This window comes from Eschrichtius robustus, chromosome 12, assembly GCF_028021215.1.
Source record: "Eschrichtius robustus isolate mEscRob2 chromosome 12, mEscRob2.pri, whole genome shotgun sequence".
Taxonomy (NCBI): Eukaryota; Metazoa; Chordata; class Mammalia; order Artiodactyla; family Eschrichtiidae; genus Eschrichtius; species Eschrichtius robustus.
In genome coordinates, this window is record NC_090835.1 from 67,433,973 (window position 1) to 67,569,273 (window position 135,301).

Sequence of the window (135,301 nt, forward strand, 5' to 3'; positions counted from 1 at the left end):
GCTTCCTGGACTTGGGTGGCTCTTTCCTTTCCCATGTTAGGGAAGTTTTTGACTATAATCTCTTCAAATATTTTCTCTGGTCCTTTCTCCCTCTCTTCTCCTTCTGGGACCCCTATAATGCAAATGTTGTTGCGTAATGCTGTCCCAGAGGTCTCTTAGGCTGTCTTCGTTTCTTTTCATTCTTTTTTCTTTATTCTGTTCCGCAGCAGTGAATTCCACCATTCTGTCTTCCAGGTCACTTATCCGTTCTTCTGCCTCAGTTATTCTGCTATTGATTCCTTCTAGTGTAGTTTTCATTTCAGTTATTGTATTGGTCATCTCTGTTTGTTTGTTCTTTAATTCTTCTAGGTCTTTGTTAATCATTTCTTGCATCTTCTTAATCTTTGCCTCCATTCTTATTCCGAGGTCCTGGATCATCTTCACTATCATTATTCTGAATTCTTTTTCTGGAAGGTTGCCTATCTCCACTTCATTTAGTTGTTTTTCTGGGGTTTTTTCTTGTTCCTTCATCTGGTATATAGCCCTCTGCCTTTTCATCTTGTCTATCTTTCTGTAAATGTGGTTTTTGTTCCACAGGCTGCAGGATTGTAGTTTTTCTTGCTTCTGCTGTCTGCCCTCTGGTGGTTGAGGCTATCTAAGAGGTTTGATGGGAGGCTCTGGTGGTGGGTAGAGCTGACTGTTGCTGTGGCGGTCAGAGCTCTGTAAAACTTTAATCCACTTGACTGTTGATGGGTGGGGCTGGGTTCCCTCCCTGTTGGTTGTTTGGCCTGAGGCAACCCAACACTGGAGCCTACCTGGGCTCTTTGGTGGGGCTAATGGCAGACTCTGGGGGGGCTCACGCCAAGGAATACTTCCCGGAACCTCTGCTGCCAGTGTCCTTGTCCCCACGGTGAAACAGAGCCAGCCCCCGCCTCTGCAGGAGACCCTCCAACACTAGCAGGTAGGTCTGGTTCAGTCTCCCCCAAGGTCACTGCTCCTTCCCCCGGGTCCCGGTGCGCACACTATTCCGTGTGCGCCCTCCAAGAGTGGGGTCTCTGTTTCCCCCAGTCCTGTCGAAGTCCTGCAATCAATTCCCACTAGCCTTCAAAGTCTGATTCTCTATGAATTCCTCCTCCCGTTGCCGGACCCCCAGGTTGGGAAGCCTGACGTGGGGCTCAGAACCTTCACTCCAGTGGGTGGACTTCTGTGGTATAAGTGTTTGCCAGTCTGTGAGTCACCCACCCAGCAGTTATGGGAGTTGATTTTACTCTGATTGCGCCCCTCCTAGCGTCTCGCTGTGGCTTCTCCTCTGTCCTTGGACGTGGAGTATCCTCCTTGGTGAAGTCCAGTGTCTTCCTGTCGATGATTGTCCAGCAGCCAGTTGTGATTCTGGTGCTCTCGCAAGAGGGAGTGAAAGCACATCCTTCTACTCCGCCATCTTGGTTAATCTCTCATCCATCTTAATATTTTTACTGTTGAACTTATTCTTGATGTTCCTGAGATGACTATAGGCAGTGTGATAGTAACTTTTGACTACAGAACATTTTCTCAAAGGATAAGATATTGAGGAAGCAACTGTAGGGCTTCCAGGATAAAATGAGGCTGTGCTTTGAACCTGGGGATGAAAAAGTTGCTGGAAGAAATGGCCAAATTTTATGTGTGTACTTAATAACCATGTAATGTAACAACAACAAAAAAGGCATTACATCATGCTTACTTTATTTTAATTTAAAAAAAGAACAAAAGATTAAAATTATTTATATTTAAAGTACAAAATATCTATTACAGAGGAGTAATTATTCAATCAGTAGCAGGTATCAACTCATGGGTTCAGGAATCCAATGATCTCTCATTTAATTTCCTGCTATTTTCAAAAACAGCACACAAACACACACACACACACGCTTTATTATGAAATATTATGAAAATTTCAAATGTAAAGAAAAGCTGGAAAAAGCACAAAGAATACTTGACTACCCGTAACATAGATTCAACAACTATCAAGATTTTGCCATATTTGTTGCAACTGCACGTGTGTGTGTGTGTATCTGCATCCATTTCAAAATAAAGACATCATGGCATTTTATCTCTAAACACTTAAAGTTGTCTTGCTACATAACCACAGTACAGTAACCATATTGAAAAAAATTGAAAATAATTTCCAAATATCACTGGTTACCCAGTCTATTTTCCCATTTGTCTCAAAAGTGTCTTTATATCTGTTTTCCCCCAAAGATGTTGCCAAGAATCACCCACTAAATTTGATTGTAATGTCTCTCAAGTCTCTTTTAATCGCCCCCTCCTCCTTTTTTTAATGTTGTTTTTAAAGAGACCAGGTCAATTTTCTTCTAGAATATCTCACATTCTGAATTTGTATGATTATTTCTTCCTGGCTTCATTTGACTTATTCCTCTATCCAATGTATTTTCTATAAACTAGAACTTTGAACAGAAGGCTTGATCAGATTCAGATTAAAGATCTTTTTGACTATAATTCTTCATAGGTGATACTGTGTACTTTTCATCTCATCAAGAAGCATGTGATGACTGTGTTGTTGTCTCATTATTGGTGAAGCCAAGTTGGATTGCCGAGCTGAGGCAGTGACAGCCAGATCTCTCTCCTCTGTGAAGATATTTTCTCCCTTTCATCAATAGCAAACAATCTGTCGGCATGATACTTTGGTGTAATGGGACTCTCCCATTTCCAGTCATCTGTTCTCCTAACATCTAGACGCCTTCCCTGAAACAATTCTCATATTAGGGTTGCAAAATACTGATTTTATCATTCTATTTTTTCCCAGCTGGCCATCATCTGAAAGGAAGACATTTTCTCAACCAGGGAACTATAGCGTTCCTTCTGAAAAGTCAGGATATCTGCTTGTTTTGTTTAAATACCAACTTTCTTTGTTGGAAATAGAATATTACACCCAGTGGTGATAGAAAAGTCTTGTTGTTGTTGCTTGTTTGCTTTATCTTTATTTGATTATTATTAGGGACTCATGCATTTTTATCCATTCAATGTGTTTAAGTTGATTATAGTAATTTTTTTTAATCCTCAAATTGTCCCAAATTTGGCCAGTGGGAGCCCCTTCAAGGTGGCTGCTCTTTTCTTTTGACAGGACTCTGGTAGTCTTTGAGCACTTTCTTGTTTTCTGAAACAAGCTTGCTTTGTGATTTCCCTATCCTAGACTTGAAATAAGTCACTTCTCTAAGCAATTCCAGTTCCTTTTATTGGGTAATGGTATTAAGAAACAACAACCTGTGCTCTAAGGATGTCCATCGCTCCTGAAGGACCATTGCTTCCAGGTTCTTTCATTTGCTAGAGCTAGAAAATATATATATTTATAAATCATTAGTTTAAATTGATGTTTCTAATTCAAGTTTAATATTAGGGTTTTAATTCAGCTACTTTTTTCTTTCCTTATATACACTAAAATCATGGTTCCCAAATACATTACATCATTCCTGAATTACTTTATCCTATAATATATATAAACATAGTTTCAAAATAACAATACAATACTATTACTAATGATAAAACTACTGAATGACTATCAACGTTTTTAGTACTTCTTTTTGTCCTTAGAATATAGTCCACTAAGAATATACAGTACTGTCTTCTAATAGGAGTTAAAATAAGTCTTCTCTCTTGGTTCAGTTGTTTATGTTTGTTTTTAATTTTAGGGCTTTTTGTTTCATGTTTATAAAAATTGTAAAGCATTTGTATATTTCAAAAGTCAATATTCACTTTTATCCCTGTTGCCTCAAACGCATTCCCTCAGCTCTGCTCTTCCCCCCCACCATTTTTTTAACAATTTCTGGTTTATCTTTTCAGTATGGCTTTCTGCAAATATATATCTTCCCTCTTTCTTACCCCAAGGTAGCACACAGTATGTATATTCTTTTGTATCTTGCATTTTTCCACTGCACCCTAGGGATCCCTCCATATCAGCTTAAAGAGATCTTCCTCATTCTTTCTAACAGCTTAATGTTTCTCCTCCTCATGGATGTACCGTAGCTCTTTCAACTTTTCCATTCTTGTTGGACATGTTTCCAATCTTTTGCTATTACCAAACATGGCATGTCATTTTTGAAAGGCAGATTGCTATATACTAAAACCTGCATACCTATGTTTGGCATTTCCTTACCCACATTAAAATATGTTTTAGAAAAAAAAAGTTACTTACATTGATTGGTTCTTAATTTAGTTATTAACATCCTTCAGAACACTTGAGTTCCATGGAACAATTTAGGAAACACCATGGTAGGTGTGCAAACTCATAGCTTTGACAGATGTAAGTGTTTAGTGCTTGGCACATTGGAGGTGCTCAATACATGAAAGCTAATAGTAATCATAAAAGCAATCATGTCAATAACAGCAGAAAGTTTTTAAATGTTTTCTTTATTTGGGTGTGTCATCAAGGAATTTGAGAGCTGAGCAGACCTACATCTTACTCTTGGTCAGTTACTGAGTAACTGCCATGTTCCAGGCATTATGGTAAGAACTTGTACCTGGAGCAGAGCATATACTGCAGGCCTGAGGGAAGGAATGAAGGAAAAGTGGGAATCCAACCGAGTCTCTGGAGTGGCACTGGGGCTCTAGGGACGGGGCAAAAGAAAGTCTCTGGGGGGCAGAAATGCCATGGAGTCTTCTCCTGGGAAGACGAGGTTTACTCAAATTTGGAGCCTCCACAGGAGGTGGAATCAAACCACAAGACAGAGCCAAACCACATTAGTGGAAATGACTGGAGATGAGGGGAGAGATGGAGAGAAGGGAGGAAGTGACATCTCTACATGATGGGCCACTCCCCCGAAGGAGGAAAGAAAGCCCGAGAGGAGGGCCTCCATTCCAGGAGAGATGTCTGTCCAGAAAGATAAATGGAGTCTTGCGATCGAGAAGGACTGGAGATGGGTGGTTTATTTAGCAAAGCTGATCAGGGAAGCCTCTGAATTTTTACCACATGTGTTGTGAATGAATGATGAGTTGGAAGCATTGATGTTAAGATCACAGGCAGGAGGATTCTAAGGAAAGAGAGCGTGGCTGTAACTTAATGAAAGAAGGAAGGCTGGAGTGGGGTGAGGTTGGAGAGCCTTAGCCAGTAAGAAATTGAGAGTCTCTCCTAAGTGAGAAAGTCTGAACAAGGGGAGTTGCATGAATGGTTGGGAGAAGTAACATCTCATCAGTAATTCCAAAACCTGGCCATTCTTCTAGTTGGATATAAGAAACAGAAGGTCCAACACAGAGGACAGGTAAATGTTGACAAGGATGGTAAAGGGTGGTCCCAGGAAGACAGCTGTCTCACTGAGGGCAACTAGTTAAGATCGAAGCCGACACAAGGCCTGGGAGTTTTATCTGACAATAAAATGGACAGAATACCCAGGGTAGCTGATTGTATTGTGAGGAAATTTGTGATTCATTTATGATAGGTACCAAGAAAACCAAGCAAAGAGAAAACAGGCCAATTATTCATCCCAGGGAAAACACAAAGTTGTCTAGGAAAGGAAGAGCAAGCATGGTTTACTCTGTAGTTTGGCTATGAATACCCTTCACAAGATCATAATAATATAAACACTGAACACCAACCTAGCCAAAATTACAACATAACTATATTAAAGGAAGAGGTGCATGTGTGTGGTGTGAGGATGAAAACATTTAAATCCTCTTCTTCCATAGCAGGAAGTAAAGCGAAAAGGCCTGAAGCTGAAAAATCAAGATATAACAAAGCAAGCATACTATTTAGAGACAGAAGGTCAGTATCAACAGAATTAGTTAAAAACAGTTGAAAACTTATCAACTCTGGGGACAAGAATATGATAGGAGAAGGGGCTAGAGACTGGAATTTTTTTTTTAAGCAAATCTGGTAGAACTATTGGATTCTCTAAACTATGTGGATAAAATTACGTTGTTAAAAATTAAAATTTTAAGAAAGAAAGTAGATTAGAAGAGGGGACGTGGATGCAGCCCATGCAGAATCCTCTTTCAGAGAAAGTGACTGGGAAGAGCTTGCGGGGAGTGGGTTATAGGACAGAGAGGAGATTTAATGTTCTCAGTATATGAGAGTGATGATATGTTTATTATCTGTGGAGAGGGAACACTGCAAAGGGGGAGAGTTTGAAACTACAGAAGAGAAGGAGACTGTCTATTCTAAAAGAGACTGAAAGAAGTCAGATCAAGAATGCAGAACAGGGCTTCCCTGGTGGCTCAGTGGTTAAGAATCCGCCTGCCACTGTAGGGGACACAGGTTCGATCCCTGGTCTGGGAAGATTCCACATGCTGCGGAGCAGCTAAGCCTGTGCACCACAAATACTGAGCCTGCGCTCTAGAGCCCGCGAGCCACAGCTACTGAAGCCCATATAACACAACTACTGAAGCCTGCGCACCTAGAGGCTGTGCTCCGCAGCAAGAGAAGCCACCACGATAAGCCTGCGCGCCACGACGAACAGTAGCCCCGGCTCGCTGCAACTAGAGAAAGCCTGCACACAGCAACGAAGACCCAGTGCAGCCAAAAATAAAAAATAAATTAAAAACAAATAAATTTATTTAAGAAAAAAGAATGCAGGACTTTTTTTTTTTTTAATGAGAGATAATTTACTTTGAGACTAGAAGAAAAAAAATGTGAGTGTGAAGGCAGATACATAAACCTAAAAGATTTGGAATTGCTCCATATTCCTTCCAAATTGTTTCTAGTGATTTCTGGGTAATATATACATAGTGAAAAAAAGCACACTTCTGGCCAAAAGAGGACACTTTTTTTCCCTGAAGTATAGTTAATTAACAATGTTGTGTTAATTACTGCTGTACAGCAAAGTGATTCAGTTATACATATGTATACATTCTTTTTTTTTAATATTCTTTTCCATTATGGTTTATCATGGGATTTTTTGTTTTTTTAAAATTTTATTTATTTATTTATGGCTGTGTTGGGTCTTCGTCTCTGTGCTAGGGCTTCCTCTAGTTGCGGCAAGTGGGGGCCACTCTTCATCGCGGTGCGCGGGCCTCTCACTATCGCGGCCTCTCTTGTTGCGCAGCACAGGCTCCAGACGCGCAGGCTCAGTAGTTGTGGCTCACGGGCCTAGTTGCTCCGCGGCATGTGGGATCTTCCCAGACCGGGGCTCGAACCTGTGTCCCCTGCCTTGGCAGGCAGATTCTCAACCACTGCGCCACCAGGGAAGCCCTATCATGGGATATTAAGTATAGTTCTCTGTGCTATGCAGTAGGACCTTGTTGTTTATCTAGTCTATATATGAGTTTACATCTGCTAACCCCAAACTCCCACTCCATCCCTTCCCCAACACCCCCCCTTAGCAACCACCAGTCTGTTCAAAACAGGACACTGTTAATGACTTTATTAAACATTAGGACAGAGATCAGAGAAACACTTTTCCACGGATGCATCAAGTTAAGTTTTAAGTAAAAAATCAGCGGAGATCAGGGCACGATGGGGACAGACATCTCTTGTGGTGTCTTCTGAGATCTTCTTCTTTCTCTGAGAACGACCTGACTCCTCACCTCAGAGGTGGGTGCCAGCCACCACCACGTTTGTACTATGGGATCTTGGTTCCCTGGTCACAGTACATTGGGCTGGGGTGGACACTTTTGCCAAGTTTGGGCAGTCGTTTGTTTTTTCAATAATTTAAAATTGTGACTGGGAGACACAGTCTCTGTGGGCGGCTAGAGCTGAAGTGACACAAACACAGGACCTATACGGTTGACATGTCAGCTGGAAAGGACAGTCAGTCCATAAGGAGAGAATATGGCTGACGTACCGAGGGATCTAGAAAACAGGGACCATATGGCCCAGAGAGAGAGCAAGAGGGACTGCTCTGGATTCTGCTGGCTCTTCCGTTCTGAGTTCTGTTCCTTGCAGGGCCTGGCTCAAACCCACCCTTGGGTTCTGGATACCACTCTTGTGTCTATTGTAAATACCCTCTCCTTTTGTCTATAACCATTTTAATAGGGTTTCTGTGACTGGCAAGCAAAAACCTTGATTAGAACAATCTTCTCCCGCTTCCATCTGACTTCTCTTCTGGCCATCGATTTCCCCCCATTTATTCTCTCTTGGGAAATCCACAGAGTCCCCATAATCTCTTGGTTTCTCTCTTTTCCGGGACCAAATGCTCCCAAACCCAACCCCCATCTTGCCCCTACTCACCTGTATCTTACTCAACTTTTTTTCTTTTCTTTTGGCTGTGTGGAACAGCATGTTCCCTGACCAGGGATCAAACCTGTGCCCCCGCATTAGAAGCACAGAGTTTTAACCACTGGGAAGTCCCTTCCTCAACTTTCATGCCCTAAAAAACCCAGGTTTTCCAGAAAGTCCTCCTGGACTACTCAGACCTCAGGGATCCCCTCTTCCCATGACCTCCAATAGCACCAGACTATGTCCATGGGTCCCCGTTCCCAGACCACAGCCTGGGTCCAGGATGGCTTCATTGGCACAATCTAGAGCATGTTAAAATATTACAGACTCCCTGTCACCACTCTCCCCAGCCCCGAGATTCTAACTCAGTAGATCTGGGAGAAGCCTGTACTTTTTAAAAGGCTCCCAAGTGACTCTTCCCTGTATTCCAGTTTGAAAACCACCAATCTGTACCACTCATTTGGTACTTGACATAAACTACTTTGTATAGTTAGTTACCGCTTTGTGTGCATTTTAAATTTTGTTCACAGTAAACTAAAACCTTCCAGGCCACAGATTTAGAGAGCATTCAGGTGGATCTCTCCTAGACCTCCCTCTTACCAGATACCTTGCTGATCTACTCTGCTACCCTCCTACCTGATATGATTGACCCCAGGCAGAAGATATGGCCATCCTACCCAAGCCTTGGGCCTCTTTGTCACGCTTGGGACTCTAGGGAATGTAGAAAAAGGATATGACATTGTAGATCATGGCTGGATACCAATGGCCTCTTCATGACAGAGTAAATCTGGACAAGACTGAAATTTCCATGAACGTTTCCTCTCCTGGTGCCCTGTAGAACTGTCATTTGTTGCGGGGAGTTGCAATGAACAGGATACTCTGCACCCCTTTTGGGGCAAATCTGAATTCAGGATGTTAATTTCATGATGTCCATGTGAAACGGTCCATTCACAAGTGACACACAAGGGGCCCCAAACTGATGAGTCAAATGGAGCAAGACGTAGCTAGACTGGCCCGGGAATGACTGTCAATCCCCAGTAGCAGGTGGCCATGCTCAGTAGTCATCCCCAGAAGTCCCCACTTCCAGATCCCAGCATCCCTTACACACTGAAAGAATTGGCCAAGACCTGGTAAAATGAATACAATGTAAACACTGTTTAAAATTTTACTGCTGCTAGCCAGGGCTTTGGGTAGAGCAAGAAAGTGTGTGTGTGTGTGTGTGTGTGTGTGTGTGTGTGTGTGTGTGTGTGTGCGTGTGTGTGTTTTGGGGGTGGGAAAGGGAACTCCTTGGTGCCCCACAAGTCCCTGCCATGAGTACGGGAGCCAAAAAGGAGGAGACCTATAGGACAGAGGTTGATCCCATTCAAAGTCAGCACGGTGGGGATGAATGTGGTAGACTCTGGCACTGAGCATTCAAGGGCTGTCGACACTTGCCAGGAAGCCGTAGGGTGTCTCCCATACCTGTTTCTCTCAAAGGGCCATTACCTAAAGTAGCAAAAACCATATGACCAAGGTTGTCCCAGCTCACACTTCTGGGATCCCATCTCTGCCCACCTCCCCCAAACCTGATACCCTCGCCTCACCTCTGCTCTTCTATTCCCTGCCTACCACTCGTCCCTGACCCCACCCCTCCCCACAGAATCTCTCATCCTCCACCCTCGTCCCGTGCAGAGTCATCTGCTTTCCTCCCCACCAGACTCCCGGGTCCTGCGCACCTGGGGGTGCTGGACAGGCATGTGCCTGTGATGATGAGGGTGATGCCCACGAGGAAGCCGGCCAGGCCGAGGGCCAGGCCGAGGGTGCAGACCAGGGTCTCTGTGGTGGCAGGCAGCAGGGTAGGCACCTGGGGCTCTGGGAGAGAAAGGGAGGGTCAGGGGTCGGGCAAGGGGATTCCAGAGTGAAGGACACACGGGTGTGAGAAGGGGGGCCTGGGGAGGCGGCTTCGTACCCCAGTGCTTAAAGAGAGGCTCGTCCAGTCCCCAGTGCTCCACCTTGCAGTCGTAGAAGTCGTCCACCGAGGGCACAAAGGGCAAGTAGTGGAACTTCCGGAACAGATGGTCGGGCTGGGCATAGAAGCTGGTCTGGGCCACCCCCTCGGTGATGGTCTGACCGTTGCGCAGCCAGGTGATATTGATGACAGGGGGGAAGATGTTCTCCACGACGCAGATGAGGACGTTGGGCTGGCCCAGCTCCACGTGAGACTTGGGCAGCACAGTCACACTTGGGGGCACTAGGAGGAACCAGGCCCTGAATCCCACAGGCTCAGCCCTCCAGCTGGGCCTTATCAGTGCTGGGATTGAGGGGTGTTTCCTCCTATTAGCCTTCCGAGAGCAGGGAATGGTCTAGGATGGTGACACCAGGACAGAAGCAGGGGGACAGAGGGATGAGAGATTGTGGAGGGCAGAGGGGGCCCCAGGGAGTCCTGTATCTGCTAGGTCCCTGATGGGGAGTCCAGCGGGAGGGGTCATTTCTCAAGAGGAAGAGGTTGCTGAAGGAATCTGAGAAGATCTAGCACCTCCTGGGAAGGAAAGGGCCTGAGCACAACAGTCTCAGATTCCGAGAGTGGAGCCCAGGAGTCAATAGAGGCCTGTGAGGGGGGGGAGGAGGCTTCTCTGGGCCTCCCCTGCCTGCCGGGGGCTTGGTGGAGGGGGGCACAGAGGAAAGGCCAGGTACCGTTGGCGGCTCTGGTACGGTTCGAGCGCTCCACCAAGACGTCCAGATGCGCTTTGATCATCGTGATACTGGCCAGCCCACTCTGCGGGTCAAAGTACGCGAAGTTGCCAAATTCAGGCAGACGCCACACAGCCTCCCTCTTCTTCAGGTCCACAGAGAACAGCTGCTCTCCATCGAAATCATGGGTGAACTGACCCGAGCCATCATAGGACTGGTAGAAGGCCGGTCCGTAGGAGCCCATGTGGTCAGCTGTATTGAGTGAGTTCAGGGTCGGGGGAGAAAAGAAAAGGTATCAATCTCATCCATCAGATGTGATGTATTGAGTCTCTGAGCTGTGCCCCATCCTTGGTTCTGTGTGGGGGCAGAGTCCCGTTCTGACGCTGAGCTGGTCCTTGGAGAGTAGAAGGGTTGCCATGGGACGGAAGGGAGAGGATGGAGGGAATGGGCACATCCCCTGCACACTGGCCAGCACAGAGGCATGGGTGCAGCCTGGCATACCGGGTTGGGAAGAGGAGAGGTTGCCTAAACTCAGGCTTGGGATCCCCAGAGTTAAATCTTGGCTCTGATGGTCTGCCCCAACTGTGCTACCAGGTCCTGTGTGTGAGATAAGAGGTGAGTAGGGGGGTGATGAGGAGAAAATAAGTAAGGTTAAGAGCATCCGTGGAGCTTTGGTCACAGAGATGCAGTGTAAGTGGATGTGAGGGAAAACAGGTGATAGCTGGCAGGAGTGAGAATTAAGATTTGTGACTAGAGACTGAAGGGATAGAAAAAGGCAGCCCAAGGTATTGCAAAGAGCAATGGAAAAGGAGTCAGAAGTTCAGGGTTCATGTCCCAACTCTTCGGTCTCAGAGCATTATGATCAAATGTGCCTCTTCCCATGACTGAGGCTCTATTTTCTAGAAATTGGGAGTTAGGTGTTCGTTGATAAGATGCCTTTATAATTCTAGGAAATTATTTGTGCAATGATCGTGAGAAACCACCATGTGCCCAGCACGATACCAGGCCCCAGGGAAATACAGGCAAACCAGCTGTAGACCCCGCACACAAGGAACTCAAGTCTAGAGCAGGATAAAGACAGATAAACAGCTACCTATTGACCTGGTGATAAATACAGCAATAGAAAATGGGCTCGCCCCAAGCCAGGAAGTGGTACAGAAATCAGGATGCTGGGCAGCAGTAGGACGGAGGTTTGGGTCTCAGAGAGGAGGGAGGAATGAGGAGGCACCTGAATGTGATGCTGGGCTGAGCTGCACCTGTATTTTAGGTCCAGGACAGACCTGATAGAGGTGAGAGGGATGCGGGTAAAAGAAGTTGCCCATAAACCAGAGGAAAGGAACTGTTCACTCTCTGTACCATCTGGCGTGTAACCCCACGCCCTTAATCTCCTCTCCTCACCCAGCACCCTCTGCACTCACCCTTGATGGCCCCAGCTTCCTGGGGGCTCAGGAGGGTCATCAAGGTGTGGAGTCCCAGGGCCAGCCCCCCACTGAGGACCATTGTCCCCTGGTGCTTTAACCAAATGAGTCCAAGTCGGTGTGGGGGGTAAAAGAAAAGAGGGAAGGTAAAGAGGAAGAAACAGATTCTAGGATGGGGGAGCCCCCTGCTGTATTCAGCCAATCAGAGAAATTCTCTGAGTTAGCGTAGCTGTTGCTGGGGAAAGAAGTAGAGGAAAGAGCCTGGGTGAGAAGATGGAAGAATTCATTGGGCCCACGAGCACCAGGGAGGCTTGGTCCACAGGAAGTCAAAGGGATGGGAGGGGCTTAGATTAACTGTTTCTCCATCCTCCAAGAAGGGATCCTGCGAAGGGAGAGAAAAGGCCATCAGAGCACCGCACAGCTGAGCTCAAACAAATCCTCTATATTAATCCATAGTGTAGGGACTCCTACTCGTCCTATAAGTTTCTGTGGACCAATTTGGAGTTAAAAAATAAAATAAATTTGGGGATTCCTTGGCGGTCCAGTGGTTAGGACTCTACGCTTCCACTTCAGGGGACATGGGTTCAATCCCTGGTCGGGGAACTAAGATCCTGCAAACCACATGGCGCAGCCAAAAAAAAAAGGAAAAAAAATTTTTACTAAGAAACTTTAAAAGGGAAACGCTGGCTACACAGTAGAAAAAATCTTTTAAATCTTTAAATCATGTTTTAAAATATTACTTTATTTCATTACGTGAGGAAAACTGTATAATCGTTAGAGATATTTAGAGTGAAAAAGAGCCATAAGGAGTTCCAGTGGACCTTTCTGAGGAGGGCAGAGGGTGCTGGGTAACCTCCATGAGTCCCTCCATGTCCCCTATGCCCGTGTCTCAGCCTGGAGGTTGCCCTGTGTGGATTGCATCACCCTTACTTTTGGCTTCTAATTGGGAGGCATTGGCAGAATTTAGTCTAATGTAAAATATATATATAAAGTTAACTGTCTATCCTGGTAAAGAGAAGTCTAACCAAATATCGGAAGGCAATGTGTCAAAAGTGATGAAATAAATGATTTTCGACTTGGAAGGGATCTAAGAAATCATCTGAGTCTGTGTTTCCAAACCTGGCCACACAGGAGGATCAGCCACGAAGTGTGTTAAAAATACAGATTCCTAGGTTCCATCCTGACCTGATTTAGAGTAGCTTTTCCAAAGTAGGGCCAGGGGACCTGTGTGTTTAGCGTGCTCCCTAGATGATTCTTGGGCAGCCAGTCTATGGACTGCTTTTTGGCACAAACAAACAAACAAACAAAAAACCACCTGCTCTGATGCTCTTTCCTACACTGAGTGGCGTTGATTTACAATATTGTGTTAGTTTCTGTTCTACAGCAAAGTGAATCAGTTATACATATACATATCAACTCTATTTAGATTCTTTTCCCATATAGGTCATTACAGAGTATTGAGTTCCCTGTGCTATACAATAGGTTCTTATTAGTTATCTATTTTATACATATTAGTGTGTATATGTCAATCCCAATCTCCCAATTTATCTCCCTCCTTTCCCTCTTGGTAACCATAAGTTTGTTTTCTACATCTGTGACTCTATTTCTGTTTTGTAAATAAGTTCATTTATACCATTTTTTAGATTCCACACATAAGTGATATCGTGATATATGTCTTTCTCTGTATGAGTTACTTCAATTAGTATAACAATCTCTAGGTCCATCCATGTCGTTGCAAATGGCATTATTTCATTCTTTTTTATGGCTGAGTAGTATTCCTTTGTATATATGTACCACAGCTTCTGCATCCATTCATCTGTCAATGGACATTTAGGCTGCTTCCATGTCCTGGCTGTTGTAAATAGTACTGCAGTGAACATTGGGGTGCATGTGTTCCATCATTGTTTTTTTAAAAAGTGTTGTCTGTACCTCCCCCATCTTCCCTCTAACCAGATAAGCACCTTAGCATGCTTTCAAATACGTTCAAATACTTCTCCTTCACCAAGGTATTTGATCAGTCTTACTTCCCATACCTTTTTGGCACCTCCTGAAATTTTCTCTTATTGGAATACTTCCTCCAAAAGTGTTTTAAATGTATTTGTGTGGCAAACCTTCTGAAGCTTTGTATGCTTGAGAACATTTTTATTATATCATCACTTTGAATAACGTTTAGCTGTTGTATTAAGTTCTAAGTTTGACTTTTTTCTCTTTAATATTTTAAATAATATTATCCCAATGACTTTTTTGCATCCAGTGTTGACATTAGGAAATCTGCTGTCAGTGTGTCTCTCCAGAATCTTTTAGAATTCTCTCATTGTCTGCTATTTTAAAATTTGTTATATTGTATCTAAAATGGGTTTGTCCATATCTTACTGTAGGCCATTATGGAGCCTCTTTATGTTTTAATTCTAAGAATTTGTCTCTTTTATTTCTGCAACTATTTCTCCTCTCTATTTTTATTTTTATGAAATTCATATTACCCACATTGGGCACGTCTCTCTTTCATCTCTTTTGGCTTTTCTTCTCTGTTTTCAATTTCTTTATCCTTCCATCTTTTATTCTAAGAGAGTTCTTTAGTCTAGTCCTCCAGCTTACTAACTGTTTTTCAGTTGTATCTCTCCCAATATTTATTCTCATTAATGTGGTTTTTCTTCTGACTATTTTATATATATATACATATATATATATATAGCTTGTTTGTTTTGTTTTGTTTTTGTTTGGCCGTGCCTCTTGGCATGCGGGATCCTAGTTCCCAGACCAGGAATCAAACCTGTGCCCCACCCCCATCCTCACCCCCCCACCCCCACCCCCCCGCAGTGGAAGCGCCGAGTCCTAACCACTGGACCACCAGGGAATACCCGACTATTAAATATTTTTACACCTAGAACTTCTATATAGTTTTCCCTATATCCCCTAGGTTTTTTTTTTTTTAATACAATAGCTTCTCTTATTTTTGTAAATGCATCGTTTATGCTCATTTTAAGTGGCTAGTCTATATTTACTAATACTTCTTTTAAGGACACCTATGGGCCTGTTTGTTGTTTTTCTTTGGAGGTGGTGGTGCTCCCTGAAGTAAGGGAGTTACTATTTTGGCCTGTGAACCAGGACCGGACCAGAGGGGAAGTGAGAAACAGGAAATGGCCTCCTCCTCCGGCTGCCCCTTATATGTAATGTATAATAATATTATGACTTCAAGGTTCCTGTATCAAATCCTCATAGCACCTCGTAATTTCTAGTTCCAATTCACCACCAAGACCATGTGTAAGAGAACAGTGAAGTAGTTTATGTTAAAATTCCCCAAATTCAGACAGATACTCATCTGTATCTCCATACTTTGCTCTCGACCCTATGGGAGAGATCAGACCTTGATCCACAACTGCGATTCAGACATGAGTAAACTAGCTAACATATTGGGGTCTCCAAAGGTGCTCACAGATGCCCCTGAAAGAAGTTAAAGGGAATAAAGTAAAGCCTGGCCGGGGTCGGGGGGGCAGGGCTGTCAGAAGAGTAGTGGCTACGGTGCAATATGACGTGGTATCAAAGATGACATTGAATCACTAAGGGCTTAACAACGTTTCTATGGGAAATGCCTTCAAAACATTATGTCTGGGCTTCACTGGTGGCACAGTGGTTGAGAATCTGCCTGCCAATGCAGGGGACACGGGTTCAAGCCCTGGTCTGGGAAGATCCCACATGCCACGGAGCAACTAGGCCCGTGAGCCACAACTACTGAGCCTGCACGTCTGGAGCTTGTGCTCCGTAACAAGAGAGGCCGCGATGGTGAGAGGCCCGCGCACCGCGATGAAGAGTGGCCCCCGCTCGCTGCAACTAGAGAAAGCCCTCGCACAGAAACGAAGACCCAACACAGCCAAAAATAAATAAATTAATTAATTAAACAAAAACAAACAAACAAACAAAAAGTCTACTGCAGAGAAAGACAAATATCATACGATATTGCTTATATGTGGAATCTAAAGAAATGATGCCAATGAACTTATTTACAAAATGTAAATAGACTCATAGACATAGATATAGACATAGACATAGACATAGACATAGAAAACTAACTTATGGTTACCAAAGGGGAGTGGGGGAGGGATAAATTATGAGTTTGAGATTAAAATATACACACTACTATATATAAAATAGATAAACAACAAGGACCTACCGTATAGCACAGGGAACTATACTCAATATCTTGTATATATGTTAAGGAATGTAAAAAAAAGAATATATATATATAAAAAACTGAATCGCTTTGCTGTACCCCTGAAACTAACACAAAACTGTAAATCAACTATATTTCAATAAAAATTTTTTAAAAGTAGGTCTCCTAGAAGATGGGGCACCTAGAGTAGGAGGGGCACCCAGGGGGTCTAGAGGTGATCAGAATTCTGGGTGAAATAAAAGGGGTGTCAAAGGAGGTCAGCAGCAGCATAGAGACAATGTGAGGAATAGTTCAGAGTAAATCAGCCCCGTAGTGAACAGCAGCCATCCTTGTTCCCTCCACCTCCTGCTCTCGGCTAGGGAAGGACGCAGGGCAGAGCGAACATTCTCAAGACCTACCTCCTGGCAGGTCACAGACTGCAGTATCTGTACCCACATTACGTGTCCAGGATACGTGCTGCTAGGGACTTGAAAGTATAGCGAGACCAGGGACAGGCCCTGGAGTCGCAAAGAAGGCACCAGAGATGTCCTGCTCTGACACGCAGGTATTTATTGGTCTCTGGTATTTCTCAGGAAGGATGCTGTGTGGGAAGAAGTCCCAGAGGAGACCGGGGCTTATAGATCAGTGTGGGGATCACCTTGTCACCATACTTCAAATGTCGACATGTATTAAGTGCTTTCTATGTGTCAGGCCCTTTGCAAGGTGCTAAGTGTGAGTGGAATCACAGATGGGCAGGATTTGGAGGAGTCTTTGGAGACTCCCATCATTGGTGCTGAGGAGCACAGAGATTCAAAGGGACTGGAGGTTTAAAGTAGATCTGACAAAAATAAATAAATAAATTAGAATTCCCTGGCGATTCAGAAGTTAGGACTCTGCGCTTTCACTGCTGTGGCCCTGGGTTCAATCCCTGGTCGGAGAACTAAGATCCCGCAAGCCGCGCATGCAGACAGTAAATAAATACATAAAGTAGATCTGATGCTGGGGACTCCCCTCTGTCCTCTTCTGTCGCAGAAAGGTTGTCACCTGCAGTAGGACAAACAGTGTGGTTAGGACTCCCCGGTTAGCAGTGCATCCTTCATTCCTTTACACCTGCTCCCTGCTCCCTTCTATTTCTCCCCTCACAGGCCCCTAAGAAGATGATCTTTCCAGCAGATGAGGACCAGTGAGAAGTCAAGAGGTACCCTAAGGAGATGCCATGTCACTCTCTCCAGCTCTCTCCACCTGTCCACCTGCTTGTTTTCCTCTTAGACCTGAAGGTTCTCTAGGGTAGGACTCTTTATGATTAATGCTGGAAAGGACCTCAGAGATGATTTAGTTAAATCCTCCATTTATGGGGTAGGAAAACTTTGGACCAGGGGGGTTCTGTGATTTCTCCAAGGTCACATGACTGAGTCCAAGAACATTGTATATTCTATCATTTCACACTGGGAGGTGACGGGTTTAGGGGTAGTCATCAAAATACCTTTACATCGACAGGAATAACACTGAATTGATGTGTCAATGCCTTGAGAGAGAACTACAAAGAGGCTGGAGGTGAGGTGAGGGGATAGAGAGAAAACACTGAACACAAAGTTGTAATTGTGACTCTGCTCTGGACAGAAGGCAGAGGGAGGCCTCTGAGTTCTCCAGTCGGACACTCTGCCGAAGGAGGATGGAGACTCAGGAGAAAAGAGGCAAAAGACCACTATGTGGTCCTGGATGCAGCCACTCGACGTCACAGGGAAAGTGGGCAGAGTCTCTTGGGGGCATGGGAGCCTCTCCCAGCCCAGCTCTGCCCTGGTCTCTACCTTCCGCAGAGCTGTACGTGTACAGAGGAGGAGTGACTGCTACTGGGAGTGATGGACCGCTACTGGAAGTGATACCTTTATAACAGAGTGGTGTACATCCAGTTTGACAGTGCCATGGGGGCATTTGTGGCTGTGACCAAGATGGGGCACATCACTGCATGTTCACAGCAGAGCTTTTTACAATAGCCAAGACTTGGAAGCAACCTAAATGTCCATTGACAGATGAATAGATAAAGAAGATGTGATATATATAAAATGGAATATTACTCAGCCATTAAAAAGAATGAAATAATGCCATTTGCAGCAACATGGGTGGACCTAGAGATTATCATACTAAGTGAAGTAAGTCAGACAGAGAAAGACAAATACCATTTGATATAGCTTATATGTGGAATCTAAAAATAATGATACAAATGAACTTATTTATAAAATAGAAACAGACTTAGAGAACTAACTTATGGTTACTGGTAGGGAAGGGGGCGGGGAGGGGTAGATCGGGAGTTTGGGATTGACATGTACACACTGGAATATTTAAAATAGATAACCAACAAGGGCCTACTGTATAGAACAAAGATCTCTGCTCAATACTCTGTAATAACCTAAATGGGAAAAGAATTTGAAAAAGAATAGATACATGTATATGTATAACTGAAAAAAAAATGGAAAAGAATATGAAAAAGGATATATATGTATAACTAAGTCACTTTGCTATACAGCAGAAATTAACACAACATTGTAAATCAACTGTACTTCAATAAAATGTTTTTAAATGTAAAAAAAGAAAACCCTGCCAAGAATTGGAACATCCAGAGGGAGTTCCTGGGACTGAGACAAATCGTGGGTGGACGTGATGTGCAAACAAACTGCACATGGACAAAGGTTTCACCCTGAAGCACAGAGGTGAAAGGGTGGGAGGGAGAGAGAAGACCCTGGAAGGGGTGGGCTCGGGCAGCAGAGGAGGGGAGCACTCTCCATCCCATCTCCAAGCCCCAGTGGGTCCCAGGCTGGGTGGCCTGAGCCCAGAAGGCTTCACAGTGCATGGGGGCCAGACCAGCATGGGAAAAGGCCAGACTCCCTGCTAATTAAACACACAAAAAAAGATTGGGTTTGTGGCTCTTGCTACAATTTTCTTTTTTTTTTTTTTGGAGTTGGGGGGAGGTGGGTAGAGGAGACCAGGAAACATACATTAAATGAAGAATGAATCAAGCTACTTCTTTTCTTCTCGTTTTCTAATGAGGATATCAGACCAAGAGATCAAAAGAATGCTACTGGCTGAATATATTCTGATTCTAAGATCATGTTTGGCAGGATGATACACCCCTTTGAACAAGGTAGGAAAATGTCAATTTAGGTAGCTTCACAACTGGTTCAACATTTCTGTTCAAAAAATATTAGTTACCAGCCTATACGTTTCTGGTGAAAGTGTTATAGAAAGTGTTATAGTGCTGACTTTGACCCTCTCCTGTTCCTCTCTGCTCTCTCTTTATTGTGTCTGACAAGGCCCTCCTTGGAAAAATTGAATGTTTTACTCTGCTTTTCCTACTCTGTCCCCCATCTTCTGCCTTCAAATAGCTTAATGGATGATATATTCATCTTTAACATCTAAAAGTCAATTTGGCTTAAAAATGGTGAATCACTGTATTGTACAACTGTAACTTATATAATCTTGTACGTTAACTATACTTCAATTTAAATTTTTTTTTTAAATGTCAATTTGGCAAGAAAATCACTCAACGCACTGCATTAGCTGTCTCCGTTGTCATAACAAGATTCTTTCCCGCACTCCTAGTCCAACCTAAAGTGAACGTCTCCCCCTCCAAGAAAGAGCCCCTGCAAGCCCACAACCTGCTCATCTGCCATGTGACTGATTTCCATCCAGGCCACATGCAAGTCCGCTGGTTCCTGAATGGACAGAAGAAAACAGCTGGGGTTGCGTCCATCCACCTGATCTATGATGGAGACTGGACCTCCCAGCTCCTGGTGATGCTGGAAATGACCCGTCAGCAGGGAGACGTCTACCCCTGCCACGTGGAGCACCCCAGTCTGGACAGGCCTGTCACCGTGAAGTGAGTTACTCCTTTATGACCCTCTGGACTCCAAGCTCTGAGGTCCACTCACTACGCCTCGGGGCCACACCACCCCGTGTTTTTCCTCCTCAACCCCCTGTGGTCTGGGCTGGGAGCAAAGGAGAGCTGGTAACTCTAGTGTGCGTTTATCCCTGCCCTGGGAAATCCTAAAGACTCTCTCCTTGTTAGAAAAACCTCAGAAAGTAACCACCTTCGTGACTGGCCCTCAGACATGAGAACCAGCCTCTCCCCTCGGTCTCCCTTCAGCCCCTGAAGCTGGGACCTGACGGGCTGACATTGGCTCCTGTGGAAGTCTCCACTCCAAGATCCAGAACTTTGGGGTGATTGCCACATTTTTAAAATTAATTTTTATTGGAGTATAGTTGATTTACAATGTTGTGTTCGTTTCTGCTGTACAACAAACTGAATCGATTATACATATACATATATCCACTCTTATTTAGGTTCTTTTCCCATATAGGTCATTACAGAGGATTGAGTAGAGTTCCCTGTGCTGTACAGTAGTCCCTTATTAGTTATCTATTTTATATATAGTAGCGTGTATATGTCAATCCCAATCTCCCAATTTATCCCTCCCTCCCTTCCCCCCTTGGTAACCATAAGTTTGTTTTCTACACCTGTGTCTCTATTTCTGTTTTGTAGCCACATTTTTAAACCTAGTTCAAAAATCATTTTGACTGTTACCTTAGAATACTGAACATTCCATCCTCTGCTTATAAGCAGAACCAATAGATTAATATAGGGTTTGACGAAAAGAAGATGGTCTCCCTGACTTTCTGTTTGGCCAAGAATTCCTCCTAATGTGGTGTCATCAGACTGCAGTCATAAAGCTGTAAGTTAACTCAGGATTCTAACCATCAAATCAGGTTTTGAACCTTGCCATCTTAGGGATAGAGGGTTGTCCCAAGGAAACATGGAAGATAAATGATTTAGTACTTCTTTCCTTTCCCTGTTTTATTGGACAACTATAGGAAATTAAAACTGTGGATGGGAGAGGGAAGGACTGGGAGTCTGGGATGAGCAGATGTAAACTATTATCTATAGGATGGATAAACAACAAGGTTCTACTGTATAGCACAGGGAACTATATTCAATATCTGGGATAAACCATAATGGAAAATAATATGAAAAAGAATATATATATGTATAGCTGAATCACTTTGCTGTACAGCAGAAATTAACACAACATTGTAAATCAACTATACTTCAATAAAAAATAATAAAATTAGGGTCTTCCCTGGCTGTCCAGTGGTTAAGACTCTGTGCTTCCAATGCAGGGGGCACAGGTTTGATCCCTGGTCAGAGAACTAAGATCCCACGTGCCACGCGATGCGGCCAAAATAATAATAATAGTAAATAAATAAATAAATAAAAGTGAAAAATAATAATAAAATTTTAAAAATAAATAAATAAACATAAAACTTTAAAAGAAATAAATAAAACTGTGGGGTAATTTTTAATTTTTATGAGAAATGGTCTAAGATTTTTGAGGGAAAAGTCAGATTATCCATTGAAAAGCATCTGAATTTTACATGTTCTGTAAAGCTAGGGAATGTTCAATAGGCTCCCATCTCCACCTAGTGGCCGACAGTGGGATTTAGCCTTGGAGCAAGAAATCAAGGGATTTGTGAACAATTTGTTGGAATACTCCAACATTTTTTAAAATATATATACATTTTTTAAATTTTTATCTATTTGGCTGCGTTGTGTCTTCGTTGCTGCGCGCAGGCTTTCTCTAGTTGCGGTGAGCAGGGGCTACTCTTCGTTGTGGTGACTTCTCTTGTTGCAGAGCACCGGCTCTAGGCGCGCGGCTTTAGTAGTTGTGGCTTGCAGGCTCTAGAGCGCAGGCTCCGTAGTTGTGGCGCACGGGCTTAGTTGCTCCGCGGCATGTGGGATCTTCCCAGACCAGGGCTCGAACCCGTGTCCGCTGCATTGGCAGGCGGATTCTTAACCACTGCGCCATCAGGGAAGTCCCTACCCTGACTTTTATATGTGTAACCTTTTCTCTAACTTTTTCGTAAAGAATGTTGGAGTGGGACTTCCCTGGTGGCGCAGTGGTTAAGAATCCGCCTGCCAATGCAGCGGACACGGGTTCGAGCCCTGGTCTGGGAAGATCCCACATGCCGCGGAGCAACTAAGCCCGTGCGCCACAACTACTGAAGCCCACCTGCCCTAGAGCCCGTGCTCTGCAACAAGAGAAGCCACCGCAGTGAGAAGCCTGCACACCGCAACAAAGAGCAGACCCTGCTCGTGGCAACGAAGACCCAACGCAGCCAAAAGTTAAAAAAAAAAAAGTCGGGATAAATATGGCCAAATGTAGCGGCTTTGGCAGCACCAGCACTTCTGCAGTTTGGCTGTGCCTCGGACAGCAGCCATGAAAATATACTAATCATTGCTCTGTTGCAATATTTATATTTTTGTTAAATAATTGAATATAAAGAAATATACCAACAGAAGGCAACCCTTCAAAATTAACTTTAGAAAGAAGAAGGTCTACAAAAGTAGAGAGTCATAGTATCTATAAAGTGAGTGTGATCATCAGAGAACATCTAGAGCAGCCCTGCCCAATAGAACTTTCTGCTTTGATGGAAATGTTTATATCTGAGCTGCCCAATAGAGCAGCCACTAGCCACATGTACTCTTGAGCACTGAAAATGCCATTGGCTGGTGCAACTAATGGGCTGAAATTTTCATTTAATTCTAAACTAGTTAAATTTAAATTATAGCCATATGTGACTAGTGGCTACCATATTGGACAGGCAGAGTAGAGTTTACAATCTTTCTCTTAAAAAAAAATGTAGGCCCTCTCTTAGTGGCCTTTACTGGAGGCTGTAGGATAAGCTGCTAGAAAACTGAAAAATGAAAAAGAATTTGAGGGACTTCCCTGGTGGTCCAGTGGCTAAGACTCTGCGCTCCCAATGCAGGGGGCCCAGGTCGATCCCTGGTCCAGGAACTAGACCCCACATGCATGCTGCAACTAAGAGTTTGTATGCTGCAACTAAAGATTCTGCATGCCACAGCTAAAGATCCCACATGTGGCAACGAAGATCCCGCGTGCCGCAACTAGGACCTGGCGCAGCCAAAATAAATAATAAATAAATATTAAATTTAAAAAAAAAGAATTTGAGAAGCCAGGGAAGGTAGAGATAAAGAGTCTTTTCTGGTCATGGATCATTAGATTTGGGGATAGCAAAATCTCAAAAACATAAGAGGCCCACTAGCAACTTAATACATTTACAAAAGAGATTAAAGAAGCATCAAGAACCGTCCAATTCTAGCAGATACAGAAGCTACAGCCATAGAAAGAATCTTGGCAAACCCTCAACTAATGCAGTTGAGAAGTGCTGGGAACGAAGCCAAAGGGAATCCCCAAGACAAAGAGCTTACAAAATTTTAAGAACATGTTTTCTCAGTACATACAGGAAAGGAAGCACTTCAACACACCTCCTCTGATTCACCCTCTGAGTTTAAAGAGCTTTGCCCTGAAAATCAAGCCAGATCCTCTCCCAGGACAGCACAAATAACTTCAATTTCCTTCCCTCCAGATCTGTTACAGTAGTAGATCTGTCTGGAAACACTACACTCTATTAAAACTTTGGACAAAGGACAATATTGCAGAATTCTAGGAACTTTGGGATACAGGATCAACAGGAACTTTTAATTAGGAAACTTAATCTAATAAGAGGGCTATTTTGACTGTTGGGGCATGTGGAGGAGAAAGTATCTAAAGGAATAAGTTGTGATAACATTAAATGAGGTTACAGAGAAACAAAAAAGTTCCTATGGTGATTTCACCTGCCCTTGGGTATGTTGAATTTACTACTGCAATTCCGGGAAATAGAAAAGCTCCCACTCTGAACCTCTGGAATTTCACTTCCCCACCAAAAAATGTAAATATGAAACAGTGCCAAGTCTCTAACAGAGTATGTAAAAAAACAATTATGATAAAATAGTTGGAGAAACTTGAGATAATCCATCCCACCAACAGAACTCTTTAACATCTCATTTTGGCCAGTCCAAAGGTAGGTGAATCTCAGAAGTTAATTGTGAATTATAGCAATATTAAGAATAATAGTTAGGGACTTCCCTGGTGGCGCAGTGGTTAAGAATCCACCTGCCAATGCAGGGGACATGGGTTCGAGCCCTGGTCCAGGAAGATCCCACATGCTGTGGAGCAACTAAGCTGGTGCGCCACAACTATGGAGCCTGCGCTCTAGAGCCTGTGAACCGCAACTACTGAAGCCACGCGCCTAGAGCCCGTGACCCACAACAAGAGAAGCCACCGCAATGAGAAGCCTGCGCACCTCAACGAAGAGTAGCCCCCCGCTCGCCACAACTAGAGAAAGCCCGCACACAGCAACAAAGACAATGCAGCCAAATAAATAAATATAATAAAAATGAAAAATACCATATAAAAATAATAGCTAATTCTTTTTTTAAATTTTTATTGAAGTATAGCTGATTTACAATGTTGTGTTAGTTTCAGGTGTACAGCAAAGTGAATCAGTTATACATATACATATATCCACTCTTTTTTTTTAGATTCTTTTCCCATATAGGCCATTACAGAGTACTGAGTAGAGTTCCCTGTGCTGTTCAGCAGGTTCTTACTAGTTATCTATTTTATTTAGAGTAGTGTGTATATGTCAATCCCAATCTCCCAATTTATCCCTCCCCCCAAATAGCTAATTCTAAATATTACTCAGTGATTAAAAAAAAGAATGAAATATTGGACAATAAGGTCCTACTTTATAGCACAGGGAAATATATTCAATGTCCTGGGACAAACCATAATGGAAAATAATATTAAGAAAATAATGTGTAGGGCTTCCTTGGTGGCACAGTTGTTAAGAATCCGTTTGCCAATGCAGGGGACACGGGTTCAAGCCCTGGTCTGGGAAGATCCCACATGCCGCAGAGCAACTAAGCCTGTGCGCCACAACTACTGAGCCCGCATGCCACAACTACTGAAGCCCGCATGCCTAGAGCCCGTGCTCTGAAACAAGAGAAGCCACCGCAATGAGAAGCCCGCGCACCGCAACGAAGAGTAGCCCCCGCTCGCCGCAACTAGAGAAAGCCTGCACACAGCAACAAGGACCCACAGAGCCAAAAATAAAAAATAAAATAAAAAATAAAAATAAAAAGTATAGTGACTGTTAAAAATAATAATAATAATGTGTATATATATATGTATAACTGAGTCACTTTGCTGTACAGCAGAAATTAACACAACACTAAATCAACTATACTTCAATTTTTAAAAAGTAAAACAAAAATTTTTTTAATTAAAAAATAAAGAATGCCATTTGCAGCAACCTGGATGGCCCTAGAGAATATTATACCTAGTGAAGTCAGAGAAAGACAAATATTATATGATATCACTTATATACGGAATCTAAAAACTAATACAAATGAATCTGTATGCAAAACACACTCACAGACATAGAAAACAAATTTATGATTACCAAAGGGAAGAGGGAGGGAGAGACAAATTAGGAGTAGGGAATTAACAGATACAAATTACTATACCTAAAATAGATCAGCAACAAGGATTTACTGTATAGCACATGGAATTATGCTCAATATCTTATAATAACCTATAGTGGAATTTAATCTGAAAAAAATATATAACTGAATCACTTTACTGTACACCTGAAACAAACACAATGTTGTAAATCAACTATCAATAAATTTTTTTTAAAGAATAATAGCTAATTCTTTTTTTTTAATAGCTAATTCTTAAATCGTGCTTACTAGATGCCAGGGATTGTTCTAAATACTTTTTATATATTTCACTCATCTAATTTTTTAAAAATAGGGCTTCCCTGGTGGTGCAGTGGTTAAGAATCCGCCTGCCAATGCAGGCGACACGGGTTCGAGCCCTGGTCCGGGAAGATCCCACATGCCACGGAGCAACTAAGCCCGTGCGCCACAACTACTGAGCCTGCGCTCTAGAGCCTGCGAGCCACAACTACTGAAGCCCGCGCGCCTAGAGCCCGTGCTCTGCAGCAAGAGAAGCCCCCGCAGTAAGAAGCCCGCGCACTGCAACGAAGAGTAGCCCCAGCTCACCACAACTAGAGAAAGCCCGCGCACAGCAACGAAGACCCAATGCAGCCAAAAATAAAATAAAATAAATTTTTTTAAAGGTTTAAAAGAATAAATAAATAAAAATAAACAAAATGAGGTTAGCATTGTACCTGATATTATTTCCTTAGTAAAAGATCTTTCTAGGTCAATCCTTGATTAGCGTGTATGCATTCATCTGGCTGATATATTCTTCTCAATATCAATAAACTATGTCCATCACCAGTTTGCTTTCCCATGGCTGCCCCAACAAGTCTCATTTATTATATGACCTCAGTAGATTTTTTTCCCCTGAGGCACAATCCAATAAAGCAGAAGTTAAAGAGATGACCTAAACCTAATGCAAGTATTAAAATTGTTCGTTACACTTATGACACATTAACCAGGAGTGAATTGAAAACAATTATGCCTGTGAGGAACGTTATGGGGGTGGTAGAAATAGCCTTTATCTTGATAGTGGTGGTGATTACACAATGAATATGCTTGTTAAAACTCATAGGACAGTACAGCTAAGATGAATTTCATTGTATGTAAAATATATCTCAGTAAACCTGATTTTTTAAAAAGCAACTGCAACCCAAAACTATGTCTTCCCTTATTGATTTTATGATTAAAAGGAATGAACCATAAAACCATAAAATTTTCAGTAAATAGGGGGAGAAAAAAATCTGCCTAAGATCAGGGAAAAGCCCTCGCCCTTGAAACACCCTACCCCAAAAAAGAAAACCAGAAATTAATTGGCATGTGTGAATTCTGAAATCTGCATCTCCTACATCTGTATTAAACTTGGATCTCTTCATCATATTACTAAAAATGGATCCAAATCATATGGATCTTTAAACAGGATACCTTAGGGCTGTGCTGTCTGATATGGTAGCCACTAGCTACATGTGGCTATTTAGATTAATTAAAATTTAATAAAATTAAAAATACAATTCTTGTGGGACTTCCCTGGCGGTCCAGTGGTTAAGACTCTGTTCTCCCAATGCAGGGGACACGGGTTTGGTCCCTGGTTGGGGAACTAAGATCCCACATGCTGTGTGGCCAAAAAACAAACAAAAAAATAAAATAAAATTCTTTAGGTGCACTAACCACTTTTCAAGTGCTTGATAGCTACATGCGGCTAGTGGCTGCCATACTGGATCACACAGATGCAGAATATTTCCTTCATCACAGAAAGTTCTAGTGGACAGCACTGCTCTAGAGGGCAAATAGACATATAGACCACTGGAGTTTAAGGATTGGAGTATTGAATACATATCTGTATGGCATGGGTCTCTGAAAATTCAAGTGGCTGACATTTCTAATTAAAATCATCTTGAGATGATACACAGTCTAACTATTCTACTTATACTCCAACAAGGCCAATTATCTTCTCACTCAGAGGCAAGCACACCAATAGAGATAACTCATGGTGAAGTCAGGGAGGAAAGTGTGACACAGGAACAAGCTCTAGATGCCTGTAACAGCCTGCAGAAACTTCAAGAAATCCCTAGAGGGAAGTTTGCCAGCAAAACAGAATACATAGCCTATTTGTTTTTAAATTTCTGCTTAATACTTTGCCTAGTGCTCGGGGGTAGATAATATTGGAAACTCCTCCCCTCAGGGCAAATACGTTCTTAAACGATTGATTTTTATGGAAATTGTGGGACTGCTTTATTGGTAAAAGCAGCCACTGGAGAATCCCCCCTTTCTGGATCTAAAGAAATTATTTAGAGACATGGCAGGCAGAGAATTGTTCCCCAATATCCATAATTCCACAGTTCCTAATAGAACTTTCTGTTTTATTTGGGCACATGGACTTCCAGAATAAGTCCTAGTTTCCCATCCTTCTTTCCAGTTATGTGTGGCCACACGTAAGTTCTGTCCAATGCTCTGTAAGGAGAACTGCTGTGTGCAACTTCTAGAAGGTGGCCTTATAAAGAGGGTGATGGGTCCTTCTTTCCCCTTCCTCTTTCCTGCTGATTTGAATGCAAACCTGAAAGCTGGAACTCAAGCAGTCATATTGGACCTGAGAAGGAAGAGCCATGTTGAGGCTGGTGGAACAAGAAGATGGAAAAAAGTCTGAATCTCTGACACTGTTAAACACCATACCAGCCCTGGAGCTCAACGTGAGAGAGAAATAAAAGTCTATCTTGGTTAAACCACGATTGTTCTCAGGGTATCTGTGTCTCACAGCTCAACCTAATCTGAACCAATATATACAGCATCTCTTGTTCGCAGCCAGGCTATAACAAGAGTAGATTCATGGAAATGTAAAATGGAGCTCTCAAAGTACATATCACCCTCAAGCATCAGATACAGTAAAATGATGGAATGGTTTCCTTCAGCCCCAGTGCAGGACTGTCACTAAAAACTCTCTCACAGCTGCTTATCTTCTTGGTAATCACACCTTACATGGTGCCTTGTCCAACATGGCACCCTCCACGGTGCTTGCCAGTAAAGAGCCCAAAAACTGTGACTGACAGGATGGAGAAGGAATCCCAGATGCTGTTGTGTGGGCCCATGAGCATCTGTTGAGTTTGGTGCCATATCAAAGGATTTCAGAAAGGAGCTGGTATAGATTTACTTATTGTAATAAATCAATAAGACAATACAGTGGCTGATATACTTTCCAATATCCATGTTGCATCCCGAGCTGCCAGGTAGGAGACTTAGTATCTTCAAAGCTTTTGCAATAGCCATAAAATCACTCTTTAGGGCTTCCCTGGTGGCTCAGTGGTTAAGAATCCGCCTGCCAATGCAGGGGACATGGGTTCGATCCCTGGCCCGGGAAGATCCCACATGCCCCGGAGCAACTAAGCCCATGCGCCACAACTACTGAGCCTGCGCTCTAGAGCCTGTGCTCTGCAGCAAGAGAGGCCACGACAATGAGAAGCCCGTGCACCGCAGGAAGAGTAGCCCCTGCTTGCCTCAACTAGAGAAAGCCCATGCGGGGCAATGAAAACCCAACACAGCCAAAAAAAAAAAAAAAAAATCACTCTTTAAAGACACAGCAAAGTGGAATTGGGCTTTTCTACCGCTAAGTGGTGTCAGGTATGTCTAATGAATGAATGTTGGTGAATGTCATGTTTGATAGTGACATAAACAGAACCACAACAGCTATAACCAAAGCATGTTCACGTACTTTAGGCAAAGAAAATGTGTAAGAATTCACGCAGTGGTGCCGTATTTCACTGACTTGATGACCAAGGGAAGACAGAGATATGTAGGCCATGGCCCTCTGGGATATGTCGTGCTCCCAAGTACAGTTACCTAAGTTGTCCAAATTTTACAAGTTGTTTTTTGACCATAAGTCACAGACGCCACAAATATCAGCTCAAGGCTGAGAAGCAGCTCCAAGATGTGACAGGCTAGAGGACATGCTCCCAGCCTTCGCGCTATAATCTCATAGTCCTCCCCACTCCTAGTCCTCCCCTCCTAAGCCTCCCAACCTGTTGTTGGCTGTGTATGTGTCTAGGACCTTCACACCCTCCTCCAACCTGGGGGGCCCAAAGTCACTCCCCCAATTCTCTATTTCTCTCTCCTTTATCTCCTCCCCATCCCATCTAGAAGCCTCCACTCTCCACAAGCCACTGGAGCCCCTGCCAGTACCCACATGTCCAGATTTCAGGACGCTTGCACTACCCACGCCCAGTCACACCCCAAAACTTCCACCTCTGGGTGCTTCCCCTCATCTTTCCTTAGAGCCAGGCCCCAGCTTGCTGGAGGAGGGGGCAGGAGATGCCCCACTGCAAGGAGAGGGCTGTGGTCCTGGCGTCCTTGGCTGCAGCTTGGCACAGAATTGCTCATAAAACCGTTATACGGGGTTGCTTGGCATACTAGTTAAATAGACTTTTGTGCATGGGCCTGGGGACCTAACCGCCGTGTATAAATGTTAGTTGAGTAAATGCATGGCTTTGTTTCCACGGAGAAAAGCTCTCTGAGCTCAGAGCATCTGACCAAAAGTGACCTTTGGGAACACTCCCCTCTGTGCTCCAAGGGCGACCTCTGTGGGTTTGGCTCCAACTGCAAAGAGAGCTCCGGAGAAACCTCAGCTCTGGCCCGGCTTGTCTGGGAGTGGGTGCGGGCGAGCGGTGTGAGGAGCATCTATTTAGGTCTGATCTTCTGTTCAGATGAGGCCTGGGATTGGGGGGAGAAGGGTGCCTGAAGCCATTGAGATGGAGGGGAGGGCGTGGCTGATCCCAGAAACCACGTCCATCGCCTGATTCCATATAGACGAGGGCCAGGGGCTTCTGCTCCATTCGGCTCCCTCCTGGGTTGGGGGAGTGGGAATGAGGGTTCAGTTGGTGATGCAGGAGGGGCGGTGGTTTAGGGACGTCTTAGGGCACGGAATCACTGCGCTTGCGCTTTAGCCGGGCGAGGTCTCCGCGCCGCCACCAGGGGGCCGCAGAGGCAGAGAGATGCGCGGAGCCCGAAGAGCAGGCGCGCGGAAGGGGGTTTTCACCTGCGCTCGGTTTTCCTGCCCAACCGCCGCCGATGCGAGGCCGGACTTCTAGATGCCCATAGGAGAGCTCCCTGGGATCGATACTGAGTTAGCTCCAACACTTCAGGGTTTCAAAGATCGGGGCTTTGTCCTTGCCGTCGGGGATCCGCCAGGAGGAAGAAGTACGGGGGCGCTGCCTACTGGGACTCCGGGTCTGGGGTGCAAAGCAGCCCCTCCCCGACCCGCACCGGGGGTTTGCGGAAGAGAAACAGGGACACACATACGTGCACACGCTCGTACACCGTCCCCCTCCCGCACCAGCAGCCCGAGGAAAGGGGCGTCGTAATCAGGAGGCCCTGAAAGAAGTCTTCATCTCCTGCCGGGACGGGCGGGAGGCAGGATGTGCTGTGTGAGGATGGGAAGCCCAGGAGCTGCCAAGAATGCCCGTCTGTGCAGCCAGCCCTGAACAGAGGAGACACCTGACCCAGAGGGCTCGGAGCTGCTGAATAAACCCCGAGAGGGGCCGCCGGCGGGCGGCACGGAGTCGGAGGAGACACTGGGCGAGGATTATGCATCTTGACACGGCACAAAGCCTGGAGTAATGTAGACCCTAATACACACAAGCATGAGGGGCCCCAGCCGCAACCCTGGCTTTTTATGGCAGGACATGCAAGCCTGTACCAAAGGGACTGGGGCGGTAAACGCTGTCGTGAAAGTGAGCCTCAGTCTCATCTGAAAACAGTTCAGGCTAGACATCTAAGGCTCCTTCCAGCCTTGAGGTCCCTAAAGCTGGGGGGTGATGGGGTGTTTGAGGTGAAACCAGGGAGGGCACGCACACCCTCACACTGAACCAATCCAGTGCCAGCATCAGGCAGAACCCTGGACCCCCACCTGCTGTCACTGGGGGATCCGTTTGAGATTCTGAACTCGTATGCCAGGCTTTATGAACTCTCTCTGCACCCTAACACCCCAGCTGGACAGGCCCTCCAGGAAATAGGGATTAAGCCATTCATTTCTGGTAACAGCTCAGCCGGGAAGAAGGGGCGCCGCTGGATGAGAGTGGGGGTGGGGATTGAAATAACAACACAAGCACCACACACATACACCCCAGCAGGAAACAATCACATTTTTTAACCGTCAGTCAGAATGGACGCAGGTCATAGTGCTAGACAAGGCCCTGGGAGTCCCATCCAGATGCTGCACATTAACCCTTTAATTGCAGGATCAGAGAAGGTGAGGGGGCACCCAGGGGAGGGATGGGGGTGGCCAGGATGGCAGTGGTGTACTGGCGGGGCTCAGGGCCACGGCGATTTCCCAGCTAACGTGGAAGAATTTCAATAGTTCAACAGTCTGCTGACCGCAGGCCCTTTACACACCCCTCACTGTTCCATTTCTCCCCTGAGGGACTGGCCTGGTCCCCAAGTAGCAGGAATTCCTGCGAGCCCCAGACCAAGTGAAAGACAGCAGGCATGCGGGTCGCGGAGCCAAACACCTGGTAGGTAGAGATGAGCGAGCCCCACCCTGGGCAGAGAGAGGCAGAGCCCTGAGACAAAGGAGACCATGTATTACAACGTTCACAGTGGGTGCTGCAGGTGGGGTGTGAGGGAGGCGGGGTTCGGCCCCCAACCCCCCACAGTCTCTGAGGAGAGCCCTGAGGCAAAGATGAGGGTGCCAGGCTCACCCCTGGAGAGCCCTGTCTCCAAAGTCCGCTGATTTTTGTTGGCATTTCTCTCTTTATCTTTTTTGTCATTTTGTTTTCCACTCTTTAAATAATTAATATAATTACTTTTAAATACAAAATACACAGTGTCCTTTCTCTTCCACGTGTTTGGGGTGATTGGGAGGTAAATTTTAAATAAGGGTCTCAGCTGTCGAACAGGGCACAGGCTCCAAGTGGGAGGGCCGCGAGCCCTAGGTGCACCCCTCCCCTGCACTGCCCCTGACTGGGGGCTCTCGGTGCCCTGGCCCAAGGCCCCCTAGATGGCGAGGAGCCCTTCTGCGAGGTGGCACAGAGCCGATGCTGTGGGATTCCAGGTGGGCCTGGTGTCGATGCACAGGGTCAGACAGAGGAGAAAGTCTTAGCCCATGAAGCAGACAGGCCCCAGCAGCACCCCTCCCCGCCTCGGGGGGGCCCCCAGGTCTGAGAAGGAGGCGTCCAGCACTGGCAGCTGCTCCAGTACAGGTGTTCGAACCTCCAGCACCGTCCGGCCTTGCTGGGTCTTGAGGGGGAGACACCAGAGTGAGAGTGAGCATGGGGGAGGCACACAGGGCCCGCGGACACCCCAACCTCAGGCCCAGGCTCTCCGCTCCTTCAAGTGCCCTGAGATGCTGTTCCTCTCATCTGTGTCCCATGTTCAGACTTTGCTAAATTTTCTTCCTAAAGTTTCTTCCAGAGAGTCAGGCTTGGGAAAGCTGGGAAGGTTGTGCATGTGTGTGTGCATGCACACGCATGCAGTCTTGAGCCAGTCTGAGCAGCTTTGGGTTTGCCTTTGAGATTCTTTGTCTGTAGTGGTTGTGTGAGCCTGTGTGACTCCACGGGGACATGTGTACATGTGCTTGTGGGTGTAAGTGTGTGATGACAGCTGACACAATTCCATGTGTGTGTACCTGTGTGACCCTTTCCAGGAGACTCTGGGGATGTATATCCGGATTGGGGGTGTCCATGTGCCCTTCCATGGGGAGGGGGCATTGTTTATACCCCGTGTGTGCAGAGGGCAACCTGTGTAACTGTGCTTACAAGCCTGCATGACCCACTCTGGAGACACTGCCATGTGCACATAGGTGACACCCACCTTCCATCCTTCCATCCTTCCATCCTTCCTGCCCTTCCTGACACCAGGAAGCTGGCCTCCTCCTGCTCTCCCCGAGCGCCCCTGCCCAAAGGGTCTTCCTACCGCCTCCTCCAGCCTGAGTCTGGGACCCGCCCCCACCCAGCTCTCCCTGGTTCCCACCTGACAGCCGTCTCTGAATTCCTTGACGTAGGGGCTGGTCTCCGGGCTCAGATCATCCTCATTGGCCCCTCGGAGCTTCAGGGGGCCATCCCAGACCTCCCCAGAGCAGGGGTACGAGATGTTCTGGTGGGCTGAGACGCTGAGCAGCCGCAGGAAGGTGAGCTGGACCACACCGACTGGGGAGCCTTCGGAGTCCACGTAAGAGAACTGGCAGGAGAGAGGGCTGTAGTCAAGGATGGACACGGGCCTGCAGAGCAGCTACAGAAGCAGGGCGGCTGAGCCAGGGTCATGGGTGGGGAATGGGTGGGAGGAAAGGGCTAGGGGAGAAATAAGGGGCCGGGGTGGAACCAGGGGATAAATAAAAGGCAGACAGACTTTTGTCTTAGGTTGTCAGGGGAAGGAGATGAAGTGAGCATCAGAAGACTGGTGAGAAGGAATGGAATAAGAGAAGAGTCAGCAGGCTCTGCAGGGTCAAAGGTCAGGGAACTTGTCACACAAACCCAGAAACCACTAGGCCCAGAGGGGGGCTCCACTGTGGTGCAAGGGACAGGGCAGTCAGAGGCCAGATCTCACCTGCGTGACATCATCCCTGGGCGTCACACAGGTTTCCCCTCCTGCCGTAAAGTTGCAGAAAACCCGGAAGGCATCCCGAGCACAGCCCTGGTTGGGGTCAACCCAGTACTCTCCTGTCGAGTGGGGGGGAGGGTCAGGGCCCCCAAGGTCTTGGACCCAAGATGCTCTTTGCCCCACTTCCCTCCCACTGCTCCAACCAGCCGCCCCCACGTGCCCTCCGACACCCAGTCCTCCGTTCCCCTACCAGACCCCCAGAACACAGCTCTGGTTTCCCGCATCACCTTATGCCCCTGTCCGTCTCTGCCTCCCCTCCCCCCAGCAGCACCCCCAGGCTCGCAAATGGAGGGGGTAGGAGCACTGACACCCTCACGCTGGTCCAACGTGTGGCTGTAGGCTTGCACACGTGTCTGTGTGCGTAAATGCCAGCATGTGTGTCCACGAGTCTATGCTTATCAATTCCTGTAGACCCCGAGCAGGTAACGAGCTGATGAGCCTGGTAGGACCATGTCAGTTGCTAAATACGGAAATACCTCTGACCCAGTTGGTAAAGAGCTGCTGCTCCAAGCCCCTCCACCCTCACCCCCACCCCACAGCTTCCCCAAGCCTCCCCCGACATCCATCCTGCTTGTTTACGTCCACGCGGTTGTTCACATGTCGTGTCCCTGGCACTGACCGTCAGGCAGCTCTGGGTGGCAGAGCTTCAGGTCCTGGCAAGTGCGAGCGGGGCTGTCCTGAGTCCCCGTCGGCCGCCTCATCTGCTCAATCTCCTCCCGCAGGGAGTCCAGGGAGCCAAAGATCTCCTCCAGCCCCCCAGGACTGCCCGGGGCCCCCCCAGTTGGCACGGCCTCATCTTCCTGCATCAGCTGGCTTCCATCCACTGAGCGCCGAGTCTTCTTGGGCATCTGGATGGGCAGGGGCTGGATCACCTCGCCGGGGGGACCCTGGTGGAGGGAAGGGTGGAGAGGGCAAGAGACAGGTCAGGGTGAGGGCCATGCGGAGAAACACCCAGACAGAGGGGGACCGTCAGAAGAGCAGGACCTGACACTGACTCACCGGGTGTCCTGGAGGGCCCTGGATGCCCTTCTCTCCCTTAGGTCCGGCTGGGCCCTGCCAAGGGAGTCAATGAAGTCATGGAGGGGTCAAGAGGTCAAGAATGCAATCAAGGTCACAGAAGGGTCAAATAAGTCTCTGGACTGGGAATGAGGGGCTCCGCTGGCAGGGAGTATGTTTGTCTTGAAGAGACAGTGTCAAGTCCACCTATGGAGGGCTGGGGGGAGGGAAGGTCAGAGCTGGCTTGGGGTCACTCACTGTGGCTCCTTTGGCTCCTTTGGGGCCAGCAGGTCCCTGTGAAACGAGGAACAAGAAAGAGATGGTCACCACAGGGGAAGATCAGAACAAGGAGAATTGGAGAGGCAAGGTCATGAGTTCACAGGACCCTGGAGCCATCACAAGAGGGGCAGGCATGGGGGACATGGGGACATTCGGGAGGCCCTGGAAGGGCAGGAGTGGAAACACTGAAGGTGTAGGAACATATGGGGGACACGGGGGCCTATGAGTGTTATGCTGGCATTGTCATGGAAGCCAGTGGGAGATTATGGAGGGGGGCAGTGGGGTTTAGAGGACTGAGTTGAGGAACAGATGGGGTACTCACAGGGAGGCCAGGGGACCCTCCAGGACCAATAGGGCCAGATGCTCCTGGGATGCCCTAGGAAAGGGAGGGGCCTGGTTCAACTGGGTCCTCCTCCCCTCCCCCTCCCTCACCCCACAGCTGAGTATCCACCCCCCACCCTCCCACACCCCCATGAATCCCCACCCTCACCCCGCCCTCAGACCTCCCAAGGCCACGCCCTCTACTCACCGTCTCCCCCTTTGGCCCTGTGGATCCCTGAGGACCAGGAAGCCCTCGATCACCCTTCTCTCCCTGCTCCCCCGGGGGGCCAATCAGTCCAATGAGACCTGGGTGACCCTGGAAAAGGGGCCAGGTGGTCAGGGGGATGCAGAGAGGAGACACATGGATGGGGAGAAGGAGAACCACAGGGGTCAGAGCCCAGAAGACAAGAGAGGGACTTGGGCCGGGTCTGAGGAAAGAGCGGGGGCTGCCACGGCCCTGACTGAGGAAGGGCTCCCCAAGAGCACGAGGCCCCCCCGGAGGTTTCAGGGGTGAGGCTGAGACACCTGGCTATGTGCGGTCACTCACCTTCTCTCCCTTGGCCCCAGCATCGCCCCGGAGGCCAGGAAGCCCTGGGGGTCCCTGTGGGGAGACAGGAAGTCACTCTCTCCTGGGGGAGGTGGGACCACACTCACCCCCCACCACTTCCCACTTCCTCCAAGGCTGGATGCCCACTGCCCCAGGGACCCCCCCCCCCCGACACCCCCCCACCTATCCACAGTCACTCACCACAGGGCCTGGAGGCCCAGCTTGGCCTGTGGCCCCGGGACGGCCTTGCTGACCCTGCAGATTTGAGGGGACCACGGGGATCAGGAAGAGTGTCCCCATACCGTGCGCCTCCCCCTCCCCAGCCAAGCCTCTCTGCTCCATGACTCACCACTGAGCCCGGGAGCCCCCGCAGACCATCAGGACCAGGTTTTCCTGCTGGGCCTGCAGGACCCACAGGGCCTGTCTTTCCCGGGGCGCCCACAGCACCAGGATCCCCCTGAAACACACCCAAAAAAGTGTCCTGAAGGGCAGAGGAGGGGGTGTGGCTGGGGGCAGGGGGTCCAAGGTGGACGGGGGTGAGGCAGGGAGGAGGGGTCAAACCCCAGGGACCCCTGGGGCAGGGACAAGTATAGGGAACCCTGTCCCCAGAGGGGGCTCGGCGTGGAGATGGTGGATGTGGGGGAGGCATTTGGAGGCTGAAGTGTGAGGACCAAAAGGGTGGAAAGATGGAAGGCATGTTCCAGCATCTAGGGCTGCGTCTCCCTCACCTTGGCTCCCTTCTCTCCTTGTCGCCCCTCAGGACCAGGTGCACCAGCAGGTCCCTGCAGGTGGAGGCGGCAGTGAATAGCCAGGCTCACCTCTCTCCCCCTCGCTGTCCTCCTGGTGCACACACACACACGTGTACACACACACACACACGTGTACACACACACACACACGTGTACACACACACACACACATACCTGCGCATGCACAGGCACAATCGCAGAGGCCGACTCACGGATGGGAGAGCCGGTACAGCTGTATCAGCTGTTAAAATACTGAGTAGTTCTGTGCATTTGGTGAAGAGCCTCTTGCCCACACACCACCAGCAAAAACAGGGTTAATCCCTGACCCAGCAGGGACCTCCCCAGGAAAGCCAGCCCCTTCCCTCCGTGTCCATTCTGATTGGTTGGTACACAACACCACCCCTGGCAAGAACAGACAGAATATACAGGAACAAATATACACAGCACACTTACGAACACACATGGTCACACACATACACACCTCACCCAAGGACAACCAGCACACCAGGCGTCTCCCTCCACATCCCACCTGCCACTGCCCCAACTGCCATCCAGCCTGCCCCGCAAGGTCCCAGGAGACCACCTCACTTACCCTCTTTCCAAGTGGTCCAGGAGGCCCATTCTCCCCAGTGGGACCAGGGGATCCCTATGGAGGGAGGAAGAGTGGTGGGTGAGGGACCCCTCAGGCATAGGGCATAGTGGAGGAGAAACAGGGCTGAGGGCCTGGGCTCAGTGGTGGGGTAGGGGTCACCGGGCACTCACAGGCTGTCCTGGCTCTCCATCTTCTCCGTGGTCACCCTTAGCACCATCCTGGCCCTGCAGGGATGAAGCAAGGTCAGAGGGGGCCCCTGACCTGGTTGGCATCACCCCCCAAACTGCCAATCCTCCCATCCCTCCACCTGCCCTACCATAACCCCGGTTCCCACGCCCATGCCCATCGGCCACACAGAGCCCCTCCCCTCCCCAGGTAAGACTCACCCGAGGGCCACCTTCTCCAGGAGGGCCAGGGTCACCAGGAAAGCCAACAGGACCCTGATCCAGAGGGAAACCAAGGGTCAGGGTCACAGCCCCCTAAGCCCACCCAGGGCCAACACAGACCCCCATGGCCACATGCCACACTCTCCCTCTCTACAGGCAGTGCCCACCTGCACCACTTAGGAAGAGGGTCTCCGGCACCCCCTTTTCCCCACCTCCTGCACTGCCTGCCCTCTAAGCCTTTCAGGTTATTAACTAGGGTTTCTCTCACTTTCTCTCTGGATCCCAGACCCCGTACATCCCTCCCAGGAGACCCCCTTCGCAAAGCCTTCCTCCCAGGCATCTCCCACACTCTTGGGCTCCCCAAACTCCAAGATCCTCACACTCACACCCATATCCCCAGATCTCCATTCACAGGGGCCTCCTCGCAGCCCCTCCCCCCAAACTCACAGGGTTCCCTTTGGGGCCATCATCACCGGTGGGGCCCTTAGGCCCTGGTGGTCCCGCCTCTCCTGGCTGCCCCGACTCTCCTTTCTCCCCACGTTCCCCGCGTGGACCCTAGAGGATGAGCAGAGGTTACAGATGGTCCCAAAGGGGGTCCCAAAGATCAAAGATCCAGCCCGTGCTTCTAAGAAACCTTCAGCCTCCCCCTCGTGCCTCGCTGACATCGGGGTGCACACAGAAAGTCAAGCCCATGGTGGGAGTCCCTGGCCCCTCTTCCCTTCAAGGAAAGGGGGACAGAGCCCACCGGGATCCAGGGACCAGGCCTCACGGAGAATGACCGGGAGCACAGACTCATGGGCTGCGCAGGAGTTCCAGCTCCAGGAGGTCACAGGAAAGGTGGGGGTGGGATTGAGGGGGTGAAAGGGATTGCAGAGCAGGGCCTCAGAACTACCACTCACCTTGACCCCTGGCTCGCCCTGGACTCCCGGAGATCCTGGCTCTCCTGGCTCCCCCTGCAAGGAGATTGCGGTCAAAAACCTCCCCCCCCCAAAAAAAAATCCTGATATTCCCCCTCACTCTCTTTTGACCCCCCCAAAATTGGCAAAAGTCCAACCCTCATCCCCCCAGACCATCTATGTACCCCTTCCCAGTACCTTCTCTCCAGGGGGACCCAGGTTCCCAACACCTCCAGGGGGACCTTGTGGACCCTGGAAGAGGAATAGAAATAGGGATCATTGCTTATGGGAGGGGGTGCCATGAGGGGGCAGAGCCTGGAGGAGGGCCTGAGGTCAGAGCAGTGAGACAGTGGGAGACCTTCCCAGGGTCCACTGGCTTCTCTTGGCATCTGAGATGAGACTAGAGTTTACAGTCTGGGGAAAGGGAGGCAGAGGACTGGCCACACTGATCTGGAGGGACAAGGGGCCAAGAGGACTCACATCGGCTCCATTGGGTCCAGCTGGGCCTCGAGGTCCTGGGGGCCCGGGTGGTCCCTGGAGAAAAGATACACGTGATGGGAAGGGAAGTGAGAGAAAGCGAGCCGTGGATGCACGTGAGTGGTGGAGGGTTAGGGAGGCAGAGGTCCCGGCGGGGAGGGAGGCAGCCAGGCCAGGGAATGGCATGCAGGGAGCTGGGAGTCAGCGGTAGTGGGCTGCTGGGGTGGGGGCTGGATGAGCAGGGGTGTGCCTAGCGGGTGGGGCTGGAATCAGTTGGGATCACACCCTATTAATGGGGTCCCACTCACCATAGGGCCCACGTCTCCTGTTTCTCCCTTCTCCCCCGAGGGGCCTGGCAAACCCTGCGCAGGTGTACACAGCACAGACCCAGGTGACCAAACCACCTGGAGCACAGCCCTCGGCAGAGGGGTTCCCCCCCACCCAGATCCCACATACCCCCCACCACCCAGTCCTCTGCCCCCACCTCCCCAGACCTCCTTTGTCAGCAGGGGGCTAGGGGGTCTGGGGAGGACATCAGCTCCAGTGTGACCCCGCCTCTCAGCCCCTGTCTCCACCCCCCAACTCACCTGTAGACCAATGGGTCCTGGGGGCCCATTGAATCCTCTGGTTCCCTCATCACCTTTGGCTCCAAAGTGTCCCTGGGGACCCCGAGCTCCAGGCTCCCCATCTGCCCCCTGAGGTGGGAGGAGGGCAGGACAAGGACACAAAGATGGTCGTGGGTCAGGTGTGTTCTAGCCACAAGCCCCACACAGAGCCAGGCACCAGGCCTGGAGCCCCCCCACTCCCACCCCCAACCCCAAGGGCAGAGGGAAACTGAGGGTGGAATCAAGGCTGCAGACAGGACATCGGTCACTCACCGCGGCTCCAGGCTGCCCCACGGGACCAATGGGTCCAGGGGGTCCAGGAGGGCCCTGGGGGAGAAAGAAGAGTCAGAGATGCCAAGACAAGCGGAGAGACCAGGTGGAAATGAGGTTAAAGGCCAGAGGTGAAAAGTCAAAGGAATGGACACTTACATGTTCCCCCTTGTTCCCTTTAGTGCCCTTCTGTCCGGGGTCTCCCACCTCACCCTGGGGGTAGAAAGCAGGTGGGACGTTAGAGAAAGGAGTGGGTAGGGTGGGGAGAATAAGCAGACAGGGATTGCGGGCCATGCCCAGACCAGCGATCTCATGGGGAAAGAAGACTGAGTCCAGGGTCTGTGGGCTCCCTCACCTTGTCTCCATCCTCTCCTGCCATGCCCGGGGGACCAGCAGGGCCAGGAAGCCCCACGGGACCCTGTACCCCATCGCGGCCAGTCGGACCGATGGGGCCCTTCTCACCCTGTGAGAAATGAAGGAAGGAGTCATGACCCAGAGATGGGTGTCCCCCTCAAACACCCCTACAGGAAATCCCCCGTAACCCATCAGCTCACAGACCCCTCCCCAGCATCTCCCCAGGGACCCCACACTCACCGGAACGCCTTTCTCTCCTGCTGCTCCAGGGGGACCTTGCGGCCCTGGGCGCCCTGGGGGGCCAATGGGTCCCCCAGATCCTGCTGCACCTCGCTCCCCAGGAGAGCCCTGAGACAGGAGATAGAGTCAGACCCCTCCCAAGGAAGAAACCACAGCCCACCTACACCAGAGGACCACTGACCATGGTTCCCAGGAGAAGAGCCCAACATCAGATGCCTTATGGCTGACCCTGCCCGGTCCCGCAGCCCCGCCAAAATCCAGATGCCGCACCGCATCCTTCCTCCCCTCTGCCCCCCAGGGACCCCAGACTTACTGCAGGGCCAGGGGGACCAGCCGGACCTTCATTTCCCTTCAAACCAAGTCCGCCCTATGAACCAGAGATCAGAGGCAACAGACATGAGACAGGAAGGGGGGACATGGGGTCCAGGAGATATGCGGGGAAGGATGGGGGGCGGGGAGACGGGAGTAGGGTGACGCTGAGGGGTGCCGGGAAGCCTGGTGACTTATTACAGGCAGCCAGGTTGGAGTCACACTCACAGCAGTGCCAGGGAGGCCTCTCTCTCCCGGGAAGCCCCTCAGACCAGCGGGACCATCCTTCCCTGGGGCCCCAGGGGGCCCAGGGTCACCCTAAAAGGAAACAGAGGTGATGAGCCACTGCCACACTCCCAAATTGGGCAGAGAGATCTCTATTCCCTCAAATCCCCATTTGCCTGTTCTCTTAGGCACCCCAACCCTAGACCCCCAAGTTCCCCCCTGCCGGGCCCCTTACTGACCTTTGTCCCTTCTTTTCCAGCTGTTCCAGTGAGTCCCTGCTCTCCAGGGGGTCCCGGGGGGCCTGGGTGACCTCGCTCCCCCATGGGCCCGGTTTCTCCTGCGGCTCCCTGGGAAAGAGACAGAGAGACTCCAATCTCAGAGCTTTCGCTTCACTCTGTCCACCTTAAAGTTTCCCTTAGAACCCCTTCATGTCTGCCCCAAAGCTCCTGGGAAATTCCCAGAGCTCTCCTAGGCCTCCGCTCTGGTCTTCATTCCCCGGTGTGGAGTAACCATACCACCTGGTGTCCCTGAGGGGACCTTCCTCTTCTCCAAGATGCTAGAAGATGAGAACTGGTTCAGGAAACAGACTGAAATTTGGGATCCCTGATCCAAATCCCAGCCCCAGGGGCCCAGCTCAGGCAAAGGAGGGGCAGGGGCCCGTGACCGGGAAAAGGGAGAAGAGAGGCAGATAGACCAACTCCAGGGTCTGGGGTCCTTTCTCTCCAGGGAGCAGGCATACCTGGGGTCCCACCACTCCTGGGGGGCCAGGGGGGCCGGTCTTCCCTTGGAAACCCTGAGAGAGGAAGAGAGGAGAGGGCAGTCAGAACACACAGTCAGGCGTGGACATTGTGGCACGGACCCCAGGCTCCCGGAGGGAGGGCAGGGTCACCAGCAAGTCCTTGGCTGTGGTCTGAGCAGCGCTGAGATGCGCTCCACTCAGCCAGGAGAACCTTCCCAGCGGGACTTCCGGACAGGACAGCTCGGGAGTGAGGGTCTGAGGAGGCCGGGGCACCACTTACCACTTCTCCTCTCTGGCCTGGGTGTCCCGGCAGCCCATCCTTCCCAGGGGGGCCCTGGAAGAGGTTCAGATGTCAGGTGAGCTCTAGGCTGGGAAGGGGGATGGGGAAGGATTCACAGAACCAAGGTGGGTCAGAGGTCAGAGGTCAGCTTACTGGAGGTCCTTTGGGGCCAGGAAATCCGTTGGGGCCCTGAGGTCCAGGGAGACCCTAGAGACAAAGCTGGGTTGAGTCAGGAGAATGGGGAGGGGTGCTGGGCAAGGGGCCTCTCCCTGCGGTGAGAGGGAGCCGGCCCCACTCCGGCTCCCTGGGGAGCGCTGGGGAACAGGGGGCTCAAGCCACACTCACCCTCTCTCCGGGGGGCCCGTGGGGGCCATCACCACCCGATGTTCCCTGTGGGGGAAACAGTCAGAGAGTGAGAGGAGCTGCTTTCTAGCCAACCCTGCGGCCAGAGGAGTTGAGGGCAGCTGGGCTACAGGGCAGAGGGGGGGATGAGCCCTGCCAAGACCACCAACCTTAGCTCCAGACTTCCCAGTGGCACCTCGGGGTCCCCGCTGACCCCGTGGACCCTAGAGAGAGGACAGGGGAGTTGTCAGAAAAGCCCCAAAGCACCTCTTTGGATCTTGAGCCGCAGTCTCTCCCCTGCACTCACCGTGGGGCCACGTTCTCCCCGAGGCCCTGATTTCCCTGACAGGCCCTGGTGGGAACAAAGCGGAGACAACACATCACCCAGGGCGTGAGGCCCCCGCTCCCAGAGCTGCCCCTCCCTCTGCACACCCACCCTTCCCCAGCTTACACGGGCTCCCTTCTCTCCACTGGCTCCAGGAAAACCAGGAAATCCCAGAGACCCCTGGTGAGGATGGAGGAGGGGAAAAATTGACACGTCACAAAAGGGGAGGGCCAAGGAAGGGCCAAGGTGGGTCAGGAGAGGTGGTGGAGGCAGCAGGGTGGGAGATTCGGGCTCTGCCAATAACTAGTTCTTCTGGCCTCTGTTCCCTCATCTGTAGAATGGGGGTGGGCTAAATTCTCTCTAGGGTCCCCCGCTGCTATGTCAGTCTGTGCTTCCTGTAATTAGGGGTCAGGGAAGGGAAAAGGAGGAGGGGCACATGCGGGGCAACGAATCACCTTGGGACCCTGGCGTCCGGGGTAGCCAGGCAGACCAGGAACACCCAGCTTGCCCTGTGGATGGACAGGGCGCGATCAGGAGCGAGAGGAGCCACGGATGCCACTCCAGCCCTGGAGATCCCAACCCTCAGAGATGGGAGCCAGCCCCCACCCAGCAAACCCCCAGCCCCTGGCCCCTCATTTCCCACCTCCCAGGATGCCTGGCTTTTGTAACCTCTCCTTGCTGAGAGTGGATTTTCCCCAAACTCTAGGGCTGGAATCTCACCTCCCCTGTGTCTTAAAATCTGCAGCTCAAGTCCTGCAGGCGCTGTGATCCAGCCCCTGCCTACCTGTCAACCTCAGCCCCATCTTCCCAGCACACAGTCCTGCCTCACCAAGACCGGCCCCCTTGCAGGCCCCCCAACCCCGCCTCACTCCTTGGCTCCACTCTGCACCACCCCGGGGCCCCCCCACCATCCACCCCTGCCCCCTGAGGCTTCAGGACCTGTCTTGCCAAGGCAGCTGTGGAGCGGAAGTGGGGAGCAGGGACTCTGCAGCCTGACTTTTGGGGCTCAAACCCTGGCTCTGGCCCTCACTGGCTGTGTGATGAACTAGTATCTAAACCTCCTGATGCTTCAGGACTGTAGTAGCGCCCACCCCACAGGACTGACAGGACAAGTTGTCACGGTGCTGGCACACGGTGAGGGCTTGGTGAGAGTTAGCTCTGAAGATGTCAGAGCTCACCTCCTCTCTGACTCTCTTCCTTCTCAGAATGCCTACTGCTCGGAGTCTGGACACATTTTCACTCTGCCCGGCACCTTCAGGTATCCTATGACGGCCTCTCTGCCCTGTCCCCATCAATCTGTTGTAAAGTCTTCACGACAGAGACTTTTCCTTGACTTCTTATGTATCCCCCCCCTTCAACGCATCAGTGTCTAGGAGGCGCCATATACACAGAGAGGAGCATAATGCATGGTCATCTTTGATTGACTTGCAGACTTCAGCTGTTGGCACCCCACCACAACCCTGATCCCAGCACCCCGGGCCCCATCCCCCTAGAGCATGTAGACCAGACCCCTCACACCCTCCCCATCACCTTCTCGCCCATGAGCCCAGGGGGGCCAGGGTCTCCAGTGGGTCCAGTGCGTCCCTTCGGCCCCTCGGGACCATCCTCTCCCCTGGAACCAGGGACTCCAATCTCGCCCTGGGTGAGGGAGTTGGAGAGGTGAGTGATAGGGACTAGGGGAGGGGCTGAGCCCCGAGAGGAGAGGCAGGCCCCAGTGAGGCTGAGTGGGGTCGGTGGGGGTCCCCGAAGCTACTGCAGGACAGGGAGCCCCACAGGGGAAGGGAGAGTGTTGTGATTGGCGAGCTGGTGGGTCACAGAGCATGGGGTTGGGTTCCTGCTCAGATCAGGCTCTAGAGGGCGATCAGATCCTCTAAAGGGAGCCTGGAGATGAGGAGTCTGGGGTATTGGGGGGGTGAGGGGAAGGCTGGTAACTGGGGGCTCCAAAGGGGAGGATCATCAGCACTTAGAGTTGGGGGGCCAGTGTGGGGTTTCTACTCACCCTGTCACCTTTCACACCCATGTCACCTTTGAACCCAGGAAAGCCGTCCTCGCCCTGAGAAAGATTGGGGTGAAAGGACACCACAGATGATGGAGGGAGGGGGTGAGGCAGAGGTGGACAGAAAGGCTGGTGTGGGGCAGGTGGAGGGGCTGGGAAGTTAAGGGTGCATTGCTCACCTTTTCACCCTTGTGACCCTTCAGACCCCGAATTCCATCCACACCCTGGAATTAGAGTGGGGGATAGAGACCGAGAGATCAGGGGAGGAGGCTGGGCTGGCAGGACCAAGCTCCTGGGGCCCCAGCTGGCTCCCCTGACCCCAGCCTTTATCTCCCAGCCCAGTGGTTCGTTACCTTGACGCCTCGAGGTCCTGGGTATCCCAGAGGACCCTGAGGTCCAGATGGACCCTGAAAAAAGACAGAGCGGCATCAATAAAGGGGTCTCAGGGTGTCACCGTGGGGGCCCCCTAGGGGTGGGGGAAATGGAAGTTACAACATTGGAGTCTGGAGAGGGTTGAGGGGCATGGGACAAATGACTGTCAGAGCCGCGTGACGAGATGAGGAAATCCCAAGGACTTGGAGGCCCAGGGCCTGGGTGGAGACCCCTCCAGGGGATGAGAGGAGGCGTGGAAGATCTCACCTGGTTTCCTTTGGTTCCAGGGGGACCTTCTTTGCCCGGGTGACCCTGGAGGTAGGGGAAGGAGAGCGTGACCACTGGCCCCTGTCACCTCCTGCACCCCTCCCTACACTTCTTCCACCCAAATGCCCCCCTGGGACCTAATGAAGCTGACCGACCATTGGCAGCACCACCAGTGACCTCCCAGTGCAAGGGACACACAGTATGGACACTCACTGAAGGTGCTTGAAAGTCATTCCCTGGGGTGGAAGGTCAAGGGGGAGTAGTATTAAGAGGCGGGGGCCACTCACCGGGGGTCCATCTGAGCCAGGCATGCCAGGAAGCCCTGGTTTCCCTCGAGGACCCTGCAGGGAGATGAGGAGGCTCAGTCCCAGCCAGACATTTGGGGCCCACCCTACACCCCGCCTTGGCCCATCCACCATTCCCCCGATCACTTAGTCACTTACCTTCTCTCCATGAGGGCCGATGGCACCCTGGGGCCCAGGGAGACCCTAGACACAAGAGAGAGAAGTCACAGGGGCCCCCCCAGGGGTGGGCCGCTCTCTCCGCCAGCAGCCCCCATTCAGAGCATGAGCAGCAAAGGCTTGAGACCCTTCATTTCCTGTCCGCACCCGGGATCTGGCCCACTGTGGAAACCCAGGGGAAATCGCTAAAGCTGGGGAGGGGATGGACAGGACCACTCACCTGGGTCCCAGGAGTGCCCTGTTGTCCAGGAGGTCCTGGCTCTCCCTGGGGTCCCTAGAAACACGCAACCAGGCAGGGGTCAGAAGGAGATGGTGACAGAACAAACAGGGCAGAGAGCCGAGTCCCAGCAGGGACAGCCGAGACGGCAGGCAGGGGGTTGAAATGGTGGCAAAGGGAACAGGACTTTGGCAGAGACCCCAGGGGCTAAGGGTCGGGTGGGGTCTCCATGCCCATCACTCACCAAGCTTCCTTTGGGACCATGGGGACCATCCATGCCTCGGACTCCCTGAAACACGAGAGGGGCATGAGCAGGCTGGAAGGCGGCCCTGGGCCCTGGAGGGACCTGTGGTTTCTGAGGCCAGGCCATCCCAGAGGGTGGGACGGGTCAGGCGCACAGCAGTTCATCCCAAACCTAAGCAAACACAGCCGGTCCAGATCCACAGGGCGTGGGGTTCTGGGGCCCTGGGGCTGTGGGTTTGTGGGGGTTTGTTTTGTTTTTCTTGAGGATATTTTTTTTTTTTTTTTTTTGGCTATGATGAGAGCCTTTGGTGCACTACAAGACATGGTCCTGCAAGGGCACCAGGGGCTGAAGGCTGAAGCAGGGCTAGGTGGGGGCCAGGGAGGAGGAGCTGGAGGGGAGGGAGGAGGGAGGCAGTCAGGGAAGGTGGAGAGAGGGAGAGGGCAGGGTCAGAAGTCAGGGACAGTCACTTACCAGGGGCCCAGGAATCCCAGGTGGACCTTTGGGGCCAAGGAGACCTCGGGGTCCCTGCATTCAGGTGAGGGGAAGATAGGACCCGCATGGGTGAGAGAAAACGTGTCCCTTTCATGCCCGCGTCCCTCCTCTGGCATCCCCAGGGCCACCCCCATCCCCAAACCCCTTGACACTCACCGACTCTCCAGGCAGCCCCCGAGGCCCAATCTCCCCATCGTCTCCCTGGAGGAGGAGGACATGGTGAAGCAGGCTCAGCGTCCAGACCTCTCCCATACCCAGCCCCCGCCCCTGCCCCTGCCGTCCACAACACTTACCCGATCTCCATCCTCGCCGGGGGGCCCAGGAAGGCCCTGGGCACCAATATCACCCTGGAAAATGGGTGAACAGGTAAGAGGGGGTGCAGAGCCCCCAACACAGGCAGACACTGACTGTCTTCAATTAACCAACCAATTTCCTTCACTGAGCTCCTGCTGGGACCCTCAGCCTCCTACCTCCCCTCCCCTCCACAGAAGATCTACCCCCTCATCACAACACACCACGCCCCTATACTCACCCTGTGTCCTTTCTCCCCAGGTAGCCCTGGGAGGCCATCAAATCCTCGGTCACCCTGGGGAGAAGAGGGGCAGCCCAGGTGAGGTCCCAGTCCCTTTCCCACCCCACCCCTCTCTACTGTGTCCTGAGTAGGGAGGGGCTGCTTCATGGGGGTACTCAGTTATCCCTAAAAACAAACGAGCTCAGGTGGGGCTGGGAGTTATGGGTGTCAGAGAGGGGCCCAAACCTGTTACCTTCACTCCAGGTTCCCCAGGCATCCCTCGGGCTCCATCAGCACCCGCTCGGCCCTGGGGGTGCAGGGGAGGTGTCAGAGCCAGCGGGGGCACAGTCCTCCACACCCCATGCCCTGTCTCCCATCCCCCACCCACACCCATCCTACCCCCAGGTCACTCACCCTTCGCCCAGCCTTGCCAGGGGGGCCCATGAGGCCCTGAGGTCCTCTGGGGCCCTGGGAGGGAGAGGCAGGGGCAGGGTTAGTGGGTATAGACAGAGGGGGGGGCACTGGTTTGGGGATCAGGTGGGTGGGGGCTGTCACCTGAGGTCCTAGGTCTCCAGATTCTCCTTTCAGTCCAGGGCTCCCAGGTTGTCCCTGTGAGAGAGAAGAGAGGGTGGCTGTGCTGAAGGACACACCCATCGGTGGCCTCAGAGCCCTCCCCCAAAGAAGCAAAAAACTTGCAACTTGGTCCTTTTCCAGAACTATCCATACCCCCACACACAAATAAATAATCCCCTATCCCAACACCCCACTCACTCACCAAGGGTCCAGGGCGGCCCGTGTATCCCATGGGACCCGGGGGTCCTCGGAGCGCCAGCTGGGGGAGCAGGGGAGATGGAAGAGCTAAGCAAGAGGCAGCTGGAGAACTCCGGACCCCAGGTCACTTCCCAAAGTCACCCTTGTACCCCTGATCTTCATTCCACTGCCCTGTATCTTCCCCAACCTCCCTCTCAACCCCAAACCAACCCAGACCTCCGCCTGCCCTACATTCACTCCAACCTACCCTTCCAACACTTCCTAGAGTCTTCCCCTTCCCACCACACCCTTCCCCCCACCAAGATCCCCCAGCCTTCCTCACCCGTGCCTGCTGCAGAATTGCCTGGGCCTGGGCCTCCTGGGCCGCCACCACGGGGCCCTTGTCACCCCCACCACTGCCAAACCGGAACTGCGGGCCAAGGAGAGCAGGTCTAGGGTCTTCCAGGAAATCCACATGACCCTCCCAGCCAGAGGCATCATCCAGCATGTCTGCCCCATTTCCCAGGTTCCAGGACACCACTTCCCCCCATGCCCCCCTCCAGTGTCTCCCATGGGTTCCAGGTAATCACTTAGAGGTTTTCAGAAACTCAACTCCTGTCCTCCTCCTCCACTCTTGAGCCTCTTCTTCCCCAAAGACTCTCCTTTGGTTCTAGACCCCCTGAAATTTAGGATTTTCTGCCCAATTCTAGATGCTCCATGTTTGGCTCCAGGTCATCTAATGAGGCCCTAAACCCTCCACCCCTAAGATCAATCTCTTTGGGTGGATGGTCTTTAGAGACTCCTCCTTGGCGTTCCTGCTCCTCTGGTTCTTGGTGACACAACACAATTCTCCCGCCCTCCCCCCTCAGCTCGTTCCAAAGCCCAGAAGACAACTCACTGGGAGCATGAGGGATGTGCCGGGAGGGCCAGGGGCCCCATCTGATCCAGGGAGCCCTGCTCGGCCAGGGGGGCCCTAGAGTGGGGAAAGAATGAGAAGGATATGGCCACAGGGAATTGTTAGGGTCCTGGCATCATTTTGAAACCCTCCTCAACAGAATAAATATAGACTTCCCTACATCTTTCCCAAGCTCTCCCCACACCCCATGGAGAAAAATGATGGTGAGACACCAGACTACTCCCCTCCCCGACCAGAGTCTAATTCTTTTCTAATGAGAAATTACTGAGCATGGTACCCCTACTTGGTACCAGTGGCTCCTCTGCAGCCCTCCTCCCACCCCCATAGGATGTCCTCATACCCTCTCGCCTGGGTCTCCAACTGGGCCTGGATTGCCTTGGATGCCAGGGGGACCAGGAAATCCCTGAAGGACACAAGAAGAGGGGGTCAGGTGTGGGCGTTCGGATAGAAGAGGGGTATGTGGCTGAGGGGTGGTCTCTACAGAAGAGATCTGGGGATCTGGGAAGCTTTGATTGGAAGGGTGTTCTGAGTTCTAAGAAGGAGGCCTGGGCCTATGTGGGGAAGGCACAGGTGAGCATGTAGGAAGCATCTCTGTGAAAAGAATGGAGACTAGTGGGTCACAGCTAGAACTCACCGCAGGGCCTTCTGGACCAGGGGGCCCCTCCACTAGCATACCCTGTGGAGTCAAAGGTTAAAAGTCAGAGGCTACAGGGCTAGCACCCCCACCTCCTTCCCTTCATCCCACTGCCCTCAGCTCGGTGACCACAGTGACTTACAGGTTCCAGCACCGCAGGCTCCCCCTTCTCTCCTTTCAGCCCCCGGGGACCATGGGCAGCCTGAGAGAGACACATATGTAACCCCCAGGGGGGCCCATAAGCAGCCAAGACACCAGGACTTCCCCCATCCCTGTGGCAGTCTCAGGTCCTCTGGAGACCTCCTGACCCTACCCCCAAGTCCACCCCTCCTCCTCTAAGACTCCCTCTTCACAGACCTCCCAGGTCTGCCAAGGGAGACCTCAGGGCTCCCCTCCCCGCAATTCCCAGCTCCACCTCAGCAAACACAGTCTCCTCATCTCCCTGAGAACCTCTCTCAGGAAGGTCCCCAGACACTTCCTGGGATTCCAAACCCCCAACCTTCCCAAACTCTCTTCTGGAGGACTGCACCTTATTCCCCAAACTCCCTGAGAACCTTAAGAAACCATCAACTTCCTCATCTTTACCCCATCTCACCAAATAAGAATCTCTCTAAGATTGTGGATAGATTTTTACTTGGGTTTAGGGGAAGGTCATGCATCCATATGAGGATCTGATGTAATCTATGGAGTCTTTCTCCAGAAAAGAAAAAGTGTATGCCCTTATGCACAGAATTTTACTTAGAGTTTCAAGGGGTTCACAAGTTTAAAACTCCCCGGAGATTAGACATTCATACTGTAAGTAGATCTGGAGAGCAGTCCCCACTGATATCTCAAACTTAGACCTCATAACTGGATTTTGGGAAAATACAGCTCCTGGGCTCAGTTGCTCAAGCTCCGAGCCAAGCCCCTCAAGTCCTCCCAGTTACTCTCCCAGCAAGGATGCTACACCCTTCCTCTGACCCTTATTTATACTTCAAGCCCACCCGTCGCCTCTCTTCCACACTTCCACTCCGATGCCCACTCCCAACTCTGGGGCCAGAACCAAGATAAGGACAAGGAGAATGGAGGATAGTCACCACCACCCCCCAACTCTCCCAACAAAGATCTTCAAAATGCCCCCCTCTACCTCCATCCTGATCAAGCAACAGTGATCAATTTCCAAACTCTCCCATATCCCAGGTCAACCCTAATTTTCCAGAAAGCAGCATAAGGGAAAGGCAGCAGAGGGTCAAGGGTGGAATTATTAGAGCAGGGAGGGTAGGATGAGGCAGTGGGATAGAGGCAAAAGATGAAGTGAGTAGACAGGAAATACCCCACTGACAGGGAGTGGTTGAAACATGGGACACAATTAGGGGAGACAGAACAAAGGGACAAACACTTGGAAGCAAGAATGATACCAGGGCCAAGAAAAATTAAACATGGCCAAGACGGCTAGAAAATGAACCAGATAAACAGGAAGTGGTGGGACAGACAGGAAGCAGCCAAGGAAAGAGGATCCAGGAAGTGGACCTTCAATAACAACATGGCTACCACAACCAAGAGAGAAAAGAAATTCACAAAACAGACAGAAAGTAACTCCAGGAAATGGATTATGACAATGAAAGACAATTCTTCCAGCAAACACAAACATCAAGGCTAGTACACACAGGAAGTGGCCGTGATAAATATCTAGGCCCACAATGGAAACTTTATGATTTGGATGACCTGAGACACATAGGAAGCGGCTGATTATCAAAGGATAAGAGAGCATGAAAAACTAGAGCCAAAACACAAAGAATAAGTCCCTTCCAGTTCAATCTGACACAGTCACCAGAACGGGTGCCATGACTGGAGAAGACAGGAGGGGAGTCATTGTAGAGAAGGGGAGAAGACAGGAGGGGACAGACAGGAAGGGGCCTGTAGGTTAGAAAATGTGATAGAGGAAGTTAGATCATTTGGCAGCAACACGGACAAGAAATTGTTTCGACCAAGAAGAAATGATCGAGACAGACTGAAAATGGACACAAGGTAGGGGCTTATTGACCAAAAGCTTTATAAAATCCAGCTTGATGGAGACAGGAAGTGACCAAGAAAGACAGAAAGTGGCCATAGGATTGAAAAAAAAAAAAAAAGAAAACAAAAACAACCAATTGCCCTGGACAGAAGGATCCATAGAATAAGACTTTTGGCAAGGGAAGGCAGGAAGTGAACAGAAAATGTAAAACCACTAATGGGAAGTAGCTCACAGACAAGAGACAACAATCAAAAACAACAGGAAGCGATTCTTGTAGCTCCCACTGGAAGTCAAGGATGGAAGAGGAGCTCCTTTCACTTACGGCTCCCAAGTGGGCTGTCTCCGCAGAGAGTGCAGGGCCAAGCTCCGTCTCCTCACGATAATCGTCCCCATAGCCATAGGTGTAATCGTAGGGCCCTGCTGTGGGGTCTGTGCCACCCTCCCCATATTCATCTGTCAGGAACCTGTCGGCTGTGGAGGGGACCTGGAGATCTGTCTGCTCCTTCCCGGGGATGGGGAGGGAGAGGGGTAGATGGGGGCATTAGGGCCAAGAGGAGGTTTTCCCTGGACCCCAGGGTGTGACAACTTCCAGCCCAAAGGATTCTGAAGGGTAACAGGGACTGGCGTTTTCCTCCCAAGAAGAGCAAGGGGAGCCGTTGTGGAGAAGGGTGATGGCCATCAAAGCCCCCCAATGTGGAGGGAGGTCCAGAAAATGGGCCCGGTTGGAAGAAATGATGGGTAACAAGAAGGGTGGCCAGAGGGCTGGACACAGAGTTGACAGTCCATGGACATAATAATCGATGAAAGAATCCAAGGAATGACCAAAGAAATGGATGGAAAGAGGGGGAGAAGAGGAAAAGTGACAGCATTGGACAGAAAATGGCTCCTGGGAACAGAAATATGACAGAAAGTAAAACCATTTGACACCAACAGGGAGAGGAAGTTACTCCAGAATCAAAGAATAATGGCAGGAGACATGGACAGTGGAGAAAAATGACTGTTCTGAGAGAGGAAAGCAGACCGATAGGTCCGGAGTGACCAGGAGACAGAAGGACACGAATGGAGATTACAAAGAGCCCTCTGGCCAGAGGAGGCGCTGGTTCATCAAGACGACGTGGGGCAAGGGGAGTGGGTCACAGACGCCCACCGACCCAGCTGGGGCGAGGGTGGGGGATGGAGTTACCTCCTCAGGGGGTGGCAAGGGGTGTGACTCCAGGTTTCCTTCCTCTTCACCTGGGGTGGGGTCCTAACCCCAGGGGGAAGGTGTGGGGAGAGGAGCACGGGGTGGGAGGAAAGGAAAGAGGTTAGCGGAAAGGGAGGCCAAGCAGCAGTTCATCCCCTGGGGGCAGTGTCTGTCTGTGCTGGGGGGGTGGGGGCAATCTCAGATCTTGCAGCCCCTTAGGAGGGGGGACGCTTTGGGGAGGGTGAATCTCCGAAGTCACAGAGGTTTGGGGGCAGAGATCTGGATGCCCTGGCTCTACCTGCCGGTAACTGCTGCCTCTGGTCCTAGGGGGGCCACGGGTAGTGAGGGGAGCTGCCATCCGAGCTGGGCGCCGGGAGAGGGGAGGCTGGCCCCGAGCTGGGCCAGAACCTCCACTTCGAGAGGGGGACGCCTGCCCGGCCGCTGATCTCTTGGCAGGTGGGGTAGGCTTTCGGGGAGGGGTCCGACGCCCCCTGGGGGGAGGGGGAGCCCTGTGGTTGGGGCTTGGAGGCCACTGCAGCAGAGAGACACGGGAGGGGGCAGTGAGGGAATGCCCACAGTCTAAATACAAGGTGGCTCTCCCTGCATGTGGGGAGGGGAGGAAGGTGTCATAGATGTTTGCAAGGGGTGGTGGGGGGAATGGGAGAAGTCCCTCAAGTTTACCTGATAATCAGGGGTGGTCCCCGTAGTCATCACGTCGTAATAGGGGGGCTCGTAGTCATAGTAGAGAGACTCAGTGGACTGGGGTTAGGGAAGGGGCGGTGGGAATAGGTGGGAAGGGGGGGCAGGCAGGTGAGGAGGTGGTGTGGGAGTTGGGGATGAAAGGAGGGGTGGGAGTCAGGAGAGAGAAGGGGTGGTGGGAAAGGGGGATGGGTCCCACACGTGGGACAGAAGCAGACGTGATTAAGAGATTGACCCTCCAGTCTTCAGACCGCTGACCCCTGTCACTGTCAAGACTCCACCCAATTCGTACCCTCCCTTCCCTTCCCCCCGCCAGTCCCTTATCCTGCACCTCCCCGTGCAGGGGGCCAGAGAGAGGGCCCCGTATCCACACTTGCACAGACCTACTCTACCTCCTACTCCTTCCCCTCTTCCCCTCCTGGTCTTACCATTTCAACTTTCTCCCTGTTTCTGCCTCTCCCCTCCTCTGCTCTCCCATCCTCTGTCCCCAGTTCTCTCCCCAACTCTCCATGGTCTAGCAATCTCTTAATTCGAGGAAGGGATGGAAAGCCCAAGGGCACAGTCCCAGGAAGACTAGCAGAGGAGGAGACACAAGGAGGGGACACGGCTCCCAGCCACGAATTCTTCATGACGACTTTTTATTTTTAAATGAAAATAAAAAGGTTGATGAATGAGGACTGGGGGTGGGGGTGGGGGGTGATGGGAATAGAGGGTACGGCTGGGGAGGGGCACAAGGGAGGGGAGAACAGGAGCCCAAAATAGGATGGGGAGCTCTGGGACATCGGGGGAATTCCCCTGGGGAGATGTGAGGGTGTCTTCCCTCCCTGGGGTGTGCTGCAGTTTGGGGTTCACCCAGCTCCCTCACCTGTCGCTGGGGTTCCTGGTTTTGTGACCTATGAAGTCTTGGTGGTTGCTGCTTCGGAGATCTCTGGGCTCTGTGAGACTGTTGTCTCTGAGGTCTCTCCCTCCAACCCCCCTCACACTCCAGCTCTTTCTGTTCACAGGATTCATAGGCAGCTTGCACCCCCGGGACGATGGCAAGCTCCTGAACATCACCCTACAAAGACAAGAGGAAGGGACACCAATGGAGGGAGGCAGAGTGGGCTTCCAAGAGACACAGGGTAGAGTCTGGGACATGGGGTCGGAGGCCAATCCGAGATAAGACTATATAATGGAGAAGGTCATTACCAGCCCTCCCATGTGCACAGTTCTTTTCAGTTTTCAAAGGACCTTCTCATTCATAATCCCATTGAACCTTCACAACAACTGGACAGTTGGACAAGGATTGAAGTCAGTAGAACAAGGATCTTTATGCCTATTTTCCAAGCACATTCCATTCATAAAAGTTCAAAGAGACAATGACTGGTCCGAGGTCACTCGAAGTGGTAGAATCAGGACTAGAATTCAAACCTTCCAACTGTAAGTTCAACTCTTGGCCTACACCCTGCCCATGTGGCCATGAATGAGCCTGTTCACAAGGGCTTCTGGAGACAGTGGCCCAACCTTAGTTGCTTTGACCTTCCAATGACAGTGATGATGAGAATTCTCAGGATCTCTGGAAATGGGGGGAAGACAGTTCTGATTTCCAATGGCATTTATTTGTGCCCACATGTGGTGATAAGCGCACCCTGCATTGTATTCTAGTTTGGGGATACTGTCTCATCTCCACAGTGGAACTGGTAGTTCCTTGGGATGATTGAGATCTGATATTATTCTTCTGTGTTCCCCCTTAGTGTTGGGCCAGCAAGTATTCAGAAAATGTTGACTGGCTGGGTGGGTGAATGGACAGATGGATGGGTGGATGGATAGATGGGTGGGTGGGTGGGTGGGTGAATAGGGGCTCGAACACTTGACTGAATGGGAGCGTTGATGGATGGTGAATGTATGTGTGGGTGGATTTGTGGGTAAATAAATGGGAGGTGCAGAGTAGATACAAACAGTATGTAGGTAGATGGATGGAAGTGAAGAAATGGTGGGGTGGAGAGTGCAGTGGGTAAATGAGTTGCTAGATGCATGCATGTATCCTTCTATGCATGGGTAGACGGGGCGGGTGAGTGGATGGATGAGTGAATAGGTGGATGGATGGGTTAAAGAGGATGGATGGACGGAAGGATAGCTGAATAGATGGGTGGTTTAAAGCAGGGAGTGGCTGAGCAGGGGAAGAATGGGCAGGTGGGAGGATACAAGACTGAATGCTTGAGTAGGTGGGTGAGTGTGTGAATGGATGCGTGGGTGAATAGATGGGCAGATGGATCAGTTGAAGAGATGGATGGATGGGTGGACTAATGAAAACCGAGTGACAGAATAAGTGACTGTGGACAGTCCTGCCACATAAGTGGGCACCTAATTCTCCTACAGAAAAAAAATTAGCCCTGAAGATAGGAAATGGAAATATAAATTTATGAAAGGAAAAGTGAAGGGTAGGACATAGGAAGACAGAGTACTGAGGTCAGAAGGGGAGTGGATACAAGGCATAGAACCAGAAGTCACCCCTCTCTCTGGCTGCTCTGGTTACCTCAAAGACTTCTTCATCCAGGATCTGAGCACCAAAGATGATAACGCCTCGGGTGTCCAAAACTGGATGAGCACTTCGGGGGAGGGGCCGGGTGACTCGCTTCTTGCAATCAATTATGAGGGTGACCGACTGGCCCTTCACAGCCACAGCCACACGGTGCCATCTGGTCATAGGGACAGGGTGGCGGGAGGTTCAAGCAACTGACTGAAGGGGGTAAGTCAAGAGGGCTGAGCAGCCCTTGATGGAAGAGTTGACAAGCCAATGATAACAATAGTAGTAATCACAGTTAACTACCATGTACCGAAGGCTTACAATACACCAGGCACCATCCCATCACTTTCTCGTTTGATTCTCACAATTCTATTATCCCTATTTTTCAGACATAGAAACCGAGACTAAAAAAAGTCAAGGAACTTGCCCAAGGTACAAGCTAGTCCTACTTGCAAGGATTTAAACTCTAAAGCCCAAACTCTGGGCTAGAAGTGATTAGGCAGAAGTTTGGGCAGTGGGTTAGTGAGTGGTGGCCCACAGGGTCGGCAGGGTTTCCTAGATTAGGGGGTGGGGGCTCTGCGGGCAGGGGCCAGAGGGGAGCTCCTGAAAGGGTAGGCCAGACAGGCCAGAGGAGCAAACTGACTTACTTGCCATCTGCTAGGCTGAGGCCTCGGAAGACGGGCTGAGCAGGGGGTTGAGGCCGTCCAGTCTGGTCCTCGTACAGGAAGCGGACAGGTTGGCCAAGCTCCAGGCCCAGTTGTCGGACGCCCTGGGCACTATAGACAGTCAGGAGGGGAGCCTGGAGGCCAGGGCGGGTCCGGACAGCAGTCAGTAGAGAGAAGTCTTTGGGAAAGCCTCCTGGTACCCGAGAGACACACACAGGTGGAGTGAGAGGCAAAGCAAGACATTAACCCCTTCCCTTCTTGTGTCTGATCCCAGACCCTACCCTGTGACCTCGGCCAACTCTCCCTCCTCCAGCGTGTCACCCATACCTGGGAAGAGCTGGCGGGTGGGTGCACTGAGCTGGGCGGGTCGGGACACTCGGTAAGCCACATCAGCTGGACAGATGCCTCTCGCCCTCCGGACACCATCAGGGAGGGAGGGGAACCTCAGGGCCCGCAGCACATCCACAGGGGCTGCACCTGGGAGAGTCCACGAGGGTCAGGGGAAGGGACACACTCTCAGGAGGGCCCACACGGGGGACATTTGGGGTCTACAGCTCAGCTTCCTGGGGCTCAAACTCCCTGGAAGATAAAAGTCACCTCTCCCTTACTTGCTCCTGAACGGGGCCTGAATGGATGGAAAACGAAAGTCACCTGGAAAAGGGCAGCGCTGAGCCGGTATTCAGCTCCATGCCCACCACTGTCCCCGCCTCCCAGCCTCTGTCTCTGTCACTCTCTCCCTATCTCCGTCTTTCAGCCTATGAATCTCTCTCTATTCTCTCTTAATCTCTCTCTCCCAACTCTGCCTTCCCTTTACTCTAGCTCTGTCATGCTTACTCTCTCTGTCTCTGTATCTGTTGGTCTTTCTCTCTCCCTGGCTCTTCTGTCTTCCTCCGTTTCCCTCACACTCTACCCAGCTTTTCCTTTCTCCCTCTCTTCCTCCCTTTCCGTATCTCTTGGTCTCTGGGTCTCTGGCCTCAGTCCCATGTCTCCAGCATAAACAACATCTGGGCAAACGATCATCCTGGGCACGGGAGGTGTAGGGGGGCCACGAGGGAGGGAACAGAGAAGCAGCTCTGTGGGGAGGGGACTGCAAGCTGCTGGGATTCCCGTGTTTGGGGAGGTGGGGACACCTCTGACCATGCAGAGGAAGGAGATACAAGAAAGAGCCACCCCAGGAGCCGGTGCCCCTGGCTCGGGAAATGGGCTGGGGTGCAGGGGCGGGTGGGGAGCCTGAAGCTGCCACGCGGAGCCGGAGCAGGTCCAGGGCCTGGAGCCACACATCTGTGGATCCCATCAGAGTCCTTTGCCCAAAACCCGGGCAAGCTCCCCACACCTGGAACTTCGACCCTGCCCCCACCGCCCCCCCCCCCCCGCCACAGTCCAAAGATTCAAGACCCGGGCCACCAGCCCTGTCCACCTAGAACTCAGCTTCTGAGGGCTCAAACTCCTGAGAAGACAGAGGTCGCCTCTTCCTCACTTGCTCCCCAATACACATACTTCTCACTCCATCAGCTCGATTGGAAAAATCCCAGAGAAAGTTCCAGCAAAACCCTCATAGAAGTGTGGGGCAGGGCAGGGGCCAGAGTGATCAGGAGAGCAGAGCTGGGTGGGGTAGGTGAGGTGGGGCGGGCAGGCAGAGAAAAGGCCCTTTGAGTCCAGAAGCCGGGAAACCACGGCCTTGCCCCCTCCCACTCCCCTGCCCTAGCCTGGCCCCCACGTGTGGCAGCTCCGCAAACACCAACACACAAGGGCCGCTTTGAGAGACGAAGCGTAAGTGAGACAGAGACACAGAGACTCACAGAGACCCCAGGCCAAGGAGACCTCAGAGGGCCCCACCCTCCACCAAACCCCAGAAGAGTACAGTTCCATCCTATAGACAACCTACCCACAGGTCTGCCCACCCATCTTCCCACTTCAAGCCACATACGTGCCCCACTGTCTCTGGCCTCAATCTGCCCCAGTCTCCCCACTGGTGGCCCATCACCCTCACCACTCTACCTCTGGCCCCCAAAACGCCCTTTTCTTTACTCTGATGAATTCCACACTAACCTATTTCCCGCTAGGGTCCCACCTCTACCCACTCAGCCCCCAAATAAGAGACAGTCATCTCAGCCATCCCCCTGCCTCCATGTTAAAGGTTCCCTTTTCTCTCTAAAAAAGACTCCTAGAGTCTACAGACATCCCACACTTCAATTTTCTGTCCCTGAGCCGCATGCTCCTCCTATCTTGAAAGTTCTTCCTTCTGTAATCTAATCTAATCCTTTATGCTGATTTTCTGACCATCTTCTCTCCAAAGCAGAGAAGAAATGAATAGTCAAGTTATATGCAAATCAGCCTCCAGTGTTTCCACGGGGGGAGGGGGCTTGCTCCAGCCTGCCTAGTACCCAGGTACTCCCAGCCTCCTCCTCTCCAACATCAAACCCCCTTTCCTAGGAGCCAGGACTTCTGGATCCTGGGAAAAAGAAGGAAAAGCTTGGGATTGTGGATGCCAGGGTCCCAGGGGAGCCCGGCTGGCCAGAGGGGGAGGGGCGGGGCAGGAATGCAAAGAGTTGGCTCCTGCCTCAGACACCTGATCCTGGCCTGTCCAGCGGCCGTCCTGTTGGCAGCCAGCCCCAGTGCTCCCCAGAGCCAGCCGCGTGGCAGCATCGAGGGCACTGGGAGGGGGAAGGGGATCCTGTCGGGGAAGCTGATGGGACAAATAGTCCAGGTATCCCTTCTTTCTCTACTTTCGAGGCTCTGCTCTGACCCAAGGATGCTCCCCCCCCTCACCCCAGAGATACAGACAGAAAGACAGAAAACAGACATGCGCCTCTCACCCATCAACACTGGCATCTACTCCTGACTCCAGCAGTAGCTGGACCACAGTGGCCCTGCTGGAGGACCCCACCATCCAGCGCCACTCACCGCCCTCAGGTGATGCTCTGCCATTCAGCCTTACCTGCCCTCCACCAGTCACTTCAAGGAGGAAAAGAGATCCTCACCCTGGCTCCAAGGAACCCAGGTGTCTTGCCCTCCAGTCTGGACCGCTGACCCCCTCCAAAACCCATTCTTGGACCCAGAAGCTGCCCCCTGCTCCTCAGGCATCAGCTGTCCCCTGTCCCGAGGTGTGCGGAGCTCCAGCCTGATTCCGATGACCCAGGCGCTGGGACTCCCCTTACCTGCCCAGGCGGGGGCCGCGCTCAGGCCCAGCAACAGCGGTACCAGCAGGAGGAGGCGACGGCAGCGGCTGCACCGCTCCATAGCTGGCGCCCGGAACGCCAGGTCCCAGGGACCGCCGGAGGCGCCGGACACCCCGAGGCTGGCAGGAGAGAGCGAGCAGGCTCGCACGCCGGGGTCTCGGGGAAGTCGGAGGCTGCCGGGTGGCGACAGCTCTCAGTGACCCAGCTCCATGCAGCGAGGCGCCGTCGGGGCTCCGGCGCTGCTCCCTCCTCGGTGGCCGCCGCTCCTGTGTGTCCCCGGCCACCCCGGCAGCCCAGAACCCCCACCCCGCTCCCGCCCCCGGCCCAGCCCCTGCCTCCAGCCGCCCGCCCACAGCCACCGAGGGAAACCCCACCCCCGATCTCCACCTTGTGTGGGGGGGCGAGTGGGAACCCTCCCTCGCTGACCCTCGGACTGCTCTCCTCTGCTTCTCGCAGGGACTCAGTGGCCTGTACCTTAGGATTCTCTTTTCGGGAACCCCAATATCTCTTCCCCAGTCTCTTTCTTTGGGGGGGGCAGACGTCCAGTCACAACACCCCTCCCCATTACTCCCCCTAGGGGGCCCAGAGCCCCCTTTCAGCAGAGTCCGGGGCGGGATTTACGGCACAGTGGGAGGGGAGAGGCGGGCCTGGGGGTCGCTACCTCCCCTCACCCCGTTGGGTCTCCATAATTATTTCCCCTCGGCCCAGCCCGCCCGCTGTAATTACAGAGCCTGGCCCGGGGCACGGTATTTATAGACACGGCTATAGATAGCGACTGGGGACCTGCAACCGACGGCCGCGGGGAGCGGGGGTGGGGGGCGAGGCGGGAGGGCGGTTAGAGGGGAGGCCAGAGACTGGACAGACCCACACACAGGCTAATCAGGTCCCAAAAGATGGAAGTAGGGGGACGACGTAAGAGCGCCCGGGAGCCCAGGTGGAAAGGCACCCAGTGGAGAGGCGGGGGCGCGGGAAGCCGCCGACGCTGGTTGGCAGAGTACGGGAAACGGGGTCACTCGGGGACGAGGCCGCCTCCAGGCGGGCAACACCGGAGTAAGCCGCGGCGCTCGGCGCCCAGTGCGCCCCCACGAACGGGCACGGCGCCGGGTCTGCCCGGAGCCCGCGGCGCGGCCGGAGGGAAGCCCGGAGCGAACCGAGGCGCCGCCGCCCGCTGGCGCTGGGGGGGCGCCCGCGAACAAGGCGCCTTTGAGAGTCAGCCGCCCCCCTCCCTCCGGCCGGCCCCGCCCCCAGACTGGCACACCCTCTCCCCCCCACCTCCGCGACAAAGCGCGCCTTGTGTCCCCCACCCTGCGCCCGCCTCCCAGGCCCCAGGGAACTTAGGCGGCGGCGGCGGCGTCCAGGGAGCCGGTCCGGAGCTCCCAACCGGATACCCTCCCACACGCGGCCCGGTGCGGCGCTGCCCCCACCCCCCATAGTCACCTCAGTCCAGAAAACATCGATTTTAATTTGAAAGCGATTTTATGTGAGTGAAAGAGAGGGGAAGGGAACCCCGGAGAGAAGAGCCGCAGGGCAAAAATCATGCAGCCCCAGCACCCCATCTCTGCAGGCGGGCCATCTCCCCTCAATTCTGAGGCCAGGAGCTTGTGTCCCCAGCCTACAAGGTGTGTGCCCCGGGCTGGGGGGAGAGCTGGGAGGGGAAGGGTCTGAGGACTACTCACCAAGCCGCTCCCCCCGACACCGCCCTCACAGCCCAGGCCCCTTCCCCAAGCCAGACGGGAGAGTGGGGGAGGGGGCTGGGAAGGCCAGTGCTGAAGAGCCAGCCCCGCAGACCATCTCAGGGCCCTGCCTTTCCCAAACACCACCTCCACCACTGGCATTTCTTAGTCAACCTGGGAAAGTACAGTACTTCTTTGAGTCTAACTGCAAGTCTCTATCCTCAGAGAAAATTAAAAATAGCAGATGGGCTCCTACATCTCCACCCGCCCCTTAACCACCACCACCTTTTTCTTTTTCAGTCTGACTGCAGAAGGAGGTGAAGCGTGAGAGGGGGATCCGGACAGGGGACAGCGACAGAGCCCCTCCTTATTCCAGAGAAGCCCCCATCTGCCAGTCTTGGTTAGAGGAAGGCCTGTCAGAGCCTGACTCCCATGTCCATCCGTTTGGGGGGCCTGCCCCCCAATATCCATCTCTGCGGGAGTTCCCATTTCCATTCTTCAGATGGGGGGCTAAGTGAGGCAAGACGAGAAGGAAGCCAGGTCCTGGGAGCAAGGCCAGTGCTCTGTGCTGGGGGAAGGAGAGGCCGTTCCAGGCCGGGGGTAAGAAAGCACCCCCAGATCATGGCAGAGCCAGACAAATTCAGAGACTCAAGGCCACTGAAGGGAGAGGTCCAGCCCTCAAAGTAGTCTGGGGTCCCCTCTGACTTGGGATGTCAAGCAAACCCTTGCAGGGTTTAGGGACCCCCCCTTGGAGGTCTCAGTTCTGCCCTATGCTCCTCACCCCACCAAGATTCTAGGAACATGGTCCCTCCCCACCCTGCCCCAAGGCTCAGAGTCCCTTGCCCATGTGCCCTCCTCAAGCGTGAGGAACACCACATCTGGGTGTGGGGTCAGGCCAGCTGGTGGGGAGCCTCAAGCATCTCCATGAGGAAGGTGTCGATGGGGGTGTCACCAATGAGCTTGAAGAAAAACAGATGCTCTAGGCACTTAAGGCCTATGGACCTGAGAGCAGGAAGACGCAAGAGCAGCTTGGCAAACCTGAGGAGGGAATGGGAGACATGGAGTGAGAGCTAGAGCCACATGGCACTACCCCCACCCCAGCAGGAGCCTCGGTTCCCACAACCCCTCAGCCCCACAGCGCCTTCTCACCGGCCCTGCTGCTCAGGGTACTTCTGTTTGCAATAGGTCTCCAGGGACGCGTACACTTTCTCCCGCAGGACCTCTACCTCGCTGGGGTTGGAGAGGCCCTTGGCATCTGGGATGGCAGGGAAGAGAGGAGGAAGAGGAAGGAGGACAAATCAAATCAGGACAAATGTGGAGGTGTGGCCCACACGATGTCCCTCTTGGGCCCCACCTACATGCCCTTCACCAGATGCCTGGCAAGGGAAGCAGGGCACAATGGGTTTGAGGGATGGGGTTGCAAAGGGAATGTTATCAGCAGATGTGGGTTCTTCTTGGTCAGCTGTGAGATTTCTAGGTTGAGGGGGATAGCTGGGTAACTTAGGAGTCTCCGAAGAAGAGGAGGCTCCAAGGCTGCCTTGGTCTTGAGAGACGGGGGTAATCCTCCTCTTACCTGGATTGAACAGAATGATTGCCCTCAGGCAGCCAAGTTCTGTCTTGTCCATCCTCATGTCACGCATTTTGGACACTAGCTCTGTCAGCACCCTGGAGAGGGACCTGCAGGTCACTCAAAGGTCACAGCTCAGCCAGCCTTGGACACGGACCAGCCTATAGCCCCACCCCCTCGACCGACAGGCCAGCCCAGCCAAGGGCCACTGACCGATCAAAGATGGCTCCCACGCCTGCGGAATGGGCTGAGTTGCGGTGCACGTGAAGACCTGTGGCGAGGAGGATGCCGTCTCGGACATCGATGGATCGGTGAGAGAAGGAGGCAATGAGGAGCTCGTTCCAGCCTGGGGGTTGGGGGTGGCAAGGGTGAGGAGCCAGGGATCGGGCCATGGGATTGAAAGCACATCAGGGGAAGAGAAGAAGAGGTGGCGAGGTCAATGAGACTGGCTCTCTGAGTACGCAAGGTAAGGCCGCTGGGGTCCCTGAAGGTCAGGAGGTCCAAGAGGGGTCAAATGACAAGAGATTCAAGGAGTCCAAGGTCACTGACCTGCCCGTAGCAGTATGACCTGGTCATCCAGAGGCAAGGAGGAAAAGTGTGGGATCCTCTTTGCCCACTCAACAAGTGTGAAGAGCTGTTTGTCAGCTGCCTGGCAGATGTTAGTCACAGGGTCATTTGGCTGCAGGGGAGGAGAGGTGAGTTATGGAAGGTTTGGAAGTACACTGGGAGCCCCCCTCCACCCCATAAGAGGCTTTTGACACCCCCTCCTTATTTGTAGTCTCTCTTCAAGCCCCACCTGAACCAATTCCTCCTCTTCTAGCATTCAGGAAAACAATTATTAATTTGGGACTTGCCTGTGGTTCTGTGAGTGGGTTGTTCTGGGAGTGGGGACGGAGGATGTTATCACGCCTACCTCAGATGTCTAAGAGACCTTGTTTGGCGGCACTTCCGGTCCCCGGCAGTGTTAGATGGGTTGTGAGGGGGAGGGAGGGGAGGGGGAGATAGAACAGACCTAGACTCCCGCCTCCCCACTCCCATCAGGAAGAAGAGTAGATTGACCCCAGCACTCACGCTACTGCCGCTACCCGCGGTTCCCCCAGGACCCTCAATGCCCTGGTCACTCTTCTGCTCCACAGCAAGCTCTGCCTCCAGGATCCTGTCCACGGGCATCTCCTCGGGGGCTCCCCCAGCCCCCTCCCCATCCCCATCCTTGTCCTTTCCCCGCTGACGCTCCTCCTGTACCGCTGCAGGAGAAGGAGGAAGGAGAAAAAAGTAGAAAGTCAGCAGCCAGCCATGAGGAGATTCCAAAATGTCCTTAGGGCCTTATCAGGGTCTCATGGCCCTTAGAAGATATTTATAGAAATTGGGGAAGTCACTTGAAACCATAGCAGATTTGTAGCAGTCTAGAAGCAGGACTTATAAAAGAACAGATAAATAAACCCAGAAGAAGTAAAAGGGTGGGTAAAGGAATTACGGAGAAAGCTAGCATTTAAACTGAGAGCCTACTATATACTAGGAAATGTGCCAAGCACACTTTCACATTCAATCAAGTATTATAACGACCCTGTGAGCTCTTGACCCCATTTTTAAAAATAACGATTTTGGGGGAGTTCATTAAACAGCTTGCCCAAGTTCACACAATACATGGCAAGTCATATGTCCAAATCTAAGTGTGCCTGATGGCAAATCTGGTGTTCTTCTGACTCAACAAAAAAGGAGGAAAAGGAGCACTGGCCTGGGCCTTCAGAGGTGTGGGTTCTGATCCCAGACCTGCCACTCTTTTGTTGCATGACCTTGGGAAAGCCAGGCTTCAGGCTCATCTTCTCTAAAATGAGGGATGTGACCAACATATACTCCCTAAAGTATCTCTCTCAGAATTCCAGAATCAGGCTTAAGAAGAAAAGATAGAGATTAAAAAAAAAAAAAAAAGAGGAAAAGAAGCCCTGAGGTCTTCAGTAAAGGCTGCAGCTTAAGAGGGTAGAGTCCCAGAGTTTGGAGGAGAGAACACAGATAATAGGGAGATGGAGACCAGAGTGGAAGCACTTGGTCAAAATGAGGAAGAATTACTCAGGTTAGAGAAGGGGAGCTAGAGAAACCCATCATGGGGAAGGAAAACATCCTACCCTAGCACCAGACCAGGGAGGGGTCAGAGGGGCAGGCCACAGAAGCAGAACCATTGAGAAGGAAACTCAAGGCACCAGGTCAGGGTACCAGAGAGGAGGGCTGATGAGCAGGGGAGAGGGAATCAAATATCGCCCTCTGGAGGAGAGAGAGGAGTCCAGCTTTCCTAAGACGTATAGTCCCTGCAGTCTCCCCTCCCCCTCCTTCCTCTCCTCCCACAGGGTAGACCGCGAGACCTGGCTGGGGCAGGCCCTTACCCTCCCTCTTCATGCCGGTGGCCAGGCACTTCTGATAGCGGCAGTACTGACAGCGGTTCCGCTGGCGCTTGTCCACCGTGCAGTCCTTGTTGTCCCGGCACGAGTAGGTCAGGTCCTTACGGATGGTGCGCTTGAAGAAGCCTTTGCAGCCCTCACAGCTGTAAACCCCGTAGTGTTTGCCTGCAAGAGGACAGGAAGAGCAGTAAGACTGCACCCTGTGCCACTAGGACTCTTGCCCACCTCCCCCCAGCAAATTTAGTTGAAGTCTGCTCTGGTTTGCCAAAGAGAGAGACGGGGAACCAGGACATGAGGGATAATCTAGTCCCACTCTTCTCACGGTTCGAAAACCCTATGCCAGCCCCCTCCTCCCTCTGACCACCCCCCACACACACCAAATCTGAGCCGCAGGGTCCTTAACTGTCATCAGGCCTCCCCCAGCTCACTTGCTCTAACCAAACCTCAAGAGCCCCTGGGAATCCCACAGGTGATGGTAAATGGTACACGCTCTCTTCCTCTCTGCTGGTCCTCTGAGCCCCATACCTGAGCTTCGGTCCCCGCAGATTGCACATAGACGTTTGCCAGCCCCAGGGCCACCTGGAGGGGGTGGACAGTGCAGGCCCCGGACCCCTAAGACTGGTGGCTTCACATCTTCAGGGGGGCCAGACCCACCCCCAGGGAGCGACACTGTTGAGTTAATCTGGGTTGGGGGAAATAGGGAAGTCACAGGGAGACTCATTGGGAAGGATAATCTCTCAGAGGGGAGGGACATCATTCCCTACCACCTAGGCAGGGCCCTGCATTACACGCTACAAAGGACATTATTTACACTGCAGTGCCCAGGAAGGGCCACCCCTGGAGTACAACCCCGAAGAGATGAGACATAAAGTTCCCCCTGAAATTGTGCAACACAGCGGCCCTGAAGGGCTTGTATCTCAGAAGGGGAGATGGGACCAAAAGGGCAAAAAAATCACTGATATATGAAAAGGACATCAAGAATAGCTGGCTTCTTTTACAGGGTTGGGGAGGAGGCGTGCACTGAAAGCTCAGTCACCTCAAGAAAGGCCAGGGGTCACACAAGGACCACAAGCCTGGAGAAGTTCACACATGGATCTAGGTCACAAGGAAAACAAGGAAATGAAAGTGGAGAGGCAGTAAGGGGGTCACGACCTCTCACCTGGGGACTGCTGACAGGCCCGGAGAATCCTGGGGGAGCTGGAGGGGGCAGACCAGGGGACCCCATGGAAGAGCTGATGACCGGGAAGGGGGAGCCCAGTGGCGGGGGTGGCATCGGGGGTGGGGGTGGAGCCCCAGAGCCTCCAAGGGATGCAGCTGCTGAAGGGGGTAAGGGTGGCCCCGGAGGAGAAGGGGGAGCGGCCCCCTGGGGAAGGGGATTTGGAGAGGAACTGTCTGGGCTTCGGGAGTCTGGGGAGGGGTACACACAGGCACAGACACACACAGACAGAAGAGACAAAAAGAGAAAATGAGTCTTCGATCATCCAACCGGAGCCTTTAATTCTCTCTCTGATCCCCCCACCGCGCCCCCACCTCACCCCACCCCTTCCCAAGTCCAGAGGCACCCTGCTGTCAAACAACGGCTTAACTCCTAATCGTGGTGAGAGAAGGAGGTTGACAGAGGAGGATCGTTCAGGTGAGGCAAATTCCAAACAATGCATTTGATCACCCCAAGCCAGACGCATCTCGTGTGGGTGGGGCAGCACGTGGGGTGGACCAGTCAGCCCCTCCATTCCCAGCTCGTAGCCAGAACGTGCAGGGAAGATAGGCAGAAGAGACCCCTCCTAGGACATAGAATTTGCCTTCAAACGTCCAGAGTCCTCAATCTCGAGGACTAGAGTCCCACGCCTGGGACCTCCGTAGTGCAGGGCCTCAAGAGGCCACCGCTAGGAGGGCGGAAGCTCCCCCTCCCCGCCCCGCCCCGGGGGGAGGGCACTAAGGCCCTCGGGAGGGAGGGGACGCGTGTTTACAAACAAGGGGGCGGGAGCGCCTGGGAAAGAACACCAGGGGAGGGGGGGAAGGGGTTGCTGATAACGCGGTCACTGGCTTGCCGGTCCGTCCGCTAGGTCACTCACCCCGCCCGCTGTCGCCCATCCCGTCCCGTCCAGCCTCCCCCGGCTCCGGCTCCGGGGTTTGTTGTTCTCCGGCTGCCACCGCCGCCGCCGCTGCTGCTGCGGGATCCAGCCAGGGCCGTCGCCGCCGCCACCGGGACGCGACCCCACAATGCATTTCTTTTCGCACCCCCACCGGCCCACACTGCCCTGCGGCATGCCGCTGGGGGAGGAAGGGCGGGCGAGCAGCCCAAGACATGATTCCTGGCTGAGTGTAGGGATACCGAAGAGGTACCAGGGATTCCCAAGGATTGATCGTTGGACTAGCTGAGCACGAGGAAGCCCCAGAGAAAAAGTCTCTGGCCTTAACCGGGTCGAATTAAGCGCTTCGCTCTGCGCTGTAGCAAAATGACAGCGCCGATATGGCAGCCATCTTGGTATAGACGGGAAGTCTATGCGCTGGTTCCCGCCTCCTCGTCTGGTTGGAAACGGAGGAGGCGGTCTCCTCCCGCCTGTTAGCCCGCCTAGCCCAGTGTCCCCTCAAATAACCTCCACACCCGCGCATGCGCGCCAGGGCTAGAGGGCTTCACTACTGCCGGAGTGCCGCCATATTGGTGAAGGTACTGGGACCGAGGTTGAACGGAACTCCCTGTTCTCGCGGGAGCTAGAGGCGGGACTGCCACGTCCGAGCAAACCGGGAAAGGAGAGGATTCCGGAGCCGGTGAGAATTCCCTGTTTTTCCCTACCGTCCTTTTCAGGCCTTTTTCTTCATTTAGTGGGTCATAGAGACGAGGGCGCAGAGAGTCCGTATAGTGGAGGATCAAAGCCTAGAGCGGTGTCCCGGGGGCCCTGCATCAGGGATGGGGTTCCGGATAAAGAAAACGAGTCTTGGGAACAATGTGGGTGGGGACAGGATGGAATGGGGAAGCAGCCCATAGAAGTGGACGGAGGGCGCGAACGGAGTAGAGCGGACCCCTCATAGGTATAGAGTTGAGGGTCAAGTGGAGTCACTATCTCTGTCCCTCTGGTCAGCGTGATGGCCAGAGGCCTGGGGGCCCCCCACTGGGTGGCCGTGGGACTGCTGATCTGGGCGGCCTTGGGGCTGCTAGTGGCCGGACACGGGGGTCATGGCGACCTGTACGAAGACCTGCACGAGGACTTCCAGGGCCACAGCCACAGGCACTCACATGAGGATTTCCACCATGGACACAGCCATGCCCCTGGCCACACTCACGAGAGCATCTGGCATGGGCATACCCACGGTCACGACCATGGACATTCACATGAGGATTTGCACCATGGCCATAGTCATAGCCACTCTCATGAGAGCCTCTACCACCAAGGACATGGACATGATCATGAGCACAGCCATGGAATCTATGAGGAGTCTGGGGCTCCAGGCATCAAGCAGGACCTGGACACTGTCACTCTCTGGGCCTATGTGAGTCCCCCAGGGATGGGGCAGAGGGGAGCTGGTTCGGGATTGTTGGGAAACCCCACACCACTTGACCCCTGACTCTCCCTCACCAGGCACTGGGGGCCACAGTGCTGATCTCTGCAGCTCCATTTTTCGTCCTCTTCCTTATCCCCGTGGAGTCAAACTCCCCTCGGCACCGCTCTCTGCTCCAGATCTTGCTGAGTTTTGCTTCAGGTGGGCTCTTGGGAGATGCCTTCCTGCACCTCATCCCTCATGCTCTGGGTAAGTAATCTCTAGCTTTTACCTCAAATCTTAATGTATTTCATGCTTTGGACAAGTGGGTTCTTTCCCCTTTGTGATCCCTGACCTTCCAATATTCTCCCAAATACACACCCCTTGGGTGGGGTATTTCCTCATCTGGCTTTGTCTCCCCCTTCCTCCAGAACCTCATTCTCACCACCCTCTGGAGCAGCCTGGACATGGACATTCCCACAGTGGTGAGGAAGGGGCAGGTGAAGACGTGGGGTTGGGGTGCTGGGGAAGGTCTATCCCTCCCTATTCTTCTCTTGTGCTTGGGGAGGAAGAGTCTGAAATCCAAATCTCCTTTAATGTCTCAATGTATCCATTCCTAGGCCAGGGCCCCATTCTGTCTGTGGGACTGTGGGTCCTCAGTGGAATTGTCGCCTTTCTCGTGGTGGAGAAATTTGTGAGACATGTGAAAGGAGGACATGGACACGGACATGGACACGCTCACAGTCATACACATGGAAGACAGGGTGAGCCCAGGAACAACTTTCCTGAAAGCCACCTTGCCATCTCTGAATCTCCTCATTTTATGGTTCTTAGGTGGGAGAAGACTACCCTTATGAGGACATACTGGCAAATTTCTGTTCTCCACTCTTACCAACTCCTTTCTTCCCTCAGAGCGTCCTTCAAAGGAGAAACAGAGCTCAGAGGAAGAAGAAAAGGAAGCAGGGGGGTCGAGGAAGAGCAGAGGAGGGAGCACAAGGCCCAAAGACAGGCCAGTGAAACCTCAGAACTCTGAAGAGGAAAAAGCAGGTTCAGGTGAGGACCAGGGTTGCATATGCTTGGGCAAGGGGCATCATCATGAATCACATGGAACAGCACTGTGGGTGATGGCAGGCGTCTGGAAAATACTGGGGCTGGATGTGAAGTGGTCTCTGGGGGGCTGATCAGGGCTGAGACTAGGGGTGATGAATACCTCTAATTGTTTCATCTTCCTTTTCTCCTGTAAAAGACCTACGTGTATCAGGGTACCTGAATCTGGCTGCTGACCTGGCACACAACTTCACAGATGGTCTGGCCATTGGTGCTTCATTTCGAGGGGGTCGGGGACTGGGGATCCTGACCACAATGACTGTTCTGCTACATGAAGTGCCCCATGAAGTTGGGGACTTTGCCATCTTGGTCCAGTCTGGCTGCAGCAAAAAGCAGGTTGGTGATGGTGTGCACCAAACATGGTTGCCTCAAGCCCTTTATCCCCCGCTAACCCACCCCAAACCCAGACTGCCACCCATTAGTTCCAAACAAGTTGTACTACAGGCATACCTCGTTTTATTGTGCTCCTTTATTACACTTAGCAGATATTGCGTTTTTTACAAATTTGTAGCAACCCTGCTTGAGCAAGTCTATGGATACCATTTTCCCAACAGCATTTGTTTACTTCATGTCTCTGTGTCACAGTTTGGTAATTCTTGAAACATTTCAAACTTCGTTATTATCATATTTGTTATGTTGATCTGCGATCAGTGATCTTTGATGTTACTATAGGAAAAAGATTCCAACTTGTTGAAGGCTTACGTGATGGTTAGCGTTTTTTATCAGAGTATTTTTTAACTAAGCTACGTACATTGTAGGCATAATGCTACTGCACACTTACAGGATAGTGTAAATATGCTCATTGGGAAACCAAAAAACTCATGTGACTTGCTTTATTGTGATGGCCTGGGACTGAACTCACAATATCTCCGAGGTATGCCTGTATTGTTGACAACGGATCCTCTAGAAACGAGGGGGAAGAAGTTCTGTTTCTTTGTCTTGTAGCTCAGTAGTTCTTGAACTGTGGTCCATAAGCCATCTGAATGTTTTATGGGTGTCTTTCACACCATGCCCCTGACCCTGACCTATTGGGTCAGAAGGTCTGTGGAAAGGACCTCTTTGATCTAAGATTTTTCAGTGTCTATTCTAGATCCCCCTCTTTTTGCTTTACTATTTAGTTTCTAAAGACATGCATCCTATCCATGTACACTTATACCCCTCCAGCCACGTCTAAACCACTGATAACCTTTAGATGTTGGTGAGTGCCTCTCTCTTCTCTTTTCTGCCCACCAGGCGATGCGTCTACAACTACTGACAGCAATAGGGGCACTGGCAGGCACAGCCTGTGCCCTCCTAACTGAAGGAGGGGCAGTGGGCAGTGAAGTTGCAGGTGGCACAGGTCCTGGCTGGGTTCTGCCATTCACTGCAGGTGGCTTTATCTACGTAGCAACGGTGTCAGTGTTGCCTGAGCTGTTGAGGGAGGCATCACCATTGCAATCACTTCTGGAGGTGCTGGGGCTGCTGGGGGGAGTTGTCATGATGGTGCTGATTGCCCACCTTGAGTGAGAGGTGGGGTAAACCAGCCCCACCCCAGCCCCAAACCTCTAGCCTCTAAGCCCTCCAGGTCAGGGGTCTGTGGAAGTTGGGGGCCCTGGCCTGGGACATCTGCCAAAGGAGGGAGTTGTATCCTAGGGAGGTGGCGACTTTGGCTTGAAAGCTATCAACATTTGGCAGTCTTACAGGGGCTGCAGAGGTGAGAATGACAGCCCAGAGGGACCATAGTGTTGGGCATGAGCTGACCATGTTGTTGGGTTTGGGGGCTAAGTGGGGCCATGAAGAAGGCTGGAAGAGAGAGGAGTCATGGCAGCCTACCCCATATCCCCCACCCCACCTATTCACAGAGGACCAAGCTGCCACACACTGGCTTCTCCAGGGTCCACCTCCCTCTCTCCCACCTGTTGGTGGAAACTCCAGGGAAGACCAGAGCCCTGAAGTGGGTAGCAGAAGTCGGGGATAAACGTCAATCGTGTGTCCTGATTTGGGAGTGATTGGGGGGGAGGGGGGCTAGTTGCTACTCTCATGGCCTGATTTTTTTTGTTTGTATTCTTTTATATCACTGTTTGAATGGAGGAGGAGGGGTGATGACCGGAAATAAAGTCCTTGGATCTTCCGCTCCACGCGCAGTCTTTGTCTTTTTGGGGGGAATGGGGGCCCCTCTTCTCCCGGCTCCACTGGCCCCCCAAGCTTTGGTGTCTGGCCACGCCCCCGCGGTTGGAGGTCCGCCTGCCGGGGTGGCCGCCAGTGGCCTAACGCTGGCGGGTCTTCGATTGGTCCGGCTTCGCTCTCGCCGCGCCTCCTCTGCGCTCGGATTGGCTCAGTGCTGGGGGGCCCGCCCACTCGCCACCCGCCATGGCGTCTGAGCTCCGGCTCCGCTTCGCGCTGGCCCTGGTCACAGGTTGCGGGCGGGGGGGGTCCTTTCCCAGGGCGGGTTGGTGTGCTAGAGTGACGTCGGGGCGCGCCCTCGGACTCTACAGCCGCTGTGGCCTGTGGTCCGAATTTTACTAACTTTGCGCCCTGTTGACCTCTGACCCCTGCCCACTTCTCCCTCCCCCCCTCCCGCGTGTTCTCTCCCATCTCAGGTGCTGGTAGCGGCATCGGCCGAGCAGTCGGTGTGCGCCTGGCCGCTGAGGGGGCCACTGTGGCCGCTTGCGACCTGGACGGGGCAGCGGCACGGGAGACGGTGCGGCTGCTGGGAGGGCCGGGGAGCGACGAGGGGGCACCGCGCGGGGCCCACGCAGCCTTCCAGGCTGACGTGTCCGAGGCCGGGGCCGTCAGGCGCCTGCTGGATCAAGTGCAGGTGAAAAAGCGAGACGACCTCGCCCCCTTTAAAGCCCTAACGTTGCTCTACAAGGTTTTTCGGTGTGTAACCTACCCCTTACATAGGCCTGCTTTTCTCGTCCGCCATCTGTCGTTGTGTCCTGTGCGGGCATCACCAGGGATGAGTTTCTGCTCCACATGTCTGAGGACGACTGGGACAGAGTCATAGCTGTCAACCTCAAGGTGGTGATCTCTGAACCCATGACTTCTGGGCCCTCTAGCCTGGGGAGGGAGTTGGAGGAGTGTCACCCCTGCTGATCCTTTCTGCCTTGTTACTTTCTCCCCCCACCCGCAGGGCATCTTTCTAGTCACTCAGGCTGCAGCCCAAGCCCTGGTGTCCAGTGGCTGTCCTGGCTCCATCATCAACATCAGTAGCATCGTAGGGAAGGTCAGGCTGAGTTGGGATGAGGTCAGCCAGCCAAGTGGGCACAGAGAGGAGAGCCCCTCCTTGGGACTCCCAACTTAACCGCAATCTCTGGCTCACCCAAAGGTGGGGAACGTGGGACAGACAAACTACGCAGCATCCAAGGCTGGAGTGGTTGGGCTGACCCAGACTGCAGCCCGGGAGCTTGGACGGTTGGTCAGACACCTGGGGCCATGTGGAAGGTCTGAGGGAGGGTCAGTGTTCAGTCCTCTCTGGAGTCAGCAGCCACTCTCCTTTCCACAGACATGGGATCCGCTGTAACTCTGTCCTCCCAGGGTTCATTAAAACACCCATGACACAGAAAGTGCCACAGAAAGTACTGGACAAGGTAGGAGACTGTGGGTGGAGGGCAGAATCATTCAGAGAGCCAACCTCTCTGGGCTTCAGAGAGAGGATGCTGGGCCCAGTGAGGGGCAAACTGTAGATATTCAGCAAGTGTAAAAGGAATGAAGACCAAAGTCACAGACTCGGTCTACAAAAAAAAAAAACCCATGAAAAAACTTTCACTCACACATGAGTGTTTCCTTACAGGTGACTGGAATGATCCCGATGGGACATATGGGGGACCCTGAGGGTGAGCACTGACTGCAGAGGGGGCCTGAATGAAGAGATCCCAAAGTTTGTGGTATCTGAGAGGGTCTCACCAGGATTGGTGGTTGGGGGAGGGGTGATTCGGATAGGAGGCTACTTTGGGTCTGTGAGTGAGTAGGATTCTGCCCTCTCCCCACCATTCCCATAGATGTGGCAGATGTAGTCGCATTCTTGGCATCTGAAGACAGTGGATACATCACAGGGGCGTCAGTGGAAGTCACTGGTATGAGGCCATCGGGGAGGAAGAGGGCAGAGAAGTGGAACCCAGAAAGCAAATGAGGGGAGTCTGGAGCCACTGAGGGAAGGGCAGAAGTTCCCATAGGCCAAGGACAGAAGTGGGTGCCTCCCCTCCAGCCCATTTGTCTCCACCTATACATCTGTCCAAATGTTTCTGCCCCTCCCAGGAGGTCTTTTCATGTAACTGCCTCAAGGACCCTGGACTCTGCTCACTATCCCACCACTCTGCCGGGCCTCCTGCTGATGAGGACTCTGAGTTCCCAGGCTACAAAAGGGGTGGCAGTGTATGGCTCAGGAATGCTGAATATGGGAGGCAGGGGTGCTTGTGACCCTAATAAATTCCAAATCCTCTTCCCTGCCACCTCCGGTTCTTCTTGTGTCCAAGTCCTCAGACCCTTCACCACCTCCCCCTCCTTTCCCTTTCGCGAAGGATTGTTCCCTTTCACTGCCTGGTCTCCCAGGGCAACCCCCGCCGCCGGGTATGAGAGGAGAGAGTGTGTGTCACTGTGTGTGCGTGACACTCTGGGTCTTTTGGAGGGAGGGGGTCTCTGCCCCACCCCCTTCCACTGATCCTGCAGCCCTAGTCCCCTCCCCCAATTCCCTGGGTCCTTATGGTCCCCAAGGGTGATTTGTTCATGGCCCCATCCTAGTATCCAGTCTAGCCTTGGGAGGGGGTCTTGGAACAGGTGGCCCTCCCCCACCCCTCTCCTTTCTCTGAGTCCCCCCCCTCCCCTTTCTCTCCACCTTACAATAGCTGCAGCCGGCCGGGGGTCGGATGGGGGGGATTAGGGGAGGGGGCCAGGATTAGGGGAATGGGCCAGCCGATGAAAGGGGCTGGAGGAGAGCAGAACGGAGGGAGGGGGCTGGGAGGAGGAGGAGGAAGGGGAGGGGGTCCGCGCTAATCGACTCTGGAGCCCACATAAGGACTGGCCACGGACTGAAGGAGAGGACAGGGAAGTAGGGGGGAACTGGGGGAGGGGGCGAGGGGACCCACTGCTGCCTTGTCCCAGAAAGAGGCCACCCCCTGGCAGTTGCAGCCCAAGTCCGGGAGCCCCAGTTCAAGCTGGAGGAGACAGGACGCCCATCACGGTCTCTTTTCCCCCGTATCCCTCTCATCCCCTGCCCTCAATGGGGATCGCTCTGCCCCTTCCTCTTCTCTTCCCTCCCGGTCCCCTTCCTTTACTGGGAAGTCCTGGAGGAGACTTCTGCCCGCTTCCCACTCCAGACATTCGGCCCCTTGTGCCCCCCACCTACACGCGCACAACCCCTCCCCGATAGGGGCCCCATCCTGTGTGTGTGTGTGTGTCCCTGCTTCCGCGTGGTGTCTCCATTCCCCCATACCTCCCGTGTGCCTCCCTCCCCCGCCCCGGGCCGCGGCTCCTGATTGTCCAAACGCAATTCTCGAGTCTCTAGCTCTGGCCGAGAGTTGAGTCTGGACGTCCCGAGCCGTCGCCCCCAAACCTCGAAGGGAGAGCGGGTCGGAGGGTATAGGGAGAGCCAAAGTGGAGGGTGGAGCAGGTCACCAGGGTGGTAAGGGAATCCCGGGCACGTCGGGACTTAGTTGCGTTCACAGGACTGAAGGACTGTAGCGGCAGAGGCTCCTCTGCAGCTTTTTTTTCCCTGGAATCCCGGGCTGGGGTTATGGAGAAGTTGTGTGCGGGGAGGAGGGGCGCCCTTCCCCAGAGCCGCCAGGGGACGCGGAATGGGGGAGGTGGCCCCTTTTCCAATTCCCTCTGTCCCCTCCCGGGGTCCGAGCGATCCCAGGCCCCGCCCTCCGGAGCGGAGGCCCCGAGTGGGGGCCTTGGAAGGGGATAGTGGCTGAGGTCGGCCGCGCGACGGTGCTGGCCAGGGGACGGAAACCGCGGTCCCCACGTGGCGTGGAACTCTGGGGACGCCGGCTCCTCGCGGGGGCCGGGGGGAACCCGGGCGTCCACGTCGCGTCCCACCCGCGCCGCGACTAGTGGGTGACGTCTCCGCCGGCGGGGGGTGGAGTGGAGTGGAGGGGCAGGCGGAAGTGACGTAGGGCCCCAGCGCCCGGGCCATGGCGGCGGCGGCGGCGGCAGCGGGAGCTGCTGTCTGAGCAGCGGCTGCGGACCGAGCGAACTCGGCCGGGGAGCCCGGGCCCCGGGAGAGGCGCTGCGGCGGCGGGAGCGCGGACGGCTGGAAGCTGGTAAGGGGCCGCGCCGGCGCGGAGTGGGGGGCGGAGGAGGGGAGCCTAGGGAGGGCGGGGTCTGCGCGAGGGGCGGCCCCCCTAACACCCTTCCTCCCCTTCCCCCTTCCCGCACTCCCCAGCCTACCTCTTCTCCTCCCCGGCGGTGGAGCCCTCGTGGGGGTCTGTGCCCGGTCACCATGACGACGCCGGCGAACGCCCAGAATGCCAGCAAAACGTGGGAACTGAGTCTGTATGAGCTCCACCGGACCCCTCAGGTGACAGGGATTCTCCCTTTACAACTTACTCCCTTTCCCCAGACCACTCCCTCCCCAGACCCCCATCTCACAGCCTCTTTTCCATTTTTTGCCCCATTCTGCCCGATTTCACACTCCCTGGCCCTACCTTTGAATCACCTTAATCTTTCAAAGCACTTTCACATTTATCTCATTTAATCCTCAAAACAGACGTGCCAGAGAGGTAGAGCAAGTATTACTATCTTCATTTGAAAGATAGTAAACAGGCTGAAATTACCTTCCCCGTTCCTCAGTTCCGCATCATAGGTCAGTGCATTTAAGACTCACCTTGGGAGTTTATTAAAAATGGAATTCCCGCTGGCCCCTACCTGTAACATTGTGATACAGTAAAGGGATGGGACCCCAGAATCTGCATTTTTAACCTGCATCCTAGGGGATTCTGATATAGGTAGTACCAGGACTGCAGTGTAAGAAATTCTGTTGACCAAGTAAGTCTTCCACAGATGGCAAATCTGTGCCACGCCCATCCCCAGGCCTATCACCAAATCTCAGATCCTCCTATTCCAAAGCTCCTGCTCTTAGAATTCCCAATTTCCTCAAGTGGCCAACGTGAGGTACCCAGATTCTGATATCTCACTGTATTTCTCAAGACTCCAATTTCATGGACCACTTGTTTCTAAAACCCCTTTCCCCCCAACCCACCCACCACCTTTCCACTCATCGACGCCTCCAGGAAGCCATCATGGATGGCACAGAGATTGCAGTTTCCCCTCGGTCACTGCATTCAGAGCTCATGTGCCCCATCTGCCTGGACATGCTGAAGAATACGATGACAACCAAGGAGTGCCTCCACCGATTCTGCTCTGATTGCATTGTCACGGCCCTGCGCAGCGGGTAACAGGAGGGACAGGTTTGAGATGGGGGGAGGGGGCAAGAGTTGGACCCTCCATGCCCTGGTGATTGACTCCTCAGGGCCTCCTTTCTCCCATACCAGGAACAAGGAGTGCCCTACCTGCCGAAAGAAGCTGGTATCCAAGCGGTCTCTGCGGCCAGACCCCAACTTCGATGCTCTGATCTCTAAGATCTACCCCAGCCGGGAGGAATATGAGGCCCACCAAGACAGGGTGCTCATCCGCCTCAGCCGCCTGCACAACCAGCAGGCGCTGAGCTCCAGCATTGAGGAGGGGCTGCGCATGCAGGCCATGCACAGGTTCGGGGGCCACGAAGAAGGTGGCAGCGGTGCTGATGGGACAGATCCGTGGGTCAGACTCCTGGGGCTGTCTTTGCTTCTAAGCCTCAGCATCCTGAGTGCTGATCACAGTCTTAACTGTCACGCCTGGAGGTCATGGATGTAAACTGTAGCTTCTTAGCAACTGGTACTACTGTTCTTAAGGAAATAGCTCATCTTCTAACTTTCTAGAAGTTAGAACAGTAGAGTGCTTTTTGAGCATAAGCTCTGAGTTCACACTGCTGGGAATTAAATCACCTCCTAGGCCAGCATCACTCAGTCTTTAATGTGTATCCAAATTACCTGAGAGTCTTGTTAAAAATGCAGATTCTGATTCAGTAGGTCACAAGTTGGGCCTGAGATTCTGCATCTCTACAAGACTGTGCTACTGGTTCTTGGACCACGCTTTGAGAGGCAAAGAGACTATGGTCTCAAACTAGTTATTTAACCTCTCTAAGCCTCAGTTTCCTCAGCCATAAAATAGAGATGATATAATTACCTGTGTCCATAGGATTTGTATAATTTGAGGCAATCAGTGCAAAATACTTAGCAATGTGCTTAACACGTAGTCAGTATGTAATAAATATTAGGTATCATCATTAAGATTTCCCTGATCTCTTAATTCTCTGAAGTTTAAAATGTAAACCCCTTATCCTTGGTGCTTTCTAACCTCGACCACTTGTTTCCACAGGGCCCAGCGTGTGAGGCGGCCGATGCCTGGGTCAGATCAGACCACAACGATGAGTGGGGGGGAAGGAGAGCCTGGGGAGGGAGAGGGGGATGGAGAGGATGTGAGCTCAGACTCCGCCCCTGACTCTGCCCCAGGCCCTGCTCCCAAGCGACCCCGTGGAGGGGGCGCAGGGGGAAGCAGTGTAGGGACAGGGGGAGGTGGCACTGGTGGGGTAGGTGGGGGTGCCGGTTCTGAAGACTCTGGTGACCGGGGAGGGACCCTGGGAGGGGGAACCCTGGGCCCCCCAAGCCCTCCCGGGGCTCCCAGTCCCCCAGAGCCAGGTGGAGAAATTGAGCTCGTGTTCCGGCCCCACCCCCTGCTCGTGGAGAAGGGAGAATACTGCCAGACTAGGTGAGAGCCTCGTCCTTCCCCAGACCACTGAGAAACCAAAGGTCTCATGATCTTCCATCAGAAGTGGGCTTCGCCCAAACCCAGAAAGAATCCCTAACCCAGAGGCCCTTTGGGAAATCCCCAACTTCCCTTCTCCATTTGAGGCTTCCTGTGCCCTCAACCTGCCCTCTCTCCCACTCCAGGTATGTGAAGACAACTGGGAATGCCACAGTGGACCATCTCTCCAAGTACTTGGCCCTGCGCATTGCCCTCGAACGGAGGCAGCAGCAAGAGGCGGGGGAGCCAGGAGGGCCTGGAGGGGGCACCTCTGACGCCGGAGGACCTGATGGGGGAGGCGGGGAGGGTGGGGGTGCCGGAGGAGGTGACAGCCCTGAGGAGCCTGCCTTGCCCAGTCTGGAGGGTGTCAGCGAAAAGCAGTATACCATCTACATCGCCCCCGGGGGCGGAGCTTTCACGGTGAGAGCCTCTGAGGGCAGCCGTGTGAGAGAGGAGAGGAGGGAGAGTGGCCTGGGGAAGCAGAACCGAGATCCTGACCTCCTAACTGACCGGCCCTCTTCTCCCTCTGCATCTCCCATCTCCCTTCTCTGTCTGTCCTTCTTCCCCATCATCCGTGTCCCTGCTTTGCCCCATTTATTATTCCTTATTCCTTTTTCTTTTCTCCTCTCATTCATTTCCTTTACCATCTTTCCCAACTTACTTTTCTCTTCCCTCTCCTCCCCCTTCCACCCCCTCTGTAGACATTGAATGGCTCGCTAACCCTGGAGCTGGTGAATGAGAAGTTCTGGAAAGTGTCCCGACCACTGGAGCTCTGCTATGCCCCCACCAAGGATCCAAAGTGACCCCTCAAGGGGACAGCCAGGGGATGGGGACCATGGGGTGTCCCTGAGTCCTGGCCCACCACCCAGCTTCTTTGTCCCCCAGAGCCCCCCAGCCCAGCCAGCCAGCAAGAGGACACAAATGAGGACAAGTGGCTTTTATACAAAGTATCTATATCAGATTCTTCTATATTGTACAGAGTGGGGCCTGTGCCCCCATCTACTGCCTTTTCTATTGCCCCCAACCTCCCATCCATGCAAGATGTTGGGAAGGGTGAAGAGCCCTTCCCTTCATGCCCTCCTACCAACAACAACAAATTTGCTTTTTTTTCCTCTTTGAAACCTGTGGTTCTGTGTCTCTTTATCAGGGGGGTTACTAGAAGGAGAGGAAAACAAAGATCGGGGAGGGAGCCCTAGAAATCATGTAGAATCAGCCTTGGAAATGGGGAGGAAATGTCAAAGGGTATTCACGGTGTGTAGATCCCATTTTCCTGAACCTTCAAATCAGCAAATGTGAACGAAAATAGGAAGGACCTGTGAAGCTGTAAGAGACAGGGTGGAGAGCGGAGAGGTGTGAAGTCAGATCCCAAGCTTTCCCCCTATGACCTGAATGCCCAGGCTGAGATCCCGGGTTTCAATACCACAGGGAAAGCAGGAAAGTGGCTCAAGAGGGTGACACGACAGGCCCGAGATGTCTGGAAGGGGAATAATTCCTCGTCCCTGCGAGAAGCTGGTTTCTAAAGCTGGAGAGAAAAGGCGCAGATGGGGGAAGGGCTGCGAGAACCTCCCTGCACATATCCCGCCCCCGGGTAGCCTCCCGAAGAAGACGGGCAGGGCCGGGGACTACAGTTCCCGGGAGCGAGCGAGCTGGTCGGTGCCCGCCGAGTCGCGGGGCCGAGCCGAGGGAAGGCTGCCCGGGAGTTGTAGTTCTGTGCCGGTCCCGGCGGCAGCGGAGAGCAGAGGTGGGGGCGTCCAGTAAAGCGCTCGCTGCTCCGCACCCCCCACGCCTCGAGTTCCGCGGGCGGGGCCCGGGGTCAGGGGCCCACGTAGCGCGCCGCGCCCCGGCGAGGTGGGGAGGATCTCCTCTTCAGGAGGGACTGACGCCGCCTCCCGCCACCCACTTTGGCCTCTCTGCCCCTCGCTTCCTGTTTCCGTTGCCCTTCGCTTCCCCACCCCGCTCCGCCCCAAATTCCCGAAGCTCGGTCAGTCTCGGCCCTACCGGCTGAGGAGTCAGCCTCGGGGTCTGACCCGCCGGCTCGAGGGCGCGTCACTCCACGCTTGGCATTTCTCGTTTGCTGCCCCTCGTCCCTTTCACCCTCAGTACGACGGACGCAGGGGGTACCCTCCAGCCCCGGTGACCGGGCGCCCACCCCCGAGACCTCTCGCCCTGTAGAAATAGACAACACCCACTTCACCCTTGTAGAAGCCCCTTTTTACACCCGCCTCCCTGGAGCCCCGAGCCTGGCTCCCCTTTTCTCCCACCTCAGGCATCCAAGGGGGACGACGCTCCCGGGATGTGAGGGCGGGAGGAAGGTGGGCGTCGCTCCCGGAGTTTCAAGGGAGAGAAACCGATGGGGAGGAGTCGCGGGAGTCTGGAATGAACCCGGCTTCTCTTCTGGTTCCACGGGCCGCCCGGAGCGACACTTCCCCACTCTCCTCGTTCTCGCCAGCCCTACCCGACCCAGCAGCCCTTCTGCCTGTTCCCCCGCCCTCTGGCTTCACGCTGGAGCCGCCTGCGGGCCTTGGTCCCCGGTCTCTCCTCTCCTAGTGCCCCAGGCCACACCACGGCCCACCCTCTCCGCCGTTCCGCTCCTCGTGCTCCTCCTCGGACCCCTCTCTGCTGCCAGTGCTCTGTCGCCCTCCTCTGCCCCCGAGACGCTGAACTTCGCAGGCTGCCTGTTTCTTTAGATGGCACCATGTGAGTGACATACAGAACTGTTGCTCCAGGTCCATCTCCCCTGCCCACAACAAAGAAAAAATGACTACCTGACCTGACCAGGCGTTCCTCTTCCCCAGTGCTGGCAGAAGCGGGGAGGGGAGGGGGTTGCTCCAGTTCTGTTCCACCCCCACTCCCTGGGATAGCTCCCCAAGTCTTTCAGCCTCTGTCAGTGAAGCCTGCACCTTTGGGTGAGGCAAAGTGAGAGACACAAAGTATACAAAAGGGAACCTGATTATTTTGTTGAGAGACAAGATACAGAGGATAAAAGGAGAATAACAACCCAGAGGAGCAAGGTGGAGAAAGAAAGACTTTAGATTCAGACTGATCGGGATCCAAATGTCCACCTCGCCACTTACAAACCACGCGACCTCGCATAGGAAAGGGACTTGCGAGGTGGGGCCCGCAGTTGTGTATTAACAAGCCCTCCGTGTGAATCTGATGTGCTGGGGCCCAGAACCCCTGCAGCAGATGCTCTGGTCCTTACAGAGTGAATGACAAGTGTCCCCTGCAGGAGGGATGCCAGGCCTCAGGGCAGGGGGATCACTGGGAGCCGCAGGGTGGTTAGGAAGAGCTTCTCAGAGGAGGTGCCACCAGACTGGATGGACGGGAGGGGAAGAAGGAAGTAGGTGGGGGGCCTGGGGGGGAGGGGAGCCTCTCTCTCTGTTAGTCTCCCCCTCATTTTATCTCTTTCAGGTTTCTTGGTCTCCAAACCATAGCAGATTATGTGTCTAAGTGCAGAAGCTGAGCCCCAGAGCCCAGGGCCTCAGGAGACCCCTGCCCCGGTGAGGCCTAACTCTGAGGGTTTGGTTGTCGCCCGGCTGCCCTCAAAACCCTGGCAAACTGCTCACGGGAAAGTTGTGCCCTGGGTTCCTCAGGGCGGGGCTCAGCCTGCCTGCGCCACCTTGGTCTCTCTGCCTCCCCCTCCTCCTGGCTGCTCTCACCTTCATCCCCCTCCCCTACAGGCTGGGAGCCCAGGCAGAGGAGGAGAAGGCAGGACAGACCTCCAGCTCCCCATCTACCCCTTGACCCCTCTGCTGTCACAGCTGACCCTGTCCCGCGTCCCTCTCAGCAGCCCCTGCCCCCACCCCAAAGCCCTTTTCTGGCCTGGACTGTGGAGCCTCCTTTTCTCATGCTCCCACCCCTCCCAGCACCGCCTGGTCCATTTAAGTGAGAGGCCCTTTCCCTGCCCCCAGTGTGGGAAGTGCTGCAGCCACGGGGCCACCTGCCCCTGCCCCTGCACTCCCACACAGGTGACAGTCCCTATGGCTCTGGCCTCCATGGCTGTGGCTTCACTCAGAGCCCCCTTCTGCTTTGACAACCGTCCACACCCAGTGGGAAGGACAGGGATGAACAGAGAGGAGAGGGAGGGGGGGTTGAAGCAAAGTCAAGGCCCCTGTGGCAGTGCCACCCGCCAACCCCGCAGCACTCCAGGAGGGCAGCCCTGGGGACAGACTCCCTCCACAGTCGGAGTGACTGCCTCTTCTGTGGGAGGCATAATGGGGCACGGCTCCCTGCCCACCCCATCCCAGCCAGAGCCACCACATTAGGTGATCAGAGTGTCTCACCGGGACGTACTCAGAGCTGGAATGGCCAGGTCCACCTCACTTCCAGTCCACAATCTAATCCCCCAGGAAAAGAGCTTTTCCTGTTTCTTAGAAAGTAATCTGTACTTCCAATCTCCTGTCCTCCATCTGAGAAGTTTAACCAGGCTGCCTGAGACCTACTGCCATCACGGACGGATCAGATTCCCCGGGATTTTCTTGACAGGATTTTTTAAAGAGATAACTGAATCCCCAGAGATCTCCATGACAAACCCCACCATCAAATTCTAGTCGCCCACAAATCCCACCCAACCCCATCACTTCCCCCAGAGGCCGCTGGGTGCTTCTTGCCTCCGGTGCTAAAGCTACACCCAGCACCCCATTGGATGAGGCCATCTCTCTCCCTGTGCCCACTCCTGGACCCACGGGCCCTGTTTCAGGGCTTTCTGTGACCTTCACTGCATTTCACACTAAGAATAAAGCCCAGACGGAGGCTGCTCTTTCCAGCAGCACCGTGGGCCTCTTATTGAAAGGTGAAAATAGGCAGAGGCATGTATCCAAGGAGAAGGCAGGGAAATGGAGGAGATGGAGACCAGCGGAAGAAGACAAAGGAGGTTGGAGGAGAAAGTGGGAGGTTCTGGGTGTGGAAAAAGTAGAACAGGGCTGTGTGGGAGAAGACAGACAAGAAACACCTGGCCAGTACAAGCACTTCCTGGCATTTGCACTTCTTCCACAGATTCCTCACTTGCTGTCTTCTTCATGTGCTGGGAAACTGGTTTTGAACAAGAGTCAGCAGGGAGTCCCACAGAGCATCCCCTCCAGATTGGCACCCTGGGGCCCAGCGTGGCCCCGAGGATGGCACCATCATCATTCACTCTTGTTTGTTTGTTTGTTTTTTGGGGGGTTTTGTTTTTTTATTTTATTTATTTATTACTTTTGGCTGCGTTGGGTCTTCGTTGCTGAGCGCAGGCTTTCTCTAGTTGCAGTGAGCGAGGGCTACTCTTCGTTGCGGTGTGCGGGCTTCTCATTGCAGTGGCTTCTCTTGTTGCAGAGCATGGGTTCTAGGCACACGGGCTTCAGTAGTTGTGGCACGTGGGCTCAGTAGTTGTGGCGCACGGGCCGCGGCATGTGGGATCTTCCCAGACCAGGGCTTGAACCTGTGTTCCCTGCATTAGCAGACAGATTCTTAACCACTGTGCCACCAGGGAAGTCCCCATCATTCACTCTTATAGGAGGTTCTGCTGGGGGAGTTTCCCCCTTCGGCGGCACCTGCAGTAAATTTATTGTTACTGTTCATGTTCAAGGATAAGGTAGACCTTAGTTCTTGTATTAACTTCCCCCAAAGAAAACTCTTTAGAACTTGGCAGATTTCTCCCGATGATGTATCAGAGAGGCTGCTTATTGCCACATGCAGGAAGGGATGAAAGAACCTCAAAGGTAAAAGGATCACTTGGGAGACCACTGGTCAGTCTCACCCTTTCAGAAACTATGTATTGAGTCCACCATGTGTCAGGACTGTTCTAGGACCTGGGTACCACAAACAGGTGTGTGATGTGGCCCCTGCCTTTGAAGAATGTGATCTCAGGTGTTCGTGGTGAGCATCTCAATACTGAATCCAGCATCTAGTCCTAACAAGTGTATCCACTATTATATCTCTCAAGTCTGTCCACTCTTCTCCATCCCTCCACCTCCCTGGGCCAGCCACCACTTGGACTGTCTGGCTCTTCTCTGAATCACTGAGATCGCTGGAGAGGCTGGAAAGGCCTTCTCTGAAACAAGCGGCACGCCTGAGTAAGAGACACCTTTCTGAAATGCAAATCTGATGGTTTCAGGCACCCTGCTGAAACACAGTCAATGGTTTCCCACCGACCTTAAGTTAAAGACCCAAGTCCTTAACCTGGCCTCTAAGGCCCCTTGGGGTGTGGCCCCGCCGGCCTCTCCAGCCTCGCCTCCCACTACTCACCCCTGTCACTCCCTAGCGCTCTACTCCACCGCGTCGTGCTTCCTCCCGCAGGCTGAGCCCTCCACCCGAAAGGCTTCTTCTTCCATTTCTCTTTTAAGTTAGCTCCTGTGCATTCTTCAGATCTCAGCTCCTTTACCACATCCTCAGGGAAGGTACTCAGACCTTCCTTTCGGGTCAAATTCCCCTCCTCTGAGCTCCCACACCAAGGCGCACTCTTTCTCCGAGGTACTGTGTGTGGTCGCAGATCTACATTTTTGGGGGATTACTCGATTGGTGTCTGGCTCCCCATGGAACGTAAGCTCCCTGAGGGCAGGAACCAGGACTGCAGATGCTCACTCTTGCCATTCCCTGGGCCTGGAACTGGACACTCTATGAATATGGAGTTGAAATATTGGTTGAAAGGATGCATGCATGCCTGGATCTGGGGCAGGGGATGCATATTTCAGGATCTCAGGATGGATTGAGGCTGTGATTCTCCCTCCAGCAGCTGCAGCCCAGGAGTCCCATATGTCATTTCCTTAACACCATTCCTTCCTCCATGCTTCCTGGCATTGTCCATCCACGGTTGAGGCTCCGTCCCAGACTCCTCCACCTTGCCCGTGAGACCTCTTCTCCCTTTTACTTCCTAATGCCCCTTCCTGGTTTTGCCTCCTTGGCTTCAGAAGGCAACATGGAATAATATGGCAACAGCGGAGGATTCAGAATCAGAAATCTGGGTTCAATAACTAGGTAAAAGTATTAGCGGTGTGACCTTCAGCTGGCTTTTAAACCACTCTGAACCCTGGCCTTCTTATCTGTAAAATGGGAACAACTTCAGAATCAAGCAAGATGGAGGATGTGGAAAATCTAAAAGCACCATCACCTAGAAATACTGATAAAAAGGGAAAAAATTAAACATATACCTGAGTTCTCAAAAGGAAAGTAAAATCCCAGGTGCTAGAAACAAAGAGGAAACTGAAAGCCAGAGGGTGAGCTGACCGTGGCTACGGTTACTAGGAGGGGGCTGAGAAGGAACAGGTTCTGTCAACCTGTTCTGTTTCACCAGCCATCCAGAGACAGATGAGGTCTCAGTCCTGAACAGGTGTGGAAATTAGATGAAAGACAGCCAAAGCTGACTCAAGAAGAAATAGAAAGCCTGACAGCTCTATAAATTCTAATAAATTGAATGAGAAATTTTAAGTACACACACACACACACACACACACAGAGACACACACTACCCAAATGGCTTTATAGGTATATTATTCTGCTAACTCTTCAAAGAACTGTTTATTTATTTATATAGACTGTCCCAGACAATGGAAAAAGAGGACCAATTGAACTTATAAGATTGAAAATCCTAAATGAAATATTAGCAAACTGAATCCAATGGAGTTTGTGCAAGTGCATGTATATATGCACGTGTGTATGTGTGACCAAGCAGAGTTTATTCCAGGAATACAAGGATGGTCTACTTTAAAAATCTATTAATGATATTTACAACATTGACATATTAAAAGGAAAGAATATGATTGTCCCAATAGGTAGAGATGCACCTGGATAAAGTTTAACACTAATGATTTAAAAAAGAAATCTAGCTAACTAGGGATAGAAAATAACTTCCAACGTTAATACAAAGATACTAGTTTTTACTGCTTCTATTCAACTTGTGCTGGGGGTGGTGGTGGTCTGAGCTAGCACAATAAGAAAAAGTAGAAGTAAAGTCATAATTATACATAGATGATTGATTATTTACAAAGAAAATTTATGAGAACCTACAAACAATTAAAAGTAACACCCTTTTGGGGGGCAAGATGAATATTCAAACATCAATATGGCTATACAACAGCAATAAACAAATTTTGTTTTAAGAAAATACCATTTGTAATTGCAACAAAAACTATAAGATACTTAGGAATCAATATAGCAAAATATGTGCATTAGCTTTATGGAGAAAATTATAAAACTCTATTGGAGAACATGAGGAGAAGACAAAAAAGAATGGAGAGATACGTCATGCTCATGAAGAGGAAAATTCAATATACAGCTGATTAGTTTTTCTCAAATCTATACGTTTAGTACAATTCTAATCAAAATCTATACATTTAGTACAATTCTAATCAAAAGTACTAGAATTTAGTACAATTCTAATCTAAATTCTATTTAACAAGCTGTTCTTAAAATTCTTGTGGAAGAGTAAATGGCCAAAAAAAGTCAAAACAAGTTTGAAGTGGAAGAATACCAGAGTGTTTGCCTCACCGTATATCACAGCTTTAAAGCTGGAGTGATTAAAGCAGTGTAGTCCTGACACATGGACAAATAGATAGACCACAGGTCCAGAATCAGACCCGCAGAGATATGAGAACTTTGTATATGACAAAAGGAACATAAGTCAGTGGAAAAGGATGGACTATTTCTTAACTTGTCTGGGGTTAACTGGCTATCCAAATGAAAAACAAAATGGATCTGTGCATTACAACAGATCCAAAAATAAATTTCAGATACCTTAAATATGTGAAAAAGAAAACTTTAAATTCTTCAAAGAAAATACAAGAGAATACATTGATGATATCAGCATAGGGAAGGATTTCTTAAACAAGATACAAAAACACAGGCAATAAAAGATTGACACATACAACTACATTAAAATTTTTTTTTAACTTCTATGAGACAAGAAACAACAAAACAAAAAGACAAGCCACAGACTTTGAGACTATTTACAACCTATATGACCAATGAGGGATGGGTATTCAGGATTTATAAAGAACTCTTGCAGATCAATAAAAAAAAAAGGACAAGGCAGGGGGAAATGAGCAAAAGCTATGAACAGGTGAGTCATCAAAGAGGAAGCCATATAGCTAATAAACATAGGAAAAGATGCTCAACTCCCCTAATAATGCAGAAATGCAAACCCAAACCATGAGATACTACTTTACTAAATCAGCAAAATTAAAATAACTCTGATAACACCAAGTGTTGGCAAAAATGTGGGATATTAGGAACTCATCCGTTTTGGCTTGACGTGTGAACAGCTGTAACAAATTTGAAGGGAAATTTGACAACACTTAATGCTGAAAATACACATACCCTAAAACCCAGTGCTCCGGCTTCTAGATGTATTCCTTAGAAAAACATTTCTAGGGGCTCCCCTGGTGGTGCAGTGTTTGGGAATCCGCCTGCCAATGCAGGGGACACGGGTTCGAGCCCTGGTCCGGGAAGATCCCACATGCCACGGAGCAACTAGGCCTGTGCGCCACAACTACTGAGCCTGCGCTCTAGAGCCCACGAGCCACAACTACTGAGCCCGTGAGCCACAACTACTGAAGCCCGCACGCCTAGACCCCTTGCTCCGCAACAAGAGAAACCACCACAGTGAGAAGCCTGCGCACCGCAACGAAGAGTAGCCCCTGCTCGCCACAACTAGAGAAAGCCCGTATGCAGCAACAAAGACCCAACATAGCCAAAAATAAATAAATTAAATAAATAAATAAATAAACAAACACTGATCATGCATAACTCTTAAAAAACAATTTCTACATATGTACAAGGAGGCAAGGATAAGAATGGGCATTGCAGTATCATGTGATTGTCAAGAAAGCGTGGAAACATCCTAATCTGTCCTTAAGGTAAAAGAATGGATAAATAAAGTATGGTTTATTCTTACAGTGGACTGCTACACAGCAGTTAAAATAAATGACTTATTTACCAACATATAAGTAAAAGAAAGTTGCAAAAGTGGATGTTGTATGATATTTATGTGTTTTAAAATACACAAACAATGATACATGTTAAAAAAAACAAACAAAAAAACTATTTGTTGGGACTTCCCTGGTGGTTCAGTGGTTAAGAATTCGCCTGAAAAAAAAAAAAAAAAAAGAATTCGCCTGCCAATGCAGGGGACAAGGGTTTGATCCCTGGTCTGGGAAGCTCCCACATGCCGCGGAGCAACTAAGCCCGTGTGTCACAACTACTGAGCCTGCGCTCTAGAGCCGGCGAGCCACAACTACTGAGCCTGCATGCTGCAACTATTGAAGCCCGCGCGCCTAGAGCCCTTGCTCCGCAACAAAAGAAGCCACCACAATGAGAAGCCCGCGCACCGCAATAAAGAGTAGCCCCCGCTCGCTGCAACTAGAGAAAGCCCGCGCACAGCCATGAAGACCCAACACAGCCAAAAATAAATAAATACATTTATATTAATAAAAGCCTATTTGTTAAAGTAGAAAATATGCATGGGAATAATTCCCAATGACTTCAGAATGATAATTACCACCTAGAAAGGAGAGGAATGGGATGAGCTTTAGCTATAACTGTAATGCTTTTTTAAATTACTATTTTTAAAGACAAAGATACAAAGCAACAGAGGCGATGCAGCCATGAAGATTTGCTCCATTGGGTTGTTGTGATGTGCTTCTATTGCTTAACTTCTCCCCACCCCCCAAAAGTGTGTGTTTTGGAATCTGGCAGAGACACAACCTCAAACTTTCTCAGGATTCAGTTGTAGTCATCTTTTGTTTCTAAGATAGAGGGTAAGAGATTGCAGAAGCATTTCCCTGGGGCCAGAAGGATGTTAATTATGAGAGCAGAAGTTCAGGGTTTCAGGTTGTGCTGTGCCGGAACTGAGGGCCGGATCCCAAGTGACAAAGGTGCCCAGGTGTGGTTTCATAAATGTTGCACATGATAGGTGAGTTCCCCTAAAGTCTGTGGACCAGAGCAGGGTCCCTGTGGTCCAGATCTGAGCATGACACTGTTTGTGATCATATTCATATTCACTTCAAATTCACTTTTACATATTCCCTTTTGAATATGCTAAGTTTGTGGTACCTTTGAGACATCCAAGTAGGGGTGCCAGGTAGGCAGTCAGATCCACAAGTCTGGAGATCAGAGGAAAGATATAAATTTGAGAGTGATCAGCTGATAGCAACTGAAGCCATAGGTCAGGAGTGATGGATCTCCTGGAGGCAGAGTGTAGCATGAGAAAGGAGGGGTCTAGGGCTCAGGACCCTTGAGGATCTCCAATACAACCAAATAGAGCAGGAAGAGCCAATAAAGGAGCAGGGAGCAGCCAGAGGGAGAGGGGAAAACCCAGGAGAGTGCTCAGTCCTGGAAGCCAAATAAAGACTGTGTTTCAATAAAGAATTGGTCAAGGGCTTCCCTGGTGGTGCAGTGGTTAAGAATCCGCCTGCCAATGCAGGGACATGCGTTCGAGCCCTGCTCCGGGAAGATCCCACATGCCGCAGAGCAACTAAGCCTGTGCGCCACAGCTACTGAAGCCCACGCACCTAGATTCTGTGCTCCGCAACAAGAGAAGCCACCGCAATGAGAAGCCCGTGCACCGCAACGAAGAGTAGCCCCGGCTTGCTGCAACTAGAGAAAGCCCACGCACAGCAACGAAGACCCAACGCAGCCAAAAATAAATAAATAAATAAAAGAATTGGTGAAAAGCATTGAATACTGGAGGGAGGTCAAGCAGAAGAAAACTAAATAATGGATTTAATGAAATGAGGGTCATAAAAAAAAGCACCTGTGTGGCCTGGGAGAGGTGGACACCAGCCCAAGAGGGTTGAGGAGTGAGTGGAAGTGAGGGACTAGAGAGAGAATTTCCCCCCAACTTTTTATTATGAAAAGTTTCAAACATACAGAAAAGTTGAAACTATAGTATAATGATCACTTGTACATCCACCACTTAATTTAAAATCGTTATCATTTATACGTACATACGAATATTTGCATATTTAGATATAGTCCTTGAACCATGTGAAAATTGAGGAAATCGTGATGCTTCACACATGAACACTTCAGCACACATTGCCTCAAAATAAGGACTTCCTCCAGCTAAGGAAATAACAATCAGTCCCTAATACCACCTGATATACAGAATATACTCAGATGAACCCCCAAATGTCTTTTATACATGTCTTTTCAAATTAGGATCTCATCAATGTACATGCGCTGTGTGTGGGAGAGTGAGGCTGGATGAGGGGATGGAGAGGTATAGGGAGTGGTCAGAGGAGGAGGTGAGGTGGAGGTGGGGGTTGGTTTTTCGTGTTTTATTTTGAGAGGGAGAGGCTGAAGATTCAGGAGGGGAAAAGGGGGAGGGTAATCAAGGAAATGGGATGCAGTCACAGGTAGGGAAACTGGCTTTGGGCAGGAGGAGGGCAGTGCCTCTGCTCCAGTGGTTCTCAAAGTGGGGTCCCCAGCCAGCAGCATCAAGCATCACCTGGAAACTAGTTACAACTGAAAATTCTAGCCCCCCACCCACCCACCCGCTGAATAAGAAACGTGTTTTAACATGCCCTCCAGGCAATTCTGATGCGCCAAGTTGGAAAACCATCGCTCTTTTCTGAAGGAACAGGGAGAGATGGGCACAGGTGCTATGTGGATTTGGTAACAGGTGGTTGAAGGAGTCCACCTCTAATGGCTTCAGTTTTCTCTGTGATGTAAGAGCAAGATCATCAACTGAATGTGAGGTGGAGACAGAGAGGCATCTCGTAGGCTCCAGGATCAGGGAGTTTAATGTAGCCAATGACCAGCCTGATGTGACTGGTTAACAAAGCAATGCCTCTTAGGGACCACGAATGAGGAGTGGTGACCATTTCCTGGCTCGAGACTTCCTCCAACACTTCTTAGCTTGAAGAATAAACTCCTGAGGAAAAGAGGTCATTAGGCTCACCAGGGTTGAGGTTTTGCCTGAGAGATACAAAGGATGGAAATATAGCAGGGCAAGGCAGTTCAGGCTACTGTCGAGACAGTTGATGAAATGAAGGACCACACAGGTGTAGCCACATAAGGTGGGGCTGATGGGCTAGAGGAAGGGAGGCATCATTGACCCGGAGGTCCCGGGAGACTGAGAAATGGTTGTGAGAGGAGCCGAGACTGAAGGGGGGAAGCTTAGGAGATGGGGGTTGAGTGATTTTGGAGGAGCTGCTGAAGGTGACAAGGTCCAGGGTGTGACAGTGAGGAGGGGTGGCCAAGTCGGAGTGGAGAAGGTCCAGGGCATGAAGTCACCAAGGTGTTGAGATGTCAGGTGGGCAACAGGTCCTCTCCTTGGACAATGAGATGGGAAGAGACAGACAGTTTGCCGAGTGCCAGAGTCCCCCTGAGTGAGGTGGAGAGGTCTGGGAGGGGACAGACAGTAGCAAAAAGGAAGACAGCAATTTAGCCCAATGGCTGAGCCCCGGAGGCAAAGGGTTATTTTAAAGCAGAAACTGGGGGTGTGGGGGTGGAGGAGGAGGGTCTGGAGGCAGCAATCTGGAGCAAGGAAAGCACCCTCACCTATAAGAAAATAAACAGCTGTCATTTCAGAAGCCTGCAGAGGAGGTAGAACCCTCCAGGGAGAGTTCAATTTCGGTTAAAGCCAGGAAGTGGAGGGAGCACTCCAAGGAGAAGCGAAGGGTAGGAGGAGACTCCCAGCTTATTAGAGGGCACGAGGGTGGGTTCAGGAGGGGGCACGTGGGTCAGAGCCAGAAAGCACAGAGTGTGGTGGAGACAACAACGCGGTAGAGTAGGTGGGCCAGGGAGTTTACATTTTCACTCTTAAATATAAAAACACGGATGGGAGGCAGGCTGGATATCATCTCATTAGTCTCTGGGAAGCTATAAGAAGTGATGGTTCAGGATGTGGCCTCTAGAGAAGACCTGCTGGATTCAAATCCCAGCGTTGTCATGCACGACCTTGGGCAAGGTCTCTGGGCCCCCATTTCCTCTTCTGTAAAATGGGGATAACAATAGTTCTGACCTCACAGGGTTGTTGTGCTGAACCAGTGACTTAGTGTGTTAAATGTTGAGAACAGTGTCTGGACAGTCATTTCAGATAACTCGGTGGTGGCTCCCAAGCCCAGGAGAGCAGCCTCTTGGCTCACCTGGCCCCTGCCCTGTGCTAGGTAGGAAAGCCAAGTAGCCACCCATTGGATGGGAACGAGGAGTTTGATGAGCAGCTGCAAATGCAAGAATGACTCCAAGATCAGAGACACCCAAGAAGATCCTGGTAGAAAAATGGACGCTTTGGGGGCAGCAGCTTGAAGACACTGCCTACATCTGGGAGGGAGGCTTGGTTCCCCAAGATCACAGAAGGTTTCATTGCTACATATCAGGCCAATTATGGCTTCTCTAATGATAGCATGTCTAGCTCTACTGCAAAAATACAAGACGTCAATGCTAGGGATGCAGAGGAACCTCCACAAGAAAAACCTCAAACCCACTGATCCCAAAAAGAAGGGAGAGAAAAGGAAGAATCAAGATGGTCTCATGTCCACAAAGATAGAAATACAAATGTATTATATATCTGACTTGCCTCTAGACATTACAGTAGGTGAATTTACACAGCTGACATCCAAATTTTGCATTATTATGAGCAATCGTCAGAAGAATTTAAGGTCAAGTTTTACAAAGATAATCAAAGAAATCTTAAAGGAGATGGGCTTCGCTGTTATTTGAAGAGGAAATCTTTGGATCTTGCATCACAGCTCTTCGATGAAGATGAAATTGGAAGCTATAGGGAGGAATGGACAGGGAGTTTGGGGTTAGTAGATGCAAACTCTTACACATAGAGCGGATAACAACAAGGTCCTACTGTATAGCACAAGGAGCTATAGTCAATATCCTGAGATAAACCATGATGGAAAAGAATATTTAAAAAACTATATATGTATAACTGAATCACTTTGCTGTACAGCAGAAATTAACACAACATTAAGAAGCTACGAATTACAGCTCAAAGTGGCAAAGTTTCAGCTGAAGGAGTGATATGATGCTTCAAAAAAGAAGAATAAGTACAAAATCTACAAGAAGAAGCTGTCTCTGCAACAGAAGCAATTGGACTGGAGACCTGAGAGGCAAGATGGGCCAACCAGAATGTACCAAGAGTGAGTTATCATCAAAAATATATTTCATCCAGTGGATTCAGAGGATAATCCATTGGTGCCGAAGGAGATCAGAGAACACCTCTGAGTAGAGTGTTCCAAGCCTGGACAAATTAAGAAGCTCCTTTTCTTTGGTAGGCACGCAGCTGATGTGGGGGAATGCAGAAGAAGCTGGTTATTGTATTCAAACCCTTGATGGAAGGTGGTTTGATGGCCATCAAATCATTGCCCACGCAGGGGATGGGATTACAGACTATCGGGTTGAGGAGACCTCAGGAGAGAGGGAGAGTTGAGGGTAAAGGGGACTCTCCAAAGGCTAAGTGTGTGTATGTGAACTGAAAATAGTTAATTCTCCTGTGTGCGGTGATATACCAAGAGAGGTGGAGTGGGAGGGCGCTGCACCACAGGGAGCAGTGTTTTGTCACTATCATTGTAGAATTGCTGGTGCATGGTAACAATAAAAAGTCGATTTTAGTATTATTTAAAAATTCTCTACAGACAACTGCCTTGGAAGAAATACTGAATTTCACTTTGAGGCTAGTGAAAATAAAATGTACTTTTCCCCATCCTCATTCACAGATCCTTTGGGATGCTGTTAAGAGCCTTGCCTTAGAGCCAGCGATGTCTCAGAGTGGAAAGGAAGCCAGGTCAGGAGAACACGTTGCTCCCCGCCCACCAGTCTTCTGACCCTTGGTCCCTAAATCCTGGAATTGTCCTGGCTTCTGTCCTTTCTAAATCCTGCCTGTCCAGCTTTTCCCTCAGTTCTGTAAAGATCCTTCTAATAATTTACTCTTACTTCTTAGAGTTAATTTGCTATTTCTCTGCAGACAGCTCCTTCCTCAGCTCCATGACTCCCAGCCTGGAGTCATGGAAGAAGAGGTGAATTGGGGCACGGAAGGTTTGAACCACTGAACGGCTGTGTGGTGTTGGGCTCATTACTTACTCCAGCGCATGAACCAGGAAGAACACCTCCAAGGACAGGTGTGTGAATTCGGTGAGATGACATATCTGCTCTGTGATTTCAGGGACCTTGATTTATTCTCTGCTGAATCTACAGTGCTTGTCACAGAACACAGAGAAGGGGATCAATACATATGCCTTGGTTTAATGAACACTGTATCTGAAAACACTCTATAAACTCAAATGCAACGTGAATTGCATCCATTTTCCTCAGGATGGAGAGAACTGATTCTATTCTTCCCTTCAAAGTTGTCTTGGTCTTGCTTTCTCCTTCTTTCCTTGAATCTTTACCCTAAATCTATGTTGGAACCCAGCCAATTTGCCTGCTTCCCCTCATGCCTGATTTCCTAAAATCTGAAAAGCCACCCTTCTTAAATGGAGGGTGGGTGGGTCCATATTGATAGGATGGGAAGAAAGGAGGAATCCCTTATTTCTTTTGTCCTCAGGGTACATGTCCACATTAAATAGCTCTGAAATTGATGCTGAGATGGGCACCCCCATTTTATGCAGAAACAGAGCTGTTGAACACAGAGTAGATATTTCCCAGAGAGTCCAGCTAAGAAATAACTCAGGGGGCTTCCCTGGTGGCGCAGTGGTTGAGAATCTGCCTGCTAATGCAGGGGACACGGGTTCGAGCCCTGGTCTGGGAAGATCCCACATGCCGCAGAGCAACTGAGCCCGTGAGCCACAACTACTGAGCTTGCGCGTCTGGAGCCTGTGCTCCGCAACAAGAGAGGCCACGATAGTGAGAGGCCCGCGCACCGTGATGAAGAGTGGCCCCCACTTGCCGCAACTAGAGAAAGCCCTAGCACAGAAACGAAGACCCAACATAGCAATCAATCAATCAATTAATCAATAAAATAAATCTTTAAAAAAAAAAAAAGAAAAGAAATAACTCAGGACAAGCTGAAGGCACAGAGGTGTAAAAATAGAGGGAAATGATATTTCTTTAAAGGACAGAGATCCCTTAGCATTGGGGCACTATTACAATCCATAAGGACACCTCCAAGTCCTTCCTATATGACACTAGGTAAAGACAGGAACCGATGTACCAGATACAGACACGAGTCTTACAGGTTAGCAAAGGGAAGGAGGATATTGACACAGTCCCGTCTTAAGGAGTGATCCCTGATGCTTCTGGGTCTGTGAGGCCAGTGTGTCTGTCATCAGCAAAAGGAAAAAAGTGAAGGAGAAGTTTGAGGGGCGGTGATGTTAGCCAGAAGTTATGAGTTTCAGCCTGGGGATCACAAGGACCCATCTAAGCCACAGGACTGAATGTTGTTAGACTGAAGGAAAAGTCCCTCAGTTGCTTCAGCTTGAAGGGGGCATGAAGGGGGCGCTTCAGCAGTCGCCAACAGTTTGAGAGCATGAAGAACTCCATCCCCTGGTCGATGCTGCCCCCTGGAGGTCGATATAGGTATCGCGGCTCCCTTTCACGCGATTCTGTCGCCTTTTCATGCCCTCCTGAGACCGTTGGGTCAGAGGGCTCCTGTGGATTCCCGGAGCAGTTTAATGTTCCCGAAAACTGTGTGCTCCAATGTAACTTTAATGCCTCCAGGTTCCAGAATATGAGCCTCCTCATATTCCAGCAATGCTCTTCAGTGAGGCCTGCAAGAAACCGTGCTTATCAGCCCAGCGTATATACTTGGGTTCAGAGATGGACAGGAGAAGAGAAGGGCAGAACTTCGAAAACCACGGTGCCAGCATGCACAGCCCTTCTCCCATCGTAGTATTAGTTGACTTTCGATGAAGACACCTGTCTCGGGAATCTCCCTCGTGGGATATCCAGAGACCCCCTTCTCTGAGAAACTGCTCTGTCAAAGCAGCCTATGTCTCCCTATTCCCAAGTCCCAAATCCTGGGCCCTTCTGTGCTCCTCGAGCTGGGGCAGGAATCAGGTCAAATGTGAGAATATCTGGATCCCCCTGGTGGTGGTGGGGTTGGGGGGTAGAAACGGGACAGGAAGGTGGAGGCGCCCAGCGGTGAGCTCGCGGTCCCCCAGAGCCCAGCACACCACCTCCCAGCACTGGTCAGGCCTCAGGGAATGTCTGGGGCGAAGAGTCAGGCAGGGTAAACCTGGAAGGACGCCGAGTGGAGGGGGAAAGTGGTGGTGACACCGGGTGAGGTCAGTTAAGGACACTATCCTGGTTCCGCCCCTGAGGCGTCTGAGCCAGTCAGGAGCCGCCCTCAGTCCCCAACATCTCTGCACCCTCCCCGGCTCTTCAGACTTGGTCCTTGAGGCTGAAGCTCAGAGATATGGGTCCCAAAGCCAATCAGAGCGCTGCTCTCAGAGATGGGGCGGAACCCGAAAAAAGCGGGAGCCGGAGAAGGCGGCCCCAGCGACCCTGCCACGCCCCCTCCGGCCGCAGCCAATCAGCAGGGCCCGCCGGGAGAAACCGGTCCAGCTCTGCCTCGCTATGCGCGGTCCTCGCTTTCAGCCACCCGCACTCGGGCCACACGCGGGACGCCTTTGTACTCTTATTCTCTCTGCCTCCGCTGACGGGCTGGGCCTGCATCCAGAGTGCCGAAGCCGGGGCTGGGAGGGAATGATTAGGCCATAGGGGCGGAGGAAGCGTCTCCAAATTACCATTTTCCCCTGACTGCCCAGGCCTTCCCCCTTAGGACTTAAGGCGCCCCCATGTCTCCCCAGTCTAGAGTCTGAGTTCAAATGAGGTGTACAGGCAGTGGCACCAGGCAGGCGCCGAGTCACAGAAATGGATGAGATGATCACATTGCAAACCTGGCCTACTAATGCCCCAGTGGTGTGGGTACTGCAGCCCTCTAGCAAGTGGCTGTGACAACCACACCAGAGGAGCTAGGGAGCTGACACTGAAGGAGAGGAGGCAATCCCAGGGTCAGCCTGAGGAGGCAGGAGGCAAAGAGAACTGGTGTCGGTGTCAGGGAGCCAAGGCAGACCTTGGACAGTGCCCAAGGTGGCACAGCCCTTGATGCATCTGCCATCTTAACCAGGGCCATTTCCTCCATCAGGCTGGTTACTCATGAAACAGTCTCTGCCCTAAAAGCACTGCAGCCACTCTTTTGGCCTGAGGTAGCTAAAGGTGAGAGGTAACCGTGTGCCCCTACTTTCTGGACACCCACTAGAAGGGATGTAGGCCCAGGAGGTAGTCAGAGAGCCAACGTGACCCTGGAGCAGAGATGGGGCTACTTGAAGGCCCCAGGAGGAAGGAGAAAAGAAATGGGAAAAGAGTGTTATGTCATGTTAAATATTTATTGTTTTCTGCAGACTGACCTTGGTGTAACTCTCAAGCCAGGAGGGGACTGGTTAGTGTTCAAGTTGCTGAGATCTTAGGTCAAAAAGCTACAGAAAAGAACTCACTTTGAGGAAAAAAAGAAAAAAAAAACATCAACCATTATGAGGCAGTCTCCCCTTGCCACACCAATTCGAAGAGTCGAGGCTTCACACCTCATAACATGGTGACAAGAGCTGAGTGAACCAGAAGGTTTTACTGGGAGAAGAAAAAAGCCCTGGGGGTGGGGCAGTGGAGGGAAAGAGAGGAATGACAAAACTGGAAAAATAATAAAGGTCAGTTTGGAAGCCCAGGAGGAAGTGGTCCTGGGAAACCTGAAGACATGGGAGATTCTGAAAGCCAAAGGGATTCAGCTTAACCTGATGAGGCAGGGTCCTGGGAATGAAGGGAGGGTGAGGCATGTCAAGGACCTGGGAGGCAAGGGAAGAACTGGAAGGGAGCCCCCAGGTGAAGAAGGGGATGGGATGGGGCACAGAAGTCCATGGAGAGGGCTGGCGGCTCCCAGGGTCTGGCGCATCAGAAGTTGGGCTTGTGCTTCTTGAGCTCCACCATGAGGTGGTGGATGTTGATGAGCTCGGCCCGGGCAGGCAGGGCTCGGAGCTGCGGCTGAGACAGCACCCGGTGGAAGCGATGATAGAGCTGGATCAGCTGGGTCAGCGCTCCCTGCTCAGAGAAAGTCACGGAGGGATGAGAGGTGGGGTGGTGCTAAGGATGATGATTAGGAGTCAGGTTAGGGCTCATCCAGAACTTTGGGCACAGCTGGTAGTTGAAGATCAAGGGTCATTTGTATGATTCTGAGCCCCGAGAAAAGAGGGGGGAAAATCAGTGATGGGGTGGGGTGGGAGTGGGGACTGGGAACTGCAGGTCACCTGGATGATACTGGTTCCATTTTTGAAGTTGGTGAAACTCCGCATTACATCCTGACTCAGAGACTCCACCGATGATTTCCAGGAACTACCAAAGCCACGGATTAGCTGAGTAACCCGGACTGAGAATAGGAGGAAAGAGATCATGGCTAAGTGATATTTGATCCCTCTAAGTCCTCCCCAAGGCATAGCCATCCTCACCATGCAAGCCCTCTTTCTTAGTGTCCTCCCAACCCACTCTTTCCTGCTCGACACCCTCCCCATGTAACCTGCATCCTTGAATTTTTCTTTTCCTTTCACCTTTCCACTGACCCCACCACAACCACCCCATCCTCAGACCTTCTTCCCCTCGAAGTCGCTCAGCTTGTCCACGCTCAATCAAAGCCTCAGCTTCCTTCACAAATGCCACCAGACCCCCAAAGGGGGGAGACAGCAATTCTTCAATGAATTCCTGTAGAAACATACACACATACAGAGTTGAGTTTACTGGTGTCGGCAGATTTTCCCCAATTCTGGCATCATGCCCAACTTGGTCCTTAGAAAACTCCCATAACAGAACAGCTCAACTCTGCAAAGGTCATATACTTTAAGACACTGCCAGTCTCACAAGAAGTAGGGGAAATCTCCAAGGATTACCCTCCTCAAAAAAAAATTTTTTTTTAATTACATTTGAAAAAAATTGAGCTGGGAGCAGAGGGCTGGAACCAGAGAAGTGGACAACTGGGAGAGGCAGGGCTACCAGAAGGCAAGTGGCCATGGCAACTCTGCTATCAGGAAGCTGAGCCTGATGCTAGCCTTGAGTGGGGATGCTGAGCCTGGTCTCTCACAAGAGCCTCAAAGAGGTGCCAATGTAGACCCAGGTGGACGGCATCTTTCAGCTATTGCAAAACGAGAGGCAAATCTTCTCTGAAATCCCCTCGATCCCAATTTAGGCCCCTATGACTGCTTAAGACCAAGAAAAGAACTCAAAGATCACCAGTCACAGAAGAAAGCAAGCTACCACGAGAGTCAGCACAGACAATAAGCAATGGACTTAGACCTCCAAAGACTGCCAATGTTAGAACTGTCAGATACAGAGCAGCTAACATTCTGTAAAAACTGTTCAAAGAAGTTAAAGGTACAGACACAAACATGACCAATTAACAAGATTAGGAATGGAAAGGCTTGAAACAAAATGGAATATTAAAGAAATGATTTAAAAATTTTTTAAAAAGTCAACTGGCTAAATCTCAGATTAGAAATATCTGGAAGCATGATAGAGCAAATTGGAATTTATAATTAAAGAAATGACTCAGAATGCAGCACAGACAGATAAGGAGATGGAAATTTTTGAGACACTGATAAGTACAGAAATCTAATGGTCTACGCAGTGATCATTGATGCTACTGGCAAAAAGAGAGCCAAGAAGACATTATGTGCCCCTGATAGAAGTACACACCACTACCTCTCAAATAGCCTTGTAAAAAAAATCTAATTGGAACCTGATCAAGCCTTTCCATCGAATTACACATTTATGGGAAAAGAGGAACAGTTTAGGCATGCCACGTAATGCAGTCAGCAAAATCCAGACTGTACATCATTCTACATGACAAATGACTCAATTTCTTCCACAAATAAATTGCAGAGCGGGGCAGGGGGGTAAGATGGAAGGGAAATCTATAGATTAAAAAGAGACATGTGAAAAAAAAAAAAAGAGACGTGTATGGATGCATATGGATCCTGACTTGAACCACTGTTTATGAGATAACTGGGGATACCTGAATACTGGCTATTTTGAGAGTGGTTTTTTTCTTTTTTTGGCCGCACCACAAGGCTGATCTCAGTTCCTCGACCAGGGATTGAACCTGGGCCACCATAGTGAAAGCGCCAAATCCTAACCACTAGACCACCAGGGAACTCCCTGAAAGTGATAATTTTTTTTAAGTGTGATAAAGTATTGTGGTTTTTAAAACACATCCTGATACAGATGAAGTGATAGGGATGTATAGAATTTAATTCAGGGACTTCCCTGGTAGTGCAGTGGTTAAGAATCTGCCTGCCAATGCAGGGGACATGGGTTCGATCCCTGGTCTGGGAAGATTCCACATGCCGTGAAGCAACTAAGCCCGTGCGCCACAACTACTGAGCCTGAGCGCCACAACTACTGAAGCCCGTGCGCCTAGAGCCCATGCTCAGCAACAAGAGAAGCCATCACAATGAGAAGCCCACGCACCACAATGAAGAGTAGCCCCCGCTCACCACAATTAGAGAAAGCCCACACACAACAACGAAGACCCAATGCAGACAAAAAAAAAACTTTTTAAATTCAAAATCACTGGGGGTGGGAAGGACGGGTAGGAGGAGGATGAACAGTGAGTGCTGATACAGATGAAACAAAACTGTCTGTGAGTTGTTACTGGTTGAAGATCTGTGATGGCCCCTGGGAGTTCATCATGTTATCCTCTATATAGCATGTACATTTGAAATTTCCCAAAACACAGAGTTAAAATGAAAAAGCAAACAAACAAGTAAAAAACAATGGAAGGGAGGAATTAAAATAGGAAAAGAAAAAAGAAAAAACACAAAAACAAAAAACCCAACCCAAATAGTAAGATCTGGTAAGGTGAAAATGAAACTTTTATTCCATTTAAAAATAAACTACTTCCACTTAAAAATAAAATCTTTTGTGGAATCTAATATGGCACAAATGAACCTGTCTACGAAACAGAAATAGAGCAGAAGCAAGAAGAACTACAATCCTGCAGCAGGTGGAACAAAAACCACATTCACAGAAAGACAGACAAGATGAAAAGGCACAGGGCTATGTACCAGATGAAGGAACAAGATAAAACCCCAGAAAAACAACTAAATAAAGTGGAGATAGGCAACCTTCCAGAACAAGAATTCAGAATAATGATAGTGAAGATGATCCAGGACCTCGGAAAAAGAATGGAGGCAAAGATCGAGAAGATGCAAGATATGTTTAACAAACACCTAGAAGAATTACAGAACAAACAAACAGAGATGAACAATACAATAACTGAAATGAAAAATACACTAGAAGGAATCAATAGCAGAATAACCGAGGCAGAAGAAGGATTAATGACCTGGAAGACAGAATGGTGGAATTCACTGCTGTGGAACAGAATAAAGAAAAAAGAATGAAAAGAAATGAAGACAGCCTAAGAGACCTCTGGGACAACATTAAACGCAACAGCATTCATATTATAGGGTTCCCAGAAGGAGAAGAGAGACAGAAAGGACCAGAGAAAATATTTGAAGAGATTATAGTCGAAAACTTCCTTAACATGGGAAAGGAAATAGACACTCAAGTCCAGGAAGTGCCGAGTCCCGTACAGGATAAACCCAAGGAGAAACACGCCAACACACATAGTAATCAAATTGGCAAAAATTAAAGACAAAGAAAAATTATTGAAAGCAGCAAGGGAAAAACGACAAACAACATATAATGGAACTCCCATAAGGTTAACAGCTGATTTCTCAGCAGAAATTCTACAAGCCAGAAGGAAGTGGCATGACATACTTAAAGTGATGAAAGGGAAGAACCTACAACCAAGATTACTCTACCCAGCAAGGATCTCATTCAGATTCGATGGAGAAATCAAAAGCTTTACAGACAAGCAAAAGCTAAGAGAATTCAGCACCACCAAACCAGCTCTGCAACAAATGCTAAAGGAACTTCTCTAAGTGGGAAACACAAGAAAAGAAAAGGACCTACAAAAACAAACTGAAAACAATTCAGAAAATGGAAATAGGAACATACATATCGATAATTACCTTAAACATGAACGGATTAAATGCTCCAACCAAAAGATACAGGCTCGCTGAATGGATACAAAAACAAGACCCATATATATGCTGTCTACAAGAGACCCACTTCAGACCTAGGGACACATACAGACTAAAAGTGAGGAGATGGAAAAAGATATTCCATGCAAATGGAAATCAAAAGAAAGCTGGAGTAGCAATACTCATATCAGACAAAATAGACTTTAAATTAAAGATTGTTACAAGAGACAAGGAAGGACACTACATAATGATCAAGGGATCAATCCAAGAAGAAGGTATAACAATTATAAATATATATGCACCCAACATAGGAGCACCTCAATACATAAGGCAACTGCTAACAGCTATAAAAAAGGAAATCGACAGTAACACAATAATAGTGGGGGACTTTAACACCTCACTTACACCAATGGACAGATCATCCAAACAGAAAATTAATAAGGAAACACAAGCTTTAAATGACACAACAGACCAGATAGATTTAATTGATATTTATAGGACATTCCATCCAAAAACAGCAGATTACACTTTCTTTTCAAGTGTGCACGGAACATTCTCCAGGATAGATCACATCTGGGGTCACAAATCAAGCCTCAGTAAGTTTAAGAAAATTGAAATCATATCAAGCATCTTTTCTGACCACAATGCTATGAGATTAGAAATCAATTACAGGGAAAAAAACGTAAAAAACAAAAACACATGGAGGCTAAACAATACGTTAGTAAATAACCAAGAGATCACTGAAGAAATCAAAGAAGAAATCAAAAAATACCTAGAGACAAATGACAATGAAAACACGACGATCCAAAACCTATGGGATGCAGCAAAAGCAGTTCTAAGAGGGAAGTTTATAGCAATACAATCCTACCTCAAGAAACAACAAACATCTCAAATAAACAATCTAACCTTACACCTAAAGGAACTAGAGAAAGAAGAACAAACAAAACCCAAAGTTAGTAGAAGGAAAGAAATCATAAAGATCAGAGCAGAAATAAATGAAATAGAAACAAAGAAAATAATAGCAAAGATCAATAAAACTAAAAGCTGGTTCTTTGAGAAGATAAACAAAATTGATAAACCATTAGCCAGACTCATCAAGAAAATAAGGGAGAGGACTCAAATCAATAAAATTAGAAATGAAAAAGGAGAAGTTAAAACAGACACCACAGAAATACAGAGCATCCTAAGAGACTACTACAAGCAACTCTATGCCAGTAATATGGACAACCTGGAAGAAATGGACAAATCCTTAGAAAGGTATAACCTTCCACAACTGAACCAGGAAGAAATAGAAAATATGAACAGACCAATCACAAGTAATGAGATTGAAACTGTGATTAAAAATCTTCCAACAAAGAAAAGTCCAGGACCAGATGGCTTCACAGGTGAATTCTATCAAACATTTAGAGAAGAGCTAACACCCATCCTTCTCAAAGTCTTCCAAAAAATTGCAGAGGAAGGAAAACTCCCAAACTCATTCTATGAGGCCACCATCACCCTGATAACAAAACCAGAAAAAGATACTACAAAAAAAGAAAATTACAGACCAATATCACTGATGAATATAGATGCAAAAACCCTCAACAAAATACTAGCAAACAGAATCCAACAACACATTAAAAGGATCATACACCATGATCAAGTGGGATTTATCCCAGGGATGCAAGGATTCTTCAATATATACAAATCAATCAATGTGATACAACATATTAACAAATTGAAGAAGAAAAACCATATGATCATCTCAATAGATGCAGAAAAAGCTTTTGACAAAATTCAACCCCCATTTATGATAAAAACTCTCCAGAAAGTGGGCATAGAGGGAACCTACCTCAACATAATAAAGGCCATATACGACAAACCCACAGCAAACATCATTCTCAATGGTGAAAAACTGAAAGCATTTCCTCTAAGATCAGGAACGAGACAAGGATGTCCACTCTCACCACTATTATTCAACACAGTTTTGGAAGTCCTAGCCACGGTAATCAAAAAAGAAAAAGAAATAAAAGGAATACAAATTGGAAAAGAAGAAGTAAAACTGTCACTGTTTGCAGATGACATGATACTATACATTGAGAATCCTAAAGATGCCACCAGAAAACTACTAGAGCTAATCAATGAATTGGGTAAAGTTGCAGGATACAAAATTAATGCACAGAAATTTCTTGCATTCCTATACACTAATGATGAAAAGTATGAAAGAGAAATGAAGGAAACACTCCCATTTACTGTTGTAACAAAAAGAATAAAATACCTAGGAATAAACCTACCTAGGGAGACAAAAGACCTGTATGCAGAAAACTATAAAACACTGATGAAAGAAATTAAAGACGATACAAACAGATGGAGAGATATACCATGTTCTTGGATTGGAATAATCAATATTATGAAAATGTCTAAACTACCCAAAGTAATCTACAGATTCAATGCAATCCCTATCAAATTACCAATGGCATTTTTTACAGAACTAGAACAGAAAATCTTAAAATTTGTTTGGAGACACAAAAGACCCCGAATAGCCAAAGCAGTCTTGAAGGAAAAAAACAGAGCTGGAGGAATCAGACTCCTGACTTCAGACTATACTACAAAGCTACAGTAATCAAGACAATATGGTACTGGCACAAAAACAGAAATATAGATCAATGGAACAGGATAGAAAGCCCAGAGATAAACCCATGCACCTATGGTCAACTAATCTATGACAAAGGAGGCAAGGATATACAATGGAGAAAAGACAGCCTCTTCAATAAGTGTTGCTGGGAAAACTGGACAGCTACATGTAAAAGAATGAAATTAGAACACTCCCTAACACCATACACAAAAATAAACTCAAAATGGATTAAAGACCTAAATGTAAGGCCAGACACCAAAAAACTCTTAGAGGAAAACATAGGCATAACACTCTAGGACATAAATCACAGCAAGATCCTTTTTGACCCACCTCCTAGAGAAATGGAAATAATAACAAAAATAAACAAATGGGACCTAATGAAACTTAAAAGCTTTTGCACAGCAAAGGAAACCATAAACAAGACAAAAAGACAACCCTCAGAATGGGAGAAAATATTTGCAAATGAAGCAACTGACAAAGGATTAATCTCCAAAATTTACAAGCAGCTCATGCAGCTCAATATCAAAAAAACAAACAACTCAATCCAAAAATGGGCAGAAGACCTAAACAGACATTTCTCCAAAGAAGACATACAGATTGCCAACAAACATATGAAAGAATGCTCAACATCATTAATCATTAGAGAAATGAAAATCAAAACTACAATGAGATATCATCTCACACCAGTAAGAATGGCCACCATCAAAAAATCTACAAACAATAAATGCTGGAGAGGGTGTGGAGAAAAGGGAACCCTCTTGCACTGTTGGTGGGAATGTAAATTGATACAGCCACTATGGAGAACAGTATGGAGGTTCCTTAAAAAACTACAAATAGAACTACCATACGACCCAGCAATCCCACTACTGGGCATATACCCTGAGAAAACCATAATTCAAAAAGAATCGTACCACAATGTTCACTGCAGCTCTATTTACAATAGCCAGGACATGGAAGCAACCTAAGTGTCCATCGACAGATGGATGGATAAAGAAGCTGTGGCACATATATACAATGGGATATTACTCAGCCATAAAAAGAAACGAAATTGAGTTATTTGTAGTGAGGTGGATGGACCTAGAGTCTGTCATACAGACTGAAGTAAGTCAGAAAGAGAAAAACAAATACCATATGCTAACACATATATATGGAATCTAAAAAAAAAAAAATGGTCACGAAGAACCTAGGGGCAGGACAGGAATAAAGACACAGACCTACTAAAGAATGGACTTGAGGACACAGGGAGGGGGAAGGGTAAGCTGGGACAAAGTGAGACAGTGGCATGGACATATATACACTACCAAATGTAAAGCCGATAGCTAGTGGGAAGCAGCCGCATAGCACAGGGAGATCAGCTCGGTGCTTTGTGACCACCTAGAGTGGTGGGTTAGGGAGGATGGGAAGGAGGGAGATGCAAGAGGGAAGAGATATGGGGATATATGTATATGTATAGCTGATTCACTTTGTTATAAAGCAGAAACTAACACACCATTGTAAAGCAATTATACTCCAATAAAGATGTTAAAAAAAAAAAAACTGCAGTGAAAAACTGATAAACTTATGAATTTCAAAACATCTGTCTCAACTACCGATAAGTAGACAAAAAAAAAATGAGTAAAGATATAGGTGATGTGAACAGCAGAATTAAAGAGCTTAATTTCCACACCTGACAATCAAAGAATACACAATCTTCTCAAACATACATGGCGGACTTCCCTGGTGGTCCAGTGGCTAAGACTCTGCACTCCCAATGCACGGGGCCCAGGTTCGATCCCTGGTCAGGGAACTAGATCCCACATGCCGCAACTAAGAACCGCTGCAGCCAAATAAATAAATTTTAAAAAATTTTTAAATTTTAAAATTAAAAAATACCATGGAACATTTACAAAAGTTGATCGTGTCCTAGGCCAAAGCAAATATAAACAAATTTCAAAAAATTTTCAAATTTCAAATTTTCAGTACCAAAAGGCCACATTCTCCATCCACAATGCAATTTAGGCATTAATAACAAAAAGATAAATTAAAAAACTACTTTTGGAAATTTTAAAACACTCCTCTAAAAAATCTCACGGATTGAAAAAGAAATGATTGAAATATAAAAATTCTTAGAACTGAATAATAAAAATGCTACATATTCAAACCTACAGAACTCAATAAAAGCAGTACTTAGAGGGAATTTCATATTTTTTTTTTCAATGGCAGTGCCACACTTTTTCAAACAAATTTATTTATTTATTTATTTATTTATGGCCGCGTTGGGTCTTCATTGCTGCGCGCAGGCTTTCTCTAGCTGCAGCGAGCAGGGGCTGCTCTTCGTTGTGGTGCGCGGGCTTCTGATTGCAGTGGCTTCTCTTGCTGCGGGGCACAGGCTCTAGGGCACACGCGGGCTTCAGGAGTTGTGGCGCGGGGGCTTAGTTGCTCCACGGCATGTGGGATCTTCCCGGACCAGGGCTCGAACCCACGTCCCCTGCGTTGGCAGGCCGACTCTTACCCACTGCACCACCAGGGAAGCCCAGGAATTTCATAGTTTTAAATCTTCCTGGATGTTTGTGCTGGCAATTTCTAAGATACTTACAAGGAAGTGATCATTTCAATCTCAAACTCTTTCAGAATAAAAAGAATGAAGAAATACTTCCTTCCCACCTTCTTCTACAAATCCAGTATGACTTTGGTACCAAAACCACACAAGTGCAGTACAAGAAAAGAACATCACAGGCCAATCTCGCTTCTGCACAGAGAAGCAAAAATTCCAAATGAATTAGACCAAATCCAGAATGGTTTAACATTCTAAAATCTACAAATGTAATATACCACACAGTAGTTTTTTTTTTTTAATTGAAGTATAGTTGATTTACAACATTGTGATACTTTCAGGTGTATAGCAAAGTGATTCAGATATAGATATATATACATATAGTTATATACATTCTTTTTCAGATTCTTGTCCATTATAGGTTATTACAAGATATTGAATATAGTTCTCTGTGCTATACAGTAGGTCCTTGTTGTTTATTTTATATATAGTTGTGTGTATCTGTTAATCCCAAAGTCCTAATTTATCCCACCCATGACATAATAGATTTTTTAAAAATTAAATATATGACTACTTCAATGTATGCAGAAAAAGCACACATTCTTGATTAAAAATAATACCTATTCATGATTTTTTAAAAATTAATAACTCTTGGCATACTAGGGATCGAAAGGAATTTTCTTCACCTGATAAAGGATATCTATAAAAAACCTACAACAGTACTCTTAATGCGGAAATGATGAAAGCACTCCTTTTAAAATTAGGAAGAGATAAGCATTCTCACTATCACCACTTCTATTCAACCATTCAGCTTTGTACTGGAGGTACTAGCCAATGCAGTAAGAGAACAAAGACAGAGAGAAATTAAATACATAGGGGTCAGAAAAGAAGAAATAAAACTGTCACAATTCAGAGATGATGAACGCCTACAAAGAAACACACACACACCTCCAAAAATATTATTAGAAATAATTTAGGGGACTTCCCTGCTGGCGAAGTGGTTAAGAATCCGCCTGCCAATGTAGGGGATACGGGTTCGATCCCTCGTCCAGTAAGATCCCACATGCCGCGGAGCAACTAAGCTCATGAGCCACAACTATTGAGCCCGAGTGCCACAACTACTGAAGCCCACGCGACTAGAGCCCGTGCTCCACAACAAGAGAAGCCACCGCAGTGAGAAGCCCGCACACCACAACGAAGAGTAGCCCCTGCTCGCCGCAACCAGAGAAAGCCTGCGGAAGCCTCCACGCGGCGATGAAGACCCAGCACAGCCAAATATAAATAAATAAATTTTAAAAAATAAAAATAAAGTTAAAATGATACTTTTAAAAAAAAGAAAGAATTTAGGAAGGTAGCTGGCTATATAATCCATGTACAAAAATCAACAGCATTTCTATACACCACTTCAAACAAGTAAATTTCTTTTTTAAAAGACAATATTTAAGGAGCAACAGTTTATTTAAAGGACAAATCCTAAAAGAATAAAGTCCAAACAATTAGAGAGAAAAAAAAATGTAGTTATTATTTCTAGTAATTCCTAGTATTATTCTTAGTAATTATCCCTAAATAAATGTAGATTTATTTCTAGTAGGAAAAACTACAATAAAAACTCCTAGCACACAAGTGATTAAAAGGAATTTTCTTAACCTGATAAAGGGCTTCTACAAAAAAACCTACATCTACATTACTCTTAATGAGAAAATGATAAAAGCATTTCTTTTAAACTCAGGAACAGGATATTATTCAACTATTACACTCTGTCATAGAGGTCCTGGCCAGAAGAGTAAAAGATCAAAGACATAAGAAATAAAAGGTAAAGAATTAGGAAGGATTTATGTATTCCTAGTAGGACTAAAGCTACATATTACACCTACCTAGGAACAACTCTAACAAAAGATTTGCAATATCTTTGTGCTGAATATTATAAAAGTTTATCAAAAGACATTAAAGAACATATTTAAAAATGTAGAGAGGGGCCATGTTGATGGGAAGTTTCAATATCAAAAAGTATCAATTCTTCTAAACTGATCAATGCAACTACATTCAAAATCATTAATGAGCTTTTTTTATGTGAAAACTTATAAGCCGATCATAAAATTTACATGAAAAATCAAAAGGCCAATAATACTCAAGATAATGATGAAAAAGAAGGTAGGAGAGGGAATTCCCTGGCAGTCCAGTGGTTAGGACTCCGCACTTCCATTGCAGGTGGCATGGGTTCGATCCCTGGTTGCGGAACTAAGATCCCACAAGCTGCATGGTGCGGCCAAAAACAAAACAAAACAAAAAAAAGAAGGTAGGAGAATTTGTCCTAAAAGCATAATAATTAAAACTGTTTTGCAGGGTAGACAAATTGATCAATGGAATAGACTAGAGGCAAGAGGCACATGTTTGTGGAGTTTTGCTGTGTGACAGAGACGGGACTACAGATCAGATGGGGAAAGAAAGGGACTTCCTATAAATGGTTCTAGGCCAATCATTTTTCCAAATAGAAAATAATTAGTTTCCTACCTCACATCATACACAAAAATCAATTGTAGGTAAATTTAGGGCTTAAAAGTAAAAAGCAAAATTCTACAATATTAAGAAGAAAATACAGTATAATATTTTTATGACTTTGGGATAATTAGGGATTTCTTAAACAAAACACAAAAATAAAGATTATTAAATTCATCAAGTTACGATTAGAAATTTCTGTTCATCATAAGACAACATAAAAAAAAGTAAAAAGGGGGGACTTCCCTGGTGGTCCAGTGGTTAAGAATCCACCTTCCAATGCAGGGGATGGGGGTTCGATCCCTGGTCGGGGAATTAAGATCCCACATGCGGTGGGGCAACTAAGCCCGCGTGCGCCGGAACTAAGACCCAATGCAGCCAAATAAATAAATAAATGAATATTAAAAAAAATAAGAAGCAGAAAAAAAAGTAAAAAGGGGAATTCCCTGGCAGTCCAGAGGTTAGGACTCCGCACTTTCACTGCCGAGGGCCTGGGTTTGATCCCTGGTCAGGGAACTAAGATCCCACAAGCCTCACAGAGAGGGCAAAAAAATTTCTTTAAATAAAATTAAATTAAAAAAAAAAGTTAAAAGATAAAACACCTCCTGAAAGGTATCTGCAACCTATACAATCAACAAAAGATTAGTAGAACTTTTGTATTAAGTATTTTTGTATTAAGAACTCTTGTGGGCTTCCCTGGTGGCGCAGTGGTTGGGAATCTGCCTGCCAATGCAGGGGACACGGGTTCGAGCCCTGGTCTGGGAGGATCCCACATGCCGCGGAGCAACTAGGCCCATGAGCCACAACTACTGAGCCTGCGCGTCTGGAGCCTGTGCTCCGCAACAGGAGAGGCCGCGACAGTGAGAGGCCCGCGCACTGCGATGAGGAGTGGCCCCCGCTTGCCACAACTAGAGAAAGCCCTCGCACAGAAACGAAGACCCAACACAGCCATAAATAAATAAATAAATAAACAAATAAATAAAAATAAATGCTACCTATGCAATGCCTAAAAACTTAAAAAAAAAAAAAGAACTCTTGTATTATTATATTGTATTATTTTTTGTATTAAGAACTTTTGTATTAAGTCTTTTGTATTAAGAACTCTTATAAATCAATAAGAAAAACACAAACAGCCCAAGTTTTAAAAGGTCAAATGCTATGACAGACATTTTACAGAAAAGAAAAATTTGTATGGTTACTTAACATTTGAAATGATGCTCAATCTCATTAGTAACCAGGAAAATGCAAATCAAGATCCCAGTGAGACACCCACCAGAAAGGCAAAGATAGTATGATCTATCATATGTTGGAGAAAATATTACTCAATGAAAATTCTTATACATTTCAGGTAAGGAATAAACTGGTCCCATCACTTAGGAAAACAATTTGGCATTGTCTCATAAAGTTGAATACTAGCATTCTCTAGATGCAGCAAGCCTACTCCTACTTCCAAGAGAGATTTTTGATAAAACTTTTGATATATCTATGTGTGCTAAAAGACATAATTGTTCATAAAACAATGCTCACAGGAGCAAGAAACTGGAAATAATCCAAATGTCCTCTGTTACATTCACACAATGTAACATTATATTGCAGTGAAAAAGAATGAGCTACAGCCGTATGTCATAACAGGACAATACTAGAAATATTATGCATGAAATAATCCTGTGACTCTTGCTTTTATGGCACTCAAACCCAAAACCAAATAGTTACTGTTTTGGCATACCTATAGCTCTATTTTTTTTTTACTTTTTTTTTTGGCCACACCATGCGGTATGTGGAATCTTAGTTCCCCAACCAGGGATCAAACCCATGCCCCCTGCAGTGGAAGCGCAGAGTCCTAACCACTGGACCACCAGGGAAGTCCCTATAGCTGTATTTTTAAAAGCCAGGGCGTGATAAAGACAACATTTAGGTCAAGAGGTGCCTCTATGTGAGATGCAGGGTGATGGGGTGGGGTTTATTGCCAAGGTGTGTGGTAGGTTCATGGATGTCTATATCATTAAAAAAATACAAAAGAAAATAAAATAGACCAATAATGACAGCATGTTGTGAACCAAGAGTTATAACAATTCCAATTCTGTGTATCTGGAGTCTGCTAACGGCCCCTACACACACACACACACACACACACACACACACACAATCTGAACTAAACAGCACATGGGACTATCCCTTTCCTCTTCCCCACACCCCTACCTGTGTACGAGCATTGAGCAGCTGTTGGAAACTTTCAACCTCTTTGCTGTCATCCGCAGCCCGCTCCTAAGGGAAGACAGAGGGAAATCTCAAGTTTGGGGAGAAGCTGCCCTTCACGTCAGAATATCCCCTTCTCCCCACATTTACTGTACGTAGCCAGATGCTGTGCCAGTCTGCAAGAATAAAACACCAAACAAAGCCAGCATAATCTTTGCCCTCGTGGAGGTAACGGAGCAGTGGGGGGAACCCGAATTCTCCGGGGAGGGAGACAAGGAGAAAGGGCTTCAGGTACCATCAGCACCCCCAGCATCATGTCGTAGTTGTTGATCAGAAACACAAGCTGCTCCTTCCTTGAGGAGAACTCGGCTGCCACTCGGAGGACAAAATTCTCCACCTCCACCTGAAAAAAAAATGAGAGGAGGACGTGACAGGAGCAGGCAAGGGCCCCCACCTCACACTCCAGCCCCCTGCAGCAGCCCTGTGGCTCGGAAACCTCTCCCAGCCGCCCCTCACCTGTAGCTGGCCCAGCAGCTGCATCGTCCGTTCATTGGGAATCGTCTGATTGATGCTGACAAGAGCAGAGGAGAACTCTGCATAGCGGCGTGTGATCTGGGAGAAAGAAGGTGGGAAGAAAAATCACGCCAACCCCCTGGCCCATGAAACCCCCAACTCCCTTGAAGCTGGCCAACCGGTCCCTGGGTGACTCCCACCTCCAATCCCTCCCACCACAGTGCCCAGCCCACCCTGAGTCTGACCACACTCCCAGACTGCCCCTCACACAGCGTGGCTAGCTGTCCAACCAGGCTCATGGACACAACCGTGAACCTGGGTGACCCCTGCAGCGAGGCTTCAAGCCCTGCCTTTCAACAGCCCGTTACCCCTGCCCGCCCTCACGTAGTGAGGCCGAGTGTCCAGCCCCCCGAGGCGCTGAGGGTCAGTGCTGCGGACACTCTGGACGTTCATCTCCAGGATCAGTTCAAACCGTGGCCACAGCAAGGCAAGCACTTGTTCCCAGTACCTGTGGGCTTGATCAGAATGAGAGATCTGGCAAGGAACGTCAGGGGTGGGGGCCAGGGGGAGGGTGTGTGTGCGGAAACCCTGATCGATGAGTGATGGTTGGTGGAGGCTGGAGTGGGTGTGAAAAGTGAGTCTGGAAGCAGCAATACTGCCTCTAGACAGACAAATGGGAACAGGGTCAATGGTTCAGGTCAGGAGGAGCCCACGGGTCAGGGCAGGCTGGTGCAAGACTAAAGATTTCAAGGCCAGTGGGACATCAAGGACCAGAACTCAGCGACCTGTCCAGGGCAGGAACATCCCTCTTGGCTGCAATGTTGCGGAATCGGAGGACAATATGGATACAGAGAAAAACAGCAATGGCATCGTAGCAGTCAGTGAGGTAAGACTCCAGGTGTTTCTATGATTTAGGAACAGGCAGGGGATTGGAAGAGAGTATCTGTTACTTTGCTTTTCCCAGTGGCCATGGACAGATGCTTGTGCTCCCCTGGGGACCTGGCACTGGGGAGGGGATCTAAGTGGGAAATGCTCCTTCCCTGCCCACTGGCCACTCGGGTGGTCCTGCTGCCTTGCTCCCCAGATCTAAAATCACAAGCCCATCATAGCAGAATTCAGGGCTGAACACCAAGGTTTAGGGGCCCTTGAGTTTTCAGGTGCTGTCACCTGTGTGTCCCCAAGAGCCTCCGGGACCCCAAGCTTTGATGGTTTCATGGGGAGTCACACAGCGAGGACGTGGCTCATGCATTTTAGAACGAGGGGATCCTGGTTTCAGTAACCCCAGGGCTGTGACCTCACTGTGGTGCTGACGAAAACTGGGGACAGAGTTCTAAGAGCCCGGGAGCGAGGGAGCCTACCAGGGTCATGCTGAGCGTGCGGCCCATGACGGCGTGGAAGAGGTCCTGTGCAGCCGAGCCAGACACCACAAAGAATTCACAGATGAAAAGGTATTCACGGCAGGAGTTGTCAAGGAGGGCGTAGTGCTGGCTGCGGAAGAGGGCCTCAAAAGGATACTAGGATGGAAGGGGTAAGAAGAGAGACAGACGGGATGGACCCCAGTACCAGCAGTCCGTGGACACAGTTGGGAAATCAGCAAACCTGGGTAATGGGAGCTCAGGAGACCCTCCCCATCTACCCCTAGTCCAGGCTGCGAAAGAGCATCCTGAACGGGTACTGAAGAGGTAGGGGGAGGGGGGGCACGAGAAGAGGCCGCCCCCACCTGCTGTTGCTGCTCCCATATCCTCCTCCACACCTGCCTTGTGACATACCACCCACCTCTTCCCTCTGTACACCCTAAGTCAATGGTCCCAACCCTCTTATCACAGAACACTGGGGTGACTGGAGAAGGGGACTCCCACGGGGGCCTGCAGTAGGGGAAGCTTTGCCCTGAGGTCTGTACTCGGAGTTCTCCCGCCCCCACCCCCCACCCCGTCGGCTAAGGCTTGCTCCTCCTCCTACCCTCTGTTCTCCCCGCTGGGCCGTGTGGGGCACAAGGATGGGGGCTTCCAGTTCAGTGGGGGAGATGACAGAGCCCCGGGTCCCCAGGGTGAAGATGGTGTTCCTGCTGCGGAGGGATGGCTTTGAGAAGAATCGTGGAGAGTCAGAGTCAAGGAAAACAGTCAGATCACAACTGTGATGGAAGGTCAAAGACTCAGGACCTCCAGGGGCACCCAGCAGCCAGACACAGCCCCAGGGTCCCTCTTTCCCAGTTCTGGGGCCCCACTTCACCTCACATCGGTGAATGGACTCTAAGGAGCCTCTACACCCCCTGACATCATATGCAAAACTCTCGTGTCAAGATGATTTGTGCATTTTTCTGGGGAGGGAGGCCACAGCCTTGATCACATTCTCAAAGGTTTTGGTCCCACAGAAAAAGGTAAGCAGCAGTGCCTTGGAGGCTGGAGCCAGAAGCCCCCTCACTCTCCAGACCCAGCATGAGGGCCCCTCAGCTCCAGGATATCTTTCTTGGCTGTATCTTCCACGCCCATTAGATCATCCTTCTCAGCGACTTCCTCATACTAGAGAAAACAGCAGAGAGAACTGTGAACCACTGCTTCCCCAAAAAAATGTCTTTTTATACTGTCCCCCATTGCCCCGTAGCTGCCCCTCCCCACAGCCAAGGGGCCCAGGACTGCCTCTCCCTCCGTGGCCTCACCTGCACCTTCATGAGCCGCCCCAGGTAAGAGCGGTAGTAGGACAGGTAGATCTTGCTCAGCGTCTCCACGTACTCGTCCCTGATCTCCTTTGCGGTGGCCCGTTCGTTGCCCAGCAGGAACTGATAGAAAAACCTGGAGGAGCCAGGGACCAGTCAGTCTCCCTGACGGCCCAAGATGCCCAGCATCATGCTGGGCTGCTCAAGAGCTCCGAGGCCACCCCCAGCCCTTCCTCTGGGCGACAACCTGTACTTCAGCAGGGCCGTCTGGGGGATCTGATAGTTGGTCATTGGTTTTCTGAAGGAATAGATCTTCTGAAGGATGAATTCTCGGATCTTCGTCACTGCCTAGACATGGGGAACCAAACACAGGGCATGAAGCTGCAACCTTCTCACTGTTTGGGAATTACTGAGGGAAGGAACAAATGTTGGATATGGGAGGAGGAAGAGTAGAGAATACCTCTTTTGATATTTCTTAAGACTTTCAGGGGAACCCAGAGATGTGAGAATGAGCTCTGCCAGGTAAAGGCAAGGTGAAGTTCTTGGGCACAGGCTACAATGAGCTTTGCCAGGGCAATTCAGGGTGGACTTCTCAGGGAGGCTGGTTTGAGTAGTCTCTAGGGTATCCACCCCCCTCCCCACCTTGATCCGGAGCCGGTCGAGCACGCCTCGGACGTCTGCGCAGGCCGCTGTGCCCCTAGCTTCCTGCTCTCGGACTGCAGCTGCCTTGGCATCCAGCTCCTGCAGCTGCTCCAGGAACCGGGGCTCTGTGACTGGTGCCTCCAGAATTGCCCTGGGGAGCAAGGAGGGGTGGGATGGGTGCAGAGGGAGACCCAGACACCCCTAGACTCTAAACCATACCCCTGGCATCCAGCCTCTGTCTCCTCTCCCTTCTTACACTGCATCATAGAGTCAGGACACACGTACAAAGTTTTCTGTTCCTAGACACACACACCTCCACCACCCACGTAAGCCTTGGACCCCTTCTCTACGCCCGACCCTGGATGATTCCTAATCTTTGATGCCTAAAGCCTGCATCAAGGTTAGGAAGAGCTGTCAACCCACTCATCAGTTTCTGGAAGTGACGTGATGGAGACCCATGTGGTAAGTAGAGTAGGTCGCTCCAGCCCATCTACTTGGTATAAACATTATGCCCCTTCAAACTGGTGACTCACGTGACCAGAGCAGAGGGCACCACCAGACCATCGACAAGCTCCCCGAGTTTCCCCCGGACAGCCTGGCGGTTTCGAAGCCGAATGTTCATGGCTCCTGACTGCTCCTGCAGTGTCCGGATCTCAGAGCTGATGGAGCTGAGATCACTCTGAAAAGCTCCCAACATCTGCTCCATGCGCTGGGGGAAGGTGGAAGTGTTACTGAATGGCCATAGGGTTGGTAAGGGACGAGTGGGCCACCCAAGTTTCTTGGTAAAATCTCCAGTATCTATCAGTCCATGAGGGTAGTGGGTGATAAGGGAAGAGGTACCTGAAAGGTCACTGGCAAATAACATTAGTCATAGGAGCAACAACAAAAAAGGCTGCTGAGGTCATCCTGAAAGTGATTCTAATTGTCCCCGCCTGAGGCTGATGACGTAAAGAAAGGTCCCAGAGACCATGATCTGGGCTCAGGATTATGAGGGTTACTAACCTCAAGGACAGCATCACAGGCTGTGATCTGGTTGTGCAGAGATGCTATGTTCTCACTCTCTTGGATATCTGACTCACAAAAAGTCAAGGGGCCTCACTGTGGAGATGGAGATCCTCAGACCCGCAGGACCCCTCCAATTTCTCCCTGAGGTGACATAAACCTCAGAGAGAAGATGGCAGCCCCAGCTGGGCTGTCAGCACCATGCCCCCCAAAATGCCCATTTTAATAACACCACCCTTTTTCTCTGCTGGAGGATACAATCCCGAATGGACTTCTGCTCAATCTGCTGTAGCTCCAGCTCAACCTGCTTTGAATAGTGACGGAGATCCACACCCTGGGAGGACAGAAACGTGACAGGTCAGGAGGGAATCAGTGAAGGGATGGTGGAACAGAGTCAATGAAGGACTAGAGAGTAAGACACCAAGGTGATATTAGAAGAGCAAGAGATTGTTTTCTTCTTCTTTTCTTTGAGGGGAGGGTAAGTGGAGGGACAGATTAGTATAGTGGAAAACCTCACCGTTTTAAGAGCTTCCTTTACTAACTCATCCTCCAGATTCGCCTGAATGTGAACTGCAAATAGAAGTTCATCGTAAGTGTCCATCCAGCTCCTCCACAGCTCCATCCCCACATTGAACATCTGCACACTAACCCCTGCCTTAGTACTTCCAGCCCCCATGCCTCTCAGGTTATAGGAAATGCATCCCCCCGCCCCCGTGCCATCACTTACCATCCACTTCATCCAGGATGAATTCATCAGAGGTGATGTCCAACTCTCCAAGCTGCAATGGCTCCTGAAGACCCGGACCACCCTCGTGGAGAGGGACAGGTTAATGGGAAAGCAAGGGGGAGAACAAGATATAATGGGATAATCACCAACCCTTCAAGTGGGGGAGAAGGACTTTCACTGGGGAGCCATAGGTAAATACTGAGTCCAAAAATTCCAGAAGTCTCATATTGTCTCAGTCTTACTGATTGGGGCTGATGGGTAGGGAATATGACCAGGAGACAGGCAACCCAGAAAGGGCGGAGGTGACCAAATGAGGAAAATTAGGAGATGCAGAGGACAGAGCAGAACCTGCAGTTGAATTTAGGATCTCTACACTCCTGCTGTCTTAGGTGTTCTATCACCATCCCTCTGGGGAGCCCCAGCCTTTCTAGAAATGTCAGCTAACCTATAGTGTTTACCTACATGCCAGGTGCCATCTTATTTGTATTCATTTGCCTAATCCTAACCGACAACCTATACAGTAGGTCTTATTTTCTTCATCATAGGTGTGGAAAGTGATGGCACAGAGGGACTAGTTAACTTGCCCAAAGACACACAGAGTGTAAGTGGCAGAGATGGAATTAGAACCCAAGCAATCTAACTCCAGAGGCCATGTTCCTAGCTGTTACTCTACACTGCTTCTCTATTCTGCCCAAACATCTGGAGATTAACTGAAATTGTGGCCCCAGAACCTGAGTCTCGGCCATTCTGGTCCCCGCTCAGGTTCAGGTCCGATTCCAGGAAGGTGTATGGAGAGCCAAACCGGGTAGCATCACCGGTAGCAGCCGAGCTCCCAACCTTGTGCCTACACCCAGCCCAGGCCTTTCTGACGTGAGGAGATGGGACGAGACTCTGGAGGAGAAACAGCCCTGCGTTCTCACCAGCGGGCCCTCCTCCTCCTCCATATCTGAGGCTCCGGCCCGCAACACCAGCTCCCGGGCGGCTGCAGCCATGGTCGCAGCGGCGGCCATTCCGCGCAGCCTCACTTCCGGCAGCTGTCAGGCGAGTCCGTTCCCCGGAGTGGAACTACAAGTCCTGGAGTGTCTTGCACGGCGCGAAATCGCTCTCAGATATTTGAGTTAAATTGTTTGCCTCCAGCCTTTCCCTTTCAGCTCTAACCGCTTCACCCAAGTGCAAATGGGAATTGGAAGTCTTAAGCACGATCTCAATCCGGAACGTTCGTTGCTCTCACACCCAAGAACTTTACGAACACGTAAAGAAAAACCGCACCGGAACTCTTGACGCCCAACTCAGACTCTCGCACAGTTTCCGGAAGCTCCTCATCAAGATCGCTCCGCCCCTTCCGACTGGTAGCGATATAGTGCTTCTACGTCACTTCTGTTCTCTCTTCCACTGGAGGCCTACACGCCGCCGCTGGGGCCGCCGCCATGGTAAGACTGGAGTCGGTACGGGGATCTGGCGACATCGGAACCGGGGCAAGGAAGGTCTGCTGTCAGGGGGCGGAAAATGTCCTACCCTGGGGGCCTGCAGCTTTCTGTGTGGAACCCTGGATCGCACCCCTGGAAAAGGACGACTAAAGACATCCAGTTCTGGGGAGTGGGACCGGAGGAAGTTACTTCCCGGGCGCTGGAAAGGCTTGGGTGTGAGTGGGGACCTCCGGCCTCCGCCACTCAGAGTGTACTTTGGGAACGGGCAGGAGACGTGCTTCCTCCCGGAGGTTGCGTTTTTCCCAGCCTGAACACTTGATGCTCCTGCTGTCTGCAGGACTGAGGAGTTTTTTGTGTCGTGAAAACCTGACGGGGGCTTCTTGCTCTCTGTGTGACAAGCTTTACGCTCGTGTTTGAGGTTACGGTTTAATGGTAATTCACGGTGTCTAATGTCTCCCCGAATCTCTGTCAGTCTCTAGTAATCCCCGAGAAGTTCCAGCACATTTTGCGAGTACTCAACACCAACATCGATGGGCGGCGGAAAATTGCCTTCGCCATTACTGCAATTAAGGTAAAGTAGGGTAAGGGCTGCTTGGGTTGTAAGTGAAACTTGGGTTGTTAACAATTGAGCTGTCGTTAAGGCAAGGTGGAGGAAGTCCCAACCAGATCACCTCGTCTGCTGGGTAAAAGAATGGTTAAGAGCGCAACTAGTCCCTTTAACCCCTTAACCATATTTGCCCCAAAAGGTAAGTGATAAAAGCCAAAGAATAGTCTCAGGTCAAGCCAATGTATTTCACCTAGGGGCTGGGGAATGGGTTTGGTTGTCTACCTGAATTCACTAAAAACTTCCTGGACCATCAGCCATCAATCAGCTTGTAAGGTCCGTGCTAGATTTGGTTTCTGCCCCTCTCCCCCAGTGCATCATAACAGCAACCCTTCCTGGAAAATGTGTATATCCTAGGAATTGGATAATTGTACATTTTGAAGGGTGAGTAGAAATGCCGAGAGATTCTAAGTTGGGAGATGGGAGGTGTCACTATGTCATGACAGGACACCATTATAAGTATTTTATAGATAGGTTGTTAATTTAAAACAGTATATCATAAGCTTTTCTTTATAAGATCCATTCTATTTACTTTTTCATTCTGTAATTCAAGGAGCACAGCTTTCATTCTTAAATGGTACATATGAAGACTGCTTCCTTCTGTGAAACTAGTAAGGCAGTGTGAAATACAGTACAGGCTTACCCCATTTTATCGTGCTTAGCAATAATGTGTTTTTTTGTGGCAACCCTGTCTCAAGGAAGTCAGTTTTCCAACAGCATTTGCTCACTTGGTGTCTCTGTCACATTTTGGTAATTCTTGCAATATTTCACACGTTTTCATTGCTATATTTGTTAATGGTGATCTGTGATCAGTGGCCTTTGGTGTTACTATTGCAAAAATATTTAGACTTGCTGAAGGCTCAGGTGATGGTTACCACTTTATAGTAATAAGGTATCTTTTAATTAAGGTATGTATGGGGTTTTTTGAGACATAAGGCTATTGCTCCCTTAATAGACTACATAAGTTTTACATGTGCTGGGAAACCAAAATATATTGTGTAGCTCCCTTTATTGCAATAGTCACTGTTTGGCATCGTCTGGAACTGAGCCCACTGTATCTGTGAGGTTGCCTGTTCCCTTTTTAAAGGCTGTAGATGAGATAGTGAAAATAAAAGATGAGCATGGTTAGTAGGATGCTTCTGTTAAACCCTTCCTCTGCCTCTTTGAAATTAATTAGTTTGTTATTTGTTACCTTAAGTATGTGTCAACCTTTGTAGTCAGCTTAAAACAGTTTAACCAAAGCAGTTTCCGATACTTAATGAGTATTTTGATAAGAAATCTTTTTATTAACTTGATGGCCTACTTATCACTGGGAAAGATTAGATATAGACAGGTACTAGGGCCATTGCTAATTGTGTGGAAAGTCAGCCTTTGCTGGCTCTTCCTCTGGTGAGACAACTGAAGCTTGCAAGTGGTCTTTTGGGGGGGGCAGTTTTTAGCTATTACATATAGTGCTGTTACAAATGTTCTAGTACATGTACATATACGTTCTTAACATCCATCTACATTTCTGGTAGGTATATAGGACATGTATATGTTTAGCTTTAGTAAGTACTGCTAAACAGTTTTCCAAAGTGGTCGTATCAGTTTACACTTTCTACCAGAAGTGTATGGGAGCCCTGTTGCTCCACCACCTTTGCAGGTGGTCTTTTGTTAATGATCTGGAGTAGGGCGGGGTAATACTTAGAAGTTGGAAGAAAGTTGCCTGGGGGGAGGTTGAGTATAAGGAGGGGTTCCTCAAAAAAATGTAGTTAGAGGAGCAAGGTTAATTGGCCAGGGAAAGGTGAAGTATTGAAGTTGGCACAAGCAGAAGAGGGTATTTGCTGAGAGGTAATACACACCTGCAAGGTTATTCTGTGCCATGATCCCTTTGTTGTTTTGTTTCCATTTGTACACTTTTGCTATGAATATTCCTTAAGGCTGGTTGTTCTGCTCTTTCTCTAAATAAGGATGATAACTGTTGTCTGTGGATTGTTTGGAAACATGGAGGGGGTCGGAATTGGTCACAATGACTGGGTTTCAGAGACTAGTATGAAGTTAGTATCAACTCTTCTGTTATATGGTCCAGGCCCTTGAGATACAAAGAAACACTTAAAAGTAGAAGGAAGAGAATTAAAGTTTGAGAGAGACTTAAGATCCTAGTCTCTTGCAAATCAATCTGGTAGTTTGACTCCCTGGCACTTTCTTACAGAGAGGAAATACCATCTATTTCAGTTTCCTGGGGCCCTTGTAACACAGACTGGTTGGCTTCAAACAACAGAAACTTAATCTCTCAGTTCTGGATGCCAAACATCCTTGGTTTCTTTGTGTTACAGCTGCATCACTCTAGTGTCTCGCCTCTTATCACATGCCTTCTTCCCTCTGTGTCTGTGTCCTCTCCTTTGATAAGAACACCAGTCATTGGATTTAATCCAGTATGACCTCATTTTAACAAATTATATTTCAAAATAAAGTAACGTTTTGAGGTTTCGGATGGACATACATTTGGTGGGACACTATTCAACCCAGCACACAGTCCTTCACTATCCAAGTCTATTTGGCTTGTGAATTCAGGTGGCAAGGAGTACCAGTGGTGGTGGTGATACGATGTCACCGATTTAAGTGTTCGTTAATTTTGATCGTGCAGTGACCTGCCCAAAGGATCATGGTGCGTGGCCCTTAGACATCGTGAGCAACTGACATTCCTACCCCTTAATCAACCCTATTAATTGAAAATACCCTAGTCTTGCTGCCTTGGTGCTACATCAGCTCTGAGGGACATCAGCTTCATCCTCCACGATGCAGAAATTAGGAGGTGCCATTCATGGGTGCTGCTGTATTGTCTTAACAGCAGCATTTACAACTACGTCTGTATGCTGGGCAATGTGGGAAAAAAAGATTCTGCTTTCAAGGGGTATCTGCCCCAAGTTCTCTGGTCCAGCCCTGCCTCTGAACAAAACTTTTTCTCTTTTAATGATTAGGCTTTGTATCTGGAAAAGTATAAGGCACTAGGTTATTTTAGGACCTACCTTTCTGTGCTTTTTGAATCATGGGTCTTTAAAGGAAACCCAAAAAATCAGACTCATCCGACTCTGAAACCTTTCCTCAGGGTGTGGGGCGAAGATATGCTCATGTGGTGTTGAGGAAAGCAGACATCGACCTCACCAAGAGGGCAGGAGAGCTCACTGAGGATGAGGTGAGGACAAGGAAGGGGGGCTAGGGGTTGGGCCTATGGGGAGGGGGCGGGGAGACCATCTGGACCTGACCCTTGTCCTGCCTGCCAGGTGGAACGTGTGATCACCATTATGCAGAATCCACGCCAATACAAGATCCCAGACTGGTTCTTAAACAGACAGAAGGACGTGAAGGATGGAAAATACAGCCAGGTGTGTATTAAGATGGGAGAGATTAGAGAAAAGCAGGGTGTCCAGTTAGAATTGGTCATAAGCCAGGGGGTAGAACAAGCATACCTCACCATCTCCTCTGTATCCAGGTCCTGGCCAACGGTCTGGACAACAAGCTCCGTGAAGACCTGGAGCGACTGAAGAAGATTAGGGCCCACCGAGGGCTACGCCACTTCTGGGGGTGAGTGGGGTGGGGGCTCATCTCTGCCTGTCCCTAGACTCCCAGGGAATTTTCATGCTCTGTCTTTTCCCAGACGTTTGTTTTGTAGGGTGTAAGACCTGTAACTCTTCTCTTTTCTCACCTGCAGACTTCGTGTACGAGGCCAGCACACCAAGACCACAGGCCGCCGTGGCCGCACTGTGGGCGTGTCCAAGAAGAAATAAATTTGTGGGCATTGTCTGTTAATAAATAGTTTATACAGTTATGGCTTCCTTCTTTATGGTTCTTTGCATTTTTCTGGAGACACTAATAGGGAACATGTTCTCACACTGGGCCCTGTTGGTCATTTTCCCTCCTGCTTGATTCCCCCACTCAGCTGCCCAGTGCCCTTGGTCTTGGTTAAAGCTATGCTGTTGCCACTCCCCACTATGGGAAGCAACGTTTTACTTAGTGGTGCCCGCTCTCCAGGTGGGTGGGAGAAGGGGCAACCAACAGGCTCATCCTCGAGGAGGAGCCCTCATGGTTTTCAAGACTAGGCTCCCTATTGTTGGCTTGCAGGGTGTTGAGGCTTGTGTAGGTAGGTGAGCCTAGCCGGTTGCCGCTTAGGTGAGTATTTCCAGGTCTTTACCACCCTAGGTTTCTGCGAGTTGGGAGATGCTGATTTTGGTGACCCGGAAGAACTGAGCGGCAGGGCGGGGGTGGGGGTGGGTGGCGCATGGTTGCGAGGCAGCCGCTGCCATTCCGGCTGCACAGCGTTCGCCCGCTGTGCCCGAGGTCCGCGGGTCCAATTCCATTCTTGCGCAGTTTCGGGAAAGACCCCACTTCTGCACCACCCGCTCCCTCCTCTCTGCATTCTGCTTGCCGCGCGGCTGCGAAGCTTCTGACAGGGTTGCCGGGGACGCGCACGCCACGCCCTCCCAGCGAGAGGGGCGGGACTAGGCCGCTGCCGAGGACAGGGGAGGTGACTGGTGAAGCGGAAACCCGCCGGCCATGGAGCCGGGCCTCCGCGGCCGAGCCGACAAGGTAACCTACCCCCAGCTGCAGCCATGGGCCCCGCCGCGCCGCCTCCCGCGCCGGCACCTTAGGGCGCTGGTACAGGCCGTACCCTCGGCCCGCCCCAGCCCTGGCGTGGCCGGTTAGGGACCCAAGTGTCCTAGAGCTGCACTCTCCGCCCTCTAACCGCATTCCACCTTTCCCTCCAGGTCCCCTCTGACTGCGCCGCACCATGCGCCTCAGCCTCTTCCGGCGCCTCCTCCTGGCCGCCCTGCTGCTCGTGATTGTCTGGACGCTCTTTGGGCCCTCGGGCATCGGGGAGGAGCTGCTGAGCCTCTCGCTAGCCTCCCTGCTCCCAGGCCCGGCCTCGCCGGGGCCGCCCCTGACCCTGCCCCGCCTCCTGATCCCCAACGAGGAGGCGTGCGGCGGTCCCGGCCCCCCGCCCTTCCTGCTAATCCTGGTTTGCACGGCCCCGGAGAACCTGAACCAGAGAAACGCCATTCGGGCCTCGTGGGGCCAGCTGCGCGAGGCCCGAGGGCTCAGGGTGCAGACTGTCTTTCTGCTGGGAGAGCCCAGCTGGGGCTCGCGCGGGAACGACCTGGCGCGGGAGTCAGCGGCCCAGGGGGACATAATGCAGGCGGCCTTCCAGGATTCCTACCGCAACCTCACTCTCAAGACCCTCAGCGGGCTGAACTGGGCTGACAAACACTGCCCTGTGGCCCGCTACATCCTCAAGACCGACGATGATGTGTTCGTCAATGTCCCCGAACTGGTATCAGAGCTGGTCCGGCGAGGAGGCCACTGGGAGCAATGGGAAAGGGGCATGGGGCCCCTGAGAAAGGCGAAAGTTGGAGATGAAAAGTGGGAAGGAGGCCCCACCTTGGCGAGCCAGCCCGTGCCTCTCTTGTACCTGGGCCGTGTGCATTGGCGGGTGCACCCCTCTCGGACACCAGGGGCCAAGCACCAGATATCAGAGGAACAGTGGCCTCTCACCTGGGGCCCCTTTCCCCCCTACGCCTCAGGCACGGGCTATGTGCTATCGGCTTCTGCTGTGCAGCTCATACTGAAGGTAGCCAGCCGGGCACCCCCTCTGCCACTGGAGGATGTCTTTGTGGGGTTAAGTGCCCGACGAGGAGGCCTCGCCCCAACCCACTGTGTCAAGCTGGCTGGTGCCACCCACTACCCCCTGGATCGGTGCTGCTATGGGAAATTCCTGCTGACATCCCACAAGTTGGACCCCTGGGAGATGCAGGAAGCCTGGAAGCTGGTGGGTGGCTCTGACGGGGAAAGAACTGTACCCTTCTGCTCCTGGCTCCAGGGAGTCCTCGGCATCCTCCGATGCCGGGTAATAGCCTGGCTTCACAGCTGAGAGGGCCTGGGTGCCCAGGAGAGGAGCGAGGAGCTGAGAGTCCAGCCAGCACCCTCACCACCTTCTCTCTCCCGGGCCCAAGTCAGAGGCTCTAGCTGGCTGCAGCTGATTGGTTGCCCTACATCAGATGCTTAGTCTGTCACTGAAGACTGAGGGATACAGGAGACACCTAGGGGGCTGCCTGGCCTGCCAGCCCCAAAGATGGTCATCAGGAAGAGCCACACATGCTGGGTTGTTCTCTCCAGCCACGGCAGGGGAGGGGCACAAGCCCCTCAATAAACTTGTCTCTTTTCCTCTTGAGTACAGTGTGGTCCTCACCAGGAGTCTCCGATCACAAACCTGGGGAGCCTGAAGGCTACCAGAGCCTGCTGGATGGAAAGGACATCTCCAGGGATGTGGGAGAGGGAGGAGAGCCTCTCCCTGGAGGAAGGCCCTAGAGAGCCAGACTAAAGCCACAGCGACCACAGGATAGGGCTGAGGGTAGAAGCAAGACACCACGACCCCTCGCGTCCGAGAGCAGCCCCAGGCCGGACATGGGAAGGGAACAGGTCCACGGGATGATCCAGACATGTTATCCAAAAACCCACCTTCCTGTTTAATACCAAGCTCTCTCCCCGCCACCCCCAGGAGTCAGCTTTCCACCCCCTGTGGGGGAGGGGGCTCACTGCTCCCTCCTCATTCCAGGGAACAGGTCATTCCCCACAGGTGCTCTTGGGGAGAGAATGTTGTTCCCAGGAACCCCTGGAGCCTGGCTTAGCGCACAAATCTGTCCAGGGCAGATGGCCGGGCCCCCACGGGCTTGGCCTTCTCTTGCTTCTGCAGCTGCTGCTCCAGGCTCTGTCGGACTCTGTCCTGGAGTGGGGAGAAAGGGGCGAGGTGAGAAGTGGCAGGCTGGCAAGGCCAAAGGTACAAGCAGGAGGGCACAGCCCACAGGCCGCCCGGCCCATCCCCAGGTGCTCACTTACCCTGTGTTCCTCATCCATGACCTTCCTCTTCCTCTTCACCAGACTTGCTGTGGAGCTGCGGCCCTTCCGCTTTGGCTTTGGCTGGAAGGGAGGCTTGGTGTCGGGATCGTAGCCCTGAGGGAGGGGACAGGAGTGAAACCTGAAACAGACTTCCAAGGCAGGGAACTGCACTTCTGAGGACATGGTGGGGACAGGATGTGGGGGGGAGGAAGGCCCGGGCCCTCGGGGGCCTGCTCCGTACCAGCCTCTCTAGCCGTTCCTTCTTTTCCTGCTCCAGAGAGATGACATCAACCTCTGCCAGGGCTCGTGGGTCCAGACAAATGAGCTCTGCAGGTACCTGGGTGTGTCACAGAGGGACAGGAATGCGTAAGGAGCCACAGGGGGGTGACGCCAAAGAGGGCTGGAAACCAGAGACGCCGCTGAAGCCTACTCTTCCCAAGACCCCCGGCCCCAAACCACACGCAGCCACTTCCTCACCTTCTCCAGTAGGGCCTTCACCTCCCACTCCTGGCGCTGCTTCCGGCTCCTGTATGGGTTACTCTCCAGGCCGTCGAAGTTGGGCTCAGCAGCCCCTGGAGGGAGGAGGAAGCACGGAACTGTGAACAGGAACCTGCTCCAGCCTGAGCAAGCCCCTGGCCCCCAGCTGTCTCAGGGTCAGGCCCACTCCAGCTTCCATCCGGAGGTCATCCACTTAGAGCTCCAGCCCTGCCCACTCACCAGGGACCAGCATGCTGGTGATGCCCCCGCTGTGCCCCACTCCCAGCACATCTTCAAAGGGGCAGAACTGAAGGCCATGCACGTGGCCCGAGAGCCGGTGGGTGAGGTAGGGCTGCTCCAGGGACGGCGGGCTGGCCTTGCCCTGTCCTGCCCATATGTTGACCACATCGCCCATTCCTGCAGCCAGCAGTCCCCGCTGGGAGAAGGCCAGGTGCCCCGCTCCCTGGGGCAGGGTCCGAGCGCTCAGAGGCTGGAACGTCCCTCGCAAGTCAAAGATCTTCAGCTGGTGGTCCAGGCCAGAGGTGGCCATGTGCCTGGGGGCAAGGGGGGGTGATTAATCCATAGTATGAGCTTACTGGGCAGGCCTGTGGCCAAGTCCAGGCATCAGGTCTGGTTGAGGAGAAGAAGACCAACAATGACAGTAATCACTACCATCACACCACACACCCCACGCGCCTCCTCTCAGTGAGGTGTCACGCAGCTGTACTATCTTCATTTCCCTTTTACAGAGAAGAAACTGAAGCTAGCTCAGAGAAAGGAAATCACGGTGAGTGGTAGAGCTAGAATTCAAGTCAGACCTGTGTCTTTAGTGTCTCTGTTCTTACCCACTCACGACACGTGAATGAAAGGGAGGACACACACGACAATCTACCCCAGGTGTGAGGTCCCACCGCATAGACAGGCAGCCCATCAGTAAGCAGCAGGAAGGGCTCATGGCAGTGGTCAGGGAGGGCTTCGTGGGATTTGAGCCATTCTAGGTAATTCTCAAGAAAGCACAAGAAACAGAGATGCATGTATAACAGGTACAAATGAATGAACATCAGAGCGTGGAGACAGGGAGATGGAAGCAGGGGTTTGTTTTCCGGGCTGGTGGGAAATAGGGCCAGGAGGGCCAGGAAGGGACAAATTGCAGGGGCTCCTGAAGGTCGGACAGGATATAGTTCCCAAAGCTGCTCTCTGGCAATAACAGGCCACAAGGTGGAGACTGCATGGACCTGAGAAAACCTCCTTAGGAAGCAAGGAAGTGATGCACTAGAGGGCCCTGCCCCGCCTCCTTCCCTGGAAGGAGGGTGGGCAAGGTTGGTGACCAAATCCTCTCAAGGAAGCATGGACCATGCAAGTCATTTACTTGCAGAGGTTGGAGTTTCTATTGATGTTCAAGTTGCTCCTCAGGAAGGCTGAAGGGGGACCAGCCAGGCCAGGGGATGTATGTTTGCCAGAAGCCAAAGACCCTCCTCTTAGCCTTGGCTGTGAACCCAGGAGGAAGACACTAAGAATGAGTTCCTACTTGAGCAGAGACTTGGCCTGTGATGGGGCCAAAGATAGGCCCAGCTGGATACTTGTCCTGACAAGACAATCGGCCCAGCTCCACCCGAGGGAGAGGCCATCAGCACAAACCAGGACTTCTGGAGGGCTCCTGGGACACAGGGTCACACCCTTCACTGAGCCAGCAACTCAGGAGCACACGCTGGCTCTTGCCCCAAACACACCCAGCTCTGGGATCCCCTGTGCAAATGCCCACCCAGTGGCCAGATGGGTATCCAAGGCCACACTACCACGCTACTGAACTTGCAAGAAACACCTCAGCTTTGCGAGTCCAATCCAGTCCTAATGCAAGCTTCCAGAAAGCCAGCTGAGGACGACAGTCAGCCTCATCTCTGGAGCCCCTGTGGCTGGTCTGAGGCACCCCTGAGGAGGACCAGAGCTAAGCCAGGGTGGGCCTAAGACCAAGGACAAGAGCTGTCTGGTGTCAGGCTGTTGACCAAACCTCCGTGAACGAAGTGATGGAGCCCTGAGCGCAGGAGTAGCTGACCCAGGCAGCCCGGGGAAGGCCAAGTCCAGCTCAGGTCCAATGGCCCACAGAAGGCAGAAGACCTCAGGACAGGGCCCCCGACACTCCTAGCACCAGACTGCCACAGACATGGAGTAAAAGGGGCAGAAGCAAAACACTTGTCCACAGAGACACAACTATGGGGGGCCCAGGAGGCCTGAGCATCTGGCAGGCTTTCATAAGTTGGTAGCCACTGGGCTTTTCTTCTTCCTGATTTTCTACCAAACAACTTAAAAGTAAGGTTATGGAGTTAATACTTAATGTAGAAGATTCCTGAGCAATGGTGTAAAAGGAGGAAAGCCATGTGGGAAAGAGTATTCTGACATCAACACCCAGGACACACAAGAAGGAGGAAGAACCGGAGGCTAGAAACTGTGAGACAGCAAGAAGGGCGAGAAACAGACCTTGGAGGGACCCTGGAGGGGAAAAGCAGTCAGGACTTCACAGCGGTCGTGAGGCGGAAATTCAAAGCAGACCTGCCACCCCCAACCCTTCACATCACCAGCCAGACCTAAAGAGGACGATCGTCTTTGACAAAGATGATGAAACACAGCGCTCCCTACCCACCAGGCACCATGATCAACTCTATAGGCCTTAACTCACGTTCACGCCTACAACAGTTTTCTAAGCTAAGCCCCGGACTTGGCAAACTACGGCCCATAAGCCAACAAAGCCAGCGCACCACCTATTTCTGTACAGCCCACAAGCCATAAGGAATGGTTTTTACATTTTTAAGTTGTTGGGAAAAAAAATCAAAAAAAATATATTTTGAAACATGAAAATTATTTGAAAACTCCAATGTCAGCAACTACAAATAAAGATTTATTGGGACACAGTCACACTCATTCAGTTACTTGTTCTGTGGCTGCTTTTTGTGCTAAGACAGCATGGTATTGTGGTCAAGACTGACACCACGTAAAGCATCTCACTTGAGAGCGTTTCAAGTACCACTTATCTCATCATCTATCTGTGCGAAAAGATGTTTGCAAAGATAACATACGCAAAATCTCTCAACAGATCGGCATCTGTAGATAAACATTTGCAATTGAGTTGGATGATTTGGGACAATAACTTTCAACCCCAATTAAGCCAAATGTTATTCTCAAAAACAGGAATCCAATTCTTCTCATGAGTAGACCTGTATTACAAAAATATTGCATTCAATTCTTTTTCTAATTTCACTGCTTAAAAATTTGCAATCTTTTGTTTCCTCTTGTTATTTAAGGACCTTCGTAAATCACTCAGTTATGCCCCGTTGCCAACAAAGCCTAAAATACTTACTATCAGGCTCCTTACAGAAAAAGTCTTCTGGCCCTTGAGCGAGACACTCATATCCCCAGTCTCAGGGTGAGGACAATGTGTGGTACACCGAGGTCACCTAACATGCTTGCTGACGTGGCTGGTCAGGGATAACACCAGGATTTAAACCCAAGCAGCTGGGCTGCAGAGTCTGTGGTCCTTCTACTCCTTTCTGCCCAGCTGTGACACACACACCGCCCCTCACCCCCCAGCACCTCAGGCCCAAACAAGTGACTTACGTGCCTGTAGAATCTACTGCCACAGCCCGGACCCCACCACGGTGACAGAGAATCTTTGCCAGTGGCTCCTTCATGGCTGGGCTCCATAAAGACACAGTCCCTAGGCATCAGAGGAGAACTTTAGTTACTAAAAGGGCGCTGAGGTGATTAAACCTGGGAAAGATGGGGACTCAAGGCCAAGAAGTAACAAGAGAGGGAAGCAGAGGAGCAACCTGAAGGGACCCGTTAAAAGCAAATATAGAAGAAAAGCAGGGGCATTCCCTGGCGGTCCAGTGGTTAGTACCCAGAGCTTTCAATGCCGAGGGCCCAAGTTCAATCCCCTGGTCGGAGAACTAAGATCCCTCAAGCTGCAAAAAAAAAAAAAAAAAACAAAAGAAAAGTAGGACAGGATGGTCAGGGTCAAAGTTCACCCAGGGACCGACCATTGCTGTGTCCCAGTTGGATGACGCCGTTGTAAGGGTTCTGAGTCATGACGTCGAGCCGACCAGCCCGAGCATTCAGAGCTGCCACAATCTTTCCCACTGACACATCCAGGTAGGTCAGAAACCCTGTCTCTGACTAAGAGAGAGAGAGAGAGAAAATGAGTCCTGATTGCCCTCTGCCCTTCCTCTACTGGGGCCCCAAGGGAGGATTGTCAGTCTTCTCAGGGGCTGCCACCCGGTCCCTGTGCTCTGCAGCCACTCACAGCTGTGGCCAGGAGGAAGTGGAAAGGCAGGAACTCAAGCCGTGTGATGCGGTCACAGCGGCGGATGCAATGGAGCTCGATGCCCTGGTTGTCGTAAATGTGAAGCCAGCAGTTCTGGGCGACAGCAAGCAGTGCCTCTGAATGCAGAAACCTGGGAGGAGCGGAGTAACGGTACAACGTGAAAGGGAGTCACCGGCTGTCATTCAATCAGGGATAGGCTGTCTCAGCCCCACCGCTGCTGACCGAGGCCACTGACCGGATGTCCCGCACCGCCTCCATGACATTGATCTCGCACATGAGCTTCTTTGTCACCCAGTCAAGGGCGGCCACATGACCCCGGCGCCCTCCGAAAGCCAGGTGTCTGTTGTAGTTGGAGGACAGGCAGGGTGTCAGTTCAGGGGGGCACCTGGGCTCAGAGGTCTGCCCCACGCCAGCTCCTCCTCGCCAGGTGAGAGCAGAGATGCTGCCATACACGCTCACCCTCACATGCAAGCAAATCACAAGACCCTCCCCACATCAACAACCCAGACACACACTGGTATGGCTGAGATGGGCAAGACTGAAGTAACTGGAATTCCTTACCTCCCAGTTCGAGAGTAATTAAGCCTGTAGGGTCCAAACTGCCTCAAGTTCAAGTCAAAATGCTAGAAAAGAAAAGAAAAAAAAAAAAGAAAGAACTGGCTCCCTTTGGTAATTTTTTCTTCTAGTCCCCACTCCCATCTTACTCTGCATCCATCAACCCATTGGCCCCTTTTCCATTCTCAGGCTCACTTTGGCTGCACTTGCAATGTCCACAGCCTCCACGATATCAGCCTGGCATATCTTTGCTGTGTCCTCCCCATCCTCTCCTTCCAGAAACCTGCAAGTGAGCATCAGGGGTGCATTAAGGCTTCCTAATATGAAGTGGGTGTACCAACATAGAAATGAGAAACGAGAGCCCCATGAAGCAGGGGCTGGGGAGGCCCACATTAGGGTCCTAAAGAACTCACCCAGGTTCCTCAGCAAGCAGCAGCTCAGAACGAGCAGCTTTGACACTTATTTCCTCTTCTTGAGCTTCAGCCGCCTCAAGTTGGCTCCGGATTTTGGTCTCAGAACGTGGCAGCTACAACATCGTTGGTGGAGAAGGAGTGGGAAAAGAACCAAGGGATATGGGGGTCACCGGAGAGCCACCTGGCCCCGCCTCCATCCAACTCACCCAGACACTCCCTGCCTGCAACCCCTCCCCACTCTCCGACTGGTCCTCACCTTTTTGGATTTGTCAATGCGACAGAACTTCTGAACCACCTCCACAGGGACGGGGGCGGGGCCTGCAAATGGGTCCTGGGCCTGGGGCAGGCAGGAGGCAATTAGGAAACAGGCTCAACCCTCGTACCCTCAAGCACAAGGCGACTTGCCTTGCCACCCTATCAGGTCCCAGGCTCACCCCAGACAAGCTCCGCTGAGGCCCTGGACTCCTCCGTTCCCGTGGTTTCTTCGGGACCTGGGGCTTCTTGGAAATCCGAGACTTCTTTGTGCTGTGAGTGTTCTTTGGCTTCTGGGGGCGGAGCTCTCGATTCCTCTTCCGTTTACGAGGGGGACCTGGAGAAGCTTCGGCAGCGGTCGGAGTGGTCTCCTCCTCCCAGTATCGCCGCGGTTTCTGCCGGCAGATCAGGATCCCCGATAGTCCGCTGCCCCTCGCCCCGCCCCTCCAACCCCGCAGCTAAAAACTTCCCTTCCACCCCAAGGAGGTCACTACCTTCTTCTTGCCCTGAAGTTTGTCTTTCTTGGGCGGGACACGACTGCCCGGCTTGGGGACCGTCTCCATCTAGTCCACTCGAACCACGATTCACGTGCAAACTCCTCTCAACTGTCCCACAATCGGATGGGGAACTCCCGGAAGTTCTCCGACCCTCATCCAATCAGCGCCGCCCCAGGTCTAAGGCCTTCTAGGCGCCATCTTGACTGAGGGCGCGCTCGCCACTGAGGGCCTCCGCGGGCCTTGGCCCCGCCCCCCCGTGCAGCAGCTTATGCCCGAGTAATGAAAGAGAGGCTGTCCGGGGCCAGGACCCAAGCAACCGTGCAGTTTCTTTTTCCAGCTTGGTTTCCCCATCTTGCCTAAAACCTTCCAAATCCAGTCTTCTCAGCGGAACGCCGCTCATTAAACATGTTAGAACTACATTTCCCGGCATGCGTCAGACGAAAGCTTCCGGCGCTGTCTTTTCCCGGCATTCGTTGTTTACTTCCGGGTTTACCAATATTGAAGGGAGAACGTGAGTGGGGCAGGGTTTCGGTTGAGGGGTTTGGGGTCCTGTTTCACCCGCCACCGGGGTGGAGCAGATATTCCGGACCCGGAGAGACTGCAGTGTCCCGAGAGGCTGCCTGTCAGGAGGGCTGTCATTTCCGCAGGCCAGAAAAGGGAGCTCGGGTACCTTCCAGCGTGTGAGACCCAGCGCCCCGCTCCCGCTCCCCGCAGGCTTTCGTCCCCGCCATGGCTGAGCTAATCCAGAAGAAGCTACAGGGAGAAGTGGAGAAATATCAACAGCTACAGAAGGGTAAGGGAGCAGGGTCGGTGTGGCCTCGCCCCAATTCCCTCACAACCCAAAGCCATACCCAGACAATGTGTTCTGCCCTGCCCCCACCCCACCCCCCTACTCCCGGCCCCAGCGTGCGGTTTCATCCCCACCTCTATACTCTTACCATCCACTGACTCGCTGCCCCGTCCTTGGCCTACTTCCTCAACTGCATCTTTTTCTCATCAGGATTTTGGGGGTCGGGTGGCGCATGTGATGTGTCTAATAACGTCTTTCCTCCCACCCGCCAGACTTGAGTAAATCCATGTCAGGGAGGCAGAAACTAGAGGCACAACTAACAGAAAATAATATCGTGAAAGAGGTGAGAGACTGGGACTTATGGAGTGAGGAGGGACCTGTCCTGGCAGTAA

At 50.7% G+C, this 135,301-nt stretch overlaps 11 protein-coding genes and 2 pseudogenes across 18 annotated transcripts in view; 8 read left to right on the forward strand and 5 right to left on the reverse strand.

Annotated features, from left to right (window-relative positions):
* Positions 1-9,371: 9,371 nt before the first annotated feature.
* On the reverse strand, positions 9,372-12,293 carry LOC137774278 (HLA class II histocompatibility antigen, DO alpha chain-like). The gene is made up of 5 exons (XM_068559556.1): positions 12,208-12,293; positions 10,793-11,041; positions 10,068-10,349; positions 9,835-9,970; positions 9,372-9,604 (listed from the first exon to the last, which is right to left on the reverse strand). The coding sequence occupies exons 1-5, from the start codon at positions 12,287-12,289 to the stop codon at positions 9,601-9,603; spliced, it is 753 nt and encodes a 250-aa protein (XP_068415657.1). The 5' UTR covers positions 12,290-12,293; the 3' UTR covers positions 9,372-9,600.
* A 5,920-nt stretch (positions 12,294-18,213) lies between these two features.
* On the forward strand, positions 18,214-20,232 carry LOC137774048 (HLA class II histocompatibility antigen, DP beta 1 chain-like; annotated as a pseudogene).
* Positions 20,233-32,837: 12,605 nt separating this feature from the next.
* COL11A2 (collagen type XI alpha 2 chain) lies at positions 32,838-60,428 on the reverse strand. Of its 3 annotated transcripts, XM_068556892.1 has the most exons (66): positions 60,334-60,428; positions 57,503-57,652; positions 57,158-57,368; positions 56,520-56,682; positions 54,870-55,061; positions 53,987-54,064; positions 53,306-53,368; positions 52,445-52,624; positions 50,272-50,331; positions 50,130-50,171; positions 49,836-49,898; positions 49,478-49,552; positions 48,923-49,009; positions 48,605-48,661; positions 48,385-48,438; positions 48,244-48,297; positions 48,083-48,136; positions 47,851-47,904; positions 47,612-47,665; positions 47,475-47,519; positions 47,298-47,351; positions 46,827-46,871; positions 46,586-46,639; positions 46,348-46,392; positions 46,192-46,245; positions 45,905-45,949; positions 45,619-45,672; positions 45,445-45,489; positions 45,269-45,322; positions 44,800-44,907; positions 43,725-43,778; positions 43,396-43,449; positions 43,252-43,296; positions 43,115-43,168; positions 42,948-42,992; positions 42,756-42,809; positions 42,603-42,656; positions 42,323-42,376; positions 41,823-41,930; positions 41,587-41,676; positions 41,363-41,416; positions 41,050-41,157; positions 40,811-40,918; positions 40,615-40,668; positions 40,459-40,512; positions 40,168-40,275; positions 39,889-39,942; positions 39,584-39,637; positions 39,302-39,355; positions 39,107-39,160; positions 38,655-38,762; positions 38,208-38,261; positions 37,992-38,045; positions 37,822-37,875; positions 37,209-37,262; positions 36,830-36,937; positions 36,682-36,735; positions 36,481-36,534; positions 36,142-36,249; positions 35,935-35,988; positions 35,592-35,627; positions 35,337-35,390; positions 34,957-35,224; positions 34,284-34,396; positions 33,711-33,917; positions 32,838-32,978 (listed from the first exon to the last, which is right to left on the reverse strand). In XM_068556892.1, exons 1-66 carry the CDS (start codon positions 60,413-60,415, stop codon positions 32,838-32,840), a joined length of 5,211 nt encoding a protein of 1,736 aa, XP_068412993.1. In that variant the 5' UTR covers positions 60,416-60,428. The 3 variants fall into 3 exon arrangements, with proteins under 3 accessions (XP_068412993.1, XP_068412994.1, XP_068412995.1); XM_068556893.1 differs by lacking the exons at positions 52,445-52,624; positions 53,987-54,064; XM_068556894.1 differs by lacking the exons at positions 52,445-52,624; positions 53,306-53,368; positions 53,987-54,064.
* Positions 60,429-61,811: 1,383 nt separating this feature from the next.
* RXRB (retinoid X receptor beta) lies at positions 61,812-68,539 on the reverse strand. Of its 4 annotated transcripts, none has more exons than XM_068559505.1 (10): positions 68,060-68,519; positions 67,147-67,394; positions 66,513-66,669; positions 65,973-66,152; positions 64,666-64,838; positions 64,144-64,273; positions 63,808-63,940; positions 63,601-63,704; positions 63,177-63,282; positions 61,812-63,065 (listed from the first exon to the last, which is right to left on the reverse strand). In XM_068559505.1, the coding sequence occupies exons 1-10, from the start codon at positions 68,292-68,294 to the stop codon at positions 62,918-62,920; spliced, it is 1,614 nt and encodes a 537-aa protein (XP_068415606.1). In that variant the 5' UTR covers positions 68,295-68,519; the 3' UTR covers positions 61,812-62,917. The 4 variants fall into 4 exon arrangements, with proteins under 4 accessions (XP_068415606.1, XP_068415607.1, XP_068415608.1 ...); XM_068559506.1 differs by having other exon boundaries at positions 63,601-63,692; positions 68,060-68,518; XM_068559507.1 differs by lacking the exon at positions 68,060-68,519 and adding an exon at positions 67,654-67,931.
* A 107-nt stretch (positions 68,540-68,646) lies between these two features.
* SLC39A7 (solute carrier family 39 member 7) lies at positions 68,647-72,686 on the forward strand. The gene is made up of 8 exons (XM_068559509.1): positions 68,647-68,756; positions 69,068-69,476; positions 69,566-69,734; positions 69,896-69,949; positions 70,085-70,228; positions 70,377-70,517; positions 70,711-70,907; positions 71,805-72,686. The coding sequence occupies exons 2-8, from the start codon at positions 69,072-69,074 to the stop codon at positions 72,075-72,077; spliced, it is 1,383 nt and encodes a 460-aa protein (XP_068415610.1). The 5' UTR covers positions 68,647-68,756; positions 69,068-69,071; the 3' UTR covers positions 72,078-72,686.
* A 214-nt stretch (positions 72,687-72,900) lies between these two features.
* Positions 72,901-75,001, forward strand: HSD17B8 (hydroxysteroid 17-beta dehydrogenase 8). Its single transcript, XM_068557625.1, has 9 exons — positions 72,901-72,966; positions 73,151-73,368; positions 73,455-73,571; positions 73,684-73,776; positions 73,879-73,964; positions 74,056-74,140; positions 74,344-74,386; positions 74,552-74,626; positions 74,808-75,001. The coding sequence occupies exons 1-9, from the start codon at positions 72,921-72,923 to the stop codon at positions 74,822-74,824; spliced, it is 780 nt and encodes a 259-aa protein (XP_068413726.1). The 5' UTR covers positions 72,901-72,920; the 3' UTR covers positions 74,825-75,001.
* A 1,297-nt stretch (positions 75,002-76,298) lies between these two features.
* On the forward strand, positions 76,299-80,512 carry RING1 (ring finger protein 1). The gene is made up of 7 exons (XM_068558517.1): positions 76,299-76,810; positions 76,933-77,067; positions 77,780-77,940; positions 78,041-78,256; positions 78,966-79,355; positions 79,538-79,811; positions 80,093-80,512. The coding sequence occupies exons 2-7, from the start codon at positions 76,990-76,992 to the stop codon at positions 80,192-80,194; spliced, it is 1,221 nt and encodes a 406-aa protein (XP_068414618.1). The 5' UTR covers positions 76,299-76,810; positions 76,933-76,989; the 3' UTR covers positions 80,195-80,512.
* Positions 80,513-88,401: 7,889 nt separating this feature from the next.
* LOC137774049 (17S U2 SnRNP complex component HTATSF1 pseudogene) lies at positions 88,402-94,743 on the forward strand (annotated as a pseudogene).
* Positions 94,744-98,619: 3,876 nt separating this feature from the next.
* Positions 98,620-120,020, reverse strand: VPS52 (VPS52 subunit of GARP complex). Of its 3 annotated transcripts, none has more exons than XM_068557214.1 (20): positions 119,630-120,020; positions 118,710-118,773; positions 118,500-118,552; positions 118,241-118,316; positions 117,983-118,050; positions 117,514-117,689; positions 116,981-117,131; positions 116,586-116,686; positions 116,342-116,474; positions 116,147-116,204; positions 115,645-115,778; positions 115,044-115,199; positions 114,471-114,589; positions 114,070-114,193; positions 113,689-113,784; positions 113,468-113,575; positions 113,176-113,241; positions 99,884-99,995; positions 99,548-99,666; positions 98,620-99,341 (listed from the first exon to the last, which is right to left on the reverse strand). In XM_068557214.1, the coding sequence occupies exons 1-20, from the start codon at positions 119,717-119,719 to the stop codon at positions 99,195-99,197; spliced, it is 2,151 nt and encodes a 716-aa protein (XP_068413315.1). In that variant the 5' UTR covers positions 119,720-120,020; the 3' UTR covers positions 98,620-99,194. The 3 variants fall into 3 exon arrangements, with proteins under 3 accessions (XP_068413315.1, XP_068413314.1, XP_068413316.1); XM_068557213.1 differs by having other exon boundaries at positions 118,710-118,791; XM_068557215.1 differs by lacking the exons at positions 118,500-118,552; positions 118,710-118,773; positions 119,630-120,020 and having other exon boundaries at positions 117,983-118,054.
* Positions 120,021-120,037: 17 nt separating this feature from the next.
* On the forward strand, positions 120,038-124,548 carry RPS18 (ribosomal protein S18). The gene is made up of 6 exons (XM_068557216.1): positions 120,038-120,139; positions 120,609-120,707; positions 123,829-123,915; positions 124,004-124,105; positions 124,213-124,304; positions 124,432-124,548. The coding sequence occupies exons 1-6, from the start codon at positions 120,137-120,139 to the stop codon at positions 124,505-124,507; spliced, it is 459 nt and encodes a 152-aa protein (XP_068413317.1). The 5' UTR covers positions 120,038-120,136; the 3' UTR covers positions 124,508-124,548.
* Positions 124,549-125,236: 688 nt separating this feature from the next.
* Positions 125,237-126,895, forward strand: B3GALT4 (beta-1,3-galactosyltransferase 4). The gene is made up of 2 exons (XM_068558214.1): positions 125,237-125,306; positions 125,486-126,895. The coding sequence occupies exon 2, from the start codon at positions 125,509-125,511 to the stop codon at positions 126,643-126,645; it is 1,137 nt and encodes a 378-aa protein (XP_068414315.1). The 5' UTR covers positions 125,237-125,306; positions 125,486-125,508; the 3' UTR covers positions 126,646-126,895.
* Positions 126,896-127,216: 321 nt separating this feature from the next.
* Positions 127,217-134,268, reverse strand: WDR46 (WD repeat domain 46). The gene is made up of 15 exons (XM_068558574.1): positions 134,117-134,268; positions 133,805-134,017; positions 133,627-133,707; positions 133,371-133,483; positions 133,153-133,240; positions 132,964-133,025; positions 132,638-132,742; positions 132,382-132,532; positions 132,119-132,254; positions 131,697-131,796; positions 128,328-128,641; positions 128,088-128,182; positions 127,852-127,947; positions 127,611-127,724; positions 127,217-127,497 (listed from the first exon to the last, which is right to left on the reverse strand). Exons 1-15 carry the CDS (start codon positions 134,183-134,185, stop codon positions 127,399-127,401), a joined length of 1,836 nt encoding a protein of 611 aa, XP_068414675.1. The 5' UTR covers positions 134,186-134,268; the 3' UTR covers positions 127,217-127,398.
* A 325-nt stretch (positions 134,269-134,593) lies between these two features.
* PFDN6 (prefoldin subunit 6) overlaps positions 134,594-135,301 on the forward strand; it is a 1,271-nt gene continuing 563 nt past the window's right edge. Inside the window, exons 1-2 of the mRNA XM_068557939.1 lie at positions 134,594-134,912; positions 135,182-135,252. Coding sequence (XP_068414040.1) covers positions 134,849-134,912; positions 135,182-135,252 — 135 coding nt within the window. The 5' untranslated portion in view covers positions 134,594-134,848. The remainder of the gene's footprint in view (positions 134,913-135,181; positions 135,253-135,301) is intronic.

Bases quoted from the DNA above. Each gene is read 5' to 3' on its own strand.
- WDR46 (XM_068558574.1), bottom strand. From the start codon at position 134,185: ATGGAGACGGTCCCCAAGCCGGGCAGTCGTGTCCCGCCCAAGAAAGAC. The intron at 133,026-133,152 runs GTGAGCCTGAGA...TTTCTTTTCTAG, and splicing joins ACATTGCAAGTGCAGCCAAA to CATTTTGACTTGAACTTGAG. The intron at 128,183-128,327 runs GTGAGTGGGCAG...TCCTCCCTCCAG, and splicing joins CACCAGCATGCTGGTCCCTG to GGGCTGCTGAGCCCAACTTC.
- RING1 (XM_068558517.1), top strand. From the start codon at position 76,990: ATGACGACGCCGGCGAACGCCCAGAATGCCAGCAAAACGTGGGAACTG. The intron at 77,941-78,040 runs GTAACAGGAGGG...CTCCCATACCAG, and splicing joins GTCACGGCCCTGCGCAGCGG to GAACAAGGAGTGCCCTACCT. The intron at 78,257-78,965 runs GTTCGGGGGCCA...TTGTTTCCACAG, and splicing joins CGCATGCAGGCCATGCACAG to GGCCCAGCGTGTGAGGCGGC.
- B3GALT4 (XM_068558214.1), top strand. From the start codon at position 125,509: ATGCGCCTCAGCCTCTTCCGGCGCCTCCTCCTGGCCGCCCTGCTGCTC.
- RPS18 (XM_068557216.1), top strand. The intron at 123,916-124,003 runs GTGAGGACAAGG...CCTGCCTGCCAG, and splicing joins GAGAGCTCACTGAGGATGAG to GTGGAACGTGTGATCACCAT. The intron at 124,106-124,212 runs GTGTGTATTAAG...CTCTGTATCCAG, and splicing joins AGGATGGAAAATACAGCCAG to GTCCTGGCCAACGGTCTGGA.
- VPS52 (XM_068557213.1), bottom strand. From the start codon at position 119,719: ATGGCCGCCGCTGCGACCATGGCTGCAGCCGCCCGGGAGCTGGTGTTG. The intron at 118,051-118,240 runs GTATCCTCCAGC...TTTGTGAGTCAG, and splicing joins GCAGAAGTCCATTCGGGATT to ATATCCAAGAGAGTGAGAAC. The intron at 114,590-115,043 runs GTAGGCTCCCTC...CCTAAATCATAG, and splicing joins GCACGCTCAGCATGACCCTG to AAACACCTGGAGTCTTACCT.
- LOC137774278 (XM_068559556.1), bottom strand. From the start codon at position 12,289: ATGGTCCTCAGTGGGGGGCTGGCCCTGGGACTCCACACCTTGATGACC. The intron at 10,350-10,792 runs GTACCTGGCCTT...GGTTCCTCCTAG, and splicing joins CCGTACCAGAGCCGCCAACG to TGCCCCCAAGTGTGACTGTG. The intron at 9,971-10,067 runs GTACGAAGCCGC...TTTCTCTCCCAG, and splicing joins GCCTCTCTTTAAGCACTGGG to AGCCCCAGGTGCCTACCCTG.
- RXRB (XM_068559504.1), bottom strand. From the start codon at position 68,294: ATGTCTTGGGCTGCTCGCCCGCCCTTCCTCCCCCAGCGGCATGCCGCA. The intron at 66,670-67,146 runs GTGAGAGGTCGT...CCCCCAACCCAG, and splicing joins GGCCTGTCAGCAGTCCCCAG to ATTAACTCAACAGTGTCGCT. The intron at 63,941-64,143 runs GTCAGTGACCTT...CCCAACCCCCAG, and splicing joins GGTCATACTGCTACGGGCAG to GCTGGAACGAGCTCCTCATT.
- COL11A2 (XM_068556892.1), bottom strand. From the start codon at position 60,415: ATGGAGCGGTGCAGCCGCTGCCGTCGCCTCCTCCTGCTGGTACCGCTG. The intron at 41,677-41,822 runs GTCAGTAAGGGG...GTTTCCTTTTAG, and splicing joins CTGGAAAAGAAGGGACAAAG to GGTGACCCTGGGCCCCCTGG. The intron at 41,158-41,362 runs GTAAGTCTGGGG...CTCCTGTCTCAG, and splicing joins CTGGTCCCCCTGGCCCTGCA to GGCTCTCCTGGGGAGCGAGG.
- HSD17B8 (XM_068557625.1), top strand. From the start codon at position 72,921: ATGGCGTCTGAGCTCCGGCTCCGCTTCGCGCTGGCCCTGGTCACAG. The intron at 72,967-73,150 runs GTTGCGGGCGGG...CTCCCATCTCAG, and splicing joins CGCGCTGGCCCTGGTCACAG to GTGCTGGTAGCGGCATCGGC. The intron at 73,777-73,878 runs GTCAGGCTGAGT...GCTCACCCAAAG, and splicing joins TCAGTAGCATCGTAGGGAAG to GTGGGGAACGTGGGACAGAC.
- SLC39A7 (XM_068559509.1), top strand. From the start codon at position 69,072: ATGGCCAGAGGCCTGGGGGCCCCCCACTGGGTGGCCGTGGGACTGCTG. The intron at 69,735-69,895 runs GTAAGTAATCTC...CCCTTCCTCCAG, and splicing joins CCTCATCCCTCATGCTCTGG to AACCTCATTCTCACCACCCT. The intron at 69,950-70,084 runs GTGAGGAAGGGG...ATCCATTCCTAG, and splicing joins ACATGGACATTCCCACAGTG to GCCAGGGCCCCATTCTGTCT.